The 118,697-nt window shown below is 48.2% G+C and overlaps 6 protein-coding genes across 15 annotated transcripts; 2 read left to right on the top strand and 4 right to left on the bottom strand.

Moving 5' to 3' along the window:
- Positions 1–3,073: 3,073 nt before the first annotated feature.
- GJB1 (gap junction protein beta 1) lies at positions 3,074–10,243 on the bottom strand. 4 transcript variants are annotated; one of them, XM_017670376.3, is made up of 2 exons: positions 10,110–10,243; positions 3,074–4,558 (listed from the first exon to the last, which is right to left on the bottom strand). In XM_017670376.3, the coding sequence occupies exon 2, from the start codon at positions 4,540–4,542 to the stop codon at positions 3,691–3,693; it is 852 nt and encodes a 283-aa protein (XP_017525865.1). In that variant the 5' UTR covers positions 4,543–4,558; positions 10,110–10,243; the 3' UTR covers positions 3,074–3,690. The 4 variants fall into 4 exon arrangements, with proteins under 4 accessions (XP_017525865.1, XP_017525862.1, XP_017525864.1 ...); XM_017670373.3 differs by lacking the exon at positions 10,110–10,243 and adding an exon at positions 9,611–9,691; XM_017670375.3 differs by lacking the exon at positions 10,110–10,243 and adding an exon at positions 7,299–7,477.
- Positions 10,244–36,342: 26,099 nt separating this feature from the next.
- Positions 36,343–59,218, bottom strand: NLGN3 (neuroligin 3). 5 transcript variants are annotated; one of them, XM_017670366.3, is made up of 8 exons: positions 57,665–59,218; positions 54,310–54,943; positions 53,622–53,681; positions 49,734–49,793; positions 47,905–48,054; positions 41,736–41,921; positions 38,823–39,612; positions 36,343–38,178 (listed from the first exon to the last, which is right to left on the bottom strand). In XM_017670366.3, the coding sequence occupies exons 2-8, from the start codon at positions 54,764–54,766 to the stop codon at positions 37,335–37,337; spliced, it is 2,547 nt and encodes an 848-aa protein (XP_017525855.1). In that variant the 5' UTR covers positions 54,767–54,943; positions 57,665–59,218; the 3' UTR covers positions 36,343–37,334. The 5 variants fall into 5 exon arrangements, with proteins under 5 accessions (XP_017525855.1, XP_017525854.1, XP_017525857.1 ...); XM_017670365.3 differs by lacking the exon at positions 57,665–59,218 and adding an exon at positions 57,475–57,619; XM_017670368.3 differs by lacking the exon at positions 57,665–59,218 and adding an exon at positions 55,439–56,136.
- Positions 59,219–59,350: 132 nt separating this feature from the next.
- Positions 59,351–80,256, bottom strand: MED12 (mediator complex subunit 12). The gene is made up of 45 exons (XM_073227979.1): positions 79,923–80,256; positions 79,287–79,391; positions 78,891–79,082; positions 78,596–78,755; positions 77,929–78,110; positions 77,640–77,750; positions 77,282–77,536; positions 76,771–76,917; positions 76,512–76,611; positions 76,285–76,421; positions 75,946–76,077; positions 75,485–75,611; positions 74,801–75,030; positions 74,345–74,425; positions 74,048–74,218; positions 73,711–73,855; positions 73,494–73,544; positions 73,047–73,165; positions 72,699–72,842; positions 72,093–72,256; positions 71,739–71,870; positions 71,098–71,325; positions 70,782–70,926; positions 70,489–70,609; positions 70,056–70,157; positions 69,843–69,956; positions 69,416–69,591; positions 69,059–69,238; positions 67,940–68,011; positions 67,363–67,496; positions 67,031–67,192; positions 66,665–66,776; positions 66,414–66,503; positions 65,840–65,949; positions 65,454–65,589; positions 65,033–65,194; positions 63,690–64,064; positions 63,307–63,457; positions 62,984–63,180; positions 62,734–62,811; positions 62,424–62,641; positions 60,610–60,847; positions 60,103–60,255; positions 59,833–59,914; positions 59,351–59,626 (listed from the first exon to the last, which is right to left on the bottom strand). Exons 1-45 carry the CDS (start codon positions 80,019–80,021, stop codon positions 59,583–59,585), a joined length of 6,564 nt encoding a protein of 2,187 aa, XP_073084080.1. The 5' UTR covers positions 80,022–80,256; the 3' UTR covers positions 59,351–59,582.
- Positions 80,257–82,295: 2,039 nt separating this feature from the next.
- IL2RG (interleukin 2 receptor subunit gamma) lies at positions 82,296–86,010 on the top strand. Its single transcript, XM_017670361.3, has 8 exons — positions 82,296–82,456; positions 82,677–82,830; positions 83,034–83,218; positions 83,425–83,564; positions 83,982–84,144; positions 84,740–84,836; positions 85,086–85,155; positions 85,512–86,010. Exons 1-8 carry the CDS (start codon positions 82,342–82,344, stop codon positions 85,602–85,604), a joined length of 1,017 nt encoding a protein of 338 aa, XP_017525850.1. The 5' UTR covers positions 82,296–82,341; the 3' UTR covers positions 85,605–86,010.
- A 370-nt stretch (positions 86,011–86,380) lies between these two features.
- CXHXorf65 (chromosome X CXorf65 homolog) lies at positions 86,381–88,291 on the top strand. Of its 2 annotated transcripts, XM_073227949.1 has the most exons (5): positions 86,381–86,567; positions 86,689–86,775; positions 86,978–87,112; positions 87,432–87,500; positions 87,933–88,291. In XM_073227949.1, the coding sequence occupies exons 1-5, from the start codon at positions 86,543–86,545 to the stop codon at positions 88,049–88,051; spliced, it is 435 nt and encodes a 144-aa protein (XP_073084050.1). In that variant the 5' UTR covers positions 86,381–86,542; the 3' UTR covers positions 88,052–88,291. The 2 variants fall into 2 exon arrangements, with proteins under 2 accessions (XP_073084050.1, XP_073084051.1); XM_073227950.1 differs by lacking the exon at positions 87,432–87,500.
- Positions 88,292–88,834: 543 nt separating this feature from the next.
- Positions 88,835–95,770, bottom strand: FOXO4 (forkhead box O4). Of its 2 annotated transcripts, XM_017670397.3 has the most exons (4): positions 94,865–95,769; positions 90,898–91,602; positions 90,543–90,749; positions 88,835–90,311 (listed from the first exon to the last, which is right to left on the bottom strand). In XM_017670397.3, the coding sequence occupies exons 1-4, from the start codon at positions 95,315–95,317 to the stop codon at positions 90,297–90,299; spliced, it is 1,380 nt and encodes a 459-aa protein (XP_017525886.1). In that variant the 5' UTR covers positions 95,318–95,769; the 3' UTR covers positions 88,835–90,296. The 2 variants fall into 2 exon arrangements, with proteins under 2 accessions (XP_017525886.1, XP_017525885.1); XM_017670396.3 differs by having other exon boundaries at positions 90,543–91,602; positions 94,865–95,770.
- Positions 95,771–118,697: the final 22,927 nt, after the last annotated feature.

The raw sequence follows: 118,697 nt of genomic DNA, 5'->3' as shown, positions 1-118,697 counted from the left end.
TAGTTTATCTTTTTCCCACCTCCTCTCTAGCCACTCCACTTCTCAAATCCTCCACAGCAGATTATTTGTCTAACTTTGAAGACAAAATCTGTTAGATATCTGTGTGTATTTTGCCCATGTTACTCCCCCTCCCTAAAATGCCCCAGTCCTTTCCCCATCTGACAGGTTCAGCATGGCCTAGTCCAGGAATCAAAGGGAGCCCAGCTTTATGCACTTTTACAGCCCTTTCTTTACCATAGGTCAGGCCTGGCATTTGAGTACTGTGGAATTGGTAAATGGAGCAGGCATTCTCCTCTAACCACCACTGTGCACACCCAGACTATCTGATTGGACATTTGAATCAGTTCATGGTTGCCATGCCAATTCTCTATGGATACTGCAGCCTGCTTTGAAATCCCAACTCAGCTTGCTAGGGCCTTGACTCCTCTCCTAGTCCAGCCAGTCCCTTCATCCAGGAGCTGATTGTTGTCCCTTTGCCCCCAGGTCTTGGCATCTCTGTACACAGATGCTTCTAAAAGACCATAAATGTCCCTAAAAGCATCAGTACTGTGAGAGAGAATGTACAAAAAGTTCCTGTAGCCAGGCCTTTTTTGTCCCCAGATCAGACCCCTTGAATATCGACCCTTAAATGGATCCTGCTCAAGAGACGTTTGCACCATCCCTCAGACTTTGCTCTTTGAACAGCTGTCTGCTCCCTCAGGGGAGCCAACCCAATTGCTGCCATGTTCTTGCAATGAGCTCCCGCCTAACTGAACCAGCCTTAGCTCCTTCCTGGCTCCATCCAAGTTCTAGCATGCCTTAGGCTGTGGTCTCAGGGCTTAGGAAACTATCTTTCCTTACTTCACATTTTATAACCAGCTTTCGAACACATCTTGTTTGGTTCTCACAAAAGACTCTGTGAAAGAGGTAGTGAGGTTGTAATTGACCCTATATTGCAGATAAGGAAACTGAGACTCAGAGAAGGTAAGTATAAGGTGTCCACATGGGCAGAGCTAATAAGTGGAGAACCAGGTCTCCTAATTCTGACACCCTCTTCACTGCCCAGGTCACTTAGTATATTGAGTGTCTACTGTGTGGCAGGTACTAAGCCCCACTTGCCTCCTGTTTCTTCCTTATACTCTTGTGCTAGAGCCTCAGATAAAAAAAGTCAGTCTGGGGTTAATTTGACTCACCCTCCTCCCTCCCTGTGACACTATGTCCACCAGCTCTCCTCAGGGTTCCTTTGGCCTGCTCCCATCTCGTTCACAGGACACAAGAGTAAGTGTCCTCTCTTTGGCTGAAACACCCAGACTGGTAGCTTTATTGTCCCACCACTGCCCCCTGGAGAGGAAAGCCTTGATCTGGAGTTGGAACCTCTTTCCAAGGGGGATTCTTAGAATCTTTTGAAGAGAAACTAGATTCCTGAGGTGATGATGGATTTTAGCATTTCTCAATGTGGAGAGGGCATGAGGTTCCTTTGTGGACCCTGGATGGGATTTTAAAAAGAAAATCTCTTGATGGCCTTTTGGACAGAGAGGAGATGCTCTGTGTTTATTGTGTGGTGGGTGAGTGGGGGGACGGATTTCAATAAGAAAAGGAATCTCTCCCACCATGAGGGGGTGGGGACCACTCCTCTGACAGAGTATGATGTCCCTCGGTTTCTAAGGAGAAAGGAAATTTCTTGCAGGAAAGGAATGTCTTTCTCTTTTAAGAGACAGGGAAGCTCTCTCTAAGGGATTGCTGAGTGTGGGGGAAAGGAATACTTACTCTCTCCTTTTTTTTCTAAAGGAGAAACCTCCTTGAATAAGGAAAGCTTCCATGTGTTTGTCTGCTGGGGAAAGACTTTCTAGAGAACAATTCTGACAAGATTATGTCTGGTTTTCTCTTCCTTTCTGATATACTTCCCTCATGGACTCAGCTCTGAGAGGGAGTGGCAAATAATATTTTTCTGTTAAGAGGGCAGGGAAGCTGAGAAGAGAGACTTACTGTGGGGGAAAGTTTTACTCTGAGGGGCTGATGATGGGGACATGAGACTGATGACTCTGAGATGGGGAAACCCCCAGTTAGGCTGGGGAAGCCTTTTAGGAAGTCCAGAAGCCAAGAGTGTTAAAGGGAGCTTAGAGATGTGCTGGGCCAGCCCTTGTTTGCTTACTAGGTAACTAAGGCTTGGGGAAGGGAATGCCTTTCTAATGAGTGACAGAGCCAGGAGTTGAACCTGGCTTGTCAAGTCCCAGCCTGGGGCTTTTCTCACCACAGTTGACTGATGGAGGGAGGGCTCTCTGCTGCTTTGGAGAATGACACTGGCGAGAGAACTTCTGCTGTGAAATGCCTGACCTATGGAGGTCAGGCACTGGAGACATCTCTGGGGCAGGAGGCACTGATTCCTTAGAGAAGGAAACTGGGGAAGAGTGGAGAATCAGGGGCTATGCCCAGAGGAAAGGGGTCAAAGTCACTGTGCTGTCTGATGGGTGGCCTGCTTGTGGGGCATGGGTTTACAGTGCATGAGGAGTTTCAAGGAAGGAAGGGGACTATTTCTCCCAGGAGTGTGGGGAAGGGGCCCTTGCCAAGGTAATGTATGCTACTTTCTTGGACTTATGAAATTTCTCTATCATTTCCTGTCTCTCCAGAGGAAGCTGTCATTTAAATCTTTCTAAAATTGGGCAAGACGCCCAAGGAAACTTTCTGAGGTGATGTAAATGTTTTATAATATATTGTGGTCATGCTTACAAAAATGCACACAAAGTCTGAAACTCAACAACATGCTGTGTACTTAAAATGGATGAAAAAATAAAATAAAATTAGAGGAAGGGGGTAAGCAAATTCGATCCCCATAAAGCTGTTATTAAAAAATGAAAAAGTAAAACAAAACAGAACAAAACCCGAAACCCGAACAACAGAGAACAGGAGAACATGGCTCAGAGGCTGGTTTTGTGGGGTTGGGAGGGCTGCGGTCCCTTATGTGCAGCTTCAGCTACTCAAGTTGCTATTTCTGTTACTCATTCCTTTCTTGATCAGCAAAGACCCAAGGCCAGCTCATCCAGGGGGAGGTCAGAGGTTGCAGGATAAAGAACTTGACAAACACACAAGCCACCTCTACATTTACTCTAAAATTTTGTTTAATGTGTAACATTTCAGGCAGAGAGAGGCCTTGGGGACTAGAGGCAAAGACAGCTCTGACCACCCCCCACTCAGACTTATCTGCCTGCTTCTCCCTCCCTAGTTCCCTGCCTCAGACAGGTCTTCCTTTTCCCTTCTTCCTCCTTGTGTGTGCTACCCTCCCTTCTCCACCCACTTGTCCACAGCACCCTTCTTCCACTGCACTCGCTCACATCCCTCCCCACTGATGTGACTCCAGAAATAGGGTCTCTGACAACATGGGGTTAAGATTAGTTTCATAATTGGAGATGCTGTCAGAACATTCCATCTCTTGTCCCCAGGGTCCCCAGGAGAGGGGTAGGGAAGAGGAAGGGGTCCAGTGAACAAGAGCTGCCCACACCCCCACCAGCTATGAGCACTGGGGTGGGTGACCTCCAGCTCCCCGCCCCTTCACCCCTCAGATGGAAAGCCCTGGGGAAAGGGACATGGAGGCAGGGAAGGGAGGTGTGGGTGGAGCGATCCCTCACAGGCAGAGGCCCGTGGGCAGGCAGGGGAGAAGGAGGGCCAGGCCCTGGCCAGGGGAGGGCAGGATGGGAGGTTGCCTGGTGTGTGGCCTCAGCAGGCCGAGCAGCGGTCACTCTTCTCGGCCAGCCCAGTCCCACTGCCTGGGCTTCGACGCAGTATGTCTTTCAGGGAGCCGTCCTGCTCGCTCAGCAGCTTGTTGATCTCATTCTGCTTGTATTCAGGTGAGAGGCGGTGGCCAAAGCCCGAGCCCTTGCGGGAGGGCGGATTGGAGCGGCGCTGGGCTCGGCGGGCACAGGCCCGGATGATGAGGTACACCACCTCAGCCACGTTGAGGATGATGCAGATGCCTGAGGCGGCCAGCATAAAGACCGTGAAGACAGTTTTCTCAGTGGGGCGGGACACGAAGCAGTCTACCGTGTTGGGGCAGGGGTAGGCGTCACACTTGACAAGCCGCACCATGGCATAGCCGGGGTAGAGCAGATAAAAGACATACATAAAGGCAGCCTCGAACAGCAGCCGGAAGACCACACTGATGACATAGGTCCACCACAGTGTCCCTGAGATGTGGACCTTGTGCCTCTTCACCTCCTCCAGGTGAAGGGGGTCCCCATGGCCCTCAAGTCGCAGCATTTTCTTTTCTATGTGCTGCTGGTGAGCCACATGCATGGCTACCAGGAGAGCTGGGGTGGAAACCAAAATGAGCTGCAGAGACCAGAGACGCACATGGGAAATGGGGAAAAAGTGGTCATAGCAGACGCTGTTGCAGCCAGGCTGGAGGGTGTTGCAGATGAAGGAAGACTTCTCGTCACCCCACACACTCTCCGCAGCCACCACCAGCACCATGATTCTGAAGATGAAGATGACTGAGAGCCACACTCGGCCAATGGCAGTAGAGTGCCGGTTCACGCCACTGAGCAAGGTGTACAAACCTGTCCAGTTCATCCTGCCTCATTCACACCTGCAAAACAGGAGCCACAAACAAGTTGGCAGGAAGCTGGAGCAGAAAGCCAGGCACCATGACACTGCCTGACACCCCCCAACCTCACCCCTTCCCAGAGCCAGTGGCAGGAAAGGAAGGACAGCCATAGCTTTCCTCATCACCCCATCTCCCTTGCCAGCCTCTCCTCCTCCGCCTCCTCCTCCTCCTCCTCCTCACTTGACTTGAACTCCCTGAGCCCCATCTCTTCTTCATTTTCATCCAATATTCTTTCCTCTCCAGCCCTTTTCTTTACCAGGTCCATTTTGTTCTGCCATCAGCCATCGTCTTTAGCTCCCCAGCCCCCGGCTCCTTAACTCTGGACCTGGGGCCAACCCAACAAAGCCCCATTACCTTGGGCAGCGCCTATCCCTGAGGCCACCCAGAAAGGGCCCCTATGGTCTCATGTCTGTGCAGGGGGAGTGGCCCCTGGGTCCGCGCCTGCGTCCCAATTCAACGCCGCCCGGTGCTGGGGAGTCATATGCTGCTTTATACCCAGTGTCTGCACAATGGAACCTTTGTAGGGCTCTGAACAACGCCCTTTAGAATTCAGATCAAACGCCCTGACTTCCGCCCACCCTACACACAGAGCGCTTGTGTCCCAGAGCCAGACACCCAGCCTGCACCCACCTGTTCTGTGCCCACCCGGTCCATCGCCGCACCTGCCCCAAGGCCCCGCCAGAAGAATGGCCATGGCTGGGACTGGGTGAGATGGAACAAAGACAGGTGCATGTAAAAGGGGACCCCAAGGGACCAGGAGGCTCTGGGCTGAGGCCCTCCCCCCGGACCCAGCTAGGAACATAGGGTCAGCAGGACTTTTCCTAGGCTTAGATTCTCTCCAGGGTATGGGAGAGCTAGAAGATAGGAAAGGGAGCTCGTATTTATGAAGGCAGGAATCATGTTAAGCTTTTTCCCACACAGTCTTTCTTTTGCCCCACTTAGCAAGCTTCTAAGGTCTGTTACCTCAGTCTTTCTGCATGAGGAAGCTGAAGCTCAGACAAGTAACTCAACTCAAAGTCACACAGCTAGGAAGTATAGAGTAAGATGAAACACAAAAGTATCTGAGGCAGCAGTCTAGACTTCACAGTACACTAAGATGGTGTCAGGAAAAACAAAGGCTAGCCATTGTTAATAACAACAACAAAAGCAAGAGCTAATACTACCCATAAAAGCATAAGAAACATGTAAGTGGTTGAAACCCATGAGTACATTCCAGCTCCAGTGTCATGGAGCAAACGCTGACCATCCCTCCTTGAACTTCACGAAGGGAACCCATACAGAGGGTGGAGAGGAGGGCATATAGTGAGCACAAGCTGAAGGAAAAAGCAAAAGGTAACCAAGCAAACAGAAGTTTAGAAGATGGAATAGGTAGGAGTTCCATGGTTTTGGGTTTGAATCCCAGTACAATCGTGGCTTATTACTGACTTTCTCTGAGCCAGCTTGCTCATCTGTAACTAGGGTGAATACCCAGGGTTATTGTGAAATTCAGTGAAGCAAGCAGAATTTCTTAGCCTGGCTCCTGTTTCATAGTTGGTGATCAAGGTAAGGAAGAACGAATCAGGAAAAGAAAACATTGTTGCTTGAGGGGGGCTAGGTGGTCTGCCAAATGCAATAGCCCTCTTTTTTTCTTAGTAATGCTGTTGTTGACCTAGAGTGTCCATCTGGATAGAACAGACTGTTTGGCCCTGCCCCCAGCATTAGGTATACATTCTAACCTCCTGGCTTCCTGAGCTTGCCAATTGCTCCAGGGAAGAAATTCCCCTCTATCACTTAGGCAGGCAGAGAAAGCCTCGCTCACCTCCCACCACTTCTGCCATTAAGTAGTAGAGAGATGGCACTGGAAGCTGGGAACTGATGTGAGGAAGCCACACAGGTGCACCATTTCCTGCCACCAGCGCAGGGGCAGTGGCTGCGGCAAAAGGCCCACGGCCGGTTCTGGGCAGTCCACTCTCTCTTGTTGGCTAAGGGGCAGGAGATTAGTGACTGGGAAAGTTGGGGAATGGGATGAAACAAACTAGGAGATGAAGGCATGGTCCACAGGACTCCTCTGAACTTCTCTGAACAAGGTTTCTTGATTTAATGAAGAAAACAAAAGCCTTAGTGAGTCCATGCTGTGGGTTTAAACCAGTGTGGGGAGGCAGGGACACGGGTGCCCTTTGCCCCAAGCCTGGGATTTGGAAAGCAGGGATGCTATGGGAGGCAGCATGGTCGGCTCTAAAGAAAATGATTCCTCCAGTGAGACGTGTTGGATTCAAAACCAGGGGGGCAAGGAGCATTGTTAAGCATAACCATTTACCGAGCAGGTGTTTCCATGCCAGACCCTTGTACACACACTGTCTCAAGTAAGCCCACGAATAACCCCATGAGGTAGGTGTTATTTTGAATCTTCATGTCACAAATGAGGAAACTGAGGTAAAGAAAGGTGAAGGGACTTGTCCAGGGGTCACAAGGGTCACACAGTCAGCATGTAGTCAAGTTGGGGTTTGAGCCAGGCCGAGCTGACTCCAGAACCCATACTCTTTCCCATAAGTCCTACCACCATGGCTAGAATTAGAATTTTCCTTCCTGTGAGTGTTTTTAGAAAAAGAGATTCAAAACTGGCCTGGCTTTTATTCTCTTCTAACCCTTTCCCCCTTTCCTATCAAATGACAGCACTTATTCCTCTCCTTCCTTCCCAGGGCTCTCTGCTGCCACCTGATTTGTTCTGTTTTTCCTTCCTTACCTTTCTTGGACTGCTTTCTCAGGATCCAAAGCAAAGTTCAGCTGTTCCTTTCTCTCTGCTCCTCAGGGGTACCCCACAGACAACCTGGCCACTGCTGAGTTTCTAGGCTTTGGTAGCTCTCTGCGTCTCATCTTCTTAGCCCCCTGGGACATAGCCAGTAGCTCCCTCCAGGGCCCCTAAAGACTCTTGTATAGGCACTGAGAGCTCAAGCTTTGCTCTCCCCTTTGGAAGGAGAGCTGATCCCTTTGTCAACATAAATTCCTCAAGGGTTTCACTTTAAAAGCAGCCAGGGGAGTGACCTGATTTTGAAATCCAAACCGTTTTTGTGACTTTGGGTTAAAGTCCAGGTATTGATATACTCTGTGTTGCTCCAGGCATGTTTTGCTCTCCTGTGTAATTAGACAAGACTTCCCCGGTCACATCAGGCTCTGGCCTCATCCTCGCCACTCAAGCACAGTTCAAACTCAGATGATACTTAGTCCTTACAACAGCTTGTAATATTATCCACATTTTTCAGACAAGGAAAGTGAGGCTCAGAGATGTTAAATAACTTGCCTCAATGGCAACTGCACTGCTGCTAAATGGTAGAGTCAAGTTTCAAATTTATTTCCCTTTGACCCCAAAGTCTTTGTACATTACACTGCCTTTGGTGGACTCTCTTCCCTTTAAGGACTTTGCATTCTAACCAAGACTAGGGCCACAACTCAAAAATGTATATCCTTTCCCACGTGTGCCTGTGTGTGCGGGCATACACACACACACTCATGCATGCACACCTGCTCCCCTACGCATGCGTGTGTGGACATCAAGACCCCTCTCTCTTTCTGAGTACCCTTCCTTCCCTGTCCCTCCTTCTAACTACAGGAAATCCTTATGTTTTTTGGTTTGGGGAAGAAGGGCCTGGCTGGGCTAGATGAGGTTGTGTTCAGCCTCAGACTCCACTCTTCCTCCTCCATTTCACAGACAGCCTTTGGCCAGGAAAGGACAGGGAGCTCTCCTTGAGATTGCCTTTTGAATTTCAGGCTGCCTTCATCACTTTGGCGTGGCTAAGACCAAACCCCAGCCCTCTTCCTTTCCCCCTGCTTCTCTTCCCTGTCTCTTCCCTGTGGTTCCACAGCAGCTCAGTCTGGCCCTTGTCCTCTCTACCCTGCCATATGTATTCTGTGGCCAGACTTGGGCCAGGGCAAGTCTAGATCAGTCCAATTTTCTTCTTCCCTCACTCTGCCACCGTCTTTTCGTGGAACTCCAGCGAATGGCAGCTTTCTTACTCACTGTTTGGGCCAAAACCTCCTGCTCCTCCATCAACTTCTGACTTCCTGTTGTTCTCTACTTGGACCTCTATAACAGCCACCATTTATAGAATGCCTACTGTGTTGTAGGAGCTGTCTGCTCATTAACTCTCATCCTCACAACCCTGTGAGCTGTAGGTTATTGTCTTAATTTCATGGACTAGGCAGTGGAGGCGCAAAGAAGCTGAATAACTTACCACACAGCCAGTAAGCAAGTGCTGGAACTCACATTAGAACTCATGCTGGCCCCTCACCAAAGCCCAAGCCCCTTCCCCATTGCTGTGCGGCATCCTCAGCCTTCTCTCCCTTCAAGCCCCACTTGTCTATGTTCTCCTATCTCATTTCCTAAGTCCATGCATTATGCCGTGCCATTCCCAACAGCTGGAACAACTTTCAAGCAGCTGGGGAGCTACCCCTCCTTTCAGTCTCCCAATCGTCTTACTCAAAGCTCAGCTAGAGTCTGCCTACTTCCCTCAAGAAAATGGAGGTGTACATTCCCAAATCTCAGCCCCATTGGCTAGCTCCCTGTGCCCACCAAGGGCACCTTATTCATCTGCCTGCAGTCCCCATGCTGGTGGCGTGTCTGGTTTACTAATCAGGGAAGGAAACCCTAGCAGTGCCCAGCAGGCCCACCAAGCCCTAACCTTATGTGGCAGGGAATGTCTTAAAGAGACAAACTTGGCCACCCTGTGCCTTAGGGGCCCCTTGAGTCTTCTGAGGCATTTGGCCCTGTGGGGATGAGGGGAATCCTTGTCTCAGAAAAAAAGACTGAGAGAAGCAACTTTGAGCCCGGAAAGAAGATAAGAGTTGGGAGCTACAGAAAGAGGCTAAGCAAGCGTGGCACTTGGCAGGAGGGGCCTCACCCCAGCTCAGAGGAAAGAACAGAAGGGATCTAAGGGTCTAAGTGCTGAGATCAAAAGAAGGCAAGACCTGGGTCTCTCCCCAGCCTCTGTTTCTGCCCCCACACCCTGTGCCACACCAGCCCCCACCTGGTATACCTCCCTCACCCCCCAGCTTCCTCACCTGGCTGCTGCTTCCCTTTCCCAGAGAGTGTCTGCAGGCGTGTCTGCACTATGCCACTAGGCACTGTCAGCCCAGTTCAGGGGAGGGACCAAAAGCCCAGGGGCCGGAGCCAGATATGGCCCACAGCCCAAGAGGAACCAGACAAACATTAACCAGCCCTCGTCCTTCCACACAGTCATTAAATGAGATCGGTCCCCTGAGCTCCCAATGGGTTCAGAAAGACAGATCACATAGCCTGGAATTACTGCCCTGTCCCAGACAGAGAGAGGCATCATTGACACCCATGTGCCCGTATTTAGCCCATCTGGGAGGCTGAGCTGGGCCTGGGCTCACCAACAGCCTTCAGCCTTCCTCTAGCTCCTGGCCACAGGCAGACACAACCTGTGGGCGAGCTGCAGAGAAGGCCTCAGCCCTGGGTGCCCTCCTTTCCATCCCTTACAGCCCCCGACTATAAAACGGTAAGACTCTGGGGGGAGAAATAGTCATGGGCAATGCTTACCGGCACCTTGAGGTCAAGGTAGGGAATGGCAGTGCTTCCCCAATAAGGCAGGAGCAGGGTGCTCTTTGACCCTCTGCTGATTGTCCATGTCCTGAGTGGCTGGGGGTGGATCAAAGTATTTCCAATCCCATCCCAGAATCCTAAAACTGCTTCAAAAATTGCCTTCTACCCTCAGGGATCAAGGCAGTTGAGCCGCAAAGTGTATCATGTGCAACAACAGATCTTGGCAATCATTAAGGCAAACAAAGAATGTCAACCATTAACTGAGGGGTCAGTCCAATTTGTAGGAGGGTTACCCGAAGACCCTGTTAGTTCTATGGCCTGACTGGCAGTGAAGAAATGAACAAAGACCCCTGCCTTCTGCCCTACATCCCAGCCTGAGTTCACTGCCAGAAAGAGAGCATGAGCTTCAGCTTCCCTTGGCCAAACCCGGGCAAATGGATCCATCAATCCCTGAGTCTTTACCAGGCACCTATTGGGTCCCCAGTCCTGGATACATGCTGGGGACAGGTGGCAGAAGACGGGAGAGCATCCCAACTGTTCTTAGGAATTTGTCAGGTGCCTGAGGGGAGAAGACCAAGACTCAACAAGTTGCCATGAAGAACATCAGTGTATGTTCAGTTACGTGCTGCTGACCTTGACTGCTCAGGGAGTTTGAAGAAGGGGAAGATGAGAGTAAATGGAAGTAATTAAGGAAGGCTTCTTAGAGGAGGTGAGGCTTGAGTGGAGAAGTAAGGGATGGGTGGGAGTTGGAAAGGGGAAGGGTAGGGCTAGCATTCCAGGGAGGAGGAAGAGTACCAGTGAGGGCACAGAGGTAGGAATGTGCAGGGCATGTCTGGGAGGCAGAAAGGAGGCAGGACTGTGTTGGGTGGCTGTGGAAGATACTGTCAGTCAGCTAAGAGGCTGAAAGTATGAAGAGCATTTTAAGTCAGGTGGGCACCTTCTTTAGAGAGTGTTTGGTAAACTCAATATAAGGCAAAACTGAGCTAGACACAGCGGGGGGTAGGGGGCACAGGCTGAATGTTATTCTTTGCACTTGGCAATTCCTGCTGAGAGTACAGGTTGGAGTGGATAAATAGGAGAAGCATATCTTGAGTACCTAGTGTGTGAAAGGTTCAAAGTGTGTACAAGTATTACTTTGTTTGATCCTCAAAATAACCCTATGCAGTAAGCATTATTAGCATTCCTGTGTTACAGGGAAATTAGGGCCCACAGAGGTTAAGTGACATAACTGAGGTCACCCAGCTAATAAAAAAGCTAGATTTGAACCCAAGCAGTCTGGTTCCAGAACTTATTCATTTAGCCACTCTATCCCAGCTGATGAACTCTACAGGTCCCACTGAGAATCTGTGTAAGAGCCAGTCCCTGACTCTAGAAGATTCTAATCTAGCAAGAGAGATGTGACAGGTACCTGAGTACCTTCAACAAGAGAGCACGTCCTCAATATCTTATGTAGATATGAAATGCCAGAAGGCATTCAAATGTAGGAGAAAGGGTAGATTTAATGGAAGAGGCCGAGCTGGACATGGGGCAGACAGGAGATGGCCAGGCCAAGCATTCCAGGTGACAGGAGCTGTGAGATGTGTTTAGGGAATGGTGGGCAGACCTGTTTGACCAGAAGACAGAGCTCTTATAGCAGAGCTCCAAGGAAGGGAAACTACAGGTCAGAATCAGTGTGTACTCATTGTTCTTTGGAGTTCTGGCAGGGTTTCTCTAGGGTGTTTGTAGTTCTAGGCTACAGGAAGTCTATTTGAGTAGTTTGTAGCTGTATGAAAAATACCGTTGCTAGAATCGACTTGCCCTCCACCCATTTACTGCTACATGAACACGTCTTCTGGATGGGGTGCTGCTGCAAGAAGAGAGAGAGGAAAGGGGAGGAGACAGAAAGAAGAAGGGAGGCACAGGAGGGAAAAGGGGCAGGAAAATGGAGAGCAGAGAAGGAAAGCTGTATTACAATGAGCAATGTAAATCCATGTGCTCCTCGTAAGCAGCTAAAATCAGCTTCTGCCTTGACTTCTAAGCAGACTTTCCTCTTCCAGAGGATGTTTTAGGGGAATATTTTTAATTTTGCATCAGCCTGCTTATTTCCTCAGCTTCACTCAGGGAGATCTTCATTAGATCTTGACACATACAAGATAAGAGGCCTTAAACATAAGCCTGCTTTCTCCAGTGGCTCAAACATCAAACCAAACAAGGTCTTTCCCCGTTCCTGTTCTGAAAGATGAAGACAGTTGATGGAGGAAACTGATTGCATTATTTTAAGAGCACATCTCACCAGCGACATCGTCACAGTTCAGCGGTTCGGGCCTTATCAACAGAATCAGCAGGCTGGTGGGAACTCTGTTCATTACATCAGGGAGCAGTGCCAGCTGCCTCAGCACAGCAGTCTGGAGGCTTCCTCGGATGGCACGCAGCAGCACTGCCTCGCATGTGAACTTTATCATCTGGCCCATCCCTGGGCCTCATTACTGAACAAAATGTGGCATTTGGTATGGCTTTGATCAGTGAGACAGCATTGCTGTATGGCTCAGAAAGCAAAGGGGATAGCTTCCAATATAAATGTTGCTTATCCCAAATGGATCCATAGTATTAAGGAAATGGCTAAGTATGAAAATCTGTAGAACATTTCAAAAGTCCCCACCCCAGCTCAGGCTGTGGAAAGTTATGCAAACTGTTTCCAGTAAGGATTACTAGGGGAAGGCAGAAGTGGTCTTCTATTCATCACTGGCATTGGTTTTCACAAATCCTTTTCAAAAGGACACATAATTACATGAATGAATCTGTGCCCCAGGAATTTATATTCTTAGAAAAGATCAGTTAGAGGGAGTTATCCATATTTTTCCAAGGGGGTTTCTAAAGAACTGTACCCAGATAATGCACCAATTCACTTGATAATTAGGCATATACCTTTTGCTCTAAGGATAGTTTGGAGTGGGGAACAAAAGCAAGGGTTGTTTCAGCTCTCCCTCAACCCTCCCAAAACCCAAATTGTAGGCAACATCCTAAAACCAGCTGTACATAGTCAGGATGGTACACTCATCGTGCCAACAGTAAAGCCTAAAGGTGAAGTGGTGCTTCTTGGAGCTTATAGATGTCATGGGAATAAGGGCCTTAAGCAGTACCATATCCATTCCCTGCAATTTGGAATTCATTGTGCCTGTTTTTGTGGTTTATGAAAACCCTCATTCCGGGGTTTGAAGAATGGTACTATATTTCACAAATGTCTGATCCCCACGCCAACAGAGGGTATGCTTGCAAAAGACTCCAGAAAGTTTCACATCCTTTCACTAGGCCAGGTAGCCAAGTGAAGAAAATTGAAATGGGAAACTGGAACTTTTTGGGCTCCCATCTTAATGTTGCTTATATTCAGCCAATACGGCTTGATGTCTATTACTTGATCTTTCTGCTCTTGGGAGTATAGTGCAACTGTAGGACCTAGGGAGTAGCACGTGGTAGAAAGTTCTCAGATTGAATCCAATCCTGGGTTTTTACCCAAGGGGACTAGAGGTAATGTGGTTAGGGTGGTGAATCAGAGAGGAGTCCAGATCATAGCCAGAAAAATGGGGCCAAGTGTCAAGTTTGAAGGATGAAATGCAAAGGGCACACAGAAGAGTCAAGGTTGTTCTAATTGTCCAGATTTGGGCAGCCAGACTGATGAGACAGTGCCCTGCTCATTCGGTTGTTCATAGTTGGGTACTTTTCATCTAGTTTTCTTTCTTTACATACACATACCCATCATTGAAATTATATGGTATATATGGGAGGTTTTTTCTCATAAGATCCTTTTCCAGGTCCTCCAAACAGAAATCTACTGGTCTATCATCAATTCCCAAACTGATGATCCAATAAAACATATAAACCAGGCCCTAAGCAGAAGCCCTGGTGCTTACTCTTTCTGTCCAATCTTTGGACTCCTCAGCCAAGATTGCCATCAATAACACCATGAATGCCTCATCCTGTCTCAGTAATCACAACCACTAGCCCTGCTACTTCCCTGTACCACCCAGCCCTACCAGGTCAATACCTAGGGAGTGCCAGGCCACTGCCCACACCCTGAAGGTCAAGGCTTCTGCTGACAAGCACTGTTCCAAGGAGGGATGGTGGGCTGTCTGGGTAGGAAATCCAGGCATTTTCCCTCCAACTCCACCTGCCCAACCAACCCCGCTGCAAATTAGAGGACTGATTCCTAGGCCCATTAAGATAGCAGAAATCATGAACTCCATTGCCTTCTGATGAAGCCCCCGACCTTCTTGACCATGCGCATCCACCCGTCCTGTTGGGGATAGAAAGACAGAGTATATGTTACCTGATTCCAGACAGGCCCACCGATGTGGTATCCAGTACCTAGTCCAGGGAGAGAACTGTGCCAGAGAAGCACTTATAAGAGCTTGAGCCCAACCTTATCTCCCATCCATGGTGCCTTGTGCCTTCCGCGGAGCCAGCTCAGCCCCAACCCCAGCCAGTACAGTGGTGTGTGTGTGTGTGTGTGTGTGTGTGTGTGGTGTGTGTGTGTGTGTGTGTGTGTGTGTGAATGGGAAGCCAGGATATAGTCCTGTATACCTTCTTTAAACCACCAAATAAATCCTGGCAACAGGCTCTGGGCACCATATAAAAGGGGGAACTCTAACACATCTTCATCCTTCACAGCCTGCACCTAACTAACTTACTCTCCTTAATCTGTTCCTTGATTCTGAACAGGGCAATCCTGCTCCTGAGCCTCCCAGACAAAGACTTTGTCTCCCTTCTTCTGTTCTTCCCATCCTTGCCTTGCCATTTTTTCAGAGATTATGGCTCTCCTCTATGGCTGGCTGCCCTGGGCCTCCTCAAGTGGAAACGTCTTCTAGCTGGATGCCCCTAGGATTCTCCTTCCTCTGCTCAACCCAGAAGCAGAAACTTCCAGAATAAGAATTCCACAATCTATGGGGCCCCTGCTTCAGACACAAAGTAAAGGAGGGCTTCAGGTCCTCTGAAGCGGCCTCCATCTTGGTTATGTGTTCCTCCTACGATAGACAGAAGTGACTGAGCCACCTCATTGTTTCCCAGGAAATGGGAGCTCAATGGCATCGGATTTGCCAGCACGGGGGTGCTTTTCAGGATGTCAAGCAGTTATTGATTTCTGAATCAGAGTTACTGCTTTACAGTAAACATGAACTGCTCTTTCTCACTGCTGACATTTCACCTCACAGAGTCAGGGCTGGGTGGAGCCATAGAATACACTGAGGTTTGGCATTATTCCTAGGGAACAAGATTGTCTACAGAACTGAGCTACACACCTTGATAGATAAAGAAGCCCAGACTATTATTACATGAGTCATAAGAACTTCCACAACTGTTTCATACTCACCACAAGCTTTTGTGCAGTGGGTGGGGGGCTCTTTTCCAGGGATTAGCCCACATGCTAAATCGTGTAGTCACATATGTAGCATTGAAGTGTTCTGCTCAGTTTTAATGATGGTAAGTTTGTCTCTGAGCCCAGAAGAGCACTTTCTGATTTGATTTCCCAAGCTGGCTGCTGTTGCCAATCCTACACTCTGCTGTGCCCCTTACACTGAAAACCTGAATGTCAGAAGACCTCCATAACCTATGTCTCTTGAGGGCACTGACAGCCAGCACACCTAGGCTGGGAGTCTCAGACTGGATGGTACTTGAAGCCAGGCTGCCTTGCTAGCTCTTTTCCTTCTTTACCAAGGTTTGTGAAAGATATTCTGTACTTGCTGTCTACATTTTCTTCATCTCCGATTCATTCTTCTGTCCCACTCCAGTCTGCGTTCGGCCCCCACTGCCTATGCCACTGAAATAGTTGTCATCAAGGTCACCTTGCTGCTAAATCCCGTGCACACCCCTCAGAATGAGTCTTAGTGACTGTGAGGTGTTTGATCCAACTGACCCCTCCCATCTTCCTGAAACTTTCTTCTGCTTTCATTTCTTCTTTTTTATATGAATTTCCATGTTTGCTGATTAAACAAGTAATGCATGTTCTTTATGGGAAAACTGGAAAGTGAAGAACAATCATAAGGATGAAAATACAAATGGTCTGCAAAACCACAACCAGAGCTGTAGAATCTTATGTCATTTTTCAATGGACATATATACATATACTTGTAAAACAAAATTGTCATCATATGACACATAGTATTATTGTTATTCTTACTGAGGTATAGCTGACATATTATATTAGTTTCGTATGTACAGCATAATGATTCTATATTTTGGATATATTGTGAAATGATCACCACTGTAAGTCTAGTTTACATCCATAGTTACAAAATCATTTTTCTTAGCACCTTTTAAGTATGCCATACAGTATTATTGACTACAGTTGCCATGCTTTGTACCTTACACCCCCAGGACTTATTTACTTATTTTATAACTGAAAGATTGTACCTTTTGACCCCCTTCACCCATTTTGCCCACCCCACCCCAACCCTTATCTCTAGCAACCACTAATCTGTGCTCTGCAATGCCTACTATTTTATGTCCTCTTTCACTGGCCATTATGTCATGACCATTTAAAAATGTCATTATGTATTTCTCTAAACACAGCTTTGGATGGCTACATAGTCTTCTTTGATTTTTGTTGCACTTTTCTCTATGGGTCTCTTATCTCTCTGACCGCTCCATGCTTTCTTCTTATTCTGCCCCTTAAATATTGATGTTCCTCAGAGCTCCATTCCTGTGTCCTTATCACTTTGCAAACTCCCCCTAAGCAGTCTCATCTACTCCCACGGCTTCAACACTCAGAGTTCCAAATCTGTATCTTCAGGCCAGACTTCACTCCTGGTCTCCAGACAGATGGATGGATAGACAGACAGACAGACAGACAGATAGATAGATAGATAGATAGATAGATAGATAGATAGATAGATAGATAGATAGATAGATATTCACCTCATCTTTTGTGCTTTGAAATCTGCTGATCCTCCAGTGTTCCCTTATCCCACTGAATGGTGTCATATTCACCCATTTTTCCCAAGCCAGGAATCTGGGGAGTCAGCATAGCTTCCTCCTCTTGCTCACTCTCCACCACTCTGTAATCAATAAATAACTAACCCAGTGGGTTTAACCTGCCCATATCTTTTGGCTCCTTCTCTTCCTCTCTTTCCCTCTTCCACTGCCCTGGCACATACTCAAACCTTTTTACAGCTGAACGAGCAAACCAGGTTCCTAAGTGTCTCTCTCCCTGCATTCATGCTCTCCTCCAGCCCATCCTCAGAACTTTCTTCAGAGTGGTCTTTCTAAAACACATTTATTGGATCATGTTGCTTCCCTGTTCAAAATCCTCCATTGGCTCCTCACTGCCTTTGAGATAAAATCTGCTCTACCACCTTTTCTCCATTTTTTTTCCAACTCGTCTTCATTCCTTGGAACTCAGCTCAGATAGTCTACCCCATGCACACAAAGGCTGAGGAGTGGTGAGAGGTAGCCAGCGGCCTCTTGTGCGGAATTCCAGAGCTTAAGTTTTATTTTCTCCCCTTTCCCTATTCCTTTGTTTCTCTTCTGTGCTGTGTATCTCTGATAAGTGAGAGAGAGCATCATATGTAGTCCACCATACGTCAGCTTACTTGTGAGTCTCCTCCATTAGACTAACACTTTTTAAGGGCAGGGACCATTCATTTCACCTTTGTATCAGCACCTGTGTGCCTCGCACATAGCAGGTGTTTAGAAAACATTTGGTGAGTGGCAATTGAATGAACAGATGGAGGTGGCCAACAGAGAAATGACCTCGGGGACTTCAGCCTGTCTTTAAGCTCTCAACATGAGAGCACACCCATCTTTCATCTTGGCCGTACCCAAGGCATCACTCCCAGGACTGGGATGAGCTGCACAGTAGCCTTAGCTAAAAGCTGTGGCCAGAATGACCTAGAATATACCTTGCCACTGAGAAGCCATAAAGGTATGCCATACGTGCCAACCTACTGGCCTACGTCATCCACCACAGTTACCCACTCTCCCAAAGGAAAAGATCTGGGGTGCTTGGTCAAGAATCCCTCCCCAAGGAAAGATTACTTCCTCAATCTTGGTAGTCTCCTTTTACAAATGGCTCCAAAGAGCTTCTGCTTCCACTGCCTCACCTCTTCAGTGCCAGTCACTGTTCTCTCCAGCTACTTGTAACCCCCTGGCTGGGGACAATGAGCCTGCACTGACCTCAGCTCACTTCAAAGAATGTGCAGAGGAGACCTCTACCTGAGTTAGATCACCTTGCCCACCTTCTCATCCTCAAGCACACTGTTAGGTTAAAAGTTACCCAGGCTGCTGCAAAGCACATTGTTAAAGATTTGCCAACAAGGTTACCCAGATTTCTTTTCTCTCGACGTGTCAGTCCATGCTCAGCAACAGGATTGGTCTTGCTGAATTACTGACGAGACAGTGTCTTAAGACTTGGCTCCACAGTTTTCATTTCACCTCAGTAATATTTCTTAAGTACCTATTGTGTGCTACGAACCCTGTTAGGAGCTGTGGAGGATGCAAAGGCAGATGAGACAAGTCCCACTAGTTGTTGACATAACCAGCCCTAATATAAGGTAAGTGAAGTAAGTGTTGAACAGAGGCATAAGCCACATGTTGTGGGAACACAAGTGAAAAAAGGAAGGGAGACAGAAACTCATGTCGGCTAAACACCTCTCTCTGCTGGCAACTCCTGTCACATACATTATCATAGGGATCAGTTTTGACTGGGGGGGTCTGAAAAGTCTTCATGCACTAGAACATTTGAGTTGGGCCTTGAAAGTACGAATTTGACAGGAGGGAAATCAAAGTCAGGACACTCAAAAAAGTTGAGAGAACAATATGTGAAAAGGCAACAGGGCATGCAAGTTCATGAGCTGTTCAAGGAACACAGGGTATTGGGCACAGCTGGGACAAGGGGTATGAGAGGGCAGAGCAAGTAACGATGCATAGAAGGTGGGTTGGCACCAGACTTTGGGGGAATCTTGATGCCTAGCCTGGGCATCTGGATTTTATTTAGTAGGCAATGAGGAACCAGTAGAGCTTTCCAATGACGGGAATGACAAGATGAAAAAGATGCCGTGGGGAGATCAACTTGGCAGATGAACTGGAGATGGGATAGCCGAGGGGTTACAAGAGTAGGTAGGAGGCTGTGTCAGTAACCCAGGCATGAGGTTATAAATATTTGATCTAGGAAGGTGGCAGTGGTGCCAGATTGAATAAAACTGCATGAGGCAATAGGGTGTAGCACAAAGTGCACTGGACTGGAGCTCCAAGAACTCTGGGTTCCAATCCTGCCTCCTATTTTCAGGGTATGGGCATTTACCATTTAGGGATTCAATACCATGTGAAAAAGGTGAAGCTTGGAGAAATAAGTATCTTTAAGGTCTCTTCCAGCTCTAATGGCCTTTGGTTTAGACCAAGTTACTTGCCCAGGATCACAGAGCCAGGATTTGGTCCCAGGCAGTCTTGTCCCTAGAGGTGGTATGCTTACCTGCTGTACTATGTGGGTGTGTATGTAAGACTAATTGACGCTCTCTAATGTCATTTCCTCTGTCAGGACTTCTCAGATTCCCAACCCGTTCTTCTGATAGAAATTATGTTCCCTCTTCCGTGCTTCCAGACCTCCTTCTCTGCCTACTACTACTTGGTGAGAGGGAACATCATTGCCTTTTCCCTAATCTTAGTGGGAAAGCTTCAGTTTTCCCACCATTAAGTATGATGTTAGCTGTAGGGCTTTTTTTTCCTGGTACATATTATTTATCAAGTAGAGGAAGTTCCCCTTTATTTGTAGTTTACCGAGGTTTTATCATAAATGGGTGTTGGATTTTATCAAATACCTTTTCTGCATCTGTTGATCTAATCATGTGATTTTTTTTAGCCTGTTGATGCTATGGATTACAGTAACTGATTTTCGAATGTTGTACCAGCCTTGCATACCTGGGATAAACCCTACCTGTTCATGGCAAATAATTATTTTTATACATTTTTAGGGTTGATTTGCTAATATTTTGTTGAGGATTTTTGTGTCTACGTTTATAAGTGGTATTGGTCTGCAGGGTTCTTTTCTATAATGTTTTTGTCTGGTTTTGGTATTAGGGTAATGCTGACCTTATAGAATAAATTAGGAATTATTTCCTTTGCTTCTATCCTCTGAAAGCAATTGTAGAGCACTGATATAGTTTGTTCCTAAAATTTTTGGTAGAATACACCAACAAACCCATCTTGGGTCTAGTATTTTATGTTTTGGAAGGTTACTGATCCAATTACATGGATCCAAATGCATGTATATCTATTTCTTAGATATAGATGCTTATTCAGATTATCTGTTTCTACTTGTGTGAGTTTTGACTGCGTGTGTCTTTCAAGGAACTGGTGGTCTATTTCATCTAGGTTATCAAATGTGTGGGCATAAAGTTGCCATGGTATTATTTTATTATCCTTTTAATGTTCATGGATCTGTAATGATCTCCTTTTTCATTTCTGATATTAGTAATTTGTATCCTCTCTTTTTCTTAGCCTGGCCAAAGGCTTATCAGTTTTACTAATCTTTCAAAGACTCAGCTTTTGTTGATTTTCTGCATTGATTTCCTGTTTTCAATTTCATTTTTTTCTGCTCTAATTCTTATTATTTATTTTCTTCTGCTTACCTTAGATTTAATTCTTTTCTAATACAGGCATTCAGTGTTATAAATTTACCTCTAAGCACTGCTTTTTCTGCATCCCACATATTTTGTTAAGTTGTGTATTCATTTTCATTTAGCTTAAAATATTTTAAAATTTCTCTTGAGATTTCCTTTTTGATCCATGTATTATTTAGAAGTGGTTGTTTAATCTCCATATATTTTGGGATTTTCCCATTATCCTTCTGTTATTGATCTCTAGTTTAATTCCATTGTGGTCTGAGAGTAGACATATGATTTCTATTCTTTTAAATTTGTTAAGGTGTGTTTTGTGGCCCTGAATGTGGTCTATGTGAATGTTCCATGTGAACTTCAGAAGAATGTGTATGCTGCTATTGTTGGACAAAGTAATCTATAGATGTCAATTATGTCCAGTTGATTGGTGGTGCTGTTCAGTTCAATTATGTCTTTAATGATTTTCTGCCTACTGAATCTGTCCATTTCTGGTGTTGAAGTACCCAGCTGTAATAGGGGGTTCATCTATTTCTCCTTGAAGTTTTATCAGGTTTTTCCTCACATGATGGTAAGGAAGACTTTGTCAAGCTAGGGGAGAGAGATCAGGCTCAACTCTAAATACAACAAGGACAAATGAGGATGTATATAGTCAATGAACAGAGTGAGGGGTAAGTAGGTAGAAAAGTACTAAGAGGAGATGTCTAGGATGGGGGATTCTTGCTAAAGTGACCTAACAGTCTTGCTAAAGGCAGGCCAAGGATTTAGACATCAAAGGTGGGGGATGAAGAACTTGGTCAGCTATCAAAGATGATCAGATGTTATGGGTAGGGAGATGACTTAGCAGGATTCTTTGCTAAGATTGGGGTGGGTGGACCACAGACAGGTCAAAGGTAAAAGTTGAGGTCTAGGTGAAAAGAGAACTCACAGGAGCCTAACTAAAGTTTGATGAGGGAGAGAGTTTTTGTCAGTCCCTCCTCCTGTCTCTTGTCTTTCCTCTAAACAATTTAAGTCCATTTCTCATTTGGTGACCCATTGTTCATTAAAGACCTTTGTTGAGATTTGGTAGTAGAGGATATTTATTGGATGGTATGAAACATCAGCCATTTAGTGAGGGAATTTTCTATAAAAACAAAACAAAGTCAAAGATTAATGATTAGAGTAGATTATAAACCCAATTTCTGAGTCCAGAGGGAAGCCAGTCAAGAGGATTTCTATATGCTGGAATCAAAGCATCTTCAGATGGTGGAATGAGGACAACAGTGGCAATCTGATAGATTTCTTGGTTTACAGTTTGCATGGTTATTTCCTGGAGCAGAGCATGGACGATGCAGGTGTTCCAGCAAATTTCTTGAGTTGCCCATACAGCAGCAGACACAAAGGTTGTCCGTATGTGATCTGCTGCAGTGATGACTCCTTTGAAGTTTATACCAATTTGTCCAGCATCAGCTTATAGGGCTTCTTCAGATCCTGGGGGGAAAGTCAGCCACAAGGCAACCCAGAGTCCCAATAAGGATCCAGGCAGTCAGGTTTTAATTCTCAGTGGCACCAAGTCAGAAGGGTGGGAGAGAAATTGGAAATGCCAACTTGGAGAGCTATAGTCAGAAACTACAATATTTAAGAAATTGTTAAGGAATGACAAAATGTGCAAGATGACAAGACCCAGTCCAATTTACAAGTGAAGAACAAAGTGAAAAGTAAAATGCAGTTTACAAAGAGGTAAAAAAAAGCTCAAAGACAATGAACAAGACTAGAATCTAATAACACACAAAAGTGTACTATAGTTTTCTACTGAAACATAAAATCTCTCTCTATATTCACCCCCACCTTTTGATTCTTGTTTACAAAATAAGTCTGATCTTATTAGATTTGGCCTTATTATTTACAAAAGTGCAGCAAGAATGTAATTGACCATATAGGCCTCTTTAAGTTTGCTTTTCTGGAACTTTTCGTAAGGAATCTCACATTAAACTTTTTTTTAAATTAAGGTATCATGGATATACAGTCTTATATTGGTTTCAAATGTACAACACAGTGGTTCAACAATTACCCATATTATTAAATCCTCATCCCCTCTTGTGTGGTTACTATCTATCAATGCAGAAAGATGTTATGGAATCATTATCAACTATATTCTCCATGTGGTACAACCATCCACGTGACCAACTTATATTGTGATTGTTAATTATTGTGACCCTTTATCCCTCTTTCCCCCACCACTTGCCCCAACACCTCCCCCTAGGTAACCACTAGTCACTTCTCAGTGTCTATGACTCTACTGCTGTTTTGCTTTGTTTTTATATTCCACAGATAAGTGAAATTATATGTCTTTCTCCGCCTGGCTTATTTCATTGAGCACAATACCCTCTAAACAGACTTTTAAAAGCCTTCTGAAGGCTAGGAAGCCAAGCCAAGAACTTGCCACTATATTTCACCTGCAATACCTATAAATTTGGGTGAATTCCTCTCTTCTGGAAGTCCACCAAATAGCCTAAGATTCCTGGGCCTTTTCAGAAGTAACTTTCCCTAATCACCTGTAAGTCTGGTAAACCTGAAAGCCAGGTACCAGGCCAGTTTTCTCTAGAGGGTTTTGTAAGCATTGGCTCCATACAGTCAACCTTAGTTTTGTAAAATTGTCTGGTCATATCTGATTCTGTGAACATAATTCTCAAATATGACATTCCAATGAAAATCTTGGTTATATAAGCAGTGTTTCCAATTATGTCCTGTTACCAGGAGGACAGATTCTTATTGAACTTACATAAATAATTATATTGCCATGGGAATAAGAATGCTCAATAAGAGTTTTCAAATTCTGGAGAGATCAGTTAGGGAGAAAAAGTAAATGGTTCATTTCTGGTTAAAAATGTATAATGTACTAGTTGTTACGAGTATAGATAACTTCAGAGAAAAGAGCTCCTTAAATCCATCAGCAATATTCCAAACAAAAGCGATAATCATCCTTCATCATCAGTTCATTCAGTCCCATGTAATTAATTCTTGATCTGCTTGATCTTTGATTAGCAATTTTATGAGCCCATTAGCTTCTCCACTGGAGTTCTCAAAATCCTGACTCAGTCCAGTGATGTAGTCTCAAAATCACTTACACAATGGCATGAGAAACCTGTGCCCCAGACTACCTGGCACAGTCCTTTCTATGTGTCTCTGAGACTGATCATTGAATTTTCAGGAATTTTGTGAGTGGCTTGACATCACATTGGTAGCGGGAAATTGGCTATGATGGGCATATTTACACCACAGAAATCAGTAAATCAAGGCTCCCCCATCACCCAGAGCTGGTAGTGGTTGCCCAGCACACCACTAGGCATCTGCAGTTTCACATGTCCCAAACTGAACTCCTTATCTCTTCTTGTAAAACCCATTCCTCATTCCAGATTTCCAATCTCTATATGAATGGTGTCACTACAGACCCAGATGTCAAGCAAGAACTCTTTGCAGTTGTCTGTGGCTCCTTTCTCCCCACCACTCACCACATCAATCATGAGTCTTGTCAACTCTCCATCAGAAATGTTTTCCTGAATTAATCCTCTCTGTCACTTCCTTAGTTCACACTCCCATCATCTTTTGCCTGCACAATCACAATAACCTCCTGAGTGATCTGCCTGTGTACAGTGCATCTGAGTGCTATTTCCCATGTAGTCTTCCTAAAACACTCCACTGCAATCCAGTCACTTGCCAATACAAAGAGCACAGCTGGCTCTCCTTCACCTATGGGAGAATGTCTGAGATCTCAGCAGCACCAACCAAAGCCTTCAGAATCTGACCTCTGGTCTTCTTCAGATTCGTATTCCCCACCCCTTCCTACCATACATCCTATGGTCCCAAATGAATTGCTTACTGTTGTTCAAGTGTGACCTGCTCTTTCAGAACTTTATGCCTTGGCCCATGTTATTTCGTTTGCCTGAAATCCTTTCCACCACTCAGAGCCTAGGAAATTTCTCCTCTTCTTTAAAGACCCAGTTCAGAGTTCATATTCTTTGTGAACTCTCCCAAGAAAAGTTAGTTTCCTCCCCACTCCACATACACAGTCTGTTTGTGCCTCTGGAACTAATCATACAGCATTGCAGCTACCTGTTTTACAGGTCTGGCTCCCCTATTGCACTATGTCTTACCACAGAGCCTAGCATAGTACTTGCAACGTAATGAGAACTCAAAAAATGTTGAAAGAATAGACAGGAGGGTGAATGAAAGAAGTTGATTCCTAGCTCTACTAGCTGGGCCATTTCCTGGTTTGTTGTATAAAATCCCCTACCTTAAGTGTCCCATTGGCACCTTAGTCCTACCTCAGTGTCCCCAGCTCCTTAGTCCTATGTCAGTGTCCCACTGGCACCTTTAGTCTTCATCTTGCCCTTGCCAGGCCTTCTGACATCTGGCATCCTGCTTTGGTAGCTCAGGTCCCACAGCAGAGCCTCTGTCACTGGCTGCCAGATACTCTGGCTGCCAACCACTGCCTGTCTGGGCTTCCTCCTAGTGTCTGCTGCATCCTGGTTACCCAGATGCTTGCTCTACCTGCCTGTCTAAATAACCGGTTGGGAGCTCTGCTGCTGCTTCTGGGATCTTCTGCTTTACCCTTGTCCTCTCTCAAAGTCCTGCCTTCCTTCCTTATTCCCCCGCCACCCAAGGAGTCCATTTCCATCACTGCTTTCGACTCTAACTGCCTAGATTAAAATCTCACCTCTCCCACTTACAGCCAGCTATGTGATCTTGGGACAAATCACTTCATTTCTTTGAATCACTCATCTGCAAAATGGTCATGATAATGATACCTACATCAGAAGGGCAATGTGAGATTTAAATAAGATAATGTGCTTAACACAGTACCTGGCAGGCACATAGTCAACACTCAATAACTATTTGCTACCATTATTATTTTTGTTGGCAGCAGCTAGGACAGAGCTGGCACTCAACAAATGTGGTTGAGACGGGAGGAGAAGGGATAACAATCACTGGGTATTCAAGGTTTCTTGATCAAAGTCTACTCCATCTGCTAATTTCACTCCCACCTCAGGATGTATATACCTTATGGCCATTTGATTCTGTCACTCAGCTATTTCTGAAATCTCACCTCCTCTAGGAATCCCTTGCAGTTAAGAGTCAATAGCTTTGCTCATCCTGATCTGCCTAGATCTAAAACTCTCGTAATTGCCCACCCCTACTTTCATCGCAATTACATGAATTTATCCTGATTCCTCAGATCCAAATTGCACTGACCCCAGATGTGTCACTGCTGAGGACATCTCTGGACTGTACATTTTACACATTAGCACATTCTGCCGCCTCCCTCGACCCCTACCCCCCACCCGGGCCATGTATATGCTTTCTGTAGTTTTGGTGTCACTCAGCCCTTTTTACCTCTGATTGTCAGAGCAAGGACTGTGTGTAAGCTAATGAGGACAGACAGAGCCTTGGACAAAGAAATGCTTCAGAATTGTTTTGTGATGAAGATGAAGGAAAGGAGGTGGAAACAGAAGCCGAGGAGGGGATAGGATTTGTGTCTCCACTAACTCTTCACCCTGGCAGGGTAGAAAGCATGCCGCCTCTTTCCTGCTTGGTGGCTACATTCCTCTCAGAGGCCAGAGGGGCGAGCTTGGACAATGCAAATGAGCTGTGGAAGAGACTTAGCCAAGGGGCCTCCAAAGGGAGAGCAGCCAGGCTGGCTGGGAACGAATAGTAAAGGAAGGTGCCTACGCATTTCTCAGCACCTTCTTTGTTTCCCCAAGCTGCAAACTACTCTCTTTTCCCGGAGACAATACCAAAGTGCAAAAGCTCCCCCTGAATAGATGCTTAAGTCTGAGAGCACTTAGCATACTGGGTGGTCCCTGAGTCTCTAACCTTTGTTAGGATACTCAGACTCCCGGGAATTTGTTGTGTACCCACTAAGCACAAAGTCCTGTACAGTTAAACCTAGGCAAAACTGGAAGCTTTCAATTAGAGGCTTTAGGTGTAGCATAAGAGAGAGAGAGAGAAAGCAGAGCACTGGTGATGACTGTGTGAGCATGAAAGAGCGACGGGGGCGACAAGCACCCAAAGGGGATGAATTAAGGAAGGCAGTTCCTTGCCAGCTTCCTACTAGAGATCTGGCTTCACTTGACTCTATCTAGGAAAGCATGCTGTGAGGTCGTGCATAGGCACAGCATGGCTAGGGCCTCTTGCCCAGGTGAAAGTCCACTCACTTACTTAATGACTGCGTCCAGGGCAGTTTCTTAGATTCTGTCTGCCTCCTACTGGTTTTAGCCCTCCCTTCCCTCTCTCCCCAATTGAGGACTCAAGGTCTGTTTCCCTTTAGGGCTGCAGTCACCAGCAAAGATGCAGATGCCCAAGTGATCCACAGAAATGTCTTAAATAAACTTCCAACCCTAATTGTGCCTCCTTGGACTCCTCCCTCCGTGAGGCCGGCTGGTGGAGCGGGGCAGCTTGACCTTTGCTAGGAACTCAGGGATGCCTCGGGTTTCGTAATGAACTGGAAAGAGAGGCAGAAGCCCTGCCGGCGTTTCCCCCTCACACAGCATCATGTGAAAGGAAAAGCTCAAAGAACACTGACGGGTTAAGCTCCTTATGAGGAGATGAACCGCCTCTTTGCTGTGCGTAATTTTTTTTTCTTCTGTATGTCTAAAATACACTGAAAAACTATACACGATAGGATTCACAAAACCCATGCCCCAAAAAGGTGGGGGACAACTAGGAGCTAAAGAGAGCAAGGACGAGCGGGGCGAGTACCAGGTAGGAGAATGAGCAAAGAATTTGAGGGATGAGTCATCAAAAAGAAGCTGGCAAAGAAAGCGGAACTAGTAATCCGAGCTGGGAAGGAGGTGAACATTCATTAGACACAGACCGTGTCAATCACATATGCTCCACAAATGACCTGAGAGCCTCTCCGACCTCTCAGACCGGAAAAAGGGTCTCGTTGGGCGGTCTAACGGCTTTGAAATCGGAAAAGACGGAGCGCTAGCTGCTGTCAAAGTAGTCTGATGCGGTGCGGTCAGGCTTCCTAGAATCTGCGTATGCCATTAAGGTCACATGGCCACTTTAGGGGACTGAACGAATTACTAGCTGAGAGTAATCGGAAAGGCTGCCAGAGAAGCCACATTTTCAGAAGTAGTCTCGAATCCAAATGTTTTTTTCCAGTTAGACTCATGAGCACACTAGTATTTGTTAGAACACATGTCCTAAAAACATCAAAACAATATGTGAAGGGGTGGAGTTTCGCAGGGGCCCTGCTCTCAGGGAGACGGAAAGGGTGGAGGAGCCCGGGGCCAAGGGTGACTGCCCGACCAGAAGGCAGCAGGTGCCAGGCCAGCAGGTCTCCACCGAGAGCAATATGGGAAGCCAAATCTTCCGAGGACTGCAGACTTCACCAGATCTGTGTCAGGCTAAAGCCTAGGCAGCTTGGTCTAACCTCTGCCCTCTCTCACCTGCTTTGAAAGGTTGCCCTAGCCAAGAAGGGCTTGGTTGGGTACCCTGTGATATGCCAGATCAGTTGACTTACACTTAGACTTGACTCAGATAGGATAAGAAACATGAGTTAACCCATAAACCCATTTGTTTGTATGTTTTTGTTAGTTTTCCTAAATGTTTCCTAGCAAATGTTGCTTTTAAAAAATTGCTACACTACTGTAGCTAAACTGTAGGATAAACAGGGATTTGTTAACATCTTGGCCAGGCCAGTTTGGGGACCTCTTCTCCCACCACCCTGTGTGGTAGGGACCAGGGAAGAGCTGGGGCATATAAAAGTAGTGATCCAAGAAACAAAGCATTCCAATAGACTTGATGCCTTCCTTTTGCACTTAATCCATTTGCATGCTACTACAATCCCTACTCCAAACTGAGAGGTGGCCCTGGGTTCACCAGGGCTCAGAAGAGCCTGAAAAGGCTACACCTGGGGTGGTGGCAAGGTTGCCCAACAAAAAATCAGACTTCATGGGTACTTGAGAATGGAGGCAGTGGTGGAGTGATTAACCTTTTCACTGGCCCAGTCTTGTCCTTCCTCAGCTCTGGCCATCCCAATTCAAGCCACCCCCTCAATCTACGCTTTACTATTATCCAATTGGGAGGCATTATTGGGCCAACCCGGTTTTAGTCTTCTTGATTGCTCTGACTGAGGTTTGAGGGGAAAAGGGGCCACCATCTGTTCTATTCTCCCAGGCCCCTGTTTCCCCTCCCCAACCTTTTAGAAGGACTGTAGGAAGCCTAAATGTAGCCTCAGGGAACAGATTTCATATAGAGGAGTTTGGGTTCAGTTGTTCTAGAACCGTATAGTCCACTCAGGAGGAAACACTTAAATCTGCATTCATGGGAGCACAGACCAGACCCTTTTACTCTTTCTCCCCTGGCCACCCTAGAGGCCCACAATTTCTCTTGGGAAGTCTGAAAGGAGGACCTAGTCTTCTCTGTTACAGATACTCAAGCCATCATACGAGAGCTTGTATGAGTGGGGGTGGGTGGGGGGAGGGGGACATGGCAAACACAAATAGACGTGCCCTGGGGTACTCTAGGGGAAATAGAAACTTTGGCGACAGAGAAAAGGACGGCCACAAGGCCTGGAGGAGCACTTGCCCTTTCTCTTTCTTTTCCATTTACCCAGACCCTGAAGTGCCTCTGAATGGCTGGCTCTACCCTACTGGAAGGAAGACAGCCTAGACCCTAGATGCTGGGCAGCTAAACTTAGGAAGCAGGGGAAGGAGGCTGTGTGCTGTATTCTGTCTCTGACACCAGGTGGCACCAAATTATAACCGTAAGTCTGAAGAAACCATCAGGCAATGGACCTTGAGAGTCCTTGAACTATTTTCCTCTCCCTTCTGCTCCCCTCATGGGATTGAAGAATAAGAAACCTTTCATATATGGTGGATAACTTCCCCTCAATGAAAATGCTTGAATCCTTAAGCTAGAGCCACTTCCAGCTGAAAATTCCTAGGATTTAAATGCAGCCATAGTCTCCACCCTTCTTGGAGGCTTATTTCTCAGCTGCAGATAAGGAAAAAAGGTGATGTTCATGGAATCTTTCAGGGTGCCTCCACCCTCCCGAAGAGTCGTTTTTTCTCCTTGGAGGTCAGCTGAAGAACAACAGACATGAAACCCAAAGAGCGTTCTGCTCAAATGCTGGACCCCATTCTGAAGGGCTGAATGCTGGGAACGACCATGTCTAAAAAAGCTGTGATGCGGTCAACCAGCCTCACTGCCTCTATGGTCAAACAGGATGGGTTCCTGCACCTCGGATATGCTCCACAAATTCTCATTCCTAGGCTCCTGCACCTGGAATGCAGTCCTATCTCAACCACTTCTATCTGTCGGATCCGGGCCACTTGTCAAGGGGCAGCTAGAACTCTGTGAAGCATTCCTTGATTTCCCCCAGTGTGAAGGGACCTCCTACTCTTCCAAATTACCATAACAACTGGTGCCATTTGCCCTTTTTTTCTACTTTATATGATAGTTATTTGTAAATATATCTCCCCTACAAAACTGTGAGCTCTGTGAAGGCAAGGACCATATCTTATGTATCTTCTCATAGTCTATGCTGATGAACACAGTAGGCACTCAGTAAATAATAGTGATAATAATATCCTGCATTTGTATGGTGCCTACTCTTTACAAAGCACATTTGCATCTATTTTCCCATTTAATCCTCACAATGATCCTGTGAGGTAGGTGTTATCATCCCTATTTCACAGATGCGCAAATATACTCAGAGTAGTTCGACAACTTGCCCAAGGTCAGACAGCTAGGAAGAGGTAGAGGTGGGTCTGAATGCAGGTTTTCTGACCCTAACTGCAGTTCCTTTACCATTCTATAGCCGAGCTTTTGGCTGGAAATTCCTTCATGGAGATCGAAGCCACAGACTCATGGGGACTGGGGATAAGGAAGGGGAAGAGCTAAAGATCAACTGTCTCTCGTTTCATTTCTGCTCCCTTCTCTTCCCATTCCCTTGTTTCCAAAGAGGATTTCAGAATGCAATCTTACTTTGTTTAAGAATGCCCTGGTGTGAGATGACCTTGTGGATAAGAAGGGAAAATGTGGGGTGAACACAGGACAGGAAGGTGTATTCACAGCTGGTGACTAATGGATCTTTGCCAGCCTGGAGAGAGGTCCCAGGCCAGTTCAATAATTTCGTTCATGACTTGGATCAGGACATTGATGGCGTGCTGATCAAATTTGTAAATGACATGAAGCTAATTTCAGGAAGATCCCAGGAGGCTATAAGGAACCAGGAAAATGAAATGTAAGGCTCATCAAAACCAAATGCTTATATGCAAGGTAGGAGAGCCATGACATACAACAGTCTGTGTACAAAGGTTCAGGTGTTTGAGGTGCCTGCAAGCTCCTGGTTTTTGACACTGGCTACCTGAAGTGCTGACACATTCAGGGCCAGGATATGGGAGATTACAGCTGTGCTCTCCTCTCTGCTCAGGAGGTTGCAGTGCAGGATGGCCTTAAGCCTCGGACACCACATAGGAGCAGGGGCATAAGCAACCCGGAGCATCCACAAAAGAGAGAGATCAGGAGTGGGAAAAGACTTAAAAATCATTGTATATGACCTACTGGAGCTGTCTAAACCTGGAGAAGGGATCAACAGCATGGTAGTAGTAGTTCAGGATCGTTTTCAAATACTGGAAGGTTCATGATAGAGAAGAGGGATTTGCCTTGTTTTGCTTTGTCAGAGGACGCCATCAGGAGCAAAGGGCAGGTGGTATGGGAAAACATATTTTGACTCAACCTAAGGAAGAACTTTATAATGGTTTATGGTGACCAAGTATTATGCAATGGTCTGCTTTAAAAGGACAAGATTTTCCCATCACTGGAGGTATTTGAACAGAGGCAAGAGAAGTATTTGGCAAGGTGGTTGAAGAAGGGAATCAAGCATCAGATCGTAAGGGAGGGGTATTAGGCAACCATTAAGGCTGCTTTTGACACGGAAATTTTGGGACTCAAGGTGGGGTGGGCTGGAGGTGAAAATAGTTTGAACCCTTAGAGTAGGTACAGCTTAACCAGTTATTATCTCTGCTTCCAATCTCTACTCCTCCAGCCTGCCCTGCACCTAGGCTCCAGAAATATTTTCCTGAATACTTTACCACAAGACCTTCCAGTTCAAATATCATACAATCTCAGTAACCCTAGAGGTCATCTGGTTCAGTCCTTTACCAGATGCTTTCACTGCCTTTGCATCATTTGCAAGGAGTGGTTGTCTAGTTAGGGCTTGAATATTTCTGGTCAGGGAGCTGCCTACCTTTTGGGGCAAGCCAGTCTAATTTCAGAGAGTACTACTAATCATTAAAAGTTCTTCCTAAACTAGCAAAATGCTTAGATTTGGAATATTGAGGTTAGGAACTTTTTTCTTCTTTGTTTTTGAAAGTGTTGGTAATAAATTTTAAAAGGATTTCAAGAGGCTGGAATCATGTGCCAGACTTTTATTATCACTTTTTCATTATAAACAAGAAAGAAAAAAAAGCATCTTCCTTATGTTGAACTAAAATCTGCTTTCCTGTAACTTCCACCATTAGATCTTGGAGCCCTTTGAGTCATACACAGAACAAATCTACAGCTTCCTCTTCCCCATGAGCCCAGTAATGACTTGCTGGTAGTGGACAAATTTCCCCTGGGATTTGCCAATCTCCAACCCCACCACCCGCTCTGCTATTCTCACTTTTTCTCTGGATATACTTTTGCTGGCATCTCCCCTTGAAGTGTGGTGCCCACAACTGAACAGAGGGTCCCTGGTATGGTCTGACCAAAGTAGAGTGGCACAAGATGATCACCTCCTTTATTCTGGACATTATATTCTCATGAACGCAGCCCAAGGCCACAGTACTTTTTGTAGCCACCAAACCACACTTTTGTCTCATGGCTCTTGATGAGCTTTTATTTACCCTACAGCTCTCTAAGCCACACTCATCTTTCACATCCCACACTTGTACTGTTACATTTTGGAATTCAAATAAGTGACTTTGTATTTGTCCCTGTTAGCTTTCATTTTGCTATAGTGAGTCCATCACACCAGCCTCTCGTCATCTCTGAGTTCTTCTGTCATGTCACATTTTGGCTCTCTCGTCCAGTTATGTGTACAATTTCAAATTTGATCTAGTGACATTAAAACAGAACCTTTTTGTGTGTAGTTGTTCAACCAGTTAAGAATCTACCTAGGTTTATCTTTACCCACCCTGCATTTCTCAATATTGTTCCAACAGTATCACAAGATGATGTTTTGCTTGACTCCAGGTACATTATAGGCATAGCATTTTCCTCAGCTACTCTTGCAGTCACCCTATCAAAGGAAGTGAGCTGAGTGGGGATGATTTGTTTTTCCCGAATTCACGCAGGGGCTCAGTGATCTTCATTTCCTTTTCTAAGTGTTCCACAACCATCCTTCTAATCATTTGTTCTAACATTTTGCTCGCAATGAATATTACTTATTGATCTATAATTTTTTGGAATTAATCTCTTCCTGTTTTCAAATCTGTGGAGTCACGTTTGCCCATCTCTAAACTGCAGTGTGCATCTCCCTCACTCCCTGTGGGGTTTTCAAAGTGGTTTTTCCTGCCATTTAAGCTGCAAGTCCTCACAATGTCCTAGGCTGTTATTGACCCTGACTCAGAGATACAGTTTCTCCAAGCAGTGAGAGACTCTCTTGGACTACCTTGAGGAGCCTCTTCCTGGTGCTCACTCTGTCCTTTCTACTCTGAAAATCCTTCTCCTTGCAGAAGAGAAGGAGCAATAGAGGAACTGAGGGGGTTGTGTCTTCTTTCTATAAAACCATTAGCAAGAGAAAAAGTTAGTGTGTCCATCACTCCTTCAATAACACCCAAATGCCTCTGCTGTTATGAAGACCTCCACCACCTGCCTTTCCAATCTGATTTCCCATCATTTAACTTGAACCCTCTACTTTGCTCAAGTCCCCTCACTGTTCTTCAAGCATGTCTAGACCTTCTCATCTCCATGCTCTGGCTGACACTTTTATCATAATTTGGAATGGCCAGTATTACACGCACACACACACACACTGCCCACCAAATCCCACCATAGCCTTTCTTGCGATTTCTCAGCCCCTTTAATGGTTACCATACAATTGAAGTCACATACTAGATTTTGCACTTCATTCATTTTGTCATAATTCAGTTTTGTCTTCCTGACTGTATATATCCCAAAGGGGGTATCTTCTATCTTTCATAGTATGTAAACAAGTACAGGGTCAGGCCTACAGGCCAAGTCTTGATAACCATACTCGTTTCCTGTGGAGATTTCTACAGTGACCAGCCTCTGGCCCTTTACATACACCACAAGTTCAGATGCTGAGATAGCTGTGCCCAGTTTTTTGAAGGATTAATACAGAAACCAGATAAATCTGGGGATGCAGGCTGGACCCAGTCTAGGCACTAAAGATTTTTGCAATGAGAAATAAAATCCTCATTCCCTCTTCAAACAAGCTGGGCTTTTGAGATGAGCTCAGGGCTGGCAGTCAGTAGTGGGGCTGAAAACAGTCAAGCTACCCAGGCAGAGCATTGACTGTCAATTAGATTGAAACCCTGCCTATCTTGGAGGTCACCTCTTTCACCCAAACCTTTCAAAGGTGTGAAGGCCAATCATAATCTCTCACTGATGGGTCCCCATAGATTGGAGCTGGGTTTGCTATAGCACCTTGAGTTCTTAGAGGAAATATGATGTTTGAATACTCCCCAAATAGAGACTCTCCTAGTTTAGAGGTACACACATGCACACATACACACACACACTGAAAGAGGAGGTCCAATTTGACAATATCTGAGACAGAACAATCAAAGGATTATTACAACAGACACTGAATTGACCTAAAAAGGTCATGTAAAAGCAGCCCTCTGCTTTCAGGAAGATGAACAGCAGTGTTTTCCTTGTTATTCATTCATTCAACTTCGCAGCTGTTTTTGAAGACTCAGTAAGAGCCATGATCATCTCCTATCTGTAGCGAAGTTTTTCCTTGTGTCTAACTTAATCATTTCCCTCTATCATTTTCAGAAGAAATGGAGAACAGATCATCAGCTCTGTCCTTATTTAGGAGTTAACTTTTTGAAGATGATCTAGTGTACTTGTCACATGCTCCACAAAGGTGCTCCACAATTATTGGATGTTACCTCATCAGCTTCCTCCTTTCTAAAAAGAAAAAGAAAAAGAAAAAAAACCTAGTCCTTTGGTACATTGTTTTTGCTCTTCTACAGACAGACCCTCTCCAGCTTTTCCACATATGCTGAAAATGTGTTGAGCAAGAGCAGACCCACTGATGTTTTAAAAGGCTTAACCAATGCTAGGCAAGGTGGGGAAAACTGAGGACCATGGGAAAGGTCATACATTACTGCACCATGTTCTAGGTATGTTTCTAACACTGTGACATTGGGCTTTTCTGGGCCCATTTCCCCAATTATAAAATAAGTGGGTTGGACTAAATGATTCTGAGGTTACTTCTAATTACAAAACTCAGCCTCTACTTCCCAGCAACTCCATGCTATATTTTTGTTATTATATGCTAGTATTCACATTAGGTTTGCAAAAGAGAAAGGAAGGGAGGAAGGGAGAGAAGGAGGAAGGGAAGAGAAAACCAGTTCTGCACTATGGACTTACTCAAGTTGGGACCCAGCCTGACACCCTCCCCCCAAGTTCTTTCTTCTTTAACTATACTGTGTCAAGTCACCCACTGGGCAATGTCAAATCATTGCCCATCTCTGTCATCCCCATGCACCCTATCAGTATGTTATTTCTTGGTTTTGGTGTTTCTCTACTGCCTTGTGTTTGTCCCCTCTGAACATCACCCTATCATGTTGGTTCCTCTCCCTCATTTGGTCAGCGTCACTTTGAAGAGTTACATTACTGGTTTCTGAAGTGTCAGCAACCCTGTGCAACTGTCACACTTGATGAGCAGACTCCTGGTTCCATCCTTCAAGTCAGTGAGAATAATATGAAATACCAAAAGGCTAACCCTGTGGAGCCCCACCAAATTTTCTGCTAGGGTTAATGGGGAGCTACTGATCACAATCCTGGAGAGAAACTACTCCCAGGGCCCCAGTGACTTCTCCAATTCTAATTCACACAACAGGAAACAAGTACCCCTGGGGAGGAGAGGGCCCCTGCTCTGTCAGTCACCCACGGCCAGGAAGTCCACATATCTGATGCTGCTCTGGATTCAGATAGGAGGAAGAATTTGGACATGTTAGAGGTCAAACCTCCTCCCAGCACCCAGTCTATGATGAGGGCAGAGTGGTGGCAATGGTGACTGTGGCAGTAGCGGGTGGTGGCGGCAGCGGTGCAGAGCAGGAAGCGTTATTTTTGCTGTTTCCTTAGGAGGCCCTAGGTGCCGAGAGAAGACTTTAGTCTCAGGAACCCAAAGTGTTGGGGGACAGGCCTGGGAAGTGGGTTGGGGACAGCAACCTGATTAAGAATGATTAAGGCCTTCATGTGGGGGCCAGCAGAGTGCAGCCCAGACTTGTATCAGCTTAAAGGCGCAGGGTGCAGAGGGAGGCTGCGATTCCGGGTCTGCAGAGGCTCCATGCTGGGAGGTCTGTGGGGACAAGCAAGGCCTGTGGAAGGGACGCAGGCTGGGAGTGCTAACTGGTTTTTTATTTTTGTATCAAGACACTGTGTTTAAAATCTGTACAAAGGACAAACTCCATGGGTTTCCGTTAGTGTTTTAAGAACTTTTCTTTAAAAAAAAAAGCCAACAACAAAATCACTGCCTTTTTGAAAGAGAAAGGACAGACACAAAAGAGACTCTGTAAAGAAAATGGGGCAAATTTTGGGTAGCATTACCCCAAGAGCAGAGGCAGAACCCAGATAATACCCAGGGGGCCCACTAATGACACAGCCTCCACAGAACCTCATTTGCCAAATCTAAGGTCCCCTGGTCTGGTCGGGCCAATGCTCCTGGCCTTCGGGTGGGAAGCAGGTCACCCTGTGGTCTCTGAAGCTCTCCACAGGGACACAGAGATGGCTGGAGAGTTCTCCCCTCCAGCCCTCCGGCCCTACCCAGCAGTAGCCCCTTCCTGCTTCCACCCCATGGTCCCGCTTGAATCTGTTTCTTTCCCGAGGGTCATGTTCCTTGGTTGGATTAGGTGAGCCAGAAGGACCTGGGCCTAGAGCACTCTCTTCTGGAGCCTCTTTGGACTCACGGGTTGGAGAGACATTTGTTCCAAAATTTTTGTTTAAAAATCAACAAAAACAAGACCCAGAAAAAAGACCAAGTCTGGGGGAGAAAGAACTACTCTGCTCTTTAAAGCTCCCAAGTCTGGAGTTGTTTGGTGGTGCAGTTCCAAAAGAGGCAGAAGGCGAGCACCATGGGGGTGTCCAGCTGGTGCTTTCGGGCCCCCAGGAGTATCTGTGGTCAGGTTCAGGGAGCTGGTTTCAGCTGCTTGTCTGTGGGTCCTCAGTTTCCCCAGGACTCATTTGCATCCCCATTTGAAGGGTTTGCTCAGGTTCGCTTCCTTGTTTGTGGTTTTATACATGCGGGCACATGCCCACATCTGTCTGTGTTTGTGCAGGTGGGTCTGCTGTCGGCTGTGGGTGCGTGCGTATACATATATGTCTGTGCATGTCTTTGTGTGCATCCGTGTGTGCATGTGTGTGCGTGGATTTGGGACGGAGGGAGCCAAGAGATAGGCTGTGCTCCGGGCTGGAGCTATACCCGGGTAGTGGAGTGTGAGTGGGGCAGCCCAGTACTATTGAACCCTGCGGCAAAGGTGTTATAGGGGTGCAGTGTTTGCAGCCCCACCAGGGAGTTGGGGATCATAGTGATGGTGTTGGGAGTCATGAGTGGGATGTCATCCGGGGAGCGCCGCAGAGTCAGCGTGTAGTCGGGCAGCGCAGTGAGGTGCAGTGTGTCATGGGGGGGGCCAGCCTCACACTCATGGTGGCTGGGGCCCAGCTGCAGTGCTGCCAGCTCCTCCTCAGGAGCAGCTCCCAGTTCAGGGGCCCCGGCTCCCCTCTGAGGGCTAGGCTGCCGCAGGGGCTCCTGACGCCGTTTGTCCTTGCGGTAGTAGAGGGCAGCAAAGGCCAGAACATTAAGGAACAGGAGGGAGGCCCCCACGGCAATGGTGACACTTAATTCAGTTGAGTAGTCACGAGGGTTCTCCACGAGGAGTGGCCCTGCATTCTGGTCCCCATTCCAGGACCCCTGGGCATTCTCGCTGCCGGAGGCAGGGGAGATGGCTGGCCGCTTGGTGCTCCAGGTCTTGCCGTTGGGCCTGCGGGTGATGTGGGAGCTGTGGGTGGTATCCGGGGGCGGCACTTTGGTGGTTGTGGACGTATAGTGGAACATGTCATGCAGGTTGTATAGGTGGGGAACCAGGTGTTTCCAAAAGGCCACCTTAGTGGCCCGGTAATGATCACGGACCCTTGGTTTCAGACCGATGTGAAGGTAGAGTTGGTCTCGGGGGTTGTATTTGGACCAGGCCACTTCCTCAAAGCGGTTGGCCTTGGTGTGAATGAACTTGGTGTCCTGGGGGACCGGCTTGTTGGGATCCCTGAAATGCCACATGGAAATCTGGGGTCACCACTCTACCCAGATAAGGAAAGGGCCCAGCATCCTTCCTCTCACACCCACCCATGAACCTCTTCCCCAGTCCAAAACTTCCCACCACTTCCATCACTTTCAGGGCCCCTCCCTCTGTCCATGTCCCTCCTCTTCCCCAGGACTTTAACTCCTGCTGCCCCAGACAGCATCATGGAAACCGTCCCATCCTTCCCTGTGCCCATCCTGTAAGATCATGCTGTAGACGATTTTTCTTCTCACATGCTACTGAGCATCCATCAAATTTTTCAGCTGCCCCGTTTTCCCAAGAGCCCTTTAAAGGCTCTTTCTGAATGTACTTTATTCCCACTGTGCATGGCCTCCGACCATTTAACCTTGAATCCAGTGGTTCTGCCAGTAACTTACTCCAGCTCAATCCTAATGCTAACCAATTTTTGAACCTTAACAAAATTTTGAGGGAAAGAAATAACATGAGAGACTCGAAAGGGGGCAGTGGGGGTGCGGGAGTGAAAGGTCACCAAGCAAAATTTGGGGAATATCTTAGGAAGGGAGGTGATGCAAGAGGATTAGACAGAGGAGCAGAGGGGAAGGCATGCTTAACTCCCAAAGAAGAACCACCCCCAACTTTCTCCTTACCCGGTCTTGGCAAAGTTGGTCCAATAAGTCATGACGACAGCACTGAGCATAACATCATTTTTGGAGAAGTTGCAGGGGAAGAGGTCTGTGGGGCCTACCATAGGGATGCCAAAAACATAAGGTACTTCATCCCCATGAGCTGCATCTGACCAGGCAGGCTTCATGAGACTCTGGCAGTGATGGTAGAAGGCGTAGAAGTAGGTAGGTGAACCATAGCGGGCATGTAGATCAGCTGTTACCACCGAGGGCTCCACCCATTGGTGGTCAGTAAAGAGGGCCACCAGTGTTTTACGGCGGGTCTCAGGGTTGTCACGGTCTGCCCAGTCTGTGTACATGAACTTGATGGTCTCCCGCAAGGTATCCTTACCCTCGGGATAGCCATACAGATTGTCCACAAAGTTGGAGACCGAGTAGTCAAAGTCAGTGCCAGAGACCCCATCCTCAGGGTCCACCACCCCTTCCACGAACTTGAGCCCCTCACCCTGGTTGACACCTAGCATGATGTCGTAGTTGAGGAACTCGCCCTGTTCCATGAGAATCTCAGGGTCATCAGGAATGACATCACCATCAATCACAGGGCCAAAGGCCACATGATAGCGGGCTGGCTGGATGTCCTGCTCTACCAACTCCTTGGCACTCTTCTGCCGAAGACAATCCACCATGTCCACTGTGTCCAGCACGTTGCAGCCCACCTTGTCTGCCAGCAGGCTGGTATACTTCACTGGCTGGTAGTTCACAGCCCAGCTGGACAGAGCAGAGCCACTTTGGATGATGGCCCTCTGGAAAAGCCCTACAGAAGATAGGCAGCACCAGGTCAGATCTGCTGAGTTGCTCACAGTCTAGGCCTTCCTCACCTGTCCCTGAACGACAAATCAAACACCTCTTCAATCCTTTGTTCCTGAGGCTGCCCTGTGGGTTGAACAGACTGTGGGGAAAGAACCACCCTTTTGGCTGGGATGATGGGTTACGACCAGAGGAGAGGTTGCCAGGCCCCTTCCCTGACTGGTCCCCTGCCTGCTTCTTGCTTCCGTGTTCTGGGGTGATGGTTGGTAACTTGGGGGTTAAGGTAATGCCAGGAAGAATTAACCCCTTGGGTCCCAGATATCAACTTCCTTATGCTCCCTCTCTTTAGCTCTCCTTGTCTTCCCCTCTTGCTTCCTGCCCAGCTGGGCCCAGCTCTGTGCCAGCACACCACCAGGGAGCTGGCACTTCCACCACAAAGGGGTCTTTTTCATGAGAGATGAGAAATGCAAGCAGGAGAGAGCCTCATATTCTGGGAGTTTGGGAAAGGATTCCAGAGGGCAAAGGCCTTGGGGTCTGAAAGTCTCCAGGGAACGTGTCCTCCCAGTCTGGAGCCTCCACAGAGACTTTCCTATTCCTGAAGCTGGTGATGCCTCAGATCCAGATTTTCCCCTAGCTGAGAGGGATCCAGTCCCCCAAACTAAAAAAGTGGATGATTCCCACCCCCCAGGAATAAAAAAGGGTATCATTCTCTCCCTGGGTCCAGCATTCCCAAGGAAGAGAGAATCTGGCCCTCAGGCACACTATTCCATTCCTCCGAGAGGAAGGCAATGTTCATGGGTGGAAAGGAAAGGAGAGAAACATAGACTACTACTTAGGAGAGAGCCTCCCTTTTTGGAAGATTGTTCTCCATGAATCAATTACACACAATAAGACAGAGAGAACAAATCTTTAAGGCAGTCTGGCCTCCAGGGATGCAGGCTCCCGATTAGAGAGGGTATAGAATCACTCCAAGAAAGGCCTTCTCCTCCCAGAGCAATAGTCTCCAACCAGAGGAGGCAGCATTCATGTTTTCAGAGACAGGCATCCTTATAGCCAGTCACTTCACCCTCCTTTGTGGAAAAAAGGGACTTCTGTTCCCATTATTGTCACCTAGAAACACACTCTAAGGTAGGATGCCCACCTTAGTCTTCCCTCACCAGTATAGTCCTTGGAGGGACAGAGACAGAATTTCTAGGTCAGAGAAGGTGATTTTTCTCTCTCAGAGAGACAGGCCTTCTTCAGAGAGACACTGGAAGTCTTCCTGTGAGAATATCACTAACTCAGGGCATTGATTTCAATGAAAAAAACCATGTCCTCTCCCACAGACTTCTTTACTTCAGAGAAGGGTAGCGGTAGCTATTTCAGGAAGATCTCTCCTTCACAAGAAGCTCACCTTTGCCTTTCAGCGATAAAATGTGCTCTAGAGTCCAGAGGTGAAGAGAACTGCGTGAAAAAGGCCTATTCAGCCCCCTTGGAAGCATCACTAGCAGAAGGACCCACAGCAAGGGGAGAGGCTTTCCTTGTGGCTACAAATGAGAGTCTCCCTCTAGGGGCGGGGGATGTGCAGCCTGGAAGCAGGTCTGGAGCCTGATAATAGATCGCCATCCCTCAGAAAAAGCCCACCCCGCAGGTTAGTGACCCTCCCTTCAGATCCGTCTCCCCACTTAAGGGCAGCTCCCTTCTTATACAGACTTGTTCTTCAGAGAGAAAGGCAGGGGATGAGTGTTTTGTACACCTAAAAACTAATTTCCACCCTAGATCTCTACCCTGAAGCCATGTGTCCTTCCCAGACGGAAAGATTTTCTCTGTCCCAAAAGAACCATTGTCCCTGCAGAGAGAGGCACTCTGCTCCCACTCTCCCAGGTAAGACTCCCACATCAGAAGGAGAACCTTACGCTCTCAAGATATAAGTGGGATTCCCTCCTTCCCTCTCTCACACTGGGGGAATTACTCCTTCTCCTTGAGGAACAGCTCCCTTTCACTTTTCCCCAAAGGGATGCTGAGCTGGTAGAAGAGGGCTGGCTGCTTCCCCTGGGTGCTCCCAGGGTATAGAGCTGGGCACTTTGGAACATGGAAGGCCTGAGGCTCAGCACTTCGCTCAGTTCATGTTTTGCCCCAAGAGCTACTCACCCTCAGAGTGATGTGACAGCGTCAGGAGGCTGACACAGGACGCGCCAATGCCTGAGCCAAAGACGGTGATTCGGCGGGGATCACCACCGAAGAAGGCAATATTCTCACTCACCCAGCGGAGGGCCTGGATTTGGTCAAGGAGCCCATAGTTGCCCTTGGCAGCCTGATCGCCAGTGCTTAGGAAACCTGGATCCGACAAAGGGCATGAGGACAGTGAAGGCAGGGCGATGGAAAGATTTGGGATGTGATGGTGAGCAGGGGTCCAGGGCATGAGGACAGAGGTTGGGCATGCCGCCTGGTTCTTTCCACCTGGCTGATAAACTGCTGCCCCTCTCCTCAAGGTCCCGTGCCCTCAATACAGGAAGGACTTACTAGCTCCCTGCCTCCTGCCCATTCTCCAGTTTGGAAGGAAGGATTTCTAGACTATTCAAAGGGGTGCCTCTTGGTGGAGACACACAGCAGGAACTGCAATTGGCCAGGCTCCAAAGCCTCTGCCCTGATGTACTCTCCTGGGTATTACCCTAGCACCTGGCAAGACAGAGTAGAAAGAGCAGAGGATGATCCCAGAGGCAGACAGTCCTTGGTTTGAGCCCTGGCTCTACCACTTACTGGCCATGTGGCCTTGGGCATGTTATTTGAAAGCTCTAGGCTATAGTTTCCTCTTCTGTCAAATGGGGATAAAAATTCTTCAAAGGGTAAAATGAACATAAGCCTCTCAAAAATGCTCAGCACATTGTAACTGTATCATTACTTCTCTTTCCTCTTCCCTCTCTCCCTGAAGGATGGGAAGATGCTGAGGAGCTATAAGCCCTAAGCCCTCCTTGTCCTTCCTGTACAAATTAGTCCATGTCCACCTCTTTCCAGGGCTTTGGATGCCCCTTCCCCTAATTCTCTCTCATTTCCCTTCCTTCAGGACCTAGTGAATCAGAAACCCTGGGGGTGGGGCCCAGCAATCTGTGTTTTGGTCAAGCTCTCCAGGTGATTCTGCTGTCTGCTTAAGTTGGAAAAACCACTGGCTTAGGCCCTCTTTTTTGTCTGACAGAGAATGGGGAGGTCAGTGCAGAGCGTTACCACAGAAACAGGTCTTCTTGCCCACCCACTGGGATTTGCTGCTGAGGAGACATGTCACCATGGAGACTACTTTCCCACCCACCTGCTGGGATTTGCTGCTGAGGAGACGTTGCCATGGAGACTACCTTCCCGCCCACCTGCTGGCTATTCCACAGAGATGTCCTATATTCCCCTCCACCCAGCTTCCATTTTAGACTGATACTGCGGCCTCATTTCTGCTCTCTTCCCCAATCCTTAGGCTCCTTGCAAGGCTCTGTCTTCTCCTGCCTTTTGGAAGGGGTTCTTTCCGGGTGGGTAGTTGTGGCACTCCTCCACATTGGAAACCCATACCTGAGTCGGTATTTTTTGACCCCACACTTAAAAGCCCATTCACAGCCCCTGGGATCAACTTTGTGAGAGGCCATGTTAGAGGAGGCTTCCTCAGCTTGGAGAGCTCTCCGGTGGTCCTGGCAGTCCCTGGGCAGAAGCTGAGTCAAATAGACTCAAGCAGGCACGAGTCCTTCTGTTTCTAGCTTCTGCAAAAGATCTCATTTCACCCTCTTCAAGGGTGTTATTAATTTACCTTTGGTACAATTAAGTACGTAAAGTACTTAGTTATTCCTCTCAGCAACTGGTCACAAGCTCTCTTTAGCCCCAGGTTCCCAATGAGGAAATAAGAAGGAATTAGAGAAAGCCTGAATGAAGATGAACGGAGGAGCCCTTTTTACTTTAGACAAGGAGACCAAGTCCTCTTTTGCCCAGCCCATTCACAAACTAAAGCTGCTCCTGAGAGTCCTACAAAGTATGCTGACCAAGAGCCAAACCCAGCTGTCTGAGCCTTGAGACCCGCCGGCAACAACCACTATGTGCTGCTCCTCGCCTGCTGGTCCTCCCTCCCTCCTCTCTCCTTCCCCCATATGCTCCTTTCCTCTTCTCTTACTTAGGCAATTGCACACTTGGCTTCAGCCCTTGCCAAGGTACCATTCAGTGAAATGTGCCAACCACATCTGTCCTAGTCGGTAGGAAGAACCTGCATTTGGATGTAGTAGAGTTCTCCAGCGCGTACCGATTTCCTAGGTTAGGAACAAAGGCCTGCAAAGACTGGGTGGAGGATTCAACTGTCACTCTGCTTCCTTGGACCATGAAGCTCAGGATACATGGCACTGAAGCATGTGGATGATGCCATGCCAACCATCCCTACTACACAAGCCCTGCTTGCAGTGCTGTATCCAACAGGCTCAGGCATATGATACAGCAAACGTGAGCGAGCACAAGCACAACAAAACCTGGCAGTCTGGGAGAGCAGCCACTCACTGCTAGTTTCCCAGCAACTCAGCCATTCACAGAAACCATGTGATAATGAAGGCTGAAATCCCAAACTCTAAAGACTGTCAGAATAAATCTGAGCTGGTCTCCCTGTGCTCAGGTTTATACTGCAGTACATGGTGAGCTGCTTGTCGGCAGGAGACAAAGGAATCTGGCATGATGTATCAACCAGGTATCTGTGTCACTCAAGGCTTGACGCTAACCAGGTTTTCAGTTTGTCCAAAGGGTACCTGAGCAAGGGCATGGGATTAAATTCTGGAACCCAGAATAAAACACGGCAAGCCCCTACTTCCTCAACCCCAGGGATATCCACATCCTATATCCTGCTAGAGTCCCTTTCTTTTGTTGGTCTTAATCCCCATGGGATACTAGAGAAATCTGTAATACCCCTCTGCCTGGGATGGGATTCATGGACTAACTTGTGACATTCTCCAGACACACAAATCACCTGAGATGTCCAAAGAAGTACTTCAGAGTGAACTCTCTCTTGTGGCACAGTGATCCAAAGAAGCTGATGGGGGAGAGGGTGAATGAGTGCATGAAACTGGGGTCTCAAAACTGGCCACCTGATCTGGATGTTTGGGAAGCAAAACAATAAAGCCTCAGCTACCCAGCAAAAATCCCCAAGTGTCAGGGACCAACCTATGTTCTACATCTGGTGTCAAAAGACAGAAACATCTTATATATACCCAGAATCCATACTGTGGCCTATTGGTTACATTTGTGTTCCAGGGTGGGCACCAAAGGGTACACAGGAAGTGGTGGGGAATTTCTGACCCAATCTCAGTTTGTGGGTCCTTCCTTCTGAGGTTTGGGTAATATTATTTTGGTTATTAATGGTTTAAGCCCAAAGAATAATATTCTTATCCCTAGATGTGCTGTTCTGGTCATCCAGATGAGAGGAAGTTGTAAACTACCTGTGTGTGATGGTGGGGGTGGGGGGCAGTTCTTAACCTGAGTCTTATGGATGAGCTTCAGTTGGACCCACAAAATCATTTCTAGAAGTTTGTGTGTGTGCATTTTTCTAGGGGAGAGCCCCTAGGTTTTATTAGAATTGCAGAGAGGTCTAAGATTTCCCAAAAGGTTAAGAACTTCTGATTCAGAAGCTGAAGGATTAGAGCAGCTAAGGGTTGTAAAGCCACCAGTAAACCAGGATACCACTGGGAGTGCTCACCAGCAGGAGCCTTCTGTGTGACCTACAGCTCCCAACTGGCACTTCAAATCCTGCATGCCTCTCCTTCTGTCTCCTTTCTGCTTCATTTTTCTGTGTCTCTCTTCTCTTGTTTTCTTTTTCCTCCCCCATCATTTTCTTCTCTTTCTTATTTCCTCCCCACTTTTCCCTACTCTTCTACCCTCTTTTCCTGCATCCCTAGCTGGTCTGAGAACATGGAACTGAAGCATACTTTTAGTAGTCTCTGTGCTTCCCAATAAACCTTACAGAATGGAGCTTTGTGTTTATAATGTTTAAAAGCAGGTGTGTTGAACATTTTTGATCCCTCTCACTATGAAAATAAAGTCACAAAATTATGTTGGGTCTTCAGCTGCCATGTACATGTGCCTGTATATCTGGGTGTGATTATGTTTGTATATTCATTCCTCTCCAAGAACTGTGTGGCCCTACAGTGTGGGTTTACAGCCACCTTCCTGGCACCATTTTTATGGTCAGAGACTCAGAAATCCCCTTTCTCAACAGGACAGAACAGCTTATGAGAGCCTTGCTGTGATATTTGGGGCAACTCAGGAAGACAGAAGCAGTGGCAGAAGCATGAAATCCCAAGCCAAGTGACTGTTGAGAGACCAGGAAGATGCCCTGCATGCTTTACACTCAGTATCCAGGTGCCACTGAAGGGGACACAGGCTCCACTTTTTTCAGGGAACATCATTTTTCTAGTCTGAACCCAAAAAAGGTGTCTGTCCATCCCATATAATATGAATGGCAAATCAAGAGGAGATTGCCTTTCTGCATACAGAACTGCACCCAAAAGTGAAACACAGCACCAGAGCCTCTGGGATTAGAACTGGCAAAGCGATATACTCCAAAGCAAATAAAAAGCAGGTCCTGTCAGCCAACTGGCCATGAAGTAAGCCATGCCTAACTGCTGGTTTGGCATCCAGGACCGCAGACCTGACAAAGCGCTTTGACCCCTACTGGAACTCTGAGGACAAGGGGCCTCCAGGCAAGAAGTTGGTGTTTTTCTGCCACTACAAGGATTGGGCTGCATGTGGTCCTGGAGGCCTGGGTGAACATCTGGAAGGGAGCAAGGCCCTGTATGCTTAGTTACCCTCTCTGAGGCACTGGTTTACCTCAAGACTTTGGCCACAGATAGGTATTAATAATCACCATGGAAGGCACAGGGCAGAGAGGCTGCCTAAATCACTGACCCAGTGTGTGGACAACGGAGTATGTGTAGGGCAAGGTGTTTGGGAAATGAGTGTGTATGTGTGGCAGTGCATTTGTGTGATGGGGTGGGAGTGTATGGGGACACAGGCAAAGTAAAAGGAGGAGAAACGTGTACATGTGTACCTAGGAGGTGTGCAGGTGTGGGGTACGCACGAGTGTGGAGTGAGCAGAGGTGCGTGTGCAAGTGTGACTATGGTATCTGGATGTGTACGTATCTGTGGGTAGAGTGGGGAATATGTATAGCTGCATATATTGGATGCACATATCCAGGGTCTGCCTGGGAAGAGCATGTATGTGTGTGTGTGTATGTGTGGGGGACTGTATAAGTGTAGTATATGGGATGTGTATGCAGATGTGGAAGGAGGGAACTGAGGGGCATGTGCATAGTATTTGTGTTTGTGTGGGGTGCGGAGGTATGGAGGTGCAGGCATGAGTGTATGTGTAGGGCGATATTGGTTTGTGTTTATGTGGGGAAGGTGAAGGATGTGTGTGTGGTGACATTGGAGATGTGTAGATAGGGTGTGCAGGGGCTTAGGGGTGTGTGTGTATGTATGTGTGGAAGGGATGTTGTGTACATTTAGGTATATGTGCGTGTGTGGTTTGTGTGGGGATGTGCATGTACAGGGTGTGGGTCTCCATGTAGCACATATATGTGGGGGCAGAGGAAAGCATGAGTGTGGGTATGTACAGTGTGGAGGGGATAGATGTGGATATAGAGATGTGGAGGGAGAGGTATATGGGGATGTGTGTGTGTGTGTGAAGGGTACAATGTGGTGTGAGGCTGTGGAGCATATAGAGGTGTATGGGTATGTGGATGTGTGCACGTGGGAAACTATATGTGCACAGTGTACACAGCGTGGGGGATGTGTGCATGTGATGGGCTCTGTCCATGTGGATGTGGGGGTCTCTGGGTACAGGTAGATGTGTATGCTTGTGGTAAACCAGAAATCAGCATATGCATGGGAGTAGATGTGGGCAGTGTGGATATGTGCACATGTGAGGGTATGTGGGTGTGTGGCTATATGGCCAGCTAGAAGGAATATCTGTTTTTGTGGGGAGGGTGTTGAGATGGTGAGGGTAGGGATGAGGAAAGGACACTATAAAACTCACGAATCCTACAAAACTCAGTCAAGCACAAGTCTGGAAGCAGAGACCAGGCTTGAGACCTATGAGAAGGTGTGAAGTTTTGAATGGAATTTCTAGTGGCATTCAAACATCTCAGGAGAGAGTCTGGAGACATGGGGGAGCTCCCAGTGGGGAGCATGGGATAACATTTTTACTCTGGTCGTTAACCCCAGCTAGAAAGCCAAAGATGCCCTTAACTCGCCATCATTCTTTACTCCCTCTTTGAGAACGCAGGCTTCCCTCTAGGCACCTAGCGGGGAACCATACCTAGCACCCCAACCCGATAGTTGAGGGTGATGACGATGACGTTGCCATAACTGGCGAGGATGCTGCCATCAATCATGTTGCCAGTCCCTTCCATGTAAGACCCTCCGTGGATGTAGACCATGACAGGCTTAGCGCCACTGTCCCGGATGTCTGCAAGGAGAAGGGGTGAGACCCAAGCTGGGTAGGGTGCCATTCCTCCCCCACCCCCGCCAGCCCTGGGGGGGTGCGGGCAGCAAAGCTATCCCAGGTGCCAGGACCCCACCACCAACTCTGAGGGCAGGACTCAGGGAGCTGCTCAGCCTGGGGCTCAAGCATCGGCCAGAGATGACTGGACTTCAGTGTGTTTTTAAAGACTCTGGTTTCAAGTGCCTCCTCCCAGCTGAAGACGCCAAGCATCCCTGATACAGCTAGGCCTAAGTAGGCCAGGCCTGGGCCCAGGAGATGCATGGCAGAAGGGAGAGGAAGGGCTGGTCTCTTAGCTGGATCAAGTGAGTCCCTGCCCTGGGCACCCAGGAGTCCTGGGACCTGACATGGCTTCAGAGAGCAGGGGCTGGGGTTTCAGAGAGCAGGGGCTGAGACCCCTGAGACTAGACCAATTACATGGAAATATGGCCATTAGCAGCAGCTGGCCCCCCAGTGCAGACAGAGACAAGAGGGGTGGCACAAGGAGAGAACAAGGAAGGATGTGCGGAAAGGGGAGTGAATGGCATAGATGGGGTGGAGGAGAAACCTTATCAACATAGTTTCTCAGCTATGTGCTCATTTGCCCCATTCTGCCAGGGCATCAGGCTGACTTAACTGGAGACACTGGGGACGGAGAAGAGCAAGGGAGCAGACCTGAGCATGAGAGAGCCTGCCCCAGTCAGCATTAAGAAGGAGATAGAGCCTCCCAGAGGCCATTCCATGAGGGACCTTCAAGAGGTTGCCCCAAGCCCAGGCAGCACAGAGTCAGGCTGGGCAGGCAAGAGAAGGCTCCCCATCTGCTGGTGTCTCCCCGCAGCCCCTCAGCGTGGGAGCTGGACAGGCGCTGTGCCACACCAGTACAGCCCTGGCGTCCCCAGTGGGCCCCCCTGAGCTACCTGGATCCTTCAGCGGCAGAAGGGCAGGGCCAGGACATGGTGGAAGAAGGCAATGCTCTACTGCTGAGCAAATACGACCTGCTTTTCCCAAGGAGGAAGACTGGTTTGACCGTCACCCAAGGACCTTAGCCATCTACTGACTGGGTCATGGTGTCCCAGTCCAGTCTGGAGTTTTTCCCCCAGTCTTCCCAGCCCTGCCCAGAAGCTGCTGCAGCCCCTGGCCCCAAGGCCACCTCTCCCTCTCTGGGACAAAGCTGAAGAGGCTCTAGGTGGTGCTCTTCTTCAGCCCCAGTGGTTGTCCCTGTCTTCCTCAGCAGTTCAATACCCTGCTGGGCCCCTCTCCCAGAAGCCAGTCTCCCCACCAAACACAGGTGTCACCACAATGCAATACACTCATCTCTTGGCCCTCCCTCGGGGCAGGTGGCCATGACCCACAGAAGATGGGGGAGGAAACTGTCTCTGGCAGTGCCCACTTCCACGGGAGGACTGAGGATAGGGTGGGGACCAGGGCGAGGAGGATGCCCTCTCCATGGCTCTGCTTGTGGTCCTCTGCTCCCGCCAGCTGTGACCATCACCCTGGAACTGTCAGTGGCCAACCAGGCCTGAGATGCACGAACAGCCCAATGGCCTTGTACAGGAACAAAAACACATCAATGGACAGACAGACAGACAGACGGGGCTTCTCCCCATTGAGATGGGGAGGGGCTCTGTGCCATGCACCAGCCGTCGCACCCTGCAGCCCCCAAATACCTTCATCTTCATCCCCGTCATTATCCGCTAAGTCCTCGCCCTGTTTCTTAGCGCCGGATCCTGGGGACCAGACACAGGGAGACACAACAGCACAGAACAGAGAACAAAACAGAGAGAGAATTCAAAAACAGCATGACTGCAGTGTGGCCCAGCAAGCCAGCTCTGGGCCTGGGCCCAGGACAGGCAGGAGGGATGGCAAGAACTGAGGGGATGGGTGGGCTGAGGCCCAGACCTTCATCAGAACGATGGTGTTGCAGGTCCCTGCTGTGCCGGCCTCCCTGCACCTCCCTGCCCCGCCTCCCTGTCCCCAGCAGTCCATCTCCACAACTACCTTCCCAGTTAGGAAGGAGGTAGCAGCTGATGGGCCAGGGCACAGAGCCAAAGACCTGCTCAGGGAAAGGTTTTTTCCCTCAGGAAAGGGGCTGCACATGTGCACACAGGCAGGCTGAGCTGGAGAGCAGGGGCAGGCACTGAGCTGAGAGGTGGCATCGCCAGCACTTGTGGATATGGATGTGAGCTACTAGGGCAGAGATGGGGCCCAGGGACCCCAGCCCTGAGCTGCCCAGGTGCAGTGGGCAGGCTCAAGCTGGGCCTCAGCTGACCCTGATTCCCACAGGAGAAAGTGGGAGATGAAGCTTTCCCTTTGGTCTTTCTCACTGGGGCCCCTGCTCTGGTTAATGGCAAATGGGGTTCCTGCCCACAGGAACCAGGCCTGAGAGCAGCAAGCATTGCTCTGAGAGCTAGAAAGAGCTAGAGAGGGAGGGAGGGAGGGAAAGAAGGATGGGAAAAAGGGACATGAAAGAAATATAGGAATTATGGTAATAGCTCCTACCATGTACTGAATATTCAACATGGGCCAGACACTCTCCTTCTGCCATATTGCTTGACCCTTACACCCCAGTGAGGTAGGTACTAGCTCGATTCCTGTTTCACTCATGGGGAAACTGAGGTTCAGAGAGGTAAAGTGACTTGCTCAAGATCACAGAGCTAGGAAGTACTAGAGGTAAGATTCAAACCCAGGTCTGCTGACTCCAAAGCCCATGGTCTTTCCACTGCACCATGCCACCTTTCTGCTGTGGGGGAAAGGGAAGGGGAAAATAAATGGGAAACGAGGTGGAGCGTGGAGGGGGAAAGGAAAAGAGGGAAAGAAGAGACTGGAGGAAAGAAGAGAAACATTCAGGCCCTGGAGGTAAGCAGGCACCCATTCTCCTTTTTGCTCTAAGGAGACAAGAAGTGTGCCTTGAGAATGGCTGTGGAGAAAGAGGACCTGCTGCCTAGATGCTGGACAGAGTGCGGAGACAGAAGTCATCCCACAGGCATGCCTCTTGTCTATGACACCAGATGCTCTTAGCCTGGAGGCAGCAAATTACCCTCTTTCTCAGCTGCTCTGGTCTCTGGTGACTATTAATCAAAACAGAACCGCCCTCATTATACAATGGCTTTGCAACCAGGGCAAGAGCCCAGCCCAAAGGACAGAAACAGCCTCCAGCTTCCCGAACTTCTAGTGGTGCCTACCGCCTTCACACCTGCCAGTCCCGCCCTCGGAAACCCCGAGGGACGTGGGGCATCATCACCCAGATGGTAGACAGCTCCACTCTTTAATGGAAAGGAGTCACTCATCCCTAACCATGAATTCCCTCCAACTCCATGGGTGTTTAGGTGGGGGGATGGGGCAAGTCTTCCCCAGGAAATCCTACACTTCGCATGGGTTCTGACTTAGAAGATAAAACCCTTTTGCCCTCCTCTGGGAGTGTCCCTGGGTTGCTGCATTGTCCCAGCCCCCTCCACACACAGATGATGCCTTTGCTCCTTCAGCTTACCACTTGCTGAGAAACTTCTTGCTGCCATGCCTGTCACCCAGGCCAGCTCGACCAACATCCCCCATCCGACACTGTGATGCTACAGGATCTCAGCCAGGCCAGTCCTGCCTACCCTATGCACACCTAAACCCTAATGACCTCTAGGTCTCACCCATGAAGCAGGGTTTATAACTCCTTTCCAAATGGCCAGTGGACCTTGGGTATGGAACTCATTTGAACAGCTAAGTGACCAAATGCCCGCCCCCAACCTGTCTGAGATCTACTTCCCAGCAGGGCCTGCGGGGCTTACTTAACCCCACTGAATTTGAATACTAGGTGAGGTGCTTCTTCAGAGTAGCAATCAGGCCTTTACTGTTTCTAAATCTTTCCTCTGCCTCACATCCCTCCACATAATAACAGCACCTAGCACATGGCCTTGCCCATAGTCACCAGTCAGTCAGTGGTAAATGTTTCTATAGTCAGCTCTCAAGCCAAACTCAGGATAGGATGGGATTGCTCTTGGCGCCTGGGGAGATCATTCCTGCTAGGAAACAGCTAATGTTACTGTCAACTCCTCTCCCTCCCTGTCCCCCCAAGTAAGTAATCCATAGGAGCAGGCTTAAGGGGCCCTCTCCAGAATTCATTTATAGGCTAATGGAATGTGAAGGCCAGAATGGGTCCCCTACTACCTTCAGATGCAGAACCAGAGGTTCTTTCAGGAAAAGACATGTCTAAAGTCTCCCTGTGTGTTAGCAGCCGAGCTGGGACTCAGCCAGGCTTTGTGGTTCAGGACCTGTACTCTTTCTGCAGCACCACAGTGCTTCTCCCTTTATGCAAAAAAGTGTTTACTGCTTGCTTACTGTCCATAAGGTCCTGGGTTGGGGCTGGGGATGTGGCAGAACACCATCCCTCAGGCAGCAGCCGTTATTCAATGCTTCAGTGTGAATCGAAGGCACTGCACATACGCGCAACACGGAGATTCCTGGGCTCTGCCTCCAGAGGTTCTGACTCAGTGGAGGACATCCCATCCCAGGAATCCTGACAACCCCACTCGAGAATCTTGCCCTAGGATTTTGCAGGAAAATCAACTCCAAGCTTGCCAAAGGGTGGTAGGGATCAGGCTGTGACTTTTTCACCTGCTCCTTAGGCTGCCACTATTCCTAGTTTGGCCCAACCCATCCACAGATTTCACCACTTTTTTCAAAGTTGGGAAGGTGGGAATGACCAGACAGGAGTTGCCTCCTGTGTTACAGTGGAAAGAAAGAGCACTGCCTCGAGGGTCAAGAGACCCAGGTTTTAGTCCCAGCTCTGCCACAGACCAGCCACAGGGCCTTTAGCAGCAGCAAGTCACTCCCTTGGGCTTGTTTCCTCATCCATAAAAGTGGGATACCAGTTCCTGCCTTAGAAGCTCCCAGATATATGCAGAGGGTTTTATGAGGTAAGTATGAAAGTGGTTTGCAGAAAACGTGAACTAGTAATCAAACAGGAAGAATTATTGTACAGGGGGAACCAATTTCTCCCAGAGAGAGGATAAATGTAAAATTCAGGCTCTTGGGCCTCCTTTGGAGTGCAGAGTTCCTGGAGACCCCCAGGGTATGTCACCAGATAGCCCACCTCATAGTGGCCAGAGGTGGTGGGTGGGGTAGCAGGATGACTTTGGTGTGAGCTTCAGGGCTGAAGAACTGAGTCTAGACCTTCAACCAGGGCAAGAGCATGAGCACAGAGGGATGAACTGGTGGCTCCCTGACTGGAAAAAAGAAAGAGCCCCTGGCTCCCTCTGCAGCCTGGAGTTTCTCCCACATGTCTCACGGAGAACCATTGGCTCTGTCTTCCGCACATACTTAAGGGGAATTTGGGGCTGGGAAGAATAGAAGCAATGGGGTTGCTGCTTCTGCTCTGAATCTGCCTTAGGCCACCAACTACTTCCTGAAAAGCAGCCAGGGCCCTTGGATGAGGTGGACCTTTCACCTGCTCACCGCCCACTGAGCCTGGGCTACTTGAAGGAAGGCTGGGTCCTCCAGGGTAAGGGCAGGTGGGCGAGAAGCCCTCCCTCTCTCTCTCTCTCCCTCCCCTCCGGCTCGCTACCTACCTCCTTTCCTACAAATTTTCTTGTTGGGCTTTCGGGCGCATTCCTTGGAAATCCGCTTTACTGTAAAATGAATAAAAAACTAAAAAATAACAGGAGGCCTCTGCCCAGGGGCATGCATCCCCCACCCATCCAGGTCCCAAGAGCTGCTCTGCAGGCGGCACATGGCAGAGAGCCTATCCTACCATCTCCTTGTTTCTGTCACTTACCTTCATGTGACCCCTGCGGGAGGAGGCATCAGCTAGTGAAAGAGGTGGCACCTAAGCAATGCCCACCAGGCCTGTTCCCCGCTCCCCACAGCTCCCTCAGCCACACACACCTACCACCTTTCAAAGCAGGTGGAATGGCAACGGGGGGCCTGGTGAAGCCATCGTCTTCCCGTGGGCAGCTGCCAGTGGTGACCCATACTCCCCAGGGAGCCCTCATCCAGAGCTCTGGCCCTAGACCTATCAAAGCCCTCAGGCCTGGCTGGGCCCCTCCTGGTAACAGTGTCACTCACACATGGGAGCTCAGACAATGCTGGGAAAGGGAAGAACAGGGAGGAGGAAGGGAAAGGCCAAGCAGAGTGATGGTTAGAAGCATTTCAACAGACAGACAGATGCATGCTGCAGGGCACACAACCACATGCAAGCCACAAGCACAGCAGGGCAGGTGGGAGGCACGGAGGGCAGCGCCTGCCCTTAGCACTCACCATCCTCTGTGGGCACATAGACATTCAGGTAGAGGCAGTCTTCGCTGGGCTCCTGGATGTAAGTAGTGACGATATCCAAGTTGGCAGTGAACCAGACGGGCAGCATGACTTCGGGCACAGCTGTGTGGATGTTCTGGGGGCACACTGGGGGGAAGTGTGTGGCATTCCGGATGCCCGACCAGGAATGGGGTGGTTCAGGGGGCAGGAAACGTTTCTCGCCGATTGGGGGAGCTGCGTAGGGCACCCCCAGGTATTGGTCCACAGGCCCCAGGATTTCACTGGGTAATGGTACCCGGGTACCCCTTAGCTTCCCAAAGTGAGTGTTGACTGTGGGTGCTGGGGCCTGCGTACTGGCCCTCAGCACCAAGCTGAGGAACCACAGGGTGAGGCACAGGCTCCAGCCGACTGTGGGCTTGGGGCTCAGGGACAGCGAAGGCGGGCCAAGCTGTAGACACATGTTCTGGGCAGGGGGACTTGCAGGAAGGGCAGACTCCAGGGTCACAGCATCAGCCCAATAGGCAGCCCCTTCATGGCCACACTGACTTGAACCTCCTACAGGTGCCCTGGCAGGTACAGAGCAGAACGTCCACGCACCACAGCTTCAGAAAAGGGGCTCCCTCAGGACCAGTCAGACCTGTGGAAAGAGGGAAGTATCTATCATCCAAGATGGTCCAGGAGGGTCACAGAGCCCTGAGGCCCTGCTGGGCTGCTACAGTGAGGTGAGGTTTCACAGGCTCAGGGTTCCAGGGACCCACAGATAATCTCCACTGCCAGTCAGAACTACTGTGTCTGGCCATGGTTGGAAAATCTGAGGGGATTGACAGAATGACAGTTTTTGCCACTGCCAGTTCTCAGTCCCCAACTCCAATGCCTCAGCCAATGGAGCTCATGGAGGTCAGCTGGAGCCAGAGTAGCATGTGGGGGGGCAATGGTGGGGGCGCTGCAAATGGATCTCAGGTCCCTCAGCATGCTGCAAGAACAAGAGCTCTCCAGCCAGCTGGGCTCAGTCATCCCATACAGGGACCTCCCCACCAGGTGAGGGTAGGATGTCAACCTCACTCTGGGTCTCTAAGGCATAAGAAGCCAAAGCAGAAGATAGGCAAAGGGTCCCATAGAGAGACTTACTCACCCTCAGGCAGGGCAGGGAGCAGGAGAGCCATCCACAAGGAGCCCCAGACTCTACTGTGCCCTCCTACACATTTCTCCTCAGCACTCACTGCTCCCAAACCTTAAAGCCTTAGTCCTTTCTGTCAGCTTTCTAATTCACACGGAGTGCCAGACCTGAGGCAGAAACCATTCTGCCTAACACCCTAGGCATTGTTGATGCTCAGTCAGTATGAAATAAACAATGGAGTGCAGGGGATACACACACTCAGAGACTCACAGAAATAAACTCACAAAGACTCAAAGAAGGAGTGAGAGAAACCAAGCCAGGATCACAGACACAGACACTCACGGAGACATACATTCCAAACCCACAGAGACCCCCTCATATTCTGAGACAGAGAGCCTCACTGAGCCAGAGACTCACAGAGAGATACATTCAGAGACACACACAGAGACTTAATGAAATATAATCACACATGCTACATAGGTAAATATCCAGAGACACATGCAGCATAATTGTGACACACAGGTGGAGACAGAAACAGAAATAGCAACACACTCAAGACACACAGGCCTTCTAACATGTAGTTATACAGTCAACACATATACAAAGGCATACACAGACATTCCTGCATGGACACACAGGCACACACACACACTCTCTCTCTCTCTCTCTCTCTCTCTCTCTCTCTCTCTCTCTCTCTTTTTCATTTTCCCCATCTCTCCCGCCTTTCCAAGATTGCAGTCCTGCTCCTTTAAGAACTGGCTGAAGGGGTGAGGGAGGGAGACTGGGAACACCACTTGAAGGGAATGAGTGTGCTTGTGCCTGTGTGTGAGAGAAACAGAGAGGGAGAGAGAGGTGGGGCGAGAGGGAGGGAAGAAGGAAAAGGAGGAGGAGGGAGGCGGCAAAGCGGCTACAGGGGTGGGTGCTCAGAGGAAATGGGAATGAAGTATGGAGGTTGAGATCCCAGACACAGCCCAGAATGCACCGGATCGGGGGAGGGAGGGAACGGGAAGGGAAGGAAGGGGTAGGAGTAGGGAGCTGGGGCAGGAGAGAGAGAGAGAGAGAGAGAAAAAGAGAGTGTGTGTGTAAGGGGTGGGAGTTGTCCGCAGCTGAGTTCACACAATCCCCCCATTCACCATCTCCATGGCAACTCTGGGGCACAGACCGCTCATTCACGCAGCTTCTCCGCCAGCACCCCCCCCCATTACCCCCTTCGCCGCCGCCCCCCCACAAATTCCATTAACCCTTTCAGGATGCCTCCCTCTCCAGTAACCCTTCTGTGCCAAACACCTTCCCCCATGAGTCAATTCCCTGCAGCCCCTCCCCCATGAACACCTAGACAATCGACCGACCCCCAAACGCCCTCTGTACCCTAGGATCTACAGTGCTACAGGGCTCCCGAAGGCCAAGATCTCCATCCTGGTCCAACTTGCAGTTTGGGAGAAGACAGGGGGAGGTGGCAATGCCGGAGGTTAGGATGGCATCTAGGGGTATTTTGGGGGCTGTGGCAGTATTGGGCGAGGGGCTTTGTGCTGGAATGCACTGGCATTGAGGACTGCGGTATCGGCATCGGGGGCTACGCAGTCTCCGAGCGGTATTGGGGGACGGAGCTGCACTGGAATGGGGAGGATGGGATAAAGGCCTCCCTTGGCGGAGGGGGGGGCGCGGCTGCAGAGAGTGGGGGAGGGGGTCTGGCTGTGAGATGCTGTGGTGGGAGAGGGATGGGGAAACACTGCGGGGGAGAGGGTACTGGCAATGTGCGATACTGGAATGGGACTGGGGGTCCTCAGTAGGTGTATTTTCATGAACATGCGGGTCGGGCAGTGGAAATAGGGATCATGAGCGGGAGGATGATATAGATGCGGGATTCAGGGAGGAGGAGGAGGAGAGAAGCGGGGAGGATTATGGGGGTCAGGGGTGCCCATGGAAAACATGGGGTTGATAAGGATGGGGAGCACTGACTGGGGAGTGGAGGAGCCTGGGACTGGGAGCAGACAGAATCAGAGCAAGGTATGGGCAGCTAGAGGATGAGAGACCGGGGCAGGCGGCCTCACCTGTTCCCCGGGCTGTTCGGAGCGACTGAACCGGGCCGCGTACCACCCATATCGCCTCCAGGCCAAGGGCTCCGCACCTGAATCCCCGAAATCTGCTCTCTGGCAGCCTGGCTGCTGTGCCCGCGCACCAAGGGGGCGCGCTGCGCGTGCCCGGACACGGGGGGGTGGGGGTGGGGGGCGCGGTCCCTACCATTAACTCCTTTTGCGCCGAGATGGCTCAAGTCTTGGGGCTTGGCTCAATTCCTCCCCTGCTCAGGCATGCTCTGCTCCTGCTGTCTCGCGCTCTCTGCCACCCTCTCTCACACACACTGAATTAGTCAGATCATCTTCTAGGGCAGCCAAGTCTAAAGTTTACCTGCAAAGGTTGAGATCTTGAGATAAAGGGAGAAACTAAGGCACTGCCTGTAAGAGGCCCGTCATGCACCAGAGACACCTCCCCATGTCACTCAGCACCCCTCACCTCTCCTCAGCACCAGTACTACTCAGGCAACATCCAGCGTACAGGGGGCACTTTGCTCTCATCCTGTCACACTCCCAAAGGTCAATGTTGTTCTTTCTGCTGTCAGACTCTGCAATCAGCATGCGGGTTGTCCAACTATTTGTCTCCCTCCAGATCCAGCTGCCTCTATGGCTTGTGTTTCTGTACACAGTATGACCTGTCCAGTTTGTTCAGCCCCCAACCCCAACCAAGCCCCTCTGAGTGCCCCTTATCCCTGCCAAGCCTCTACCCCTGTAGCTCCTCAGAATGTTTGTCAGAACATAAAAGGAAAGCTTCAGTCATATCTACCTTTATCCTGTGGCAGAGTTCCATTCCTTCTGCACACAACTCTTTAAACTCACTAAGTCCCATCTGAGCAAGGGCTTCATGGACCTCAAAGAGGGATTTTAGTTATTTATTTTTGTTAACTTGGGTATTGATGGGTGTGCTTCTGGTTTGACAGCACAATTGACACTTCCCAGTGACAGCACAACTAGGGCCTGGACGGCATCCTCAAGTTGTCAGCCTGTCCTATGCCACCCACCACACCAGGCCAGGGCGGGGTCCTCTGCCAGCCCCAGCTGGGCACACAGAAAGACTTGATTGCAGTAAACCAGTTAGCTCTCCTAGGCAGCCTTAGATCCAGAGCTGTAAACCTGAAGGCAAGGGGGCTGAGAATGGCCCTGCCATAGTCCAAAAGTGACTCTGGAGCAACAGTTTTTTGTTTTCTCTACTGTAAAATGGGAGGGAGCAAGTCATCCTGGGTAAGTGCCATGGCTGGTTGTGTAAAAACGAGCAGTTCTAGCAACAGTGCAGAGAAAAAGGTGCTTCCTTTTACTGTTCTTTCTCTAGCACCATACCGTCCCTCCTACCACATACTGGATGGTGATGCTTGCCAATGGAGGGCAGTTTTCCATTCCAGAAATGTGACTCTCAGGGGAGGTCTCTGTTTAGGGCACTGCTCAGTGTACTAGGGGAGCACACAGGGCAGCAAAGGGGCAAGCAGTGTCTGTGCCCTCCCTCCCAGGCTTATTCAAGGCCCAGCATGTGGGAGGGGTGGAAGGAGAACCAGGTTCCACCAACTCTTCCTGTGGCCCAGTGGCCCCTCCCCAAACCCAGTGTTAGTTGCCCCACGAAGAAAAGCTGTAAAGCTGAGAGTAACATCTAGATGAGGAGTAAGCTGCCCTTCTTAAGAGACTAAAGGCCCAAACTTTAATATGTTGCCAGGTTGGAGAAGGGAAGAGAGGCTAGCAATCCAATTAGAATTAAGAAATGTAAGGGGTGGAAGGTCAGCAGGGGAGATGATCCAAACAGAATGACGGTCTGACTTGTAGGCGCAGCCCCCAGCACTCTCCTGAGAGCCCACCTTTCCCGGACATGCAGAATTCACACACTCCCTTTGCAAAGAAGCTCTGTGTATTGGGTGCAACAGCTCTGGGGTCTCTATACAAATAATATACAAAACCCAACAGCTCAATGCCTCACATTAACAAAAATACTAAAAACTCATTAAAAATGGAGCCTGAGGGAAAAGCCCCAACCACTACTGGTGCTAGTCCAGGCAGGGGATGGGGAATGAAGAGGAAAGGATGGGGCCACATCCAGTGCACAAGCAGATCCTCCAAGTGGCTCAGTAGCGTCCAAATATGTTGGTACTGGGCTGTGGCTGGGTATCTGTGAAAAACCAGAGCACATCAGGAGTGGGAGACCAAGCAGGGGGTGGGATATACCTGAGAAAAGTTATTCAGATACTAAGGGAAGGGACAGAATGCAATGCTTGCCCCCCACACACACCCTGGGCCTGGAGCCACCACCTGGGCTCTCTGTGCCCCACCCTCCATTATTCCATGGGGTCTCCGTGGGAAGGCAGGTGGGCTTACTGGAGAGCTGTTGTTGGAGTTGCCGGACCAAAGCTGCTGTCTGCTGCTGTTGCTGCGTCTGCTGAAGCCCCTGCCGCTGGAACTGAGGTGGAAACCAGAAGTAGAAGATTGAACTTGAAGCTTCCACATCCTTTGTTAACATCTCCTGACCCCTCTTAGTGTGCCGTGCCTTGCCTCCCACCTCTACCCTCTGTCCCCAGCCCAGTTTGCTGGCTGTGTGTCCAACCCAGGCAGCTGTCCCTGAGCCTGGAGCTGTAGTCCAGCAGCTACCTGAGGTTGGGACTGGGGCTGGGGGGGAGCCGTCTGCTGCTGCTGCTGCTGCTGCTGCTGCTGCTGCTGTTGGTGTGCTTGCTGCTGCTGCTGCTGCTGCTGCTGCTGCTGCTGCTGCTGCTGCTGCTGCTGCTGCTGCTGCTGCTGCTGCTGCTGCGAAAACATGAGAGAGATTGCTGAGAGTCAGGGAGCCGCATTTTAGCTGGGGAGTGGTTAAGGTGGGGGAAGCAACAGCAAGGAGGGAAATCTGGGTCCACCACCTGCCAACCTCAGAGAACCGCAGAGCAAACTAACTCTGGAATACCCAAGGATGAGCCCAGCTTTCCCCACCAGCACCCCAAGAAACAACACAGGGAGGGGAGGGAACAAACTTCTTAAGTCCCTGCCATGCCAGCCACTGTGCTGGGTGCTCTACGTATACTGCCTTGTTCAGTCTGGATAACCTGGAGGAGCTTGTTCCTGTCCTCCCTGGGTTGCCCAGTCCCAGATGAAATGCCAGGGCCTTACCCGCAGGATCTGTTGCTGCTGCTGCTGCCGGATGTGGTACTGTTGCTGCTGCTGTTGCTGCTGCTGCTGCTGCTGCTGTTGCTGCTGTTGCTGCTGCTGCTGCTGCTGCTGCTGCTGCTGTTGCTGCTGCTGCTCAGGCAGGATGGAAGCTGACCGGACACTGGCCTGGACACCCTGGGTGCCCAGCGGAGCCATAGTACCCATCATGGGCGCTTGCTGCAGTGCCTGGTGTGAAAACCTACAAAGATGAGAGGTTCAAAGGTCAAGATACAGGGAGGGAAGAGGCAGGTATAAGCCCCATGGCCCTGACCTGAAAGGAACCTTAAGTCATTTCATTCACCCTTCCTATCACTAACCAGGAGGGCCTATTTGGGTTCTGACAAGATTTCTAGGGTGGGGAATAAGGGGCAAAGACAGCACCCCATTTTAATGTCTCATAACCTTCACAATTAGGAATTTGGTGAGAGTGAAAAAGAGTCTGGGCACAGGATAGGCATTCTGTGAACACTCACAGAGGGGGTTTCTCTTGTTGCTGGTCCCCAAGAATATTTCAGGGTCTGAAGGACTATTGAATTCTTCTCCCTCTGCCTTCCTGTCCCCAGTGTGTCTATCATTGCAACAAGCGACTGGCTGGGCCCCGGCTGGGCCCCCTGTCTCCAGTGTTCTCTCACCTTCCGTATGCATCCTATCTCCACATATCCCAAAGCAAGCCTGCAACACGCCCAGCTTGTCTTATCACCTTCCTGGCCAGGAGAGTCCTTCTGGGATCATGTGTCAATTCTGCACCAAGCATTCTGAGGGCCTGCCCACTCCTGGCCTATCCCCTGCTGCTTACCTTCCTGGCATGGGAACTTTACACTCACTCCATCCAAACTCTTCTTCCCACGCCCTCCAAGCCATCCTGCTCGTTCCAGGCCCCATGTCTTCACCTGCGACTCTCTTCCTTCCCCTTCTCTCCGCAAATCCAAATCACAGCTATCCTTCAAAGGCACTACAAGTCTGACCACCTTCCCGGAACTTTCTATGATGATTCTGCCCCACCCAGATATTACTGCACCCTTTTTCTGAATTCCTGTTTTACCACACAGGGCACCACTGACTGCGTCTTTTCTGTGTTCTCTAAATGTTCTTCTGTGTAAGTCTCATCTCCCCAACTCTAGCATGAACTCTTTGTGGTGAGGGACTCTGAAGGTTTTTAAATCTTTCTTCATCCCACCCAGTCCTAGCACAGTGCTGGCGACACAGTTGGTAGTCGAAAGTAAAGGACTTTTCCTTTGGCCCACCCCAAAAGTGTTCTAAATCCTATGTAGCAGAGCCTCAAGATGTGATTACAATGACTTAACTAAGGCCTTACTGACATGCAGCACAATGGGAGGATTCATTTGTCAGTCCACTCCCATGTTTAACTGTCCCACACTGGCTCAATGGCCCTTTATCATACACACCGTCTATGAACCCCAGATTGTTCCTTATCAAAGCATAAATAATTTTCCCTCTCTGGGTCTTGAAGAAATGCTGGGGAAGTAGGTGTGAGAATATTGGTTGCAAGGGTGCCTTCTAGCTCTGGCATTTTGTGGCAATAGGCTATGTGGTCAGATAAGTGTTCTTCACATCTCAAGTTTTGACTAGTATGGGACTCCTTTCCCTCTCCTTCTCTCCACAAATCCAAATTGCAGCTATCCTTCAAAGGCACCACAAGTCTGACCACCTTCCAGTCTCACCTCTAGAAACAAGTTTCCTCAAGTCAAATGTTCCCTCACACCACACTATATCTTCACAGTGGCCCCCCTGCCCCCTGATGCTCCCCTGGGTACCTCTGAATGGAGGTCAGCCCATGTCCATAGGTTGGGGCCTGCTGGTGCACATAGCCACTGGGCCGCTGCTGAAGATGGCGAGTAGGATCTACAAGAGTAGGATTGGTAGAAGGGTGGGTGCTCTGGTAAGGCTGGCTGGAGTAGCTGGGGGGCACCATGGTACCTGCGGGGCCTGTGTGTTGTTGCAATCCCACATGGGAAACGTAAGAAGTATAGCCCTGGAGGGGAGGAGGGGAGAGGGAGTCAGAGCCGGGAGCATGTGGAGCAGCTTACTTCAAGCCCCCTGATCATCACCATCTCATGCCCGTACCTGGGAGGTCTGCAAGCCATAGGAGGAGCTGGGAGTCATCTGGTGGACAGAGGACTGTCCTAACATCCCCTGACTCTGCTGAAGAGAAAAGGAGACAAACTCAAACTCAGGGAACAGCTTTCTGCCATCTTATTTCCTGCATCTCCCGCTCTGCAAGTCCTTGTGAGGATCCCAAGTGTCTCCTCTGCCCTGAGACCCTCAAAAGCCCCTCTCCCTGATGGACCCCCACTGCCCCTCTCACTATCTTTGCCTGGAGCTGTTGGCGAAGGCGCTGTCCTTGGGGCACCGCAGGCTGCTGCTGTCGGTACACAGAGGTCTTGTAAGAGGAGGGATCCAGTCCCATGATGCCAGTCATGGCTGTGGGCAGTACTCCCGGGTAAGGGGATCGGGTTGGCATCTTCTGTATTGGTAACCGCACAGGGCGGTAGGGGTCCACACGAGGGCCACCTGGAAAGAGAAGTGGGCTGACCTCTCTAGGCTCCTCATCCCTCTATCCCCTGCTCATTGTCCTGCTCACCCACAGCCCCTCAGAGGAGTTCCAGCATCTCCCTCCTCCCTGTGGCTGGTGCTCACCTGCAGGCAGTGGCTGGTTTTGGGTGTACAGGCCCATGGAGCCCTGCCTGTAGCTCAAGTGGGATATAGAGCCAGGGTTAGCATGGTGCAGGAGATCTGGAGGCACCGTCACACCATAGGGGCCACTCCGCCCAGGGCCCATGCTATACTCCTGTGTTGACAGCAGGGGAGAAAAGTGAGTGGGCTGGAGCTGGGTGGGCTGTGGTGAAGTAGGGCAGGGGTGTTAAGAGGAGCTGGATCTACATGCTTGATTTTTGTAATTCTAAGGGCACCCCTTCCCCACATACCCTCACACCTGCCCAAAAATCAAGACCTGGACCTCTAGAGTTGTGGAGGGAGCCAGGCTGTGGAAGGAACATAATGGTGGTAGCAGCAGTACTAACCTCTGCCTTGGCGGTTGGCTGGCTGCGTTTCTTGCTCTTGGTGGACTTCTTCTTGCGTTCCTCAGTACTGGGGGCAGCAGCCCCGGGCTTGTCAGTTTTGGGGGGCTCTGGAGCCTTCTTCTCAGGCTCTAGCAGGGTGGGAGCAGGAGGTTCCTCATCTTCTGGTGGCAGTGGCAGGGGCTCCAGGTAGTAGGCACGGGGCCGGGGCCTCAGGTGGGTGTGGTAGAGCAGCAATCGCTGCTGCTCCTCTCCTCGGGCCACTCGCCGGTCAACCCGGACTGTCCCAAACCAGCCCCAAGAGAGCGGTGCTGACGGCTTCAAGCCCTCAAAAAGATCCCAGGGGGAGATTTTTTGTTTGGTGGAGACCTGTAGACCCTGCTCCAGAAAAGGAGAAACAGTTAGCTGTTGAGACGTGGGAAACAGAAGACAGACCTTGAGCCTTGTAGGAGAGGGGAAAATATCTTGACAACGAAAGAAAAAAGTCATGGGCAGATTCAGGGAGACGGTGAGGAAGACAAATGGACTCAGACACACAAAACATGCACGGAAGAGAGTTAGGAGGCAAGAGAGCAATGGAGGGGACAGGGGAAGCAGAGAGACAGAGACCTAGAGACAGACACTGACATTCTGACAAACAGAAAGAAACAGGAAGTCAGAGAGAGAGAAAAGGCATTGACCAAAGACAGGCAGAGAGAGAGAGTCAGGCAGAGACAGGTAGACAGAAACAAAGAAAGGCAAAGTATGAGACAGGCAGAGAGTGGGACAGAGACACTGAGACAGACAGATGAGCTGGAAAGAAACAAAGACAATGTATATATGCATGGGTTGGACTTCAGATTTTAAACTCTGCATCCTCTTTCTTTTTCCTCTCCCTCTCTACTTTACACAGTGATTATGGCCACTCAACAAATACTGCGACTGACACACGGTGGGGACAGAGAAACTAGGCAGAGCTGGGTGGACTTGGGGGAGAGATACAGGCTATCAGCCAGACAGATGGGTGGGGTGCAGGCTGGGGTGGAGGAGGACAGAAAGCAGGTGGGGCTGAGGAAAGAGGGGTGGGGATGCTGAAAAATGTATGGTATGTGAAAAGGTGGGTACAGGTGGTGGGAGGTGGGCAGGGAGAAGGGAGAGACCAAGGAGAGGGTGAGGCTCCTGAGATGGAGAGAAGAAACATAAGGAATGGTGAGTGATCAGCTCAACACCCCCGAGACAGCTCTCACAGGCAAGGACCGACAATTCCCGGGCTTGGTGAGCCTGCTGCAGCTACAAGGCTGGTGCAGGGTAAGCTGGTGCCCAAAGGGGAAAAAGGGGGTTGGGGACAGGAAGACAACGGAACTTGCCTCCTTCTTGAAGATGGAATCGAAGCCCGCGATCTTGTTGCCCTTGGTGTCAATCAGGGAGCCCTGTGGCTCACATGTGATGACATCTCGGGTCTGCTTGGGCAGTGGCAGCAGCTGGCGTACTTTTTCCAGACTGTCTGACTGGCGCTCCCCCAACTCTTTCTGCAGGCACAGGAAGGTGGGACAAGGGTTCAAAGACACAGAAAAAGAGGGGTGGGAAGTCTCAGGGAACAGCACAGAACCTGGTGTGAAGAAGACAGTAAATCCTCCCTGTCTGAATAGCAAAGAACAAAGGGCCATAAAGGGGAAGGGTAGGGCTCTGGCCAGAACAAAGTCCCTGGGGCAGGCAGCACATGCAAGGTCAGGGGAGAGGGCACGCTCTTCTTGTCCCCCGAGCCTGGCCCTTGCCACCTCGACTCACCCGCAGCTTCTTCACCAGGTTCATGTAGGCACGCTTGTTTTCCTCCATGCTGCCTTGAGAGATGCTGGACATGTCCGCAGCCAGGGTCCCATTGATGAGCACGCTCAGCATGTCCAACACAGTGGTAAAGAGCTCACTGTGACAGGGAGCCATGGAGCAAAGCAGAGAGGAAAGAGGTTAAGAGATACAAAGGCCTCAGGGTGGGACACAGGCAGGGAGCAGGGCTTAAGACAGCATCCCCAGGGTGCCAAAATGCATGGAGAACCCAGGTCTGCGGGCAGGCTCTGTAGCATGGGCCACACAAGTCCCAGTGGGTCAAGCACCTGGTGTGGGGGAAGGGGACCCTCCAGGGCACAAAACTGAAGGGAGGGGTGGGGATGTTTTACTTGTTGGACTGCATGTCAACAGTGCCGCTGATGATGATCTCCAGCAGGAGTACAGCCCACTCTGTGGTCTGCTGGGTGCTGCGCTGCACTGTGTCAAACATGCCCCCCACCTGTCAGGGCCACAGCAAGCCAGTCAGATGGCATGGCTGTGAAGCCCAGAGTCTAGGAGAAGCTTAGATTAGAACCTGGGGTGTGTGCGACTTAGGACCCTGAAGTCACATTCCAGTTGTACCTATGATTTGCTACACGATCTCAGGCCAATGACTTGACTACTCAGGGCCTTGGTTTCCACACTTATAAAATGGTGGGAGGTGGCCTAAACAATGTGTCCAGTATTTCAGTCAACATTCCACAATGGCTTTCTAGGGCTTTGAGGGCCCAGCCAGAATCCAGCTCCCTGCAAGGCTCCAGTCTCCTTAACCACTCTGAGGTCCTATGTCCTTCAGGAGAGCTGGGTTAATGCTTGAAGACCCAGCAGCACCCATGCCCCCTGTTCCCCGTGCCCTCCTGTGGGGCTCCTTCACTCTGCAGTCCTAGGCCCACACGATTCCTTCTCCCTAGCCCCACCTCTCACCAGGTTGAGCCGCAGTTTGAGAGCCTCATGCATCAGCTGCTTTGGTTTGCAATCATCTAAGTACTGGTCATCTCGCCAATTATTCACAATCTAAGACAGAAGCAAGTGTAACACAGCTCAGAGAGATTCTTGTTCCCATCCCAGAGCACACCCAAGGTGTTCATCAGAAAGTAGGTTCTGGGTACACAGTGGCCTCTTGGGTGCATCCTTCTCAACACTCCTGCCTGGATCTGTGGCCCAGAGACCTGTACCTGGTGCACCTGGCTGTAGAGGGAGGTAAGGAGTCCCTCCCGTTGTTCATCCTGCCCTTTCAGACATGTCAGCACCAGGGACAAGAAGGGCTGCTGGCTCAGCAAGGACATGCTAGAGAAGGCAGGGAAAGAGAGAAGAGAACAGGATGGTGGGCTGTAGCTCAGACCATTCCCAACCTGATTCCTCCAAGCCCCTGACTCTATTGTCTTTCCACCTAGCCTCTTGCTCAACCATGCCCACTCTCATCCTCTGATTTTCAACTTTCCTATGGTTTTTCTCCTCACACCTCGAACCCCAACTTTTCTTCTTCCCAGGGCCTCCTCTACTTTCTAGCCCTCAGTCCAAGCCCCTGACAGTCACCTTACCTCTTCTGCTTTTGTCGATCACGTTCTTTGCGGGAAGAGGAACCAAGGTGCTGGCCCTTCTCCAGTTCCTCCCCAGCGGCCTTTAACACATGCCCCTGGACCGAGGTGGGCAGTTTAGCAATGAGGGGGGCCACCAGCCATACACCAGAGCGCTCCAGAGAGCTGGAGGACAGGTGGAGTACACAGAGTCACAGAGGAGCCTGGCGAGGCCGGCACAGACCAACCTCTCCTTTGCGGACAGGCCTGCCGGGTCTCTCTGTGGGGCTGAGATTGTTTATACTACTAGAAGAGCAGCCTGCAGGGGCATGGGCCCTCACACATTCATCCCCAACCTGAGCACGGGCTTGGTCTTGCTGCTGCTGGGCATGTTGCTTGCAGTATTTCCAGATGATGACCCTGTCTCCGCTGACTGTTGGAAAACCTCGATTGTGGCCTTGGCAATGTTCTCTAAGAGGGAGTTCATCTCCTGGGGAGGATGAAAGGCACAGGGGTGCTAAATAGGTAGCTGGGGGTGAAGGAAAACAGATGGGAAATGGGAGCAGAGGAAGGCCTCTGTGGAGGATGTTAGGAGGGTAGGGACACAATGCTGCTGGAAGTTGTGCCCACCAGCACCTTCACATTTCTCCAATTCCCTGCTGTCTTTTCCTTTACACACCCCATTGTGGTTGTGGCCATAGAAAGAGCCTCCTTCACTGCCACCAAAACCTTTCCCCACAGCTCCAAGCCCCAATACTCCCAACACATTTCCCTTAATCATCAGCCCCACAGGCTTGCCATCTTCCCACCCTCTCTTATCTCTTTTGGTTCAAGAACCCAAGGGCAGGACTTGATTCTTCCACAGTGGTCCGCCTCCCTGACACATGGATCAGGAAGTGAGCATAGGGAAGAGGGGGCCCAGGCACTGCTCACATTGTTAGGGGTTTGCTTGATCATGAGCTGCAGCTCCAAGGAAGACTGGCGCATGGTCCACTGGTCCAAGTTCTGTGACAGAGACCCCATCCCCAAACTAGTCATCCTCATGTCACCCTTGGCCACTCGTCTTCCTGGGGCCAGTTCCTGATTTCCCACAGCCTTGTATCACACATGCTTGAAGGTCCAAAAGGGACCTCTATGTCCCCATTTAGGAAGGATTATACTTAAATCATCCAAAATGGTTGGAAAATATCTCCCATTCTGAAAGTGGTTCAGGAAGTATTTCCCATCTCTCCCTAGTTTCCTGTTTCAGAATCTCACCTTTCTCACATCAGGAAGTTCTGCTTAATGCTTAACCCAAATACTTGATGTTAAAAGACTGAAGCTTGCCTCTCCTGTTTTAAACCACTGCTCAAGGTCCTTTACAGACCCAAAGGCTACTGTTCGTTAATGTGTCATCAGCATTATCTCCCCTGTGCTGTAGAGACCTCATTTCTTTAGCTTTTCCTCAAATATTTTATTTTCCCACCCTCCAGTCACCTGAATGTTTGAAGCAGCATGGCAAAGCGGAAAGGGCCCAGGCATTCCTGGATTCACATACTGACTCTAAACTTACTAGCTGTGTGGCCTTGGGCAAGTTATTTAACCTCTCCAAGTCTCAGTTTCCTCACTGGTCAAATGGGGGTACTCATTCCTACTTCCCAGGGCTGGGAAGATTAAATGAAAAAATGTACATTGAGTGCTGAGCACAGTACCCGGCAGGAAGCAGACACTCAGTAAGTAGCAGCTGTTCAGTGGTGTTAACTCTTCATGGCTGAGCCATGCCCAAAATGCCAGCCATACAAGGCTAAAAACTAGGCCCAGATTATGATCCCCACTGATAAGCTACAGTCCCACTCCAAACAGCTGCGCCCTCACCTAACAGTTGACTCCAGAGTCTAGACTGTATTGGCTGGACTTCTAAACCCACGCTAGAGCCTTTTCTCTCCACACCTTGCGCCCATGTCCTTGTTTGTCTTCCAACTTAACTCCCCCTATTTTCCTCTCAAGGTCTCCCTGTTTCACCATAAGCTATGGTCCTGCTGCTGCCCCCAAACCCCCAACCACCTTGCCCACCTGAAGAATGCGCTTAATGCGCTGCCGCTGGGGGTTCTCCCCATCCTCACTGTCCAGCAGTCGGTGTGGGTAACAGATGAGCTGCATGAGGCGCTGGGCCTGGGCGCTGCTCAGCACTGGGTCTTGGAGGTCATTGCTGTCCTCACACAGCGACTTAAGGCACCGTTCTCCTACCCATTCCTGAAGAAGCTGATTATCAGGGGCTGGGGCACCCAGGGAGGGGCTGGGTGAGGAATAAGGGTGATAGACCAGGGTTTGGCAAGGGCCACAGTGTGTAGCAGGGAGGTGGCACTGTCTGGCTTAAAACAGGACTGTATCATACACAGGCGTTCAGGGGTGGGGGGAGGTGGGACTGACCTGTTGGCAGATGCTGCGGAGCACGTACTTGGCATAGATATCCAGACTGGCCGTCTCCACAGAGATGTTGCGGCCACCCTGCCTCCGCCCGCCACTGCCACCTCCTCCCTCCTCCTCTGGAAGTTCTTCTGTTCCACCTGTCACAGTGAAGCCTGAACCCTTCAGTTCCGCATCCCCTGTGGTTCACAGGCAGGAGACAGGGAGGGCAGAGTGAGATCCAAACCCTGTGTGGAGACAGACCCTGGACCCACAGAGGCAGCAACTCACCAATGCCCGCCCTCCAGGACAGAAATACACCTCCCTCCCTCCTCTCCTCCCCAAAAGTCAGAGAGACCATCTTCAGGAGAGAGAAAGACTGCCCTTTGTAGCTTAGCTGGTGCTCCACCCTATACACACTTCTGGTGCCACTCCCTTCCTACCCCCATACCAAGTACAAACACAGCCTTGAGAACAGCAAACACAGCTCCATCCACGATGCGGTTCTGGGAGGCAGCCAGCAGGTGGCGGTCACAGGAGGAGCGGATTCCCACAGCAGGCTTGTCTGCGGAGGGAGCTGAAGTCAGGGCAAGCACAGGAGAAACGGTGGGGCTGGGGTAGCCACACTTTTTACTGCTGGCAGGCTCAGACTGGGGTCACTTACTTCCATCTGACTGGCAAGGATTGAGTTGAGGTGTCTTGAAAAGGTGGAGGAGGATGCGGCAGGTAAGCCGAGCTCCAGGCTCAGAGTCCTGTTCGCTACAAGCTAAAAAAAAAGGAAGACAGCAAGTGAGGAAGGATAAAGGCAGACTGAATATGGGCCTGTGGATGTTGGGGGTCTGGAGGGGAGACAGGCCAGGTGACAGGAGAAAACCCAAGATAATGCTGGAGGAGAGGTGGGCCAGTGGGCCGTTCTGTAGCAGAAGAGGAGTGCCTCAAAGGGTCAAAAAGTGGAAAGACTGGGGCTGCAAATGCAGGGTTAGTGGCCTGCACACCACAGTGCTGGCCTCTGGTAATGCCAGCAAGCCTCACACTGAACAATGAGGGTGTAGCCATCAAGTATATATTGATATTTGGGCTCCAGATTGGTAGTTCACCAGCATTAAGGAGCGAAGGGATGGCAGCACAGCGAATCAGATCCTCGAGGAGCAAACACTGCCGAGCGATGAGGATGGCGACAAAAGTAGCCAGGGAGTCGTGAAAAGACAGGTCACTGACCTGCAGGAAAAAGCAGACAGACATCACAACTAGTGTGGAGAGAGGCTGCCTGCTCACAGCGGTAGGGATCCACTCAGCACAACCTTGCCCTACCACACCATTGATTACTGTGCCCACAACCACGGCCCAGTAAGTGCCCTGTGGCCCAGCAGGACATTGCCTTGAGCCTCACATCCACATTGCAGAGGAGGTCGTTGAACCCACAAGTGCCGTTGTTGGAGGAGCAGCACAAGGCCTTGAGCACTCCGAGCCATTCTGCACTCAGGGACTTGCAGTATCCAGTCAGCTCTGCACACAGGATTGCGATGTCATTCACCCTAGGGAGAAGTACAAATGCCCTCAGGAAAAACCTGGTGCCACAAAACCTCAGAGTCATTAGTTTTTCATCTCCACCCAGCAATAATGAGGTTGCAGTACCTCCCGAGCATCTCATCCCTCCCAACTTAGGCGGAGCATGGTGCCCACTCCTCACACAGTACGCCCCATACCTATCGGGGTCATGGTGCCCCACACAGACGTGCATAAGGGCATTGCAGACAAAGCTGTAGCGGTTAGCAGGGTTCTCACTAAGACTCTTGCCTAGCCCTGTGTAGGTGAAGGTGTGAGCTGCAGGGTTCTCCAGAGTGTCAATCATGAACTCAGGTGCCCAGCGCATGTTGGATTCTGATGGCTCCACGTTGCAATAGATGGTGTTCTTCACCTTTGAGCAGAAGTCGCTGCAGGAAGGGGGGAAGGAGACAGTGGTGTTGAAGGTCTGGTGAGAAAGAGGGATGGGCAGGAGAGGGAAGAAAAATTTTAAAAAGATAGTGAGGGACCAGGGACCTTGGGACAAGAAAAGGGAGATGGGACAAAGCAGACTGGGCCAGACAGGAATCCAGTGAGAATAGGGTACAAGAGCCTCTGGAGACAGGGAAGAGGAGTGTGGGCCCCGCAAAGGTGGGCTGGAGGCAAGGCTGATGAGGAAGAAGGCCCACCCTCAGGAACTGAGAACTCCTGGAGGACACAGTCCCCAAATGATCCTGCAGTGACAGCAGGGTCCTGGGTGGTACTCTGCTCCTGAATTGGGCAGTAATGGGAAGGAGATGGGACCAGGTCCCATTCTCTACCCCTTACCTCCCACCTCTCTTACCTGAAAAGCTCCCCAAATTTGCTCTTTAAATGGCTACAGGAGGTGTACAGATCATAGAGATAAGCAAGGATACAGCGTTCTGCAGAGGAGCCATCAGACCGGTTCATCCCATGCTTCACTACGCCACATAGCCTATCATGAGGGGCAACATCCAGAGGATCAGTAGATGGTGTGCAGGGGTCAGGGCACAAAGGCCCCTGGACACAGACCCAAGTCTTCTGGCAATACTCTACCCTCCCATTCCAAATGGCCTGACATTCCCCACAGTGCAAACCCTGCATGTTCTTTGTGGGCCACTTCCACCAGCATGCATGAGAGCCCTGCGTGTCTCAGTTATTCTGAAGCCACACTTACCCCTCAAAGACCTGAGCCATCTGGTCCTGGTTGAGGATGAGGCAGGCATGGTAGTGCCGCAGGACAGCTACGATGCACAGGCATAGGCTGGTAGTGTAGCTGCCCACCAGATCCGAGGATTTGAGAAGCAACTCAGCCTCAACTACACTCAGTTCATTCAGCAGCTAGCAGAGTGGGGGCGCGGTGAGAAAAGAGAAAAGGCCCCATCTGTGATATGTAACCCCTTTCCTGCAAGAAACCTGCCCAGGCCGGGCCCCAGCCCCTTCCTGCTGGAGCCGCCTAAGTGTAGAAGGGCCTTGGTGCCATATGCCACTGTCCTTTATTCAATTACCAATATGTGCCACATTAATGATCTAAGCAGTTTCTCTCAGGATACAATGCTATGAACTCCACCATGGGAGGACAGTCTGTGCCCAGTGCTCTAATTTACCTCTTGGGCCACTTGAATCTCTATTCCTGCTGCCTCAGCTCACATTGCACTCTCCCATGCTAGGCTTTCTGCTCTCCAAATAACCTGGGACAGTGCCTGGAGCCTCCACTCTTGTCTTTAGGCCCCTAGATAGTACAAAAATCTTTCCTCCACCCTTATATCCCCAACTTCCCCACCTGAATGGCAAAGTCGATGAGGCCACTGATGCTGAGGGAATATTCCATGAGGTCAAAGATGAACTGCACATGCTGCACCAGAGGCAAGTGGTATGACATGCCAAGGGCAAAGCTCGTGATCTGCTCCAGAACATTCCGGGAGACCTGATAAGGGCAGTGGGAGTGAGAAAGGAATGGAGGGGAGAGGTGGGAAGAACCAGGGAAACAGGAAAGGATGATGGTGGAAGGAATGAGACTGGGTGGCTTAGCCTGCCTGGGGCAGGGGTGGGGGGGAATTGAAGATAAGGAGGAAAGCAAAACGGGACAGAAGGCCAGAATGTGGAAAGGGGGCTTGACTGAGGCCCACACCTGAGCCGTGACCTGGTGTTGGTCATAATGTGAAAGGTGCTGGAACTTAGCAAAGATATCTTCAGCAGTGGGGAAGGCTTCAGGCCGGTTGCGCCGCCGCTTCTGCCCATCCTCCCCACCTGAGGGGACAGTTGGAAGGCGCAAGTCAGGACAGAGAAGATAACTAGCTAATGGGGGTGAAGGGTGGGGGTTGGGGGGAGGGAAGGCTATGGGAGGCAGGGAGGGATAGGGGAAAAGAGGGAGAGAGGGAAGGAGGGAAGGAAGAGAGAAGCAGGGAAGGGAGGGCCAAGGAGCGGGTCATGGAAGGATGAAGGGAAAGGCACACTGAAGCATAGGTTTTGAGGACCACAGACTATGTGGACCTGTGAGGAACAGTACAGGGAGGTACTAGGTAGAGGGAGGGGTGGGGGAGGGAGGGCAGGCAGTGCGGGGCTTACTGTGAGGTACCTAAGAATGTCAGGTCTCCAGGATTCAGAGGCACAATAGGAGCAAGCTGGTCTGCAGAGGGGGGGAACGAGGGGGGAAGTTTCAAAAGGACTAGAGCTCTCAGGAGACTCCAAGAGACAGGATATTGGGACGTGATCAGGAGTTCCCTATGCTGGGGAAGGGGAGACTGACTAGGGTGCTCTTTAGGGGAGACCTGTTTAAGGAGCCTCAAACCCACCAGTTTCTGCTGTCCCCTTGCGGTTCAGAACCTTCAGGATATCCTTGGTAATTTTCTTGATGGCATGGCGGGCATCATCTCGCTGCTTTCCCACCCCAAACAGTACGACCAACCGCTGGTTGCACTCATGGCTGCATGACTCCTCCTGCATCCCAGCAGCACCATCAGACTCTGGCATGGACCTCGTCCCCTCCTCTTAAAAGTATGCCCCATACCCTGCATCACCCTGATGCTCAAGTCCTTCCCAGCACGCCACCCCCTCAACAACAGTGCCAGCCCCACTTGGGCAGAAACCTGGCCTCAAAACAGACACTCATGAGGTGCCAGGGGCTAGTACCTGGGGGATGGGAAAGTGGGTGGCATACTGCACGTGCCGCGGCTGGTCATAAAGAACCCCAAGGGTCCCTTCTATCTTCTCCTTGGGTGGGGGCTTCACTTCTTTCTCAACATCTGGTTTCTCAGGGGATGGACTGCCCTTCCCCTCACAGGGCATGGTTGGGGAGAACAACTAAGAGGAAGGCAAGAGGGCAGAACGTTTAGAAGAAAAGGGGATGAGGGGGCATAAAGAAATCCTCTAAGAGGCACAATGGAGAACCTTAGGAGCTGGATTCATGCACAGCCCAATCTCACTTACTGAGAAATCTGGTTTCTCCATATCCTCAAAGAGTACACTGGAACTAGGGTCGATGTCCATAGACTCTGAGAGCCCTGGATCCTGAGGGCATAGAACATAAGTGAAGTCGCTTTAGCCCCAGGGAGCTGCTCCTCACTGCCCAGAAAAGCTGATGACAGAGTTGAAGAGAGGAGACCACCCTGGGAAGCACAGGATTCAGATTCCAGCCTTGACTGGTCACTTAACTAGCACAGGCCTTAGTTTCCTTCAGCTTTAAAGTGGGGATAAGAGTACCTCACAGTGCTGTTGCAAGGATTCAATGGAAAAAAAAATACTGATGTGAGGGTACTTTGCAGGCCTCAAAGCCCTAAGTACATACGACCTTCTTATTAGGTGAAGGATTCTCAGAGGACTCTGGCAGCCAGGAAGATGGGCGGGTCAGAAGGAACTACCTGGGGCACGGAAGAGCCCACTCACCTCCAGCTTGCTACTGCTACTGCCCTCAGCCTCCTTGCGCTCTGGATCATCACCAGGGTCGTCAAAGGGAGAGGGAGGCCGGGGACCAGGGGCTCCAAAGGCAAGATCCCCTCGGGAGATCAGGGTGCAGGTGTACATGTTGTGAGAGAAAACATCATGTCGAATCAGCTCACAGAACAGCAGTACCAGATTAAAGAATTCCACCCGCTCGCTCTCACTTCGGGGGTCAGCTGGCAGGAAGGAAGGAGAAAAGATGAGTTAGGGGGGCACCAAAGAGATGGGCAGAGAGGGGGTACACCCAAGGCCCAGTGCTCCTAGAGTACTTGAGATACGCAAGAAAACAAACAACCAGAAACACCAAAACTGATGAGCCATAGTGTATGCTCGGTTACCCTGCCTCCTGCCCCACACCATCTCATAAAGGGAATACAGCACCTCTGCTGCGGCTATCTCTATGTGAAAAGGCCATGACTGCCTGTTCTTGTTTTTATGCTTCTCTCTCTCTCTTTCTATCCTGTTAAACTGTACGATGATCAGAGACTAGAATTATGTCCAAAAGTCATTCTGCACAACAGAGCCCAAGAAGGAAATATATACCAGAGGCCCTTTATTATGCTTTCTGCTGACAGTGCCAGGTAACTGAGTTTAGGCAGAGGTAATTGGAGGGTGGCCGGGGGTTCATACTCAGCATGGGAGCCTGTGTATCCAGAAACTGCAGGAGGACATCCTGGAAAATGGGAGCACTAGGAGCAGAAAGGGAGCCAGAGGCAATGGAACCCTTCTCATCTGCAGCTTCGGATTCTCCACAACGCTGTAAGGTAAGACAACAAACTGTAGGATTAGTTTTTACCTGTGTATTCCCTCCTCCATGTGTATTCCTTGAACCACCACTGGTTTTGCCTTCACCCCCAAGCTTTTCACTTCAGTCCCCTCTGACCTCCATTTTCTTCAGTGCCTCCCAAATGAAGCCTCGATGGCTACTCTAACTCTGACACCAATCCACTTGCTATCTCCATCTATGCCCTCCACTTTCCACTTCTTTCCTCACAATGTCAAGCTGGGTCCTGCTACCAGCTCAATCCATCTCCAGTCCACCTGCCCCAGCCCTGTCAGTTGGTCGTGATCTCTCATCTCGGCCCCCTAACCTCAGCCTCAATCTCTGCCTGTCTCTTCTCCAGCAGCTTGGCCACCACCATTGCACGATGCCGGCCAGAACGCTTGCAGCTGACGGCCCATTCACACAGTAATGATACCACAGCATCATCATCTGAGGAGATCTGGAGACCAAGGGAAGACAGGGATGAGTAAGGTGGGGTTGGGGACCGAGAACCGAGTTACAGTTTCTTCAGGACTGGGCCCCATCCCAGGTCCAATGAGTTGGTCTCTCCAGACATCCCCTGGTTTCAGTGCCTCACCATGCCTCCCCTCAGACACACTGCTGCTCTTGCAATGTTTTTTGCTCCTTATATTCCCCTTTTCTTTACCTCGTGCCCGTCCTTGCTAGGTCCCAATCCAAAGATACGGTTACAGAGGGAGTCAAGAGAGTTGCTGAAGTCAGAGCGCTCGAAACTATGGCTATCCAGCACTTCCAGAGTATGGAGCACCCGCCCAATGGTGAAGCCTAAGGAGGATGAGTGGTAAAGGGGGCTTTAACGAGAGGCGCTATCCTTTCCTCAAACATCCTTCTCACTATCTGTCCTCTGGCACCCACCTGCAGTAGCTTCCTGGCACTTATCAAAAGACCAGCGAACCTCAACTGCCTGTCCACGCTCCTTGATCTGCTGCTCAATCTCCCGCAACTTTGCACGGACCTGCAATATTGAAAAGGAAGGCTTTAAGGATGTACCCAAGCATACCAAAGGCCAGGGCCGCAGCCTAAAAGAACACTACCAGACTCCAATTCAGGATTTCTGAATGAGTAATATAGCCTCACATCCCAATCTGGGGCTACCAGGCTACTAGAGACTTACCTGCTGAGTGAAGGCACTGTTGCCCTCTGGCATGGGTAGGTTGGAGGGGGCAATAGGCAGGTGGTCAAGTGGCGAGCCAGTCTTGATTCGGCTATCAGTCAGTGAGTAGTGCCAAACCAGAGCACTAGGACAACACAGGAGGATGGTCTGCCAGACAGGAACAGTTAAGTCAGACTCAGCTGCCATGGCTATCTTGCTAGAATCCCATTATAAGACCCAACTCTTAAATTTCTGATCCAGAGTTATTGGAGTTCTTAGGGTGGCATCATGCCATCTCTGAACTCCTCTGCTCATGCACTCCCCTGAAAGACTTTGGGCCTACTCTCTAGCCCTGGACGGAAGCTAACCTTCTGGAAAGGAGCTAACACCCCATGGATGAGAAGCAACAGCCTCCAAACAGGGCCTCAGGGCCTCCTCCCACCTCCAGCTGAGAATCAGCCCCTTTCTCCAGCATGGGCACCCAGCTCTTCCACTGCCTCTCATTACTTCTGCAGGCCTTCCCACTACCAACCTGAAGGATACAGCTGAGGCCAAAAACCAGAGGCCGGTGCTGAGGGCACATCAGCAGGTCACTAAAGGGTGCAGAGGGGGTGCTGCTAGCTGGGGGCTGAGGTGCAGGGGTGGTGGGCAGTGTGCTTGTTGACTGAGCAGACATAACATGAGATGAGTGGCTGCTCACGCCATCCAGCTGCAGGGCCAGTCTCCGGGTACAGAAGTAGGCGAGGCGGCGGGAAAGGTACGCAGACTGAACGAACTCCCCAGAGTACTGTGAAGACATGTTGATCAAAACCCCCAGTTCTCTCCAAGAGATATTGCTGTCTTATTCCTCCTCAAATCCTCCCTAGACACCCCCAAATCCTAGGCCTTACTCGAAGCAGCAGGGGCAGCAGCAGTTTAAGCAATTCATCCTCTCCAGGGCGGATTTTCTCAAAACACTCAAGCACCCAGGTCAGGAACTCATGTCTGTCCAGCATTCCATCCTATGGGTGGAAGGGTATTAGGTGAGCCCAGGGACTAGCAGAGATGAGGCAGGCAAAGTAAATGAAAGGACAAAGAGAACCACAACTGGGACTAGGTGGCAGGCAATTCTGTTCTATACTAGCAGAGTGCCAGATCAGGCTCAAAGCCATGCCCTGCAAAACACGTCCTGCTTCCTACCTGAAACATGAACATAGCCAGCTTCTCATTGTAGTCCCATTGTCGGATTGCCACTTCTACATCATGGGGCAAGGGCCCTATAGTGGAAGCACAGCCCCCACTTCCTGCAGGCCCTGGCCTGTAGTATTCTGCCATCTTTTGCAGCTGCTCCCATAAGTACTTGGTGATGATCTGAGTCCATTCTAGGGGAGAGATGGGAAAAGGGCTATTTGATACAGTCCCTCTGCCTACAACACCTATAGTCCCGCACCTCCAATCACCATACTTCTGTATCCTATTCATCCTCACTGTAGTCAAATGCCACCTTCCTTAAAGCCTTCCTAGGTGTTCCCAAAAGAAAGTAATCTTTCTGTCCACTGAAGTCTCAAGGAACCTTCTGCCTCTTCTTTGACACTTGCTACTTTCTGTATTTAACTATGTGATTCATGCATATGCCTTAGCATCCCTACCAGACTATGAGCATCCTAAGGGCAGGGATTAGGTACCAGTCATCTTTGTTGCCCAGTACGTGCACACAGCAGATACTCAAGATATTCATTTCCTAAGTGAGTGAATGCAAGATAAAAGCAGAGGCAAGGAATACAGATGAGCAAGGAGAATAATTCCAAGGGTCTATCACTCCTTGAAGCAAGTAGTGGTGGGATCCCTGGTATTTGCAGTTACTCACCCATGAAAGGGTCAACAACATGTCTCTTCTTAACCTTGGTCTCAGTGATTGCTGCATAGTAGGCACAGGTCATCTTGATGAGCCAGGCGGCCCGCATCACAGGCACTGTGTATTTGGCTAAGTACCCAAACACTTCTTCCTTCTTACTGAAAATGGGGACCTAGATGGACATTGCAAATAGGGAGACCTCTGTTACCACCCCGAGCTGGCATCCATGTGCTTAATCTGGGAATAGGGGGATAATTGGTACCCACAGTCACCACCTTGGCCCAAAGAAGAGGAAACAGTACCTCACCTTTTTGGCTAGTTGTGTGAGTGGTTTGGTGCCAGCCAGGTCAGTGAACCAGGTGTTAATGGCACTCTGGGATCGGGCAGTCACCAGCCAGAAGTTGTCCTTCTGGTTCACTTGGGGCTTCCTGCGACCAGTGTCAGGGAGGGTGTTACAACGTAACTTCTCTGCAATAATGCTGCTGAAGTTGGAACTGATCTGAGGGAAGAAAACTGCACCTTAGGGTGGGAAGAAGGGGCAGAGAGGTGGTCGTGCCTTTGAGCAGCAAATGCTAATGTGGTAGCATTAGGTTATGAAGGGAAACTCAGCCGTTTGGGTCATCCCTTTAAGTCTTCCCAACCCAGGGCCTTTGCTCCTCAGATTCTTCCAGCCTTTTTGTTCAGCCTAGCAGGGTTGTCTCACCTTGGCAGGATTGAAGTTGACATTCTTGGCACTGCCATGCTCATCCCCAGAGACAGCAGGCTGGTTATTGAAACCTTGTTTTACATTCAAGGCTGTCAGTTCATCCTGAGGCAGAAAACCCAACAATTTAGCTTTTTTTCTTCTTGGGGGGTGGTGGTGGTGGGAGACCAGAGCAGGTAAAAAAAAAAAAAAGGGAACAACGGGGAAAAAAGGTAGGGGGCAGATTCTGAGCAGAACAGATTGTTACTGAAAGCTGGGCCCTTATATTCATCTCCACCCCACCCTCATCCCTACAGTCACTAAGATTCCCAGCCACCCAGGGCACTGCCGCTCAACATCACTCTTCCCTTGCAAGCAGCCCTAGCTCACCAAGCTGCCGGAGACAACTTTCTGAGGGGTGTGTGTGGAGAAGGGGGCGCCTCCAGCGTGGCCCTTATATCGTTCTCTATCCACAGCCAGGACTCCCACCCGCCACCAGGTCCCACTCTCCCGCACCAGGCCACTTTACTCTTCTCCCTTTCGGGACTTGCGCTCCCACAAAACCGCCCCGCCCCCCCCTTCCCCAAGCCATCAATGCTTCCTCCTCTGTTGATCGCCGGGCCCTGGCCCCTGGCGAACCCCGATTTTTGAACGCACCTCCTTCTGTTTGGGATCTTGAGGGTACACATCAGGAGGCCCCAGCCGCGGCCGCTTCAGCGGCCGGTGTTCGTAGCTCAGTATCCCGAAGGCCGCCATCTTGCCCAGCCCGTGGCGCCGGAGGCGCCAGCCGGCCCGACAGAGGGGGGAGGAGGAAGAGGAGGAGAAGGAGGAGGAGGGAGCCGAAGAGCGAGCTAAGGAGAGGGAAGGCGGGTGCGAGGACGGCAGCCGAGAGACAACAGGGGGCAAGGGAGAAACTCTCGACCATTGCCGGAAACAACCGAGGGAAACCGAGGGCAGCCGGCAACCGTCGGACAATACGACTGCGCGGAGGCGGGGCCCGGCCCGTCGTGGGGCGGAGCTCCGCGCCCGGAGAACCTTAAGCCAGCGGCCAGAGACGAGTTTGCTCAGCGAGTGTCTGAGAAACGTCGCTCCACCCTGCGCGGAGCTGGGGAGTGAGCCTCCAAGGAGGGAGGCAGCCGCGGGGCTGAGCTCTGACGGGAGCTGGTTCCCAGCGCCCAGCTCAATTCTTGGCCAAGAATAGGCGCTCAATAGTATTTGCATTGGTTAAGAACTCTGCCTTTTCCAAACCACTTCCTTGGTTCTTGCTTTCCACATCTGAAAAACGGGTATGCTAATGCCCCCCTTCACAGGACTGCTGCGAAGATTAGAAACTATGCATAAAAAAGCACCTGTTAAACCCCTGGAAGGCTGGCTCTAATGCCTCAAGGTCTTTATGGCCTAGTGCTAAGGTTCTTAACCTTTTTTGATTCACAAACCCTTTAAGATGCTGATGGCAGCTGCGGCCCTTCTCAGAAAAATGCACATGGAGACAGAAAAAATGTTAGCTACTTCCCAGCGAGAGTATTAGACCGCCTGAAACTCATCAGGTGTATTTCCCCCTAAGTGTCCATGAGCTCCAGGTTGAGAGCCCTTGCTATCAAATGTCAAATGCTTTTCAGACATTATCTCCTTGAATCCGCAAACAGACCCTTGAATTAGGGATTATTGTTCCCATTTGTGGGTGAGAAAACTGATTTTCAGAGTGAAGTTTCACTTGCTTGATAGTATACAGGTACTGAGTAAACAGAGTGAAGATGATTTTTTCGTGACTCGAGCTAGTATTCTTTCTATGGCTGCATTGCCTTCATGAGAAGACAGTGCTACAACGGCAGTAACAAATAATAAGAAATAAGAAATAGTAAGACTAGCAAATAGCAAAAGTAACAGTAACAAAATGCGATTGAATCACCGTGGGAAGAAAAATGAATTCTGATCAGGCAGGTGAGGAAAACTTATCAGAGGAGGTAACATTCAAGGTAACCCTGAGGAATCTTAACCCACAGAAAATTAGGATGGGTTAGAACATAAGCACAGAGCTTGGCACATATTAAAAGCCTTGGTAAATGTTTATGGAATAAACAATTTATGTAAGTAGTGTCTCCAATCAGCTCTGTGTTTTGGGGGGAACATAAATCAATCTGGCAAGAAGATGAAGAGGTCAGAGAGCAGGGGACCTTTAGAAAGAGTTCTAGTAATAATTATGACTAAAGGGAATGAAAGACTGATTTAGCACGGTGGCTGTGGTCATGCAAAGGAGGACACTGCTGGTCCAGACACCACAGAAAGACAGCTGATTGGATTCTCAGGGTGAGAGACAGAGAGGAATTGAAGATGACCAAGAGGGTGATTATATCATTAACTGAGATAGGGAACACAGGAAGAAGAAGCAGATTTAGGTGAAGATGAATTTGAAGCTGATATTGTTCCTTCATTTCCAGAATCTAGTTCTAAGTTAGACCTCCTCACTAAGTCTCAACAGGGACCCCACTCAGGCAGCAGCTAAAGGTGGATTGGATATTCTGGTTTGGATTAGGTCAGAAGAGAGACAACTATATATGTGCCCATAGGAGCCAAGTCTGTATTTTCCATCCAGCTCAGACAGTAGAGCTTTGGCAGAGATTTCAGGGTGAGTGAGGCAAGGAAGAAGCATGGCATAGGAAAGTGGGGGGGGAGTGGGGTCCAGACCCTGTACTATATACGACAAAATGAGTTAGATGAAAAGGTGGTTGGGAATGGTGATGGTGGCGATGAACAGGTCCTTCCCAGGATCTGGGTGGTTTGAGGATTCTTGAGTCTGTGATAGTATCATACACTCAGCCTTCTCAGCCTTAGTCTCTTCGTACCACCACTTAACAGAGGTGGTGTTACACTTCCAAATTTGATTAACACCTAATCTCCCAGAGGATTTAGCCTGTGTCATAGCACACATTTGCCACACCCTCTGTAAAGCCCTGGTTTCTAAGGTTCTTTCCACCGGAAGCTATGACAGGAGGAAATGTGTGGGTGGGGAGGGGTAGTGGGTGAGGGGCCCAGGTTCCCAACACAGTCTACACCCAAGGAACGAAGAGCAAGCGCCATGTTGAAGCCACCATTGCCACTCAGATCCCTCTTATTCCTGCAGCTGCTTCTGCTGGTGGTGGGGCTGAACGCAATGCTCCCCACGCCCATTGGGAATGAAGACATCACAGCTGGTGGGAAACCTGGGACTGGAGGGGACTGGTGAGGAGGGAGGCTATGGGAAGGGACTGTACAGAAACTTGTAACCTGCCACTGGACATTACAAGTATGCAGGCAGAATTTAAGAGTACTGTGGGGAGGGCAAGGGGAAGGGTTCCCTACGTCACCCTGCTTCTTCTTCTGACCATCATTTCTTCTCTTTCCCTTCCCCACTTCATTTTCTTCCCAACCTAGATTTCTTCCTTACCTCTAGACTCCCTGGGACCCTCAGTGTTCCCATCCGGCCCCTCCCAGAGGTCCAGTGTTTTGTGTTCAATGTCGAGTACATGAATTGCACTTGGAACAGCAGCTCTGAGCCTCAGCCCACCAATTTGACTCTGTACTATTGGTATGAGAAGGGGGATGCATAGGGGAGGAGGAAGGGTGGGCTGAATGCGGGAGACTGCATGGGGACCAAGGAAGAGGGTAGCTGGCATCCCAGGCTCCCCACTATTTTCTCATAAGTCAGTTCAGAAGAGATGAGTCTGGGCTGCGGATATCTGTAGTTCCCAAGTTCACTCACTGTTTCTGTTCCTTCCAACCCTTCTTTAGGTACAAGAACTCAGATGATGATAAAGTTCGGGAGTGTGGCCACTATCTATTCTCTGAAGAGATAACTTCTGGCTGTTGGTTGCAAAAAGAGGAGATCCATCTCTACCAAACATTTGTTGTCCAGCTTCAGGACCCACAGGAACCCAAGAGGCAGGCCATACAGATGCTAAAACTGCAGGATCTGGGTAATTTGGAAAGGGGCTCATGCATCCGGGGATATTGTGGGGCACTGGAGTATATGGAGTGGTATTCCTTCACCATGAGGGTACTGTGCAAAAAGGAGGAGGTGAGGGATTGGGATGGGGAAGGGAGGAAGGGTCAGTGGCACTGCCTTCAGGATCCTGACTTGTCTAGGTCAGGGGAATGACCACACATGCACACATGTCTCCAGTGATCCCCTGGGCTCCAGAGAATCTAACTCTTCGCAACCTGAGTGAATCCCAGCTAGAACTGAGCTGGAGCAACAGATACTTGGACCACTGTTTGGAGCACCTGGTGCAGTACCGGAGCGACTGGGACCGCAGCTGGACTGTGAGTGACAGAGATACGGATGCAGCAGCTAAGGCCAAGCAGGTGGGGAAGAAAGGATTCAGTCAGTCAAATAGGAGCACCTGATCCCAATCTCCTGTTCTCTTGTCTACCCTCTACTCCCCTCCAGCACCTTTGCCAATCATTGCCAGTGAGTTTTCCTCGTAGGTTTCCCTATCCATACTCTTCCCAGTGTCAGACAGGTAGATAAACCAAAGGAAGCCTTTCAGGTGATCTGGAGAGTAGGCATTAGATTCTAGTTGGGGAAAGGAGTAAGTAGTGTGGCTTGATTAGTCAAGAGTGGAGGAGGGCACTGGGAAGAACCAGAAGATGATGCTGGCCTGGCAGGGAGGGACAGTGGTTTTAATCCTTCCATCTTTTGCAGACATTCATCTTTCCTTCACCCTCTTTCTCCCCCAGGAACAATCAGTGGACTATAGGCATAGCTTCTTTCTGCCTAGCGTGGATGGGCAGAAACTGTACACGTTCCGGGTTCGGAGCCGCTATAACCCACTCTGTGGGAGTGCCCAGCATTGGAGTGAATGGAGCCGACCAATCCACTGGGGCAGCACTACTTCAAAGGGTACAGTGAGCCTAATACATCACCCCAATCCATGATCCCAGCACCCCAACCTTTCTAGAACGACTTGACTTTTGCTCTATCTCCCTACCCCTAAGCTCCCAAAGTTTGTGGGCCATCTCTCCTCACCATTCAACACCACCTCCCAGGAAGCAGGGTTATTTTGTGTAGAGTTGGATGGGTGTGTTGTCAGAGAAGGGGGTGGCTTGAGAAGGAGGCTGAGGAGTGCTCAAAGTGGATAGAGAATGCATAAGGTTTCCCTGCAGTATTCCTAGAAAGTCTGCATGGTGAATGAAGATGGCTTTGGAACCAGACAAATCTAGGGTTTAAACCTGTCTCTGCTACTTACTACCTCTTTGACCTTGAGCACCACGCTACCTCCTTGATTCTGTTTCCTCATCTGCAAAATGGAGATAGTAACTGGCTCCCCACCAGACCCCGGTTCCCTCCTCACCCCCAGTGCCTTGGGAGTTGTGAGGATTATGTATATGGGAAATGTTTAGCACAGAGCCTGGCACTAAGTCGGGGCTCTGTACATGTTGGCACGTAATAGGGACACTACAAATATAAGTCCATTCTTTGTTCTCCTTTTCTATAGAGAATCCTTCGTTGTTTGCATTGGAAGCTGTGCTTATCCCCCTTAGCTCCATGGGATTGATTATCGGCCTCATCTGTGTGTACTGCTGGCTGGAACGGTGAGATTTCAAGAATCCCTGAAAAATAAGGGGGAATGCTGGGAATAGCAAAGGAGGGTTCTTACAGGGTCTCCAGGAATAGAAGGTGGGACAGTAAGGAATGAGGGATCACCCTCAGTGGGCATGGTGATGCATAGAAGCTTCAGGCGCAGAGGATACAGAATCCTTTTGTTCAGTGTGGGAGAATGGGGAGAAGGGCAACAGAAGAGCATAAACAGTGTGCTGCTGCTCCCTCTTTCTCCCCCTCAGGGCCATGCCCCGAATTCCTACCCTCAAGAGCCTAGAGGATCTGGTTACTGAATACCACGGGAACTTTTCGGTGAGAACGTTATCATAGGCAGACCGCAGTTTGTCAACTGCCCACTGCCTGCCAACAAGACAGACAGACAGTGTGGAGGGCAGGCGTTGGGGGCCGAGGGGAGGGAAGGAGTGCTGAGCTAACTGTCAGGATGTGGCTGATCAATTGGGGGATGGGCTAGACAGAGAGAGACACACAGAAGAACTGATTATAGGTGGGTTGAAGCTGATGGAAAAAATGTTCTTGGGGGCCCAGGAGTGCAGATGCCCCTTCCATAATCACAGTGGTTGCAGACATGAGAGCTCCCTTGGGACAGAGTCTGAGTCTTTTCCTTCCTGCCCCTAATTGACCCCTGACCTGGAGTTATCTGTCTTTAGGCCTGGAGTGGTGTGTCTAAAGGATTGGCGGAGAGTCTGCAGCCAGACTACAGTGAACGGCTATGTCACGTCAGTGAGATTCCCCCAAAATGAGAGGCTCTAGGGGTGAGGCCTGGGGGCTACCCCTACTGGGCTCTTCTGTGTTACACACTGACACCTGAAACCTGAGCACTGACACTCTGACGGAACCCTAGGGTCCTGTAGCCCTAAATTATACTAACTTCCCTTCAGAGGAGCCAGCCAGTCCGATGCTCATCTTGCCCCACCATGGCTGATTTTGAATTTTATGCCCCCTATAACTGCCCCTTTATTCAATATCTCTTACTTGAGAATTGCCCCTTTGCCCTGTACGTGTTTCTCATCCCTCCCAATCCAGCCTTCCTCCTCTCAGGATTGTTTCTTCTGCCGTCCTGCTGTCCCTCCCTCCCTCTTTCCATCTACCCTTCAGTTATTCCCAAATCAATGAGAAATAAAGTTTCTGTTGATAATCATTAAAGAATGTCTGTTGTTGGGGCACGGGAGCAAGGGAAACATGGGGTGCAATAAGTGTGATCAGCATAGTGCTGAGGGTAGGAAAAAGGAGTAGTAGACTCATGCTATGAAGGCAGAAGTACTACAAATTAACTAGAAAAGAGTACTGTTCCAGAAACTTGCTTTTCTCTAGGTGTCCTGCTCTCCTTCCGGTCCAGCTTGGAGTTAGATTTGCCACGTTGTCCCCATTCCCAACAAATCTTTTACAGACCCCAACCAGGTTCTTCTCTCATCCTTACTCCACCTCCTGCCACACATACCACTTCTGACCTCATAATCCCTCAACTGCAGCCTCAGACCCCACCCCCAGGGATGTTGGTTATCCACAACTGCCAACAGCTCTCTCCTGCCCGCCCCACCTGGGCCTCCTGAGCCTATGCAATCCATCTGCCTCTTCAGTCCCCAACCCTATGGGCCCACTTGGCCCACCAAGGCCTCTAGAACACCCTCCTTCTACATGACTCATCAGGCCTCTCCCTGAAGAGTGAGATCTTGAGAGCATGTTCATTTTCATCAAACATGGAGGTGAGGGGCCTCATAGAGCTGGAGTCTGTGTGAAGAGCCGGTGGGGGGGTTGAGGGCAGTGGAGATCACAGGGATAGTATAACTAGAAAAGGGCCACATGCCCCATCCCATCTTTTCTCAGATAATCAGCAGTTTTTGGTCAATACTAATTGCTCTGTACTCCTGTTGCTGCATTACATCCACAGTAAAGTGGCGTTGCCTAAAACAGGTGAGGAGTTCAGGGAGGGGACTCATGGCCAAGGGTCAGAAGTGGTAAGGTCATCTCTGGTCCCTAAACCTTCCTGCTGGCAAGAAGATAGCTCCTTGAATCCTGGCAGCTTCCTTCAACTCATTCTCGATAGGACCACTGGCCCCTTTTGCTCCCACTCTCCTTCCTTAGTTGCCCCAGTTACCCTGTGGCCTCCCTCTAGACACCATCGATTTGTGTGATGAAACGGGGACAATGAAGATGCTTTTTCTGATGAAGACCCCTGGAGACTATGCCAGCAAATTCCTTACAACTCGAAGCACCTACTATGTTTGTAAGGTGGAGTGTGGGAAACCAGGTAAAGGTTTGGGAGCATTCCCCACAGAAAGGGCAAGGCCCTCCAGTGGGATTGTGAACCTTGTCCTTAAAATGGCCCTCAACTGAATCCAGACTAAACATCTCTAGTCAGCCTAAGAAAGGGCACCACCTCTATGACAATGGGTTAGGTCCACACAAAGTAGGCCCCCCACGTAATCCTAGGGATGGTCCTGAGAGAAGGAAATAAAGTACATCAGCTCCAGGTAGTGCTGGGCATTAAGGTCTTAAAATCTTGGGCTTTGGAAGGGTGGGTGGAGCCTGCATGACAGGCTTTGGATAGCACTCCACCGTGTTCACAGGAACCCGACTCAGGAATGTCTACAAAGCTTTTGTGCCACTCCTGAAGAATCCAGAACCTAAGCTACTTGGTAAGGAGTAGACGGAGGAAGGAGGAACATGCACAGTATAGCTGGGGGATGGAGAATTTAGGGAGGGACTGGAGTAATAAGGCAGGTAGGATCACATAATCCTAGGAAAGGGGAGTAGAGTCTAGGTCCACTTTAGGAGGGATGTTGAGCTCAAACCAGATGGAGTGTGAGTCTGTTACTACCCCTCCTGTCATCTTCTTGGTGTACCTCCAGGGGCTCTCACCACTCCCATTATTTCCATCTTTCCCTTCATCTTTTTCTCTTGGAGTTCTGGTTCCAATTCCCATGGAAAAGGGCAAAGCTTGGGTGCCTGCAGATCACTCCTCAGGCTAGCTTTAGGCCCAGTTACTCCCCAGCCAACGATGGGAGGGCCGGGATGGGTAGGTGAGGTATCTAGTCCTCAGGGTGGGAGTGCCTTTTCCTGCTTCCTAGATGCCCTGCATACACAATGTGACTCACTGGAGAAGAGCCGAGTGAAAATACTTAGAAGCCAAGAAGCGAAGAAAGTCACTTCAGTTGAATCCTCTGCCAACGTCCCAATGTCCCAATAAGACTGCCCAAATGTGGTCTGTCCCAACACCCCCCATTCCCCACCAGACCATCAGTTTCCTCCACCCTGACCATCTGGTAAGAATTTCTGTTCCAAACCCAACATCTATGCCCCAAGACCTGCCTCCAACCTCTTTTGTCCTGCCTTTGGCCCTAGTTTGTAGAACATTCCCTGCAGGGGCCTCTTTACTTACTGACCCTTTCCTCTTCCAGTCCAAATCAGATGGAGAGGGGCCCACTGGCAGGGGTCTGCTCTTTAGGACCAGAGCAGACTTTCTGAATAGAAACAATAAACATCGCTAACAAAATAAAGTGACCAAGTGAGCGCAGTATTACTAGTATGAAATTTCTAGAATTTAATGTGAGGTTCTTTTTGCAAGAAAGATTCATTCTCCCAACATCTGTGCCAAGGCTCAAGTATGGCCCAGACACCGGGGAGGCTGAGGGTGAATAGGAATGGCAGGAGAGGGCAGGGGTGAGTACACTGGTGGTGGATGAGGAAAGGTGTGAAGTCTAGTACAATGAACCATTAAGGGAAAGACTAGGGGGTGGGATCCTCTCTAAACAGACTACCTCCCCTTGACAGGCCCTAGGACAGCCCGCTTACTCCTGCTGGGTTAGGTGGCAGATCAGTCTTCCCTCCCACCACCACACTCCACCACCTCCCCCTTTCAAAATTCCCCCACCCCCAACCTGGGTGTCCGGGCAGTCCCTCCTGCCAGCCCTTTGCTTTTCCCCTCCCTCCCCCATACCCAAGAGGAGCAACAAGGCAACAGAAACCAGAGCTGGTTATAGGCATTTATTGAATTTATTCATTTATTGATTTGACACACTTCCCCACTCCAATCTTGCACATGATACAATCTGGGTAGGCCAGGCACTGACACAGGAAATGATGGGAACCCACAGCAGGGGCGGGGGAGGGGACAATGCAAAGGGAAGGCGGGGGCACAGAACGGGGAGGGGCTGCTTTGGAGGCTGGGGTGAAGGAACCCCAGATGGCCTTCCTGGCAGGTGCTAGTAAATCTGATCCACATTACCCTCCATCCCCACTCATTTCCCAGACCCTTGGCCAAGCTCCCCAGCTCCCAATTCCCTGTTCCTCCCCTCCCCCTGCCTGTCACCACACACACTTCCATGTAACCCCTGTAGCTAGGCAAGGGGAAGAAGGGCAGAGACAGCTGTGAGGGTCCTTGAACAGGGAGGTCTCTGTGCCTAACTTTACCACCCTAAATCCTTCCCCCCTTCTCATCTCCCCCTTCCCCCTTCCCAGGCCACAGACTAATTCCAGGCCTTCAATGCACCCTCCCACTTGAGCACTAGCACACAGTGGGTCAGGCGAGAGTGTGGCTGCACCCCAACACCACACACTCCCAGGCACAAAGTGACAGAAGGAGGGTACCTGGCTTCATTTTTCCTTAGGGAAACTTCAAACTAGTTCTGCACAGACCTTGTTCTAGACTTGGTTGCAACACGTGGGAGCACTTCCCCTTGCTCACTATATTGCTCCCCACTGCTGATCTCCCACCTCCCTGGAGTTCTCTCCCCCACTTCCCTGTGTTTCCCCAAGTAATGTCTGTAGTGTTTGCATCATGTCACTATGACAAAGCCTTCAGAAAGAAAAAAGCATTCTCATCACTAGCACCTTGCCACTGTTAAAAAATCTCTATATTGGTGTTTATACTTCTTGAAAAGTTTATAAAAAGCCTTTCTTATCTGCAGCCTTCCAAGGGTGATTTGGCCAGGCAAGTCACTCCACTGCTAAGACCTTGGCCTTTTCAGGTCCCTGCTACCCACCCACCCCCACACACATGCCACTGGCCTAAGGGGCCACTGCATAAAAATCCCAGGCTCAAGTTAGCCTGGACCAGCTCAGATAAGACTACAAAAAATCCTGCTCCCAAAGGCAGGGTAAGGCCACTGGTGACTTCACATTTCCAACAGCATTGCCGGCCCCTGCTATAAAACCCAGGGGGTGGAAATGGGTGGGGGAGCCAGGGACACTCCTGAGAGGCAGCCTCATACCCTAATTGGCACAGTGAGAATAAGCCATTTCCTTTTCCCCTCTCCCTTCCCTACCCCCATAGTTCCTATATGGGGCAGCTCTTTCTTTATAATTTCAACACCTGTGTGAGCAGACCCCACCTAACTCTAAAGCAGGGTCCCAAATTCCCAGGGAGTGGTCAAGGGTAAAGAGTGGTATGGGCACGCCTGCCTCCTCCTCTGTGCAGGGGACAAAGCTTCCCGTCATGGCTTAGGGATCTGTGGGAAGAAGAAATGGAGGACACGGTAAGAGGCTCATCTCTGCCAAGGGGCCTGGAGGTCCCATCTGGAAACTATGCCACTCTAATATGTCATCCTCTCTCCAATTCCCCAGGAGCTCCAGCTACCTCTTGTTCCAAATCTCCCCCCTTGCTCAGATCACGGGACTAGCTGGGCACCTAGGAGCATATATAGGTTGTGAGATGCTACTGTGATTAGCAGGTGCCGTACCTGGCTCAAAGTTGAAGTCCAGTCCCTCACCCCCATCCATGAGGTCACTGATGATGTTATCCATGTCACACTCCAGGTTCTCCATATACATGTCAAGATCAAGATCCTGAGGCATTCTGTCTTGGCTCGAAGCTTCAGTAGGGGGTGTGAGCACAGGTGTCCCCAGGGTCTTAGGGACAGGAATACCCGCCATGACTGGAGGTGGTGCTATCATAGAAAGAGCGGGAACCAGACTGCTGGGACCTGGAGCCTCTAGGGGCTTGGGACACAGGCCAACTCCTGTGGCTAGCTTACTGGAGGAAGGCATCCCCCCCAGCAACAGAAGTGTCGGAGCCTGGGACAGAATGGGATCTACCTGGGTCATGAGGACATCAGCAGGGGGTGGTGGTGTATCAGAGGTGAGCAGGGCCTCCAGAGACTGGGAGCTTGAGAAGCACCCTTCTCCTGCTGACAGGGGCCCCTCTGCTGGGCTGAAGAGGGAGGTGCTGTAGGTGTGTAGGGGGCCTGTAACCCCAGGATGCTGCAAAGAGAAGCCAGAGAGACTACTCCGAGATAGCAGAGAATGGGGAGATGTGAGATTGAGCCCATCTAACAGCTCAAGATCTTCGTTTAGGGTGGGAGGGACACCCCCTGCATAGCTGCTGACTGAAGCTGGTATTTCCTCCTCTGCCAGCACCTCAGACTCTAGCCTCATGGGGGAGAGCCGGGTGCTGACAGTGCTAGCATTTGAACTGCTTCGTGGACGGAAGGTGGTCCACACATCAGCTTCCTCACGGTTTCGAGAGCAAGGGCTGCCTGACCACTTGGCAAAGTGGCCAACGGGGCTTATCGGGGTGGCACCTTCGGGTGGAGCTGGCAGCACAGCTGGCTTCTTCTTGGGGGCCTTGCTGCGGCCCCGGAGCAGCTTGCTGCTGCTATCCATGGAGGCTGCCCGGCGGCGGGGTGCCTTGCCGCTCTTGCCTCCCTCGGGGTTCAGCATCCACCAAGAGCTCTTGCCAGTGGACTCGTTGTGAACCTTAATGAACTTGCTGTGCAGGGACAGGTTGTGGCGGATCGAGTTCTGGAGGGGCAGAGGCAGAAGGAAAGGAGCATGAGGTGTGTGGAGGGAAGGTCAGTGGCTATCAGCCAATTCTCAGCAGTATCTCTCTAGGATGCAGCGGGAGCATTGCCAGAGATGCAAAGCTTTGTCAAGTCCAGAGGGAAAGCAGGCAAAGGGAGGGAGGGAGAATGGTGGGGAGACCATACACAGTTCCCATCCCAAGATAACCTGCCACAGACTTCCCATCACAGGGGTTCACCAGACAACCTAAGTAACCACCTACTGCAGAGGACACCGTGCCCACCCTGGAAAAGCTCACAGCACTGTATTCCATCCAAGTCTCGGGGGATGGGGGGCTTGCTAGCTGGAGCTGGTAGGCATTTGGGAGACACACTCTGACCCTGCAAGAACTAGGGTCAGGTGGGAATGAGCATTCCACAGCTCCAACCTCTTTCTTTGAGACACACCCTCAACTCCATTCAGACCCGGTTTCTCATTGTGCCTCAGACACACAAGGCAGATTCTTCCTTTCTTCCCTCCTTGTCCTGGGAAGGACCTCCCCTCTCTAAATTCTACCAGTGTGTCAAGACCAAGTTTAAATCCCCTCTCTTTTAGAGAGTGGTTGTTTGACTTCTGCAGCCAAATTTCTGGTTGGGCATTTTAAATCTTCTCTACACAATTTTTATCTATATTGTATTGTTTACAGTTTCACATCATCAGTCCCATCAAGTGTAAGCACCCAGGGCCCAGATCATGCTGTTCACTCAGGCAGCCCCAACAGTGCCCCTCAGAGTGCCAAGCTCCCAGACCATAATCAATATTTGTTGCCTGATTGGTGCATGGCCCCCGGTGACGGGTGACAGTAGTGAGCCTCCCCTCATAAGGCTGTCTCAGCTCCTGACAGCCTTGGGTATTGGGAGGTCCATGTTCTCCCCTCCTCCTTCACTGTTGCTATTCTGTTAGAGATAAGTTTCTTACTTCCAGGGGCCCAGGGGGCTGAGATTGACAGCTTCATGAGCCTCCAAAGCAGCTCATTTTTACTGGTTGCCCCAGGCTAGTTACACCAGCCTTTTGTGTCACACCCCCACCCTTCTCTTTCCTACCTCCTTTCCCCTACTTCTCCTTAGGAATTTGTGCAGAAGATCTCCAACCTTACAGGCATTTGACCTCCCACATGGAACTCTTCAGCTATTAGAAACTTGGGAGGAGCCCAGAAAGGCTTGGAGGAACTAGGAGGCTGAGGCTATGGATAGTCAGAAATCACTTTGTATGTTTCTGACTGCTGCTCTAGATCAGGAGACCCTTTGCCTGGGGAAAGATGCTTAAGCAGCTTCTTGTTCCAGCGCTCTTTAGCCAAAGAACTCCTTGTCTCCACAGCACCCTACAGTAATGGTATCCCAGCTACTCTGACTGCATTGACACTCCTAGTTCCCTCAAGGAATCATGCTTGTCCATCCAGCTGGGACTTTTAGTAACTGAGGACTGCAGTGGCTTCTGGCACCATAGTTTTCCCCCTTTTTGTCCTCTAACTCTGGGTCTACTGAGAAGGCCCATTCCTTTCCCTACTATGCGGTACTCATGAGGCCCGAGGTCTATTTGTTCATAACTTTTTCTTTGGGTCTCGGAACTAGTACATGGTACAGCCTCCTACCTGGAGAGGTCAGCTCCCTAAAAGCCTATGTAATTCTTACCTGTGGGAAGGGGAGTGACAGCTAATTGCTCATCAAGCCACCTAAACCAAGCTTTCTTGTCCTAAGTGAGTGCCGCCCCCTGGTGGGGTGGGAGTAACCTTGGCACATCACAAGGGAAGCCAGTCCAGGTCATGAGGCTTCCCCCTTGAGTAGGGTGGGGTTGGGGGTAAGGAGGGACAACCATGGAAGCCCCAGGCTCAGCCTGACTCGGATTTGCCATCGCTCCAATGAAGAGAGTTTGGCAGAATGGACTACAGGAAGGGCACATGATTTATTATTTATACTTAGACCTGAATTTAGGTCCTCATTCTACTGCTATTAGTTGTTTCCTAACCTTTCTATTCCCTAATTTCCTAATATGCAAGATGTGGAATCTCAGAACTGCTGTGAAGATTAGTTAAAAAAAAATTAAAACTACTTTGTAAACTAAAACGCCCTAAGTGTAAATTATAAGGAGGGACTGCACTCCCACAGCACAACTAACAACTCATGCTTATTTCTTCTACCCTGGAAAATGAACCTAAGGGAAAAGAAAAACAGCTGTGCAGGCTGGGTCCAAGGAGGGGAGCTCTTTATGAGCTGAGACTGTGGCGTGGCAGTGTACCCAGAAATAGTGCCAAGGGTCTCAGTCAGCTGTTCTCTTTTCTGTTCTGCCCACCCCCTAGGGATACAGCAGATCTGATCCGTTGCTCTTGTGTACCTATGGGAAGACCCTCTGCCGGCTCAACTCTTCCTTATATGCGGACTTCACCACCTATGGGGGCGCAAGATGTCAATAGATTGAAGCCACCAGATTTTGTGATTAGAACCCCAAATTTCTTAGGACAAGTTTTCGGAACATCTAATGAGACCTTTACTCACACGGTTTCTTCATGGAAGGCCAAAGGAACTCCCAACCTTGTGCTTTAAAGTCAGGGCCCTCTCTCTTTTTCCATGACTGATATTCCTCAATAGCAAATGAAAACTCTCCCAACCTCCCACCAAACTTGGATAGCTCCTCGCTAGGGAGTTTCTTGACATTACAGTGTAAACCAAGGCAGGTAGCAGCTCACAGCCCCCTTTTTCCTTAGTGAGAAAGATCAGCTACCTTACCAGGTGAATATCACTTGTTTCCTTTTGCAGCTCCACTCCAACTCTTGGGTAGAGTTCTATAACAGTACCTCTACACTGAGGTACTGGGAGTCAGCAGGGAATCCAAATAATCCCACAGGAATGGGAGAAAAGGTTTTGGGGTGAGAGGTGGGGGAAGGAGGAAAAGCGAGGTCCGTGTGCGCAATCTGCACAGTTCCTGCTGTACATGGGATAAAGACTTCTCTGTGGAAATAAGCGTTTGGGGCAGCCCAAGCCAAAGTGCTGGTAGTGTTGAGCAGTATGCAGAGAATTCAATTTTCTGCGGGGCCAGGACAGTCTTTTTCATCTGTGATCCTCCAGCATCAAGCTCACTGAGCACAGCATATACCATGGCCTAAGTAAATGTTTGTGTAATTTTTGATTGAACGTGGGCGTAAAAGGGGCCCCAGAGTAAGAAGTAAGAAGGCTAGGGGGCTCAGGGACAAATGGTATTGGGACGGAGGTAAGGGTGTCACAGTTACCTTCCATCCTGCTGAGCTGTTGCTGTCACCCTTGTCCTTGAAGTAGGGCACAGTGCGGACCATCCACTCATAGATCTGGGCGAGTGTCAGTCGCTTCTCAGGCGCGCTTTCAATGGCCTGGCTGATGAGTTCTGCATATGACTGATTTCCCCAGGCATTCCGGCGGGAGCCTCCCTTCCGAGGACCTGTTACAGCCCCCAGGATCCCGGGCTGGGGGCCCCCTGCCGGCTCTGGGAGCCTCGAGGGCAACAGGATAGGCTCTGAGCGCCCCTCCGTGTGTACCTTCTCTCCCAGACCTGGCTCCACCTCTGGTGGCTCGGGAGGCTCTGTAGCGAGCTCTGGTCGGGGAAGGGGCCAGGTGCAGGAGCGGGGACGGCTCTGGGGTTCGAAGTCGGGATCGAGGTCTATGATCGCGGCAGCCCCTGTGGCTGAATTCTTATTCCCTGGATCCATACGTGGAGTTGGACCTCCGCCGCTCAGCGTTCAGAGGAGCCTTCCACAGTCCCTCACGATGCCTCCCCCCAGGGGGGAAGCACCGAGGGCCAGGAGGCACATTCCTGCCAGTCCTCACAAAGTAGCTAACTTCTCCCCTCGCCCCAGGTCGCTAACCCCCAAGCTGTCCCTTCCACACAGTTATCTGATTCTCTTCACGACTACAGCCTGCAGCCTCAGAGCTCTTTCCGAGATACCACCTGTAACCTCCGCCTAAGCAAAGAGGCTTCTCCAACCTCTCACTCAGCTTCCTGCTCTTTTAAACCAGAGACACGGTATCCCCTCATACATTGCGCTTCCATTCCCGAAAGTCTCCTTAGCCTCAGTTCCCTCCCCCTTTTAAGTTGCTGACCCCCCGACACTCCTCCCAAATTTCCTCCACCAGGATCGCTGCCCTCCCCGACGCCCCGCTCCCCCGCGTCACTTGCCCCTCCCCTGACTCCCCTTCCCCCGCCTCTTCCAGTCCCTCCACTCTTAATAGGGCCCAAGTCCTCGCGGCCACAGCCTCTCTGATTCCGGCACCAGTCTCCCTACCAGATCCCCGCTATTTCCCGCCCCCCGGGTTTCCTTTTTGTTTTGCTCCAAGCAACAGCCCCAGCCTGACGTCTCTGTTTACCACTCGCCGGGACAGCCATCTGCGCACGCGCCTGGAGAGCCCGTTGGGAAACCGAGTTCTTCAGTCTTGCCACCCCGGTCATTCTTGAGGACTACATTTCCCGTCCTGCTTCCCTTCCAGGAGCCTGATAAAGACGGCCGGGGAGCGGCGTGGCAGGATATAGGGAGGTGGAACTTCAACTACAAGAGGTCGTTGCGAACTTTTTCTTTTCTTTAGAAAGCTTTTCCTCCTCTCCCTCGCTTCCTACCTCCTGCCTGTGATTCGGCGTCGCCCAGGTGACCGTGTTGGGAGATGCTGGCCTTTTCCTTTTTCAGTTAAGAGAGAGCAAAAGGGGGGAAAGGCTTTCTCTACAAGAAGCAGAAAACCGCTTTAGGCATGTTGAAGACTTGGGTGGAGGGCTCGTGTCACGGAAAGGAATGATTAGTTGATGATTGTTTCCCCCCCATCCCCCGCCCGAAACCCCCATGTGCAGTTCATGCTGACAGTGCGGTCGCTGACCAATTTTATCTTCTGGCTCTTCTGGCCTCCCTTTAGTTATTGATATTCTCCAGGATTCCATCTTGAGCAGCCTCACTTCACATTCAACAGGTCTCAAACCGAACTTATTATCGGTTCCTGCACCCATACCCCTGTCCTCTGGCTACTCTTATCTCTAAATATGATTAATGGTTGTCCTCATCTACCCAGTCTCCGAAGCTAGACTTCGCCTTTGCCTTTTCATCTCCCTAACTTCCCACATCCACACCCCAGCTCAAGACCTTATTTATCACTGGATTAAATTGCAATATCCTCTTTTTTTAATTTTGGTATCATTAATCTACAATTACAGAAAGAACATTGTTTACTAGGTTCCCCCCTTCACCAAGTCCCCGCCACATACCCCTTCACAGTCACTGTCCATCTGCGTAGTAAGATGCTTTAAAATCACTACTTGTCTTCTCTGTGTTGTGCAGCTCTCCCCGTGCCCACCACGCACTATACTTGCTAATCGTAATGCCCTCTTTCTTTTTCCCCGCCCTTATCCCTCCCTTCCCACCCATTGTCCTCAGTCCCTTTCCCTTTGGTAACTATTAGTCCATTCTTGGGTTCTGTGATACTGCTGCTGTTTTGTTCCTTCAGTTTTCCTTTGTTCTTATACTCCACATATGAGTGAAATCATTTGGTACTTGTCCTTCTCCGCTAGGCTTATTTCACTGAGCATAATACCCTCTAGCTCCATCTATGTTGTTGCAAATGGTAGGATCTGTTTTTTTCTTATGGCTGAGTAATATTCCATTGTGTATATGTACCACATCTTCTTTATCCATTCATCTACTGATGGACATTTAGGTTGCTTCCATATCTTGGCTATTGTAAACAGTGCAGCGATAAACATAGGGGTGCCTCTGTCTTTTTCAAACTGCAGTGCTGCATTCTTAGGGTAAATTCCTAGAAGTGGAATTCCTAGGTCAAATGGTATTTCTATTTTAAGCATTCTGAGGAACCTCCATACTGCTTTCCACAATGGTTGAACTAGTTTACATTCCCACCAGCAGTGTAGGAGGGTTCCCCTTTCTCCACAACCTCGCCAACATTTGTTGTTTGTCTTTTCGATGATAGCGATCCTTACTGGTATGAGGTGATATCTCATTGTGGTTTTAATTTGCATTTCTCTGATGATTAGCGATGTGGAGCATCTTTTCATGTGCCTGTTGGCCATCTGGATTTCTTCTTTAGAGAACTGTATTCAGATCCTCTGCCCATTTTTTAATTGGATTATTTGCTTTTGTTTGTTGGGGCGTGTGAGCTCTTTATATATTTTGGATGTCAATCCTTTATCGGATCTGTCATTTATGAATATGTTCTCCCATACTGTAGGATACCTTTTTGTTCTATTGATGGTGTCCTTTGCTGTACAGAAGCTTTTTAGCTTGATATAGTACCACTTGTTCATTTTTACCTTTGTTTCCCTTGCCTGGGGAGATATGTTCATGAAGAAGTCACTCATGTTTATGTCCATGAGATTTTTGCCTATGTTTTTTTCTAAGAGTTTTATGGTTTCATGACTTACATTCAGGTCTTTGATCCATTTCAAATTTACGTTTGTGTATGGGGTTAGACAGTGATCCAGTTTCATTCTCTTACATGTAGCTGTCTAGTTTTGCCAGCACCATCTGTTGAAGAGACTGTCATTTCCCCATTGTATGTCCATGACTCCTCTATTAAATATTAATTGGCCATATATGTTTGGGTTAATGTCTGGAGTCTCTATTCTGTTCCACTGGTCTGTGGCTCTGTTCTTGTGCCAGTACCAAATTGTCTTGATTACTGTGGCTTTGTAGTAGAGCTTGAAGTTGGGGAGTGAGATCCCTCCCACTTTATTTTTCCTTCTCAGGATTGCATTGGCTATTCGGGGTCTTTGACGGTTCCATATGAATTATGAACTATTTGTTCCAGTTCATTGAAGAATGCTGTTGGTGATTTGATGGGATTGCATCGAATCTGTATATTGCTTTGGGCAGGATGGCCATTTTGATGATATTAATTCTTCCTACCCAAGAGCATGGGATGAGTTTCTATTTGTTAGTGTCCTCTTTAATTTCTCTTAAGAGTGTCTTGCTTTTTTATCTGTTTTATTACTCTGTGTCTTTTGATTGGTGCATTCAGTCCATTTACATTTAGGGTGATTATTGAAAGATATGTACTTTGCAGGCTTTAGATTTGTGGTTACCAAAGTTCAGGGTTTGCTTGCTTACTACCTTACTGTCTGACCTCACTCGTTTATTGAGCTGTTATGAACACAGTCTGATGATTATTTCTTTCCCTTCTTTTTCCTCCTCCTCCATTCTTCATATGTTGGGTGTTTTGTTCTGTGCTTTTTTTAGGAGTGCTCCCATCTAGAGCAGTCCCTCTAAGATACCCTGTAGAGGTGGTTTGTGGGAGGCAAATTCCCTCAACTTTTGCTTGTCTGGGAATTGTTTAATCCCTCCTTCATATTTAAATGATAATCGTGCTGGATACAGTATCCTTGGTTCAAGGCTGTTCTGTTTCATTGCATTAAATATATCATGCCATTCTCTTCTGGCCTGTAAGGTTTCTGTTGAGAAGTCTGATGATAGCCTGATGGGTTTTCCTTTGTAGGTGACCTTTTTACTCTCTCTGGCTGCCTTTAGTACTCTGTCCCTGTCCTGGATCTTTGCCATTTTAATTATTATGTGTCTTGGTGTTGTCTTCTTTGGATCCCATCTCTCAGGAGTTCTGTGTGCCTCCGTAATCTGAGCAACTATTTCCTCCCCCATTTTGGGGACGTTCTCAGCAATTATTTCTTCAAAGACACTTTCTATCCCTTTTTCTCTCTCTTCTTCCTCTGGTACCCCTATAATGTGGATATTGTTCCTTTTGGATTGGTCACACAGTTCTCTTAATATTGTTTTATTCCTGGAGATCCTTTTATCTCTCTCTGTATCAGCTTCTATATGTTCCTGTTCTCTGGTTTCTATTCCATCAATGGCCTCTTGCATCTTATCCATTCTGCTTATAAATCCTTCCAGAGTTTCTTTCACTTCTGTAATCTCCCTTTGGACGTCTGTAATCTCCTTCCGGACTTCATCCCTTAGCTCTTGCATATTTCTCTGCAGCTCTGTGATCATGTTTATGATTTTTATTTTGAATTCTTTTTCAGGGAGAATGGTTAGGTCTGCCTCTGCAGATCCTTTCCCAGGTGTAACTGTCTTGGAGTGGACCAGATTTTTTTGCCTTTTCATGGTGATAGCAGTGGCTGTAGGCAGGTTGTGGGTGTGTCAGCTGGGATACGAAGGTCCTTTCCTGCTTACTGGATGCCTTGCCCTTCTCCGCTGCCTGTGACAGTTACCTGCACTCCTGGAGCAGCCACTGGGTTAATCTCCTAAGCTGCTGTGGGCGGGGTGTCCATCAGAGCAGCGCAGAGCCCTGCGGGGAGTGGCAGGTACGCCAGGTCTGCTCCTCCATGCTAGCAGCGACCCTGCTGGGCAGCTGTGTGGCAACAGTGGCCTTTGGGTCTGGCCTGGGCAGCTGTGCATTGGGCTGGGATTCCAGTCGGCTCCTGGGAGTGCGCCTGCTCCCTCTGGCTCCGCTGCAGGTGTGCGCGGGGCTCTTCCGCGCAGGCTTCTACCAGGCTCTGGCTTCACTGCCGCAGGTGCATGTGAGCCATGCCCAGGCTGTTCGGTTGTGCCACTGCGGGCTAGCACAAGCCTCTCCTGCAGCGCATGGATCTGCTCTCGGTTCCTAACGGTGCTGCTGTCCCTGGCGTGCGCTCCCACTCTCCTGCTACTGGGCCCGTGTGTCGGGGTCCGTACCAGTTGGGGAAACGACTGGCAGGCTGCCTAGTGCTGTGAGGGGCTTCAGAGCTGCCCTACCTCCATTTAGGGTGCCTAAGTTTCCCCAGTATTCCCTGCTACTGGGACAACTTCGTCCAGCTATGGGGTCCCTGTGTCTTTAAGACTTGCAGAAAGCACTCGCCTTTCTTTTGTCTCAGGGGCGCCGGTTGCGGGGAACTGCCCACAGGTTTTGCTTTTCCATTTCCCTAATATCCAGCACCCCATGTGCCTTGTGTCTGTGTTCTAGGTGCGGATTTCTAGAGCTTGTTTAGCAGTCCTGGGCTTTCACTCCCTCCCCATTCCGACTCCTTTCTTCCGGCCGGTTTTGGGGTGGGGGAGCGTTTGTGTCCCGCCTGGCTGTGGCTTGTATCTTACCCCCTTCGTGTGATGCTGAGTTCTCGCAGATGTAGATGTATCCTGGCTGTTGTACTGCATCCACTGGTGTCTCTTTTAGGAATAGTTGTATTTATTGTATTTTCATAAATATGTATGTTTTGGGGAGGAGATTTCTTCTGAACTACTCACGCCGCCATCTTCCCATGATCCCCTGCAATATCCTTTTAATCGAACCTCCTGCCATCAATCTTTTCCCCACCACGGTTTATGTTCTGTGCTGCCAACAAAGTCACCCTTCTGAGAAACACTCCTGATAATAATAGCTAAAAATTATGGAGCACTTACTAGGTGCCAGGAGCTGTGCTGATTGCTTTACATACATTAGCTCATTTACTCCCCAAGCAGCCCTGCGAGGTAGGTATTATTTCCCTTTCCCCGATTTTCTAGATGGAGAAACTAATGCTCAGAAGTATGTATTTTCTGCCTGGCCATGTCCCAAGTTTCCTGTTCGACAGCAAGCTCTTACGGGTAGGACTAAAATTTAAATTTAACTGGTTTGTACAGCGCTTGGTGTACTGTTTGCAGCATTGCTTGATTCATGCTCTGTGATGACCAGGCCTTCCTCCTGTTGAAAAGGATATCCACACAACCCGGGATTTTTCAGAGGTGGCAGTACACAGGGCCTTCAAAATGATATTAATCTGCCTATGGTAAAATTAGCATCTTGTTTCCACATAGTTCTTCCTTCTACTCCAACATGCATTTGTCCTCCACTGTTGTGTAGAGGGTAAGCAGAAGACCATGTATTCCTATCTGAGGTTCAGACTAGAGAGATGGGACATCATTGATAACACTGCTTGAAACATTTTCTGCATTCTCCTCTTCCTCCTGCAGCACAGAGTCTGGAATACTGAGTAAGTGCTGTAGGAGTGGTGAATCTGATGGAGTAGAGAGCCTGGTGGGCACTAGGTCACGAGGAGTTCTCTTCTCATTGAAACAGGTGTGGTGGCAGGTCATGCAGAGCTGCTGAGACAGGGAAATGGCTGGGTGTGGCAGGCACCTGTCCTGGCTTGAGTTAGATCTTGCATTGTCTCCCTCTGTGCATTTGTTTGAAAAGGTCCACCTCTCCACCAGCTCCTGTCCATCATCTCCTTAAATTTCCAATTCAAAGCTCAAAAGTTATGTGCTCCTGGAAACTTTCCTTGACTAGCCCAACCTGACAGATCACTTATCTACTTTGCATCTCCTGAACCTCTATGAACTCAGTTTGTATTCTTTAATTTGTGCTTGTAGCTACATGACTTTTTATTTCATGAGGGCATATTGTCTCCCCAACTAGATTATAAACTCTGCAATCAGTCAACAAAGGCTTACCTTACTATTAAGGTGAGAGTATACTTTGAAACCCAGGACAGATAAAAATGACCATAAACCACAGGACTGGATGATTTAGGAGGATGAGCTAAAGGATTGGTGGAATGGTAAAACACCACGACTAAAGCATACATCTAGAGAGGTCAGAGTTGTTCACCTTACTACTGTGGAGTGTTAGAACATGCATTAGTCAGGAGACAGTTAGCAAGGTGGTCTTGGAAAAGAGAAACGTTGTTAACAGGAGGCCCCCAGAAAACCACCATAGTCATAAATTAGGAACAGATAATGTAGGACATGGGGACACAGGTCGTTTTCCCAGTTGCGACTCCACCCCAGAGTTTATGGTCTCACTGGCTCCCCATTCACTACTTGTTTTTTTTCCTCTTGAAGGTCATAAGAGTCTGACTCTTGCCTTTTTCACTGCCACTGCCAATGCCTACTCTTTTACCTGTGTGGCACCCCCCCAACAAGCCTGCTGCCAATCCGGCTTTATTAATTTGAATTGAGGTAGACATTTCCCCACTTCTTTCTTACCCTGCCTGGCTCTGAAAACACACAAAACTCCCACCTGGGGTTTGTATAAAGTTTTTGCTAGTAGCTACAGGGCAAGATGCAGGGGTTAATGAAAATAACAATGAGAAAGTTCAAGGAATCTCAGAAAGCACCACCTCTTCCCAGACATGAAGAATACATGTTTTTGGTGGCCCTCTTCCCTAAGTCCTTCCTTATGTGTTTCTGTGCAAGATTTCTAGTTCTTCTCTTAAGAAGCCAGTGCCACCCTCCCACCTCATCGCTGTGTATAAAAAACCTTTCAGTTAACAAACCTTTCTTAAGAGCCTACTATTTTCCATATACCAGGTGATGGTGCTTTTACGTAAAGTGCACCCCAGACTCAAGTCCTCAGGGGCTTAGTCCCAAGTAGACTTCAGTTGCACCACTACTAAGTTCCAGGTAACTTTCAGTCCTTTCTGGACCCTGGAAGTCAGTCTGATGTGTAAAAAGAGCACTAGATTGAATCAGGAGATCTGAGTCCTTGTTATAGCTTTGTCACTGACTAGTTGAATCATGTTAATAATTACACTACTATTACTAAGATTCATTGGGTTTTTATTATGTTAGGCACTGTGCTAAGTGCTTTATATGGATTATCTGATTTAATAAGCACAATAAACATGTAAGTTAAATGCTATTACTATTTTCATTTCACAGAGGAAAAGGAGATTTAGGGTAAACGACCTACTTAAGGTCGGAAATTACTAAGTGGTGGAGCAGAGGAACAAATCCAGGTGGTCTGACTCTACCTCTTTGCCTCTCCTGGCTTTGGTTTCTTCAGTTATAAATGAGAACGTTCTATTAGGTGATCCTAAAATCTGTCCCACCTCTAAAATTCTATTTCCTGTGATCTTCAATCTAGGTACAAGACCCGAGATTACCCTGTTGGCCTTAGGCTGCCCTCAGTTTACATTTTTTTTAGTATATTTTTTATTTTGGTATCATTAATCGACAATTACATGAGCAACATTATGGTTACTAGACTCACCCCATCATCAAGTCCCCACCACATACCCCATTACAGTCACTGTCTATCAGTGTAGTAAGATGCTATAGAATCACTACTTGTCTTCTCTGCATTGTATAGCTCTCCCCGTGTCCCCCCCTACATTATGTCTGCTAATCATAATGCCCCCTTTCCCCCCTTGTCCCTCCCTTCCCACCTATCCTTCCCAGTCCCTTTCCCTTTGCTAACTGTTAGTCCATTCTTGGGTTCTGTGAGTCTGCTGCTGTTTTGTTCCTTCAGTTTTTTTCTTTGTTCTTTTGTTCTTATACTCCACATATGAGTGAAATCATTTGGTACTTGTCTTTCTCCGCCTGGCTTATTTCACTGAGCATAATGCCCTCTAGCTCCATCCATGTTGTTGCAAATGGTAGGTTTTGTTTTCTTCTTATGGCTGAATAATATTCCCTTGTGTATATGTACCACATCTTCTTTATCCATTCATCTACTGATGGACACTTAGGTTGCTTCCATTTTTTGGCTATTGTAAATAGTGCTGCAATAAACATAGGGGCACATCTGTCTTTTTCAAACTGGGCTACTGCATTCTTAGGGTAAATTCCTAGAAGTGGAGTTCCTGGGTCAAATGGTATTTCTATTCTGAGCTTTTTGAGGAACCTCCATACTGCTTTCCACAATGGTTGAACTAGTTTACATTTTCACCAGCAGTGTAGGAGGGTTCCCCTTTCTCCACAACCTCGCCAACATTTGTTGTTGTTTGTCTTTTGGATGGTGGTGATCCTTACTGGTGTGAGGTGATATCTCATTGTGGTTTGAATTTGCATTTCTCTGATGACTAGTGATGTGGAGCATCTTTTCTTGTGTCTGTTGGCCATCTGAATTTCTTCTCTGGAGAACTGTCTGTTCAGCTCCTCTGCCCATTTTTTAATTGGATTGTTTGCTTTTCGTTTGTTGAGGTGCGTGAGCTCTCTATGTATTTTGGATGTCAACCCTTTATCAGATCGGTCATTTATGAATATATTCTACCATACTGTAGGATGCCTTTTTGTTCTATTGATGGTATCCTTTGCTGTACAGAAGCTTTTCAACTTGATATAGTCCCACTTGTTCATTTTTGCTTTTGTTTTCCTTGCCCAGGGAGATATGTTCATGAAGAAGTTGCTCATGTTTATGTCCAAGAGATTTTTGCCTATGTTTTTTTCTAAGAGTTTTATGGTTTCATGACTTACATTCAGGTCTTTGATCCATTTCAAATTTACGTTTGTGTATGGGGTTAGACAGTGGTCCAGTTTCATTCTCTTACATGTAGCTGTCCAGTTTTGCCAGCACCATCTGTTGAAGAGACTGTCATTTCCCCATTGTATGTCCACGGCTCCTTTATCATATATTAATTGACCATATATGTTTGGGTTAATGTCTGGAGTCTCTATTCTGTTCCACTGGTCTGTGGCTCTGTTCTTGTGCCAGTACCAAATTGTCTTGATTACTGTGGCTTTGTAGTAGAGCTTGAAGTTGGGGAGCGAGATCCCCCCCCACTATTCGGGGTCTTTGGTGTTTCCATATGTATTTTTGAACTATTTGTTCCAGTTCATTGAAGAATGCCGTTGGTAATTTGATAGGGATTGCATCAAATCTGTATATTGCTTTGGGCAGGATGGCCATTTTGACAGTATTAATTCTTCCTACCCAAGAGCATGGGATGAGTTTCTATTTGTTAGTGTCCTCTTTAATTTCTCTTAAGAGTGTCTTATAGTTTTCAGGGTATAGGTCTTTCACTTCCTTGGTTAGGTTTATTCCCAGGTATTTATTCTTTTTGATGTAGTTGTGAATGTAATTGTTTTCCTGATTTCTCTTTCTATTAGTTCATTGTTAGTGTATAGGAAAGCCACAGATTTCTGTGTATTAATTTTGTATCCTGGAACTTTGCTGAATTCTGATATTAGTTCTAGTAGTTTTGGAGTGGAGTCTTTACGGTTTTTTATGTACAATATCATGTCAACTGCAAATACAGTTTGACTTCTTCTTTACCAATCTGGATTCCTTATATTTCTTTGTTTTGTCTAATTGCCATGGCTAGGAACTCCAGTACCATGTTGAATAACAGTGGGGAGAGTGGGCATCCCTGTTTTGTTCTCGATCTTACAGGAAAAGCTTTCAGCTTCTCACTGTCCAGCCCTCAAAAAAGAGTACAAATGTCATAAGATTATAAAAAATAGAACATCAGAGGGCTGGAAAGGAAGAGGGAGTTAATGTGTGGTGACTGAACATTAAATCCACCTTTTTGGGCAGCCAGGGAAAGGGGGAACATGGCAAAATACACAAGTCTTGTCATCAGACAGACATGTAACAATTCCTCAGGAGAGAAAGAGATTGTCCCGTCACTAAATAATTTTTCCCAATTGAAAAGACAGGGCTACAGCAAATAATCATTTTTGAAAAAACAAAACATTTATAATCTCATTGCCCTCATACAATTTTCATCTTTGCCTATCAGCTTGCAGTCCTTGTTCAGACACAAATAATTTTCCATGATTGCAATTAGAGTCTATATACCATTTCATGTTGTTTATTTTTTTCAATGAACATATCATAAATGCATTTTCATATTTAGTCTTCTAGAATTATAATTTCTAACAGCTACACAATGGTCCATCACTGGCACTAAATTCCATAAGAAATTTATCATGTGGGATTAACATAAGGGACAATGTCCTCAGTAACAGTTTCATAACATCCACAGAAAACATTTTCATACTGCTTTCTTGTAACTACTCTGGCCAAAAGCCAAGGGTGTAACATTAAAGCATTTCTGCAGGGACTGAGCTAATATGGTTCAGGCATGTAACCTTCTGGTGCTCTAACTTGATCTGAGGACACAACTTAAAATGCCACCTAAAGGAGTGGATGGATACAATTTCCCTTACAATATATTCCATAAATATCTCTTCTCACAGCCAGGCTTTTGACAGGACCTCAGAGGCTGACTACACTTATTCTCTGATGGATGCCAGAATTATTGGTATGCTCTGTTGTTGACTGAGGCAGGATCCATATGTTTTGGAAGCCAGATGAACGTGTTTGGGTAACAGGGTTAACATTCTGGCTTGAAAGTTGAGAAGCCTGACCAGTGGTGTTGCCTGCATGGAAGTTTACCTGACATCCCCATGGAGGTAGGGTGCAGGTGAAGCCAGCTTTTTCTTAGGAAGCAGCTTTTGGATCTGAGTTCCACACTACAGAAGAGGGTTTTTTTGATCTGAACAGTTTTTAAAGCCCATAACCAGTCAGGTGGCCTGGCATAAGAAGGGACGTCTTACAAATATCCCCATGGAACCTCTGGTTTTAGGAACTGTAGAGTTGCAGTGTGCCTGCCAGTATGAATTAGCTGTGGAATAGGATTTTATATTGACCAATTGCACTTTGGAGACTGTTACCCAGGACAATTAAAATTTTTTACATAAATGATGTTGAGCTGTTTTTCTGGCACTAATCATATACCAAAGCCGATTGTCTCTTAAGAACTACACCTAATATGTGATATGTCTGGATATGAATCCAGCATAAATGTGGATTCATTTTTTAGCATTTTTATTTCATTAACATTATAGCCACAAAACAGACACCTTTTTAAAATAGAAAAATGGGAGAAAATAACTACCCACAATCCTACCATCTTAACATAACTGTGATTAGGCTTTTGGGTACTTCCCTTATTTTTTTACCACCATATTTCTACATATTTATATTCATATTGTATATATAAATTATTGTCCTGGTATAATAGTTGTTATTATACAAGTAATAAATGAATATATTTTCCTTTAAAATTTTAGAACATTACAGAAAAACCAGGAAGTCCCCTTGGCTCCTTATCCCACTTACCTTTCCCCACCCCTTGATGTTACCACTGTCATGAGTTTGATATGTATTTTTCCAGACCTTTTAAAAAAACACTCTTACACTGGAAAAGAATAGTATTGTTTTATGTGCAATAAATGATTCCATTTGACAACTGACTCTTTACACACAAAAATGTTTTTGAGATCTATCCTTATTGATACATTTAGTTCATTCCCTTTAACTGCTGTATTGTATTCCATTTAATGAGTATGCCACAATTTTATTTAGCTATTCCCTAAGGAGAATCCATATCTTTTTGTGTGGTGTGTGAATAGAAAGAGGGCTAATAAGCCTGCTAAATTGCCCCTATTTTCCTGGTGTCACTCTGAGCACATCAGTGAAGAGACAACCTGAAGTAAGAAAAAAAATAAGTCCCTTTACATGCAGATGCAGAAATGCCTGGTGCCCAGACCACCATCCTGAGTCTAGATTCACAGTGCTGTCCAGTAGTGCTTTTTGTGATAATGGGAATGTTTTAGAGCTGCACTGTCCAATACAGCAGTAGCCACTACCCGCATGCCATTAAGCATTTGAAAAGTAGCCAAGCAACTGAGGAGCTGAAGTTTTCATTTAGTGTAATTTAAATCAATTTAAATTTAGTCACATGTGGCTCATGGTTACTGTATTGGATGGTGCAAGACTGTAGCACAGGGTACTGGAGGCCACAATCTTTTATACTACAAATTACATCATCAGGAGCTCTAAAATAATTGTGTCTACCCTGTAAAGGCCAACAGCTGATGCTAAGATCTTGTATTGGTCCTTTTACATGTCCTTGTTTTTAAGGTTCAGTCTCTTTGTTCCTGGTTTCCAGATGAGCTGAAAGATGGATTATCCTATGGAAAAAACAAGGTTGCTAGAAAGCCTATGTTTCTGGGAAATGACTACTTGAACCAAACCATGTAGAAATTCATTTCTAATCCCAACACCACCCTCACTTGACATTTAATGAACTGATATCCACCATCAGTTATCCCACTAGCCCAGTAAAAGCTCCAAGGATGACAAAAGTAGCACAAAAAAATCAAAAGAATAGTACAAACACCTTGCAAAAATGGTCTTGGCTATGAGCCAGCATTGTTCAGTTAGTCTAGTTGAGTGTGTCATAAATGGGCTTTAGACCCAGAGAGAACTCATCTACTTTCTTGTTTTCCAAGAACAAGGTCATAAATGCCTCTGGGACTCCCTGAATCCCCACCTGGATCGCCTTTATCACCCAGAAGGTTCCTGACTGTCCCATTTAGTCTGCTAAATCTATGGCTCACATAGATAGGCATGCAGTTATGCAATTTGCTCCCAGAGTAGGCTCCAGAATGTCCAGATCTTGTGTCCAGTTGATCTTCCCTGGCAGCATCAGGCAGATATGACAGCACATGTGGGCTGAAGAAATAAACAGCATGCCCCTGGGAGGAATAGTGAGGCACAAGGCACAAATACACACACTAAATACAGATAATTTAAAAAACATGAAAAATATGCTAGCTACGCATGTTCTAAAAATCCATGCCTAGCTCCTCTTTTTCATATGGGTACAGATGTATAAAAGTATACCTATCCTCTTGTCCTTCCCTTCCCCCTCCCATTTCCTGTTCTTTTATGTTTACTCTCTGATCTCTTTGCTTAGTCTCTCTCCTTCTGCCTCTGGCAGTTTCCACTGCTGAGGCCCTTTCTTCTTTCCCTGAGGCCAGTTTTATAGCATCCTTCAACAAGGTCATGCACTCAGTTAATCTATAATTGGTATCAGGACATTAAGATAATACGTTAAAAAGAAAGGAGGCTTAAACACAGTCCCGTTTTACTTGTGATTGTGGTCTGGTGTACCAGGAACTTCTACCTACCCTGAGACTTTCTTTTTTTAACTTTTAAACTTTTTTTTTTAAAGCAAGCCTCCTCCCACCCACTATAGGAGTGACGCATGTTTATTAGAGAAAAATTGTAGAATACACACAAAATTTTAAGTGCCCATAGTTCCATCACCCAGTGAAAACTAGTTAGTATTTTACTGTGTTTCCAGTATTATTTTTTCCTTTAACATCAATTTAAAAAACCAATTTAAAAAACACATGCAATTTTGTATTTTTTTGGCTTTTTCCCCCCTGTGGGTAAAACTGCAGTATTTCCAGAATCTCTCGCCTGGCCTTAGTACATCTCCATTAATAGGTGTTTACAAGGTGTGAAGAGAAGTAGTTATCTCCATATCAATAGGTGCTTCTAAGGGGCAGGTGAAGAGGCCGAGCTCAGGCTGTTGACTGGAGCGGCTTTTGGCTTCCCAGCCAAAACGGGAGAGAAACGACGGGGGGTCGGAGGGGGAGCAAGAGCGGTTGCAGAAGAAACGGTGAGAAGAACGGAGCCAGGATTCTTGCAAGCGATAAAGCCTTCTCCCCATCTAGTTTTTCCCTTGTGGGTTTCAGGGGTTTGTGGTTTATTTGTCCAGGGCAGGGAACACACTTTCCCCCTAGAGTTACACCCACTTAACATATAAGGATGTTTTCAAATGATTACACAGGTTCATAAATATAATATTTGTGCCCACATAATATTCTATCAATTGACTATAGTATAGTTTAATCATTTCCATATTGCTAGCCGTTTATCTTGAAGTAGTATTTAAAATGAGGATTTTCTCAAGCATTAATTGCCAATGAGCTATGTTAAGCACATATAGATTGTTTCAAAACAGTAATTGCCCATGTAATCACAGGAAAATGATAGTTTAATGAAAGTTGCAGTTTTTCAGAGAGCATTAGCTTTCCCCATAAAGTTAAAGAGATTATAGTAGTGAATCTTACAGTAGTGTCAGGACTTCACTCTCCATAAAGACAGCCAGGTGAGGTAGAAAGAAAAAAAACTTTGGAGTCAGACATTCTTTCCTTTATTCAGTAAATATTAACTGAGTGTTTATTATGTGCCAGAGACTGTAAATACACCAATAAGATAAAGTGCTTGCCCTCATGGAGCACATAGTCTAGTGGAGTTCATAGACAATCAAACAAGCAATTACATATAGCAGGATAAATGCTAAGACTGGGGAAATATGGGGGAGCTATAGGTGGATAAAGGGGGGGCATCTTAGTTTGGAGTTGGGGGATCAGGTCCAGACAGAGGGAACAGTAAGAACAAAGGTTTATTATGAGCATGAGAGAGACTCTCTTGTACCTGGAGATGTCTTTATTTTGCTCTTGTTTTTGAAGAATAGTATCACCGAAAATACAATTCTGGGCTGAGAGTGATTTTTTTCCCCAATAATCTAAGGATGTTTTTCTACTGTCTTAGATCTAGCATCCACAGTTTCTGATGAAAAGTCCATTGTTATTTGAATCATTTCATCTAACGTATTGTTTTTCTCCTGCTGCTTTCAAGATTTTCTCTTGATCTTTGCTTCCCAGCAGTATGACTATGATACACGTAAGTGCAATTTTCTCCATATTTATCCTGTTTGAGCTTCATTGAGCTTGAATCTGTAAATGTATGTCTTTTACCAAATTGGGGAAGTGTTCAACCATTATTTTTCCCAATAATGTTTATGACCCCATTTTCTCTTTCTCCTTCAGAGACTCTAATCACACATATTTTAGAGCTCTGATGTTGTCCCACACGTCTGAGAGACTGTTCATTTTTTTTTCAATCCTCTCTTCTTCAGACTGGATATTTTTATTGCTGTATCTTCAAGTTCTCTTTCCTCTATTATTTCATTCTGCTATTAAGTTTATCCAATTAATTTTTAAATTTCAGATATTTTGTTTTGTAGTTCTAGAATTTCCATGTAGTTCATTTTATATTTTCCATTTCTCTTCTGAGGTTTCCTATCTTTTCATTCACCACGGGAGTATTTTTCTCTCCTTATAGAGCATCATCATCTCAGGGTTGGCCTTCATTAATTGTCTTTTCCCTTGAGATTGGGTCAGTTTTCCTGATTCTTCATATAGTGATTTTAGATGATTTCCTGGATATTGTGAAGGCTACATTGTAGAAACTCTGGATTGTGTTATACTCCTCTGAAGAGTGTGGATGTATTTGTTTCAGCAGGCAATCAACTTGGTTAGATTCAAACCGAAAATTCTGCCTTGCCTGTGCTTTGCCTGTAATAGGTGGCAGCTCAAATCTCAATTCCATTTTTTTCAGTCTCAGATGGAAGCTGCTTTGAGTCTGTCCTATCTGTGCATGTATATTTCTGGATAAGTCTTGCAAAGAATTTATACAGATCATTTATGGCTTGTTTTCTCAGGACCTCTTTCTGAGATATCCCCACATTTTGTAGAGACTGTGGTTGCCCCAGGCTCTGTCTTCTGGTTCTTCAGGCTAGAAAGATGGGGGTTTCCCAGTGTGATTTTAGTGGTATGGCTGGTGACTGCAGCCTACCTTCAGGCTGAAATCATACAAATGGGACACTTTCCCCATGCTGTTCCCTATTTCAAGTTCCAATCTCCTTCTTCCAATATCTGCCTCCTTTGGTTCACTCTGTGGAGTTTTCAGGTAGGGGTGTATGTGTCTGTGTATTTTATCCAGAGTTTATACTTGGTATCTATTGACAGTTTACTCCATCAAACTGAGAATGGAACCTGTGAGAGATTCTCAGATGAGCTTCATATTTTTTGGGAAAAACTATAGCCCTCTACTTCTCTCTTTTTCACCTTAACGTTTCTCTAAATTATAACCCATATTATTCTCTTGCTTCAGAGAGAAAAGGCTAACTTGTTTAGTTTTTCCTTTTTTTCCCATCACCTCCTGTTTTTGGCAGGAACTACAATTCATCTATCCATTCATTCAGTTATTCAATAATATGTATTAAGCTAGAAGTTGTACTAGGCATTAGGGGTAAAAAAAATAAATTAACACACAGACTCTACTTCACTAAGACTGCTCTCTTAAAGGTCATCAAAAGTGTGACTTCTTAATCACCAGATCAAATAACTTTATTTTAGTCTTATCCACTCTAACTTCATTGTTCTATACTCCATTGACTCTGGTGACCAGCCTCTCCTTAAAGCTCTCTTTTGTCTTACAGTTCTCCCACTTCACTGATTTCTCCTTTCATTTTCCAAGTAGAGGAATTCTCAGAGACTTTGTCCTTGGCTCTTTTCTTTCTTGTCCTTGGCAGTCTACTTAATCTTAGTGTTTCAACTACCCCTTCCATGCCCAGGTTGCCTAACAATCACATTAAATGTTACATAGTCAAAATCCATCTCAGTATCTAGCCCCTGAACCTCTTCTTCCCCCTATGTTTCCTATTTCAGTTAATTCCTGATACTGGAAGCATACAATTAAATAAGAGTTGGCTCAGGGCTGTTACAAAAAGGATTCTGGTGTTGGGTGGGGAGTTTGAGGATAAGGAAAGTTCTCAAGTACTTTCCAATTCTGTGATTCTATTACATTCCCAGCACAGTTCTATCCATTTCCTTCAAGGAGCTGACAATCAAACCGGGGGAGACAACAATTGAGTGGAGGTGAGACTTGCACTTCACCCAGGAGCTGCTGCTCCCTCTCTCTGGGGGCAGCCATTTTCTTTTTCAGATACTCCTGACTTTGAATGCAGCAGGAATTCAGAGAAAGCAGATAATGTGCATTGAAGCAGTAAGAGAAAACTAATCTAAGCTCTTCAAAGGTAGAAACTGTGTCCTCTGTTTCATTTCTGTCCCATAGCACTATTCTCTGCACACTGTAGAAACTCTATGAAGACTTTTTAAATTATTTTGTAATCATTATTAATGTTTATTGAGTACACATTGAGTGCATAGTTCTTCACTAAATGATGCGGGGGTTAACCAAGATTTGATGCAGTCTCTGACCTTTCTCAGTCAGTCAACCAACAAACATTTACTGAGTGCCTAGTATTTGCAGTACACCATGCTAGGCATTATGGGGGATGCAAGATGCAAGAGAAAAAGAAGTCTCAGTCTCTTCCCTTAGGGAGTTCAGGATGGTTGGTAAGACGAGACATAAATGCACACAAAGCTAATTAAGAATGCAAGTCAGAGTGAAATGAACATTACAGGCAATGAGTCTGTAAAAAGACTTTTAAAGTACAGATTACTGTAGACTGGATAGACATGGAGGCTTTATGGAGGAGGTGGGACTTGCACCAGAATTTGAAGGATGGGAAGAAATTAAACAGGCCTGAAGTTCTCATAATTATTAAGACGATAGAATTCAACACAAAAAGTTTCAGGCTAAAGATCAAATAGATGAAGAACAATATCTAGGCAGGAATAGGCATTTTACGCCAGAATATTACAGAGTAGTTGTTAGTGACATTCTACCCCTTTCTACCATATGCACTTGTTTTTCGTCTTTCTCTCTTTTTTCCTCTTCTAATATTTTTTTCCATCTTACCCCCTTTATGGGGACATACAGGGCTAAAAGAATCTTCTTTGAGAGACAGGTTAAAAACCTGGGCTCCAAAACCAAACTGTCTGAGTTCAAATCCTGGTTTTGCCACTTATCCGCTGCATGATTTAGGGCAAGTTGCTTAATCTGTCTGTGCCTCATCAGTAAAATGCAGATATGAAAATAGCACCTATGTCATAGATTTATTTTGAGGATTAACTAAACTAAAATATATAAAGTGCTAAAAAAAAAAGTGCCTGGCACATAGTAAGTGTTCAATAAATGTCAGCTTTTATTAAGGAAAGAAGACTGCTAATTGCAACATTATCCTTCCAGGTCTTATTGTTGCTAAATAATTCATCATATAATTAACAACACCTGTTGGAAGCTGGCGGCCAGACTCTTGTTGGCTATAGGGTTAGGTCTTTAGCAACTACTGATAAACATGCCTAGACACTCACACATTTAGGCCACACCACTTTTTCCCAGATTGCCCTAATTTCTAGGTAATCCAGAGATATTTAGTAAAATAAATACAATCACCCACTTAAGTAGACAAATTGAGTATTTAAAGGACACTTAATCAACATAGGAGGGAACTGACAACTTTCAGATGGGATTTAATTCAAAGTAGAGACTATCCCTGGAGAGGCACCAGGTGAAATTAAAGTTAAATGGACTTCAAGAAGGGGAGAGGTCAATAAAGGTAGTAGGCAGCTGGATGGGTGTGTGTGGAAAGACAGCAGGGCTCCATAGAAAGGCAGCTAAACTCTGGATCCACATTCCCTAGAGTACAGACTGAAAGCAAATTCTGGCCCACTAAGATCCCCACCCCTTAAGATCCAATCACCAACGCAGAACACACCCTACCCCTACTCCTTAAAAACACAGCTTCCTCACCCATGAGCTGCTGCTCCCTCTCTCTGGGGGCAGTCATTTTCTCTTTCAGATAATAAAATCTCTTGCGTGGGCCCATGTCTCCTGAGTCGTTCTGGGGTAAGGAGGGTCGCGGCCAGATACCCTTTCACAGACTATGTGTCCTGAGTGCTGCTCTCTGGTTTCCTCGCTGCTCTGCTTTTTTAGGATTCAGACCATCCTCCCCTGCACCCCCTACTCCCTCCTTGCAGGTCCAGACTCCTGCTCCCAAAACACAAACACCCCAAATTATATGGGCCTTTGAGTTGCCTTTTCCTCAGGGCAGTCTGAATAGAGACTTGAAAGAAGTTCATGTCAGTAGGTTGCATAACACTGAGTTGGAGATTGTGCAATATCCTTTGGGAAAAATTTAAGGGCAGGAAGATGGACAGGTGTGTTTAAGGTACAGTATTGCCTGTGGGCAGGATGATGAACTAATGAGATTCCTTCCAATTTAAGGATTCTAAATCTCTCTTGACCCCCTACTCTGCACGTCTTTTGGCAAACATTGAATGTGTTCAAGGAAACCCAGTAGAGAGGAAAATGGGCATTGCTCACATTGAGCTCTGATGTCACACTTTTGCCAAGAGATTTGAGTAGTCTATTCTTATTTTGTGTGTGATAACTGAGGTGCAGAGGATAACTGTCTTGCCCAACATAACTTGGTAACTGAAGCTCTGTGCTGCTCAGGAAAAACAAGGGTGTGTGTGTTAGCTGGTAACAGCTTTTATCACGTTACTCTCCTCTCTCCACCCTATCAAACCCTTCTCTTTAAAAAAAGGACCACATATTTTTACCTCATTGTGAATTTAACTTGCACAAATCTCCTAGGGCTATTTGATTTTAAGCCTTATCCCTTTACTTACCTGTGTATTCAATTTCTCACTTTCTATGAAATCTTCCCCTCCCCAGCTGTTAAACATATTCAAATCTCTTCTCTCTTTAATAAACAAACAAATCCTTTGATAACACATTTCCCTCTAACTGTTACATTCCTTTCTTAGTCATGCTTCTCAAAAGAATAGTATCTACTATATGTTTCCACTTCCCCACCATTGATTCAATTCCCAATCCACTGTAATCTGGGTTCTACCTCCAGTGCTCTACTGAAACTGCGCTCATTTAGTTAACTGTAAAATCTAGTGGCATACTGTTCTACTGTGTTAAATACTGTGAGCCACCTACTTGCTCTCTTTGGAAATATTTTTTATCCCTGCTCTTCAGATCACTATTGTCTCCTGGTTCCTTTTCTACCTTTCTGAGCACTCCTTCCTGGTCTCCCTCCACAAGCTTCTCTTCCTGTGCCTGCCCTTTAATTTTTTTCCTAAATGGAAACAGCTTTTTTTTTCCTGATTTAAAAAAAAAGTTGTATAAAAATCAGATCCTTTAGAAAATTATACATAAAAACATAAAATCCAATTGAAACCCTGCCACCCAGAGGTAAGCACTGCTAACGTTTTGATTTATAGTCTTCCAATTTAAAAAATTGTCATATATATCATATATATATGGTTAAAATGGTACCACATTATGGTATTATTTTACCAGCTTTTTTAACTTTCTTGTGGGCATTCCACATCACCAAGCATAGAACGTTATTTTACATGGATACATAGAAGAATCCTGAATTTGGCCCTTTACATAAGAGACTGAGTTTTATGATGGTAGTGACTGAGATACAAAGTCTGTAAAATATAGAACCCACTACTCCTTTGTAAGACTTGTCATACAGACAACTTCACTAGTGAGGAAAAAATGGCTACAAAAATATCCCATTGCATAAAATGAACGATTTTTCACTCTTTGAAGCAAGATCTATATACTGGTATCTTTATGTGACTATTTGATTATTTTCTCAGGATAAATTAATGGAAGTGAAAATTTTGAGTCAAAAGTTTTGGTAAATACCATTTAAATAAAAAAAATGGTAGAAAAGTACTTAAACATAAATGAAATTGAAATGAAAAACAACTCTCCCTGCCATCCCTGACTCCTGTTCTCCAGTTCTGCTCCCCAGAGACAACCAGTATTACAAGTTTCTTGAGGTCAAAGGTCTTTTTTAATACATACTGCCAATTTGCCTCCCAGAAAGATTGTACAGATTTACACTCTCGACATTACATGCCTTCACCAATTTTTAAATCTTCTATTCTTGCGTCTTCACATTTTTCTTTCTACACTGTATGCTGATGACTCCCAAATCTCTAACTCTGATCACCCCCTCAAGCTCCAGGCCAGTATTTTCAGCTGCCTGATGGACAGCTCCACCTGGATGTCCTACAGACACCCCAGATTTATCTAAACTGAACTCACTGTCCTTTCCAAACCTACTCTTCCTTCTGTAATTCCATTTTTGTTTGGTGGTACCAGCATCCACCTAGTCACCTAAACAGAAACCTAGCAGTCATTGTTAATTTCCTCCCTCTCCCCTCAAATAGTAATAACAACTCATGGTTACTGAAAACTTACTATTTGCACATGTTTTATTTCATTTAATTCTCACAAAAGCCCCAGAAGTAGCTTTTAGTCTTATCATTTCCATTTTACAGATAAGGAAAACTTTGGATAACTTGCTCAAGGTTATACAGCTAGGAAGCAGGGACTTAAACCCAGGCAGCCTAAATCCACAGCTCAGATGCTTACGCCCTATACTACATCACCACCATAGCCAATCAGATACAAGTTCTATTTTACTTCCTCAATTTCAGTTCTGCCTCTTTCCTTTTCTCCATTCCCAACATCACCACATGATTCCAAGTCTTACTGTTGGTACTGTCATAGTCACATTCAACTCAGATCTTCCATGTTGCTTGAAAACTAGCCCTTCTCAAATACATATCTGATGTCTTTTTCCTGTTGAAGATCCTTCAGTGGCTCCCTACTGCCTACATCATAAAGCCATCCTGCTTAAATCAGAAGGATCACCCTCATCTGCCCATCCCTAGTCAGTCCACCTCTCTAAGCACTTCCATTACACAATCTGAATTGATAATTGCCTAAAAATATTGCCTAAAAATATCCTGTTGGGATAACTTTGCATGTGCTATTCTCTCTGCACAAAATTACTTGTCCCTATTTCCATTTGTTTGTCCTTTATGTCTTGTCGTGTTTGTCAAACTGATGTTTCCTCCTCCAGGAAGCCTTCCCTGATTCCTTCAATTATTCATGTCCTTTGTGTTGCTTTGAGCATTTGCTTATTTTGTGTTTGTCACATTATGTTAGTTTTATTTACTTGTCTCCATTTCTAGTATGTTAACTCTGAGAGCAGGGACTCTTTCACTCAACTCTGGGTCTTTGGTGTTTAGCATGGTGCCTGGCCCATTAGTTGCTCAGTAGATAACCGGATAAATTAAATTAAACAACTCAGTTGTAAAAGTACAAGACCTTGCAATCTGTTGGAAGAATTTCAGGGATCAGTGATATGGGACTTTTTTTTTGAGAAGAGGGCAGTGCAGGGAGGAGAAAGGATGACCTAAAATCACTACCCTTAAATGTGGGGCACTAACTGTTCATGTGCACCATGTGTAAGTTTGTCATAAACTTTAATATTTTAATAGAAATTCTCATGTAGACAAGTATTCTCTCTCCTTTACGGGCTTCAAGCAACCTCAGAGAGGATTGCAAAGTATGGAGTATTGCAGCGTAGAGAGAAGGTATGAAACAAATCCCCTCAACTTGCTGAGAAATGTACTGAGTATACCTGGGGTTAGCTCTTATGTGTCAAGAAGTGGAGGATAAAGACAGACCCTAATTTTCCTAAGAGGTGAGAATGAGAAATCATCTGTTTACCTTATCCTTGCTGCTTCCCTGGCACTGATCCTGGGGGATTCTTGTTCCCGAAGCCAAAGAATGAGCTTCACAAACAGTCAAGGTAGGAGAGCAAGGTACAGGCTTTTATTTAGAGATAAAGTGAAAGGACAGAGCTCCCAGCTCACACCAGGAAGGGACAAGAGAGTCTGTGGTGGTGCATTGTCTAGGGGTTTTATAGGCAGTTGAGGATATTTGGGAACGTGAAAAAGGGTTTAAGGG

The sequence above is a fragment of the Manis javanica genome, chromosome X (assembly GCF_040802235.1).
Source record: "Manis javanica isolate MJ-LG chromosome X, MJ_LKY, whole genome shotgun sequence".
In the NCBI taxonomy this organism is placed as follows: domain Eukaryota; kingdom Metazoa; phylum Chordata; class Mammalia; order Pholidota; family Manidae; genus Manis; species Manis javanica.
The sequence above is the reverse complement of the archived record's forward strand: the minus strand, read 5'-3'. Positions and strand labels throughout refer to the sequence as shown.

What these genes read in the sequence shown, in the direction of transcription:
- GJB1 (XM_017670376.3), bottom strand. Translation starts at nt 4,542, where the DNA reads ATGAACTGGACAGGTTTGTACACCTTGCTCAGTGGCGTGAACCGGCAC.
- NLGN3 (XM_017670366.3), bottom strand. Translation starts at nt 54,766, where the DNA reads ATGTGTCTACAGCTTGGCCCGCCTTCGCTGTCCCTGAGCCCCAAGCCC. An exon ending in GAAAATTTGTAGGAAAGGAG is followed by an intron (nt 49,794 to 53,621) that starts GTAGGTAGCGAG and finishes TCTGGTCCCCAG; the next exon opens with GATCCGGCGCTAAGAAACAG. An exon ending in GCTGTCACATCACTCTGAGG is followed by an intron (nt 39,613 to 41,735) that starts GTGAGTAGCTCT and finishes TATCTTCTGTAG; the next exon opens with GGCTTTTCCAGAGGGCCATC.
- MED12 (XM_073227979.1), bottom strand. Translation starts at nt 80,021, where the DNA reads ATGGCGGCCTTCGGGATACTGAGCTACGAACACCGGCCGCTGAAGCGG. An exon ending in AAATTTGGGGAGCTTTTCAG is followed by an intron (nt 71,326 to 71,738) that starts GTAAGAGAGGTG and finishes CCCTTCCTGCAG; the next exon opens with CGACTTCTGCTCAAAGGTGA. An exon ending in ACCTGGTGAAGAAGCTGCGG is followed by an intron (nt 65,195 to 65,453) that starts GTGAGTCGAGGT and finishes CTGTGCCTGCAG; the next exon opens with AAAGAGTTGGGGGAGCGCCA.
- IL2RG (XM_017670361.3), top strand. Translation starts at nt 82,342, where the DNA reads ATGTTGAAGCCACCATTGCCACTCAGATCCCTCTTATTCCTGCAGCTG. An exon ending in GCTAAAACTGCAGGATCTGG is followed by an intron (nt 83,219 to 83,424) that starts GTAATTTGGAAA and finishes ACATGTCTCCAG; the next exon opens with TGATCCCCTGGGCTCCAGAG. An exon ending in GGGCAGCACTACTTCAAAGG is followed by an intron (nt 84,145 to 84,739) that starts GTACAGTGAGCC and finishes CCTTTTCTATAG; the next exon opens with AGAATCCTTCGTTGTTTGCA.
- CXHXorf65 (XM_073227949.1), top strand. Translation starts at nt 86,543, where the DNA reads ATGTTCATTTTCATCAAACATGGAG. An exon ending in AGTGGCGTTGCCTAAAACAG is followed by an intron (nt 86,776 to 86,977) that starts GTGAGGAGTTCA and finishes GCCTCCCTCTAG; the next exon opens with ACACCATCGATTTGTGTGAT. An exon ending in GGTGGAGTGTGGGAAACCAG is followed by an intron (nt 87,113 to 87,431) that starts GTAAAGGTTTGG and finishes CCGTGTTCACAG; the next exon opens with GAACCCGACTCAGGAATGTC.
- FOXO4 (XM_017670396.3), bottom strand. Translation starts at nt 95,317, where the DNA reads ATGGATCCAGGGAATAAGAATTCAGCCACAGGGGCTGCCGCGATCATA. An exon ending in ACAGCTCAGCAGGATGGAAG is followed by an intron (nt 91,603 to 94,864) that starts GTAACTGTGACA and finishes CTGCCCCTCCAG; the next exon opens with AACTCGATCCGCCACAACCT.